This window comes from Canis lupus, chromosome 15 (assembly GCF_003254725.2).
Source record: "Canis lupus dingo isolate Sandy chromosome 15, ASM325472v2, whole genome shotgun sequence".
Classification (NCBI taxonomy): domain Eukaryota; kingdom Metazoa; phylum Chordata; class Mammalia; order Carnivora; family Canidae; genus Canis; species Canis lupus.
In genome coordinates this window covers 52,423,408-52,567,586 of record NC_064257.1, presented here as the reverse complement: position 1 = coordinate 52,567,586, position 144,179 = coordinate 52,423,408, and the positions used below count along the sequence as shown (strand labels likewise).

The following is a 144,179-nucleotide window of genomic DNA, read 5'->3' as shown; positions in this document are numbered from 1 at the left end:
TAAAATTAATTAATTGAATTAATAAAATAAAAATAAAATAAAAATAAAATAAAATAAAAAAGAATGGTTTCAGTCAGGAACTTCCAACTTTGGGCAAATTAATATATCTATCCAAAATTGAAGAAGAGGGCTCTCTTTATTAAGTTTATTTTATTAAGTTTATTTTATTTTATTAAGTATTAAGTTTTATTTATTAAGTTTAGTTTTTAAAAATTCCTTTGAAAAAAATTAAAATAATAAAAATAAAATAAATATCCATTCATCTTTTGATGGACACTGAGGCTGCTTCCACAGTTTGGCTATTGTGGACATTGCTGCTATAAAAATCGGGGTGCAGGTGTCCCGGTGTTTCATTGCATCTGAATCTTTGGGGTAAATCCCCAACAGTGCAATTGCTGGGTCTTAGGGCAGGTTTATTTTTAACTCTTTGAGGAACCTCCACACAGTTTTCCAGAGTGGCTGCACCATTTCACATTCCCACCAACAGTGTAAGAGGGTTCCCTTTTCTCCGCATCCTCTCCAACATTTGTGGTTTCCTACCTTGTTAATTTTCCCCATTCTCACTGGTGTGAGGTGGTATCTCATTGTAGTTTTGATTTGTATTTCCCTGATGGCAAGTGATGCAGAGCATTTTCTCATGTGCTTGTTGGCCATGTCTTGTGAGATTTCTGTTCATGTCTTTTGCCCATTTCATGATTGGATTTTTGTTTCTTTGGTGTTGAGTTTAATAAGTTCTTTATAGATCTTGGAAACTAGCCCTTTATCTGATATGTCATTTGCAAATATCTTCTCCCATTCTGTAGGTTGTCTTTGAGTTTTGTTGACTGTATCCTTTGCTGTGCAAAAGCTTCTTATCTTGATGAAGTCCCAATAGTTCATTTTTGCTTTTGTTTCTTTTGCCTTCATGGATGTATCTTGCAAGAAGTTACTGTGGCCAAGTTCAAAAAGGGTGTTGCCTGTGTTCTTCTCTAGGATTTTGATGGAATCTTGTCTCACATTTAGATCTTTCATCCATTCTGAGTTTATCTTTGTGTGTGGTGTAAGAGAGTGGTCTAGTTTCATTCTTCTGCATGTGGATGTCCAATTTTCCCAGCACCATTTATTGAAGAGACTGTCTTTCTTCCAATGGATAGTCTTTCCTCCTTTATCGAATATTCGTTGACCATAAAGTTCAGGGTAATGGATAAAGAAGATGTGGTCTATGTATACAATGGAATATTACTCAGCCATTAGAAACGACAAATACCCACGATTTCCTTCAACGTGGATGGAACTGGAGGGTATTATGCTGAGTGAAGTAAGTCAATCAGAGAAGGAAAGTGTATGTTCTCATTCATTTGGGGAATATAAACAATAGTGAAAGGGAATATAAGGGAAGGGAGAAGAAATGTGTGGGAAATATCAGAAAGGGAGACAGAACATAAAGACTCCTAACGCTGGGAAACGAACTAGGGGTGGTGGAAGGGGAGGAGGGCGGGGGGTGGGGGGGAATGGGTGACCGGCACTGAGGGGGGCACTTGACGGGATGAGCACTGGGTGTTATTCTGTATGTTGGTAAATTGAACACCAATAAAAAATAAATTTATTTTAAAGAAATAAAAAATAAAAATAAAAAAATAAAAGATATCACTGATAAAAAAACTGAAACTTAAAGAACAAAGAAAAAGAAAAGAAAAAAGAAGAAATATAAATAGACAGGTGAACATAACAGAGCAATACATTATAGCCTAGGTGTTTTGGGTCAGTTTGTTAGAAGAAACTACATCTCAAAATTGTAAAGAAAGAAAAACATAGTACAACCTGAAATCTGGCATTGTGATGCCCCCAGATAGGGTTTTCTTTTTTAAAATTCCCCTGGCTATTCGGGGTCTTTTCTGATTCCACACAAATCTTAAAATAATTTGTTCTAACTCTCTGAAGAAAGTCCATGGTATTTTGATAGGGATTGCATTAAACGTGTATATTGCCCTGGGTAACATTGACATTTTCACAATATTAATTCTGCCAATCCATGAGCATGGAATATTTTTCCATCTCTTTGTGTCTTCCTCAATTTCTTTCAGAAGTGTTCTATAGTTTTTAAGGTATAGATCCTTTACATCTTTGGTGAGGTTTATTCCTAGGTATCTTATGCTTTTGGGTGCAATTGTAAATGGGATTGACTCCTTAATTTCTCTTTCTTCAGTCTCATTGTTAGTGTATAGAAATGCCACTGACTTCTGGGCATTGATTTTGTATCCTGCCACGCTACCGAATTGCTGTATGAGTTCTAGCAATCTTGGGGTGGAGACTTTTGGGTTTTCTATGTAGAGTATCATGTCATCGGCGAAGAGGGAGAGTTTGACTTCTTCTTTGCCAATTTGAATGCCTTTAATGTCTTTTTGTTGTCTGATTGCTGAGGCTAGGACTTCCAGTACTATGTTGAACAGCAGTGGTGAGAGTGGACATCCCTGTCTTGTTCCTGATCTTAGGGGAAAGGCTCCCAGTGCTTCCCCATTGAGAATGATATTTGCTGTGGGCTTTTCATAGATGGCTTTTAAGATGTCGAGGAATGTTCCCTCTATCCCTACACTCTGAAGAGTTTTGATCAGGAATGGATGCTGTATTTTGTCAAATGCTTTCTCTGCATCCAATGAGAGGATCATATGGTTCTTGGTTTTTCTCTTGCTGATATGATGAATCACATTGATTGTTTTACGGGTGTTGAACCAGCCTTGTGTCCCAGGGATAAATCCTACTTGGTCATGGTGAATAATTTTCTTAATGTACTGTTGGATCCTATTGGCCAGTATCTTGTTGAGAATTTTTGCATCCATGTTCATCAGGGATATTGGTCTGTAATTCTCCTTTTTGGCGGGGTCTTTGTCTGGCTTTGGAATTAAGGTGATGCTGGCTTCATAGAACGAATTTGGAAGTACTCCATCTCTTTCTATCTTTCCAAACAGCTTTAGGAGAATAGGTATGATTTCTTCTTTAAACGTTTGATAAAATTCTCCTGGGAAGCCATCTGGCCCTGGACTCTTGTGTCTTGGGAGGTTTTTGATGACTGCTTCAATTTCCTCCCTGGTTATTGGCCTGTTCAGGTTTTCTATTTCTTTCTGTTCCAGTTTTGGTAGTTTGTGGCTTTCCAGGAATGCATCCATTTCTTCTAGATTGCCTAATTTATTGGCGTATAGCTGTTCATAATATGTTTTTAAAATCGTTTGTATTTCCTTGGTGTTGGTAGTGATCTCTCCTTTCTCATTCATGATTTTATTAATTTGAGTCTTCTCTCTCTTCTTTTTAATAAGGCTGGCTAATGGTTTATCTATCTTATTAATTCTTTCAAAGAACCAACTCCTGGTTCTGTTGATCTGTTCCACAGTTCTTCTGGTCTCGATTTCGTTGAGTTCTGCTTGAATCTTTATTAGCTCCCTTCTTCTCTTGGGTGTAGGATCTATTTGCTGTTTTTTCTCTAGCTCCTTTATGTGTAAGGAAAACCCTATCTGGGGGCATCACAATGCCAGATTTCAGGTTGTACTACAAAGCTGTGGTCATCAAGACAGTGTGGTACTGGCACAAAAACAGACACATAGATCAGTGGAACAGAATAGAGAATCCAGAAGTGGACCCTGAACTTTATGGTCAACGAATATTCGATAAAGGAGGAAAGACTATCCATTGGAAGAAAGACAGTCTCTTCAATAAATGGTGCTGGGAAAATTGGACATCCACATGCAGAAGAATGAAACTAGACGACTCTCTTTCACCATACACAAAGATAAACTCAAAATGGATGAAAGATCTAAATGTGAGACAAGATTCCATCAAAATCCTAGAGAAGAACACAGGCAACACCCTTTTTGAACTCGGCCATAGTAACTTCTTGCAAGATACATCCACGAAGGCAAAAGAAACAAAAGCAAAAATGAACTATTGGGACTTCATCAAGATAAGAAGCTTTTGCACAGCAAAGGATACAGTCAACAAAACTCAAAGACAACCTACAGAATGGGAGAAGATATTTGCAAATGACATATCAGATAAAGGGCTAGTTTCCAAGATCTATAAAGAACTTATTAAACTCAACACCAAAGAAACAAACAATCCAATCATGAAATGGGCAAAAGACATGAACAGAAATCTCACAGAGGAAGACATAGACATGGCCAACATGCATATGAGAAAATGCTCTGCATCACTTGCCATCAGGGAAATACAAATCAAAACTACAATGAGATACCACCTCACACCAGTGAGAATGGGGAAAATTAACAAGACAGGAAACAACAAATGTTGGAGAGGATGCGGAGAAAAGGAAACCCTCTTACACTGTTGGTGGGAATGTGAACTGGTGCAGCCACTCTGGAAAACTGTGTGGAGGTTCCTCAAACAGTTAAAAATATACCTGCCCTACGACCCAGCAATTGCACTGTTGGGGATTTACCCCAAAGATACAAATGCAATGAAACGCCGGGACACCTGCACCCCGATGTTTCTAGCAGCAATGGCCACGATAGCCAAACTGTGGAAGGAGCCTCGGTGTCCAACGAAAGATGAATGGATAAAGAAGATGTGGTTTATGTATACAATGGAATATTACTCAGCTATTAGAAATGACAAATACCCACCATTTGCTTCAACGTGGATGGAACTGGAGGGTATTATGCTGAGTGAAGTAAGTCAGTCGGAGAAGGACAAACATTATATGTTCTCATTCATTTGGGGAATATAAATAATAGTGAAAGGGAAAATAAGGGAAGGGAGAAGAAATGTGTGGGAAATATCAGAAACGGAGACAGAACGTAAAGACTGCTAACTCTGGGAAACGAACTAGGGGTGGTAGAAGGGGAGGAGGGCGGGGGGTGGGAGTGAATGGGTGACGGGCACTGGGTGTTATTCTGTATGTTAGTAAATTGAACACCAATAAAAAAAAAAATAAAAAAACAAAAACAAAAAAAAAAAACATACGTACAAAAATAAAATTAAATACAATGAAAAAAAATAAAATAAATAAAATTAATTAATTAATTAAATAAATAACTAAAAATAAATAAATAAATTAAAAATAAATAAATACATGAATAAATAAATAAATAAATATATAAAAATAAAAATTCCTTTGAAACACCACAGTATTTGGTCTTACCAATAGACCAAATTGGTAAGACCAAATCTACTTACCTCATTTCTAATCAATAAAAGACTATTGAGCTTCTACAATTTCCCTGGATTTGTTTGTGAAGATATACCATGAAAAACAATCCACATTGTCTGAATTAATCACCTACTGGGAGTTCAGGGAATATAAGTCATGAAACCTAGGACTAAGGAAAAACTTCAAGGATAAGGCTTTGGATTTGCTCATTTTAAAATGATCTCGAGGGGATCCCTGGGTGGCTCCGTGGTTTAGGGCCTGCCTTTGGCCCAGGGCACGATCCTGGAGTCCTGAGTCGGGCTCCCGGCATGGAGCCTGCTTCTCCCTCTGCCTGTGTCTCTGCCTCTCTCTCTCTCTCTCTATGTCTATGAATAAATAATAAATAAAATCTTAAAAAAATAAAATGATCTCGAGGACTAAAAAGTTATTGCTGAATTCATTGTGTTGTAAAATAACTACAAAAATAATTTTAAGTTGTATCCATTGTATTTGTCAATGGTTATAATTTTGATATGATAGATCAGAGACCCCAAAAGAGAATGGCTTAAACAAGATAGATTATTATTTCCCTACCACATTATAGACTAGCTGTTTGAGGCTGGCAGGACCTCTCTGCTCCACATGGGCATTCTGAGATCCATGTGTCTGCCACCTGTGCTTGGTCATTCACAAAGGCATTGTCTTTGTCTTTATGGTCATAGGTCCCTAGCATGTCTGTGTTCCAGTTCCTGCAGGGGGAAAAGAACCATTGTCTGGGAAAAGTAACTAGTCCTGAAGTCGGAGAAGAGATATAAGTTGAATATGTCACTTATAGTTCCCGGATCTCCTTGTCCAATGTTAGTCACATGGCCACACCCATCTGCAAGAAAGACTAAGAAATGTAGTCTCTGTATGAATTACCACATATCCAGGAAGAAAGAGACAACTTGCATTCTGCTGTGGTCTGCCTTTCTGTCCACCCGATTTTCCTACACACCATTCCACCCACACATGGAACATACTACCCTTTTCCTAAAATACTCAACATCCCATTCAGTTACTGTGGCCAGATCAAAATTCAGGATCCCTGAATGACAAGCAACTTTTCCATTTGGTCCAGAGTGGCTCCTCTGGACTAGAAAGCAGCTTATATATGTTATCTACATCTTTCCCAATATGCACACAATATACAATGAGGACCAATTCCAGCCTGAGCCTATCTCGTTCTTATAATACTTTGCTAACAACATCAAAGGCTCAAAGGAATACATGTCTTCAAATTATGCAGACCTCTAGGCACCTCAGATCACTGGTATCGGCTTCCTGAGAAGCTGCAGGCTGAGGAAGTGGTCAGTGGCCTCCTCTGGAGGTTCCTGAGATCTTCAGGGAGCTCTCAAGCAGTGCTGGGTTAGAGTAACAATGACAAGTTCCCAGCTCTTCTCTTCCTTACAGCCCTCAGTGGTGGTGGAAGACTCTAATTGTCTGTATTAAAATGTTTTATTCTTGGAATACTGATTGACTTTTATTTTCCTGATCAGACCCAAACTGCTACATCATATTTCATCAAACCTTAGTCATCATCAAATGTAAGATCCAGGGCAGCCCCAGTAGCCCAGCGGTTTAGCGCCGCCTTCAGCCTGGGGTGTGATCCTGGAGACCCAGGATTGAGTCCCACGTTGGGCTCCCAGCACGGAGCTTCTCTCTCTGCCTCTCTCTCTCTCTCTCTCTGTCATAAATAAATAAAATTTTTAAAAAATTTAAAAAAATGTAAGATCCACCATTAATATATTCAACACAAAAAAAGAAGGACTATATAAGCCAAGTAAACTATGGCGTTGATTGGGAAACATCCTGATTTCAGAGAAAGAGATATTTGAATGTTTAAAATGTGTCTCTTAGAATTGATAAAATATGGGAAGATGTTAATCCTCTTGGAATTTTGCCCCCTCCTTGGAATTTTTTTTTAAGTATGGGATGAAGTAGGATCAAGCTTTATCTTTTTCCACATGGATACCAAATTATCTCAGCTTCATTTATTATAAACTGTGTCCTTTCTCCACTAATCTGTAGTGCTACTTCTGTCAAATATCAAATACCTTTACGTGTGTAGATATGATTCTGGGTTTTCTAGTCCATTCCATTGATTTGCCTATCTCCATACCAATACCATGCTGCCTAAATCACTATATTGTCAAAAAAATTTTTTTGATAGCTATTAGCAAATCTTATCATCTAGTTCTTCTTTAGGGTGATCTTGGCCTTCTGTATACTATATAAATTTTAGCTTAGCTTACCAAGTTACACACAAAGCCTTCTGCGGTTGTGATTCAGATAGCATTGACTCTAAGTCCATATAGTACTTAGTCTTCCAATTTATAAACATAGTACATAACTCTCCACTTTTATATTATTCTTTCAATAAAGTCTTTTAAGATTATTTATAGAAGGCTTGTGCATAGGTTGTTGGATTCATTCCAAAGTGCTCCATATTTTTTATGTTTTTGTGTATGGTATCTGTACAGTTCAATTCATGTCTGTTGTTTTCACAAAGTCTCACAAGTCTGCATAATGACAGTTTTGTTTCTTCCCTCTAATCCTCGTACCTTTTATTTCTTTTTCAAGTTTTACTGAACTCGCTGGAATCTCGAGGAAAATGTTGAATGGAAGTGGTGATAGCAGACACGCTCGTCTTCTTGATCACAGAGGGAAAGAATTCAACATTTCACCATTAAGTGTGACGTTAGCTATCGTTATTTTGGAAAATAAGAATGCTAACTTCTCTTTTATTTGTAGTTTTTAAAGATATTTTATTTTAAAATAGACCATTTTACCACATTTTATTATGTGATGAAAAATGGCCAGTGGCACTCCAGGCTCCAATATCTATTTCCCTGTCACCTGCAATTCATCTGCTAATAAGCAACATATCATCAATTTTTTGTTATGACAGTACACTATCTCCAGGTACCTATCTCTAAATATGTTAAGGTAAGTGCTAAACTTTTCCAACAAAGGTAACCTCTCACATAGCAGTTTATTTTATTTTTTAAAAAAAGAATTTATTACTTTATTCATGAGAGACACAGAGAGAGAGGCAGAAACACAGGCAGAGGGAGAAGCAGGCTCCATGCAGGGAGCCCGATGGGGGACTGGATCTCAGGACTCCAGGATCACACCCTGTCACATAGCAGTTTGGAGGAAATGTTTTCTTTCTTACCTAGCACTCTGACCATCTACCCTCACAGGGATACTCTCGTCATCAGTTTTTATATAGCACCCAATGTTGTCATGCACCTGAGATTCTTTTGAATGCACTAAAGCTCTACTCCCTAAAGAAAAGAAAATGTGTATACTGTCTTGAGGAATTTCAAAACAAAAATGATTGATGCTGCTGCTTAAAATGATCATGCCAAATACGTCCTTTCAAATTCTGTTCTTCCCATGCACCTGGCTTCCCAGCCAAGGACTATAATTCTAAGTTTCCCTTGCAGCCAGGTGGGCTGCCTGACAGCTTGAGCCAATGACTGGTGAGGGAAATGGAGTGTACAAAGTCTACATCAGCTCCTTTTTATAGACAAGCTGCCTTTCCAGGACTTTGGCTCTTTTTCCTTTCCTCCAAACCTGAAAGCAGATATGCCAGGAATCCAGTTTCGAATAAGCAGCTAAAGATAAGGGCTAGGAGAAGAGCAGAGTAACTGGCAGAAACTTAACCTATTCTTAAATTGCCTCCTCCACTGCGTTAGCATAAACCCCTTTTGGAAAAGAACCTTGATTACCAATCAATAAAATCAGATTTTAAAAATTAATTGGAGAGTTTCTTATTTCAGCAACTCCATTAGAAGATAATAAAGTGTTCGAATGTCTAGGAAAAGATGGCTAGAAAATAGATTTTTAAAAACCAAACCAATTGTTCGCAAATTTTCTTATTTTATATCTCAATCACAAAATTCAAGCCTAACAAATCTATTGAGTGCCTATGTTTTGTTCTAGCATTATAGGAGGTACTGGGAAACAATAATCAATAAGACAGCCACTGGCTGCATAACCACAACACATAAAAAGGAACTGACACACGTTTCCCTCTATGTCTCTCTCCACTTTCCCCTTGTCTCTGAAATTTGGCTAATGGATGCAGGTACTCATGAAATTTCGAGTACATTTTAAACTATTTGGTGGATGTGGGACAGAACTCAACTTCAAACTAAATCAAATCTTTGAGCTGTTTTCAAGCAGATATCATTTACCTATTACCGCAGCACAAAGAAAAATTATCACTGTGGTAGGTTGCCCTGGTTCTATTATCCTGAATAAGCTCAAAAATGAGAGAATGACCACATACACTATATAAAGTCAGTTGTCTGCTGATCGCTATGTTAAAGAGTTACTAAATGTAAACCTTTTATAACTTAAATAATACTAATACTAAACCTTTAAACTAAAGTGACTAAGTCATTTTTGAAGCTTACAATCTAAGGAATAGTATTACCTCATATTAGTACCCAGTATATATTAAGGGATTCAATCCTCGCACAAAAACTCCGTGACGTAGCCATCACCAACGTCCTCCTTGTACAGATACAAAAAACAAAGCCTCGAAGAGGTCGAGTAACTTGCTCAAGCAATACAGTATTCAAGTGCATGAGGCCTGGATCATCAGTATATTCTCTTTGTTTGAAGTCACTGTCCTGTTCTCATCTTCTCATCTGGCTTCCTCATGGCCTTCTCTTGCTTTCTCTCCTTTTCTCCTCTATTTAAAGAAGATATGATGGAATATGACACCATGGAATATTACTCAGCCATCAGAAAGGATGAAAATCCACCATTTTGCTTCGACATGGATGGAATTTTGGGGTACGATGCTGATTGACGTAAGTCAATCGGAGAAGGACAATAATATGGTTTCACTCATACAGGGAATATAAGAAATAGTGAAATGGATTATAAGGGAAAGGAGGGTAACTGAGTGGGAAAAATTATAGATGATGACAAACCATGAGAAACTCCTAACTCTGGGAAACAAACAAAGGGTTACAGAAGGGGTGGCAGGTGGGGGGATGGGGTGACTGGGTGACGGGCCCTGAGGAGGGCACTTGATGGGATGAGCACTGGGTGTTATGCTCTATGTTGGCAAATTGAATTTAAATTAAAAAATTAAAAAGAAAGAAAAGAAAGAAAGAAAGAAAGAAAGAAAGAAAGAAAGAAAGAAAGAAAGAGAAGAAAGAAAGAAAGAAAGAAAGAAAGAAAGAAAGAAAGAAAGAAAGAAGAAAGAAAGGAAGAAGAAAGAAAGAAAGAAAGAAAGAAAGAAAAGAAAGAAGAAAGAAAGAAAGAAAGAAGAAAGAAAGAAAGAAAGAAAGAAAGAAAGAAAGAAAGAAAAAGAAAGAAAGAAAGAAAGAAAGAAGAAAGAAAGAAAGAAAGAAAGAAAGAAAGAAAGAAAGAAAGAAAGAAAGAAAGAAAGAAAGAAAGAAAGAGAAAAAGAAAAAGAAAAATGTATTTTGGGACACCTGAGTGGCTCAGTGGTTAAGCATCTGCCTTTGGCTCAGATTGTGATCCCAGGGTCCTAGGATTGAGTTCAGCATTGGGCTCCCCACAGGGATCTTGCTTTCCCCCTGCCTATGTCTCTGCCTCTCTCTGTGTATCTCTCATAAATAAATAAATAAATAGTCTTTATAAATAAATGAATGAATAAATAAAATAATAAATAAAATGTATTTCATAGGGTGCATTGTAAGAATCAATAAGGAATGTCTTAAACTTCTTCAGATTTAAGCAGAATGGGAAAAAGTTAAATAATCACTCAAGTTCTATATCTTTCTGTGATGTAAAGTCTTATTTTTAATTTTTGCATAACATTTAAATTTTTTTTTGGTAATTTACATAATTATTTTATTAAGTGGCTTTAATTACTATAAAAATATAGGAATAATTTTTAAGTGGCTGGACGACACTGACTAGGTCAAAACAGGAGTTCTCCCTTGTTGGCAATATATTTTATAATCCAATGTATGCAAATATCAATGAGCCATAAATATTTTTCTTTATGCTAAGAATGATGCAAAGTAACATTTGTCATAATTTGGGAAGGGTATAATCCTGTAGCAGTCTGCAAGCTACAAATGCAATTGTGTGCCAAGTCACATATTTTATGTATCCCAGTGATCAATCAATCATAAAAACAATAATCAATCACACTAAAAGATGGAATTATCACTCACATCTATATAAAAATTATATTGAATTATTATCATATAAATAAGCAATAAAAGATTATGCTGCCTGAAATATAGTGAAAATGTCCTATAGATATGTTTCATTAATAAAACTATAGCCTGGGTGGCTCAGCAGTTGAGCGTCTGCCTTTGGCTTGGGGCATGATCCAGGGTCACGGGATCAAGTCCCACATGGGGATCCCTGCCTGTGTCTCTGCCTCTCGCTCTTTGAGTCTCTCATGAATAAATAAACAACATCTTTTAAAAAAATTATTTTTTTTAATTTTTATTTATTTATGATAGTCACAGAGAGAGAGAGAGAGGCAGAGACATAGGCAGAGGGAGGAGCAGGCTCCATGCACCAGGGGCCCGACGTGGGATTCGATCCTGGGTCTCCAGGATCGCGCCCTGGGCCAAAGGCAGGCGCTAAACTGCTGCGCCACCCAGGGATCCCTAAAAAAATTATTTAACTATAGTTATATTTTTAGTTTTGGAGATGATTATGGTATTATCATATTTTTAAGGTTGTAATGTGTTGTGATTTCTTTCCTCATTCCAAAAAAATATTTTCTTACATAATTTATTCTGACGATCCCCCAAATTACATAAGCTTTAGTCTCCATCAGAAAACCTAGGGATGCTTGGGTGGTTCAGCAGTTGAGCATTTGCCTTTGGCTCAGGGTGTGATCCCAGGAGCCTCCTGTATCAGGCTCCCTGCAGGGAGCCTGCTTCTCCCTCTGCCTATGTTTGCTTGTCTCTCTGTCTCTCATGAATAAATAAATAAAAACTTCAAAAAAAAAAAAAGAAAGAAAATCTAGATCATCCTCTACCTCCGCTTTTTGTTGATATCACATGATTGTCATGAGGATAAAAGGAAACAATGCATTTTAAAGACCTTGGAAAAGCAAAAAAGTACTATAGTACTGAAAACTGTTAGTATTATATTGTTTTGGCTGTGACTCATTTTCACTTAAATCTTTCACACATGGTAGAGAGATTTCCATAATGGATTTTCATTTCCAGCTCAAAATGGAATGCAGTTTTCTATGTATAATATTCAGGTGTGAGGCATAACTGCTAAATTATGTGGTATCTTAGAAATTTAAGATACATTCTCTGCACTGAAGAGATTCAGGAATTCCTGAGGAGTTTCTTCATTTGCTTGCTGAGCCATACCATAAGCCAGACAATATGTTATATGATGAGTCAGAAATAGAACCTGCTTTCAAGGTTGTCTCAATGATAGTGTTAATCCATTGAGAACAGGTGTGGTTTTGAAAAATCCAAGTCATTTGGAGATAATGGGATGAATGAGTCAAACAAACTTGGATAATCGTGTTTGAGGCTGTAAGTAAGAAGTGAGTGAAATAATGAGGTTAAGTTTTCTTGTATGGCCCATACAGTGGATCTGGATACAACTTTTGAAATATTTGTTTATAGGAGCACCGGGTGGCTCAGTTGATTGGGCATCCAGCTCTTGATTTTGGCTCGGGTCATGATTTCAGGGTCCTGGGATCAAGCCCTGTGTTGGGCTCCAAAGTGAGTTAGGAGTCCGCGTGAGAATTCTCTCTCTTCCTCTGCCCCTCCCTGCACTCACACGCATGCTCTCTCTCTAAAATAAATAAATAAATCTTTAAAAAGTTAAAATGAAATGAAATATTAATTTACAGTAATCCTTCATGACTTTATTGCCACATTTTGTACACACTGTGATTTGGAGACTTGCTTGTACACATGCCTTCAGCAAAGAAAAAGCCAATGCAGCTATATATTTAAATATATATATATATTTACTCTTAAATTTCTTCAAGAGAGATGTATTCACCAAAGCAGGTTTTATTAAAAAAAAAACTGAAAAATTAATCAATTTGTGAAATTATATATGCAGAAACATAGGCCAGCAAGAGCACTACTTTCACTGAGGCAAAGCATATGCTTGTATTGGCATAATGATGAATTACTATTAAATAATTAAAGCTTCATTCATGTCTATGAAAAATGGCTGCTGTTTGGAATTTCAGAACAACTGCTGGGATTTCCTCTGCTTTTTGAAGAAAAAATTTAACTTATAAAGAATAAAAGAAACATATGTTAATCCAATGTCAAATCAATAAATTTTTTTTAGTCTGCCCATTAGAGCCCAGTAATATCAGTAAATTTATATGCAAACTTGAACCTCCTTAATATCTATTCCTTTTGCATGGAATGAATTTAATTTTACTTACTATGGAAATCAGTCAAGCTTAATTCCTTCATTGCTCATCTGTAATGGATTCATGGGTTTCTATCCCTCTCATAGCTGGAAGAAGAACAAAGCTCAGGGTGACATATTCAGAAATGTAACCAGTACAAACATGAAAGCGGAGTCCTGCAACTTGCTGCTAACACAATGTTTACAGTTTACCCAACTTCATAACTTGCACAGCAGGTCTCCCTTTGCTTCTGGAGATTTCTCAAGACACATTCTGAACACTAAGAGGCTATTCCCATAGTTTGGAGAATCTAGTACCAATCATTTTCCTTTACAATTGCCCCCTTTCACAGAGCTCCATATTTAATAGAAAAGTTGTGCCTAGGCATTACTAATTCTAAGAAGCTACCTTTAAAAATTTATGTGTACCCTGCCTCATTCCACAAAAATTGAGAAAATTCACCAAAATCAATTCATTATAACTGGGTAGGATAAACATAAAACTAAAAAAACCAAGGCCAGGAGGAAAAGGCAATCATGCAAGGGACTAGTAACGGACGTTGCAAAATGTGTAGAATCTTCTATTTTTTTTCTTTTTTCTTTTTGTTTTTCTTTTTTTCTTTTTCTTTTTCTTTTTTTCTTTTTCTTTTTCTTTTTCTTTTTCTTTCGTGTGTGTGTGTGTGTGTGTGTGTGTGTGTGTGTAGAATGTTCTATTAGCAAAGACTCTGCGAAGCACACTGGGAAGGACCAGGACTTGGAGTCTGTTCCCAAGTCCACCACTATATCTGTTACTCAGCCAGGGATTTGAGTTACTTTCCAATTTAATAAATAAATTCTTCTGAAGCATTTTCTGGGCCTCAGGGGCTGTTCTGGGGGTGGAAGATGCAAAACTTCAGGGCTCCTGCCTCCACCCAGGGGAGGCAGGCCGCTCCTGGCCCTCCCTGCGAGGAGGAGGAGGAGGTAGGTGGTTAGCTGGCCACGCTCACGAGGAGTGGGGAGAGATTTCAATTCCGACTTGGAATCACGAAGGGCTTTGGAGAAGTAATGAGTGAGGTGAGCTTTCAAACACAGAATTTTGACAGGAAGGCGAGGCAGGCGAAGAGCCGCCAGGCCCGGAGGCCGCCCGCCCCCTCCCCGCCGGGCCTGGGAGCCCCCAGCTGCAGCTGCAGGGCCCCGGGGCCCTAACCCGGCTCCCCCGCCTCACCTGGCGCCCTTCACCTCGCCAGCTCCTTCCATCTGCACAACCACAGAGTCTTTATGCCCTTAGCATTTTCCTTCTATTAGCTAAACACAGAGGCCCAGGTTCAGCTTTGGCAATGGCCCCCCTGGGCCACAGAGCCTCCTTCCCGTGGAGGGCAGGGATCCTGTCTGCTATTTTGACGGTCCTCATCCACACTGACTTAACATGTGCTTTCATTGAAAAGCTAATTAATGAATGTTAGCTATTTTTTTATTTATAAGAATATAATTTATTATATACTGAACACATGCAATGAAGATATATATTTATGATTTTAAGTGTTTATTTACTTATATATTTGTGTACTTTAACAGCTATGAGCTAAATGTTGACATTAAATAAAATATGGGACGCCTGGGTGACTCAGCGGTTGAGCATCTGCTTTCGGCTCAAGGCATGCTCCTGCAGTCCTAGGATCGAGTCCCATATTGGGCTTCTTGGGGGAAGCCTGCTTCTCCCTCCGCCTATGTCTCTACCTCTCTCTCTCTCTCTCTCTCATGAATAAATAAATAAAATCTTTATAAATAAATAAATAAAATAATAAAAGTTACCTAATAAGATCCTCCCTCTCAAATCATTCCGCAGACTATAGCGTATAATGGTACCATATGGTGATGTCACAACCCAAACAAAGCCCTCTTTTGTGTCCTACCCTCCTTGGGTGACGCCCCAACCTTCTCAGCCTGGTGTATGAAACTCTACATCGTCCACCAGTGCTTAGCAATCTTGCCCCATGGCTCTTCATCCTACCGTCATACTCTACACTCCAGCTCTCACATTCCTTGAACCATATCTTTTCTTTCCAGTTCTCTTATGCTTTTAGAGACTGTTCACACTGTCTGAAATCTCCTACCAAAATGATCCTTCAGCCTAAAACCCTTTTCCATTCTCTTGCTGAAAAAATAGAGAGAGAGGGGTGATAAGAGGTTAAGTTTTAAGATAATCTTTAGAGGGTAACATGATATAGGAAGAGGAGGCAATCAAACGTAATTTTTATGACAATCTTTTGATGCATGGGTCTGAATTCCTCCTAGGGCATCTGCTTAGAGGTATCCACAGAGAAATCAAACTTAAAGAGACACCTGACAAACAAGCCTGGAGCAGGTTTATATTGGCTTCTGCCACATTCAAATAAAGCAAGGCTGAGATTTCCAGAGTTAGAAAGCCCTTAGAAGCTTAAAGGCCATGCCTTGATGAGCAGAGTCTCTGAGAGGCACAGGTTTGCAGTGATGGTTTAGCAGTGACCTCAACAGCAGTGAGGCCCAGCCCCACAGCTCAGGAGAAACTTCCTAATGCTGTCCTGAACCTGATTCCACCCACTCCATAACTTCTTTTGCTTGGCTACCTGCCACCCCTTCTTCATATTTCAGCTGAAGTATCATTATCCAGCATCTAGGGACCACCCTAATAGCAAGTTCACAACATCTTCTGGGTTCCTTAAGTCTTATATCACCAAAGCATGTCCATAAACTAATATACTCTCTACTAATCAAGCACCTCACAACCCAGTCTCATTCATACTCTCCTGACTCCTCCTACATTCTCTTTACTCTTTTATCAGGCCCAGCATATCCTGCTGGGTTGTGTTGAGACTTAATTCTGGATCCAGGACCTATGGCCAGGAGAAGATACAAGGGAAGATCCCAAGGGGGTACCTCTGCATCACCTTCAACAAAGGGAGAATGTTAGCTATTAATAGGAGGAGAGGGCTATTCAGGATCAGAGAGTTCAGGGAAATCTAGAAACTCAAGATTTGAGGATCAGACAAGTGGGATTTATTCCCAGGGTGTATGGGTGGCTCAATATTCACAAATCAATCAATGTGATATATCATGCAAATAAGAGAAAAGATAAAAACCTAATTTCATTTCAATAGATGCAGATAAAGCATTTGACAAGTAAAACATCCATTCATGATAAAAATTCTCAACAAAATAGGTTTGGAGACAACATATCTCAACAAAACAAAAGCCATACATGAAAAACCCATAGCCAACATCATACTCAATGGTGAGAAACAGAGAGCTTTTACCCTAAGGTCAGGAACAACACAAGGATGTTCACTCTTACCACTTTTATTCAACATAGTAGTGGAAGTCCTAGCCACAGCAATCAGACAAGAAAAAGGAATAAAAGGCATGCAAATTGGTAAGGAAGAAATAAAACTTTCACTATTTGCAGGTGACATGACAGTAGTATATATAGAAAACCCTGAAGACGCCACTATAAAACTACTAAAACTGATATATGAATTCACTAAAGTTGCAGGATACAAAAACAATGTCTAGAAATCCATCACGTTTCTGTACACTAATAATGAAGCAGCAGAAAGAGAAATTAAGAAAACAATCTCATTGACAATTAGATCAAAAATGATAAAATATCCAGGAATAAATTTAACCAAGGAGGCGAAAGACTTGTACTCTGAAAACTATAAAACATTAATGAAAGAAATTGAAGATGATGAAAAAAAATGGAAAGATATTCCATCTCATGGATTGGAAGAATAAATATTGTTGAATAGTCAAGTCAGTTAAGTCAGTCAGAGAAAGACAAATACCTTCTGATTTCACCAGTGTATAATTTAAGAAACAAAACAAATGAACAAATGAAAAAAAAAAAAAAAAAACCAAGATTTTGAAAAACAGACTCTTAACCATAGTGAACAAACAGATGGTTACCAGGGGAGGGGGTGATGGGGGATTAAGAGTACACTTAAATTGGATGAGCACAGAATAGTATATGGAATTGGTGAATCACTATATTGCACACCTGAAACTAATACAACACTGTATATTAACTATATTGGAATTAAGATTAAAATTAAATTTTTAAAAAATTTTTAAATTAAAAAAAATTAGTAACACTTAAAAATTGAGAAAAAGAAGATTTGGGCATCAGAGGAATCACTGTCTATGTGTCAGGGTCCCATTCTTTCTCAATAAGCCTGCTAACCAAGACCTACCTGCTGTGGTTGGAAGTTTAACACTTTCTGGAGCTGAGCTACTCTGAGAATTAAGTCCTAGGCATGACTCCAATCTCCACAGCTTCTCTAAGCTTCGTCTTCAGAAATGAGAGCCTTTTTGGAAGGTACCTATGCCCTCTGGCTTTCACACTTGGTTTTCATTTCCTATTAAATGTTCCTTGCCTTTCATTATCATTTTATAGAACATCAATCAAACTTACCCAGAGTCATCAATTCCATTCTTAAAATTACAATTCCCTTCCTACTTTTCAAATACCTGATCCATTGCACCAGCAAGCGTAACCCTTTATGCCAGCACAGCATCACAATTCACCACTAGTAAAACTTTAAACAATCAGAGCATCGGTGGGAGTGATCTGCACCCCACCTACCAGAGATGGGTCTCTGATATTAGTCCCACAGTAACTGATCTAGCTCCAAAACCCATCCTTTAAGAAAAAAAAAAAAAAAAGATATTATTTATTTGACAGAGAGAGAGAGCACAAGCAAGGGAACTGGCAGACAGAGGGAGGGGGAGAAGCAGGGAACCTAATGTGGGACTCAATTCCAGGACTCTGGGATCATGACCCGAGCCAAAGGCAGATACTTAACCAGCTGAGCCACCCAGATTCCCCCCATCTCTTTTTTTTTTTTAAGAATTTCTTTCCAAGTTTTTTTTTGCGGGGGGAATAATGGACATACATCATCATATATATGTAAGGGGTACAGCATGATGGTTTGACTTACATATAATGTGAAATGATTGCAATATGTTGAGTGTTCCATCCATTTTCTCATATAGATACAATAAAAAGAAAATAAAAACAAAATTTCTCCCTGTGATGAGAACTCTAAGATCTACTCTCTTAACAACTTTCCCATGTCTCAGGCAGTGGTGCTGGCTGCAGTCATCATGTTGTACGTGACATCCCTAGTACTTATCTTATAACCGGACGTTTGCACCTTCCTCCAGTTTCTGTGAGTTTATTTTTGTTTGTTGGTTCTGAGATTCCAAATTTAAGATCATACAATATTTGTCTTTCTCCGACTTATTCCACATAGCACAATGCCTTCCAGGTCCAACATGTTGCTGTAAATTGTAGAATTTCCTCGTTTTTTATGGCTATTATTTCATTGTGTATATTTATCACAATTTACTTATCTTTCGATATACAACTTAGGTTGTTTCAAAGTCTTGACTATTATAAATAGTCTTGTTATGAACATGGAGGTGCAGGTATCTTTTTTGGGTTAGTGGGTTTCTTTTTCCCTTTGGATATATACCCCAAAGTGGAACTGCTGGATTATATGGTAGTTCTATTTTTATTTTTTTTCCTTAGGAGTTGTACCAATTTACAATCCTATCAACAGTACACAAGCGTTCCCTTTTCTCCACATCTGTATCAGACACATGGAAAAGTAGGTACAGGCCAGACAATGACAAAGGAGCTTAGACCTGTGTCGGCCATGGAAGCTTTGGGGCAAACGTGATATAATCAGAAGTGGGAGTTGGGAAGATGATTATATTCATCACTCCAACTTTCATCCAACTAATTGTTATTAAGAAGCATCAGTGTATTATTCCAAATGTTGTATATACTTGGGTCTTTGCCCTCAAGGAAATAGGCAATAAACAAATACATATACTGACAATATATCATTATAAACTTTGTCTGTGGGAAGAAGTCATCAATACGGAGCTCAGTTTGGAGGCTACTGTAATGGTCCAGGCCAAACAAAAAACAAAACAAAACAACAACAACAAAACTTAGTTTGGCCTCTAAGGAATGTCAGTGGCAGGTAAGGAAGATAGAAATAAAGCATGACACATCTGGAAATACAAGGAGAAGACTGTGTGACCGATGGGAGTAAGAGAATCAGTATTTTAGGAAATAAGAGATGTGGTTAGTTGGATTACAATTATGTTGAATTTCAGATTTCCACGGGATATCTCAAGGGACAGTATAAAGAAAAAGAAGATCTAAATAATAATAAAGTATGTGGTAACTCTCTTAGGTTCCGGGGGGGGGGGGGAGAGAGCCCTATCGATTCACTTCATCTCACTGCAGTTCAGCTTCACTGCACTGCTAACATCATAGGGTTTGAAGGAGGATTTGAAAAATAATAATAATATGTGTGAAGACACTCTGTAAATCGCATACAAGTAAAGCTTTCTAAGAAATGGCTTTGGGGAGCCTTGGTGGCTCAGGCGGTAGAGTGCAAACTCTTGATTTTGGCTTGGGGTTGTGGGTTCGAGCCCTGCGTCAGGCTCCATGCTCAGGACAGGGTTTGTCCCTTCCCCTCTGCACCTCCTCCACCCACTTGCACACTTTCCCTCTCTCTCTCTCTCTCTCATTAAGATAGATAGATGATAGATGATAGATAGATAGAAGATAGATAGATGATAGATAAGTAGATAGGCAGATAACTTTTTTTAAAAAAGGCCTCAAATGCTATAGGAAAGTCAAAGCAGTTGAGGAGCTGGCAAAGGCCTCTGGGTGCTGCCATTTGGCGGTGAAAAACCAGGTGAAGCATGAAGAGAGGTGAAGCGACCTCTCCTCTTGAAGCCCAAAGATAGAGTGAAATGACAATGGTGTGCCCCTTTGAGCTCCCTGAAAAACAAATATTTTTAAAACCAGATTGAAAGAAAGCTTTAAAATGCTTTACTGCCAAACATGAATTTTTTTCTCTTTAAACTTAAAGTCAAAAACACCGCGTTTTTCACTTCTGCATCCCCAGCTCATGGCACAAAGCCTCACACCCGGGAGGTAGTCAGGAGGCTTTGAGGGGTGAAGCGCACGAGGCCCGGTGACCCCATCTTCCCTTCCCAAGCACCTCATTCCTCCTGCCCTCTCCTCGGCCCTGCTGGCTCTCTCCAGCTCTTCAGACAAACACATTACAGCAGGGGGTCAGGTACGGGTTGAGCCGCCCGGGCCCTCCCAGCCTGTGTGTCCAGTAAATATTACACAGGTGGTCAACGGACATTGACTTAGGAGAACACACAGGCTTTAAAAGTACGTTTTTATTTAAAAACATATGAGGATAGGGATCCCTGGGTGGCGCAGCGGTTTGGTGCCTGCCTTTGGCCCAGGGCGCGATCCTGGAGACCCGGGATCGAATCCCACGTCGGGCTCCCGGTGCATGGAGCCTGCTTCTCCCTCTGTCTGTGTCTCTGCCCCTCTCTCTCTCTGTGACTATCATAAATAAATAAAAATTAAAAAAAAAACATATGAGGATATAATTATCCTTCATCCAAGATATAGAAGACCAGGGATCAAGCAAACACTTTTGCGACCTTCTAATTTCTAAAAGCACTTGCAATCTTTAGCAAGCCCGATGGCTGATACTGGGTGGTTTCATTTCTTGTTTCTTTTTTTTTATTTTTTCTCTTTTTTTATTTTTATCTTTTGGTCCTCATAAACTGGAGGATGTTGCCCCCTTCAGGAAAACTCAGATTTAAAAAAAAATCTGTTCTAGAAGAAAAAATGTGGGGAGAAGCCCTGGCCTGCCCAGGCCCTGCGAGGAAAGGCAACTTGGAGGGAGTGGCCACTAAGGCGTGGGGGTTCTGACAAATCTTGGTGCCTGTTCACACGTCTCCGGGGCACACGCTCCTGTCCTTCACGTTTTATTTGTTCATCCATCGGAGTTTGCTCGTGTCTGGGGACTCACGCCGGTGAGGCCGCCGTGGCCTTCCCTTCCCAGAGCCCTGGGTGCACCTGCCGCGCCATCCACACCCAACTCGCAGCTTCTGCTCCGACAGCTCACTTCTTCACATTTTCAGAATCTTAGATACTCCAAATTTCAGATTTTCGAAATTTTAATCCCACACATTCTTTTTAAAGATTTTATTGATCTATTCATGAGAGACACGGAGAGAGAGAGGCAGAGACACAGGCAGAGGGAGAAGCAGCCCGACGTGGGACTCGATCCCGGGTCCCCGGGGTCACGCCCTGGGCCGAAGGCAGCGCTAAACCGCTGGGCCGCCCAGGGATGTCCTGATTCCGCAAAATTTTAGTGATGAAGGGAACCGGCACCCTGGTAGCGGCTGCGCTGTCCCGAAGGCAGGGAGCGACATGCTGCCCCTTTCAGTGCAGGAGACGGTGGCCCTTCTAGATGTTTCTAGCAGGAAAGGGTCACAACACGGGGACAGCGAGCGCTCGTGCAAGCTGCTGGCTGAAGGCGCAGTCCGGAGCGGCCGCGGCCCCTGAGGCTCCCGCCCCCCCCCCCCCCGCGAGGTGCTCCGGCGCCCCGGCAGGTGCAGGTGCCCCCCACCCCCGCTCTCCCGCAGGCGCCCCGGCAGGTGCAGGCGCCCCCCCCCCCGCCGCTCTCCCGCAGGCGCCCCGGCAGGTGCAGGCGCCCCCCCCCCGCCGCTCTCCCGCAGGCGCCCCGGCAGGTGCAGGTGCCCCCCCCCCGCTCTCCCGCAGGCGCCCCGGCAGGTGCAGCACCCCCCACCCCCGCCCACCGGCTGAGCACGGGGCTCGCACCTGCGGCCCGAGGCGCCCGCACCCGCCGACGTCGGCCGCCGCGAGCCCCGCGTGGGAGGCGCCTCGGCCCCGCTCCCCCTCCCGGGGCTCGGCGAGCCCAGCGCCTTCGCCTTAGCAGAACCGGAGTCCGGCGGGAGCTGCGGCCCCAAAGGCCGGGGAGCGAGGGCGCCGGCGGGAAGCGGCTCCCGGGCGACCCCCCGCGGCCCCCAGCGCCGCCCCGCCAGGCCGCAGCCCGCGCCGCGCGTCCCCCCCCCGCCCCCCAGGATGCGAGCCTGGCTTCCCAGCACCGCAGCAGGGCCCCGGGGCCCCCCGTGAGCCGGCCCCCCTCCTGCCCCGGCGGCGCCCTCCTCATCCTCCCGCCGCTCCGCGTGTCGCCGCCTGCACGTGCTGGGGGGGGGCTCGCGAGGCCATCCACGTACCCCCTCTTCTAACAGGAATACCACCACCCACCACCCCACCCCCGCTCGCAGGACGAGTTTCCCTAGTTCCACACACCGTCTCTTGCAGGTGGGACACTCCGATCAGGACCCGCCCTGTGCTACCCCAGGCCGTGACCCGGGGCACCAGAAGGCCAGACAGCACATGCTCAGTGGCACTGGCCTTAGATACCTTAGGCACCAATTCAAGGGTCAAAGATCCTTCGGTGAGGACAATCCGGTTTGCATTCCCCTCTCCAGTGTTCTCTGAAGGTTGCCTTTTAAGAATTACCTATGGTTGAAGAACATTCTGCAGAGCCCTTTTGTAAGAAGTGCCCAATTACCTAATCGGAGCTGAGGTGTTTCACCTCAAAACATCTGTGCTAAATAGGATTCTGTGCTAATTCTGACGCTCACCTTACTCACTGAGGACTGGCTATTGGTGTGGACACTTACGGTTCTCAGTAAGATCTGTTACCGAGCCATCTAGAAGCTTTGACCTAGAGGGAGCTTCAAATATTGGCCACTCAGTCCTGCCTATTAGCTCCGAGAGAGGACAATGTAGGCTCATCCAGCGCTAATTACAACAGGCATGAGTAGGCATAAAATATTCACCTGCTGAAGGATGAACACAAGGAGTCTACATACTGAATACACGAGACCATCAAGGATAAACTCTGAGTGACAGATGACACCACTTCTGCTTGATAGCAGCGCTCCTGCTGCTAGCTTTCCTGAGAAGGGCTTCTATCGCTGGTTTTGGAATGGCGGGATCAGGGTACAAAAGGTCCCCGTGAAGAACGTGTAAGTGTAGAGAGACACTTAGCTTATCTAAACACCTTTTAAGACTTTATGTTGGTCTGGATTACTGTATCGCCTATTCCCATGACAAAGGAAGAACCCTCCTGTCCCAGCAACATCACCTTTCCAAGGCTGCTTGGAAACACCAGAACTTTTGTCTTTAGTATTTTCACCATTGGGGTGGACTCCCTGTTGGCCCATCCTTTGGCCCTCGACTCCTGGTTCTCTTTTCTATCTAGTTTTCCAGATCCTTCAACACACCTCTTGCTCTCCATGAAGGGTTGCATCAAGAGCTCAAAAAATAATTCTCCTGGCATTTATTTTTACTTACAGCTAACTTTCAAATTATACTATTCTCTCATTATAAAGGCGTGGATAATGTGATCTTGTTTTCGTTATTGTTCTGGATAGTTTCTAGAGGATGGCTAAAGAGATTTGGATTTTGGTGACTTACATTACCCTTAAAATCCTAGGTTCCCATTTTTTTCCCCCTTGGCCAACCTGTTTTAGGAACCCTCCATGATACAAGAGATTAAGGGACAGCAGCATAGCAAGAATAAAACTTTAGTATTCTTAAAAAAAAAAAGATGTATTTATTCATGAGAGACAGAGAGAGAGAGAGAGAGAGAGAGAGAGAGAGAGAGAGAGAGGCAGAGACACAGGCAGAGGGAGAAGCAGGCTCCATGCAGGGAGCCCAACATGGGACTGGATCCTGGGACTTCAGGATCACGCCCCTGGGCCAAAGGCAGGCACTAAAAGCAGGCTGAGCCACCCAGGTGTCCCACTTTAATATTCTTTACACCATTTCTACTTGACAGCAGTGCTACTGAATATTTCAAGTACACTGGACCCATTGAGTCAAAAGCAGTGAAGTGCATAGCTGCTTGCATTGCTGCACTGCAGTTACCACCTGGGTTTATTTTTTTCCCTGGGTCCCTACTCAAAACCCAACTCGTGGTTAGTCACTGATCACTGATGTATTTGGGTTCAGATTAGGTTTCTCTAATGTATTTTGAGTTTCCTAATGTATTTGTGTTCCGATTAGGTTCCCAATGTATTGATGTTCAGATTAGGTTCACTAAAGATCTTCATTTTATTTCTGAGAAAAGTTATAGGTCTTCTTACTTTAAATGAAGATCGATGATAGATTAAACAGTCACACTGTGCCTGGAATAAGGGGAACTTTAAAAGTGTGATCCTATCTGCTTTCTCATAATCACTTAGTTTTTTGTATAGCCTTCCACTGTTTGGTATGCAAGGATAAGCACATGCAAATGTTTTCTTCCTCTTTATCCAAAATACAGCATTATTATACACATACTTCTGACCTTTGCTGTTTTCCACTTAACACTATCTCTTTCTATATTAGGAATAGTATCTCTTTTGTATTTAATATGCACCAATAAATGTATTATTTTAGTCCCCTAATGATGGGTATTTAGGCTACAAATGTTTTGATGAATCACTTTTTAAATATATCATTTTGCACACACATGCAAGTATATTCCAGAATGAGGACTGCAGGGTCAAAAGATTGAAATATTAGTGATTTTTGACAATAGCTGCCAAACTGCTCTTTATATAAATCATATCAATTTATAATTCCAGCGGTAATATAGGAGAATGCTGGTTTCTTTAAAATCTTACTAAAGCCTTATCAAACCTTTGAATTTCTGCAAATTTGAACTTTTAGTTTGTACTTGAGATAAAGCATCTTTTCATACATTTAAGGGCCTGTTATCTGCCTATTGTATCCATTTTTTCTCGAGTAGATTTTTTTTCTAAAGATTTTATTATTGAAAGAGACACAGCGCTTGGAAGGAGAGGGACAAGCAGACTGAATGTGCGACTCACCAGAGGGTTACACCTCATGCTTTGAGCTCATGACCTGAGTTGAAATCAAGAGTCAGACACTAAACCTATTGAGCCACTCAGGCGCCCCTTGAGTGGATGGTCTTTTATTGATATTTTACAGTAATAGAGATTAGCATTAGCCATTTGTAAAAATAACTTGCAATTCTTGTTCAACTTTATCATTTGTCTTTTACATATGCTTTTTTGCCATGCACATTTTTTTTTAATTGGACTTGCCAACCTTTTCTATAATGGCTACTAGATTTTAAGTCATAGAGAACTCTTTCCCACTGTAACACTGTAAAATAATTAAACTAGAGAAATAAAGTTAAGCTTTCTGCATAACCTTCTGATGTTTACGACAGTTTTTATGCAAAACAGATCATCGCTACATAACAGGATCTACTCCACATCTCAGCCATGGTCCCTTGCACAAAGTTGCATAGAGAACCTGGAAAAGGGCTGTCTTTAGAATTGTTTCCCCAACCAATGAGCTATATCAAATAGCTAAGAGGCTTATCAATAATAGTTTGTGATGAACTAACCAGGAAAGCCCTTATTTGAATCAAAGGCCTTAGACTATAAAAATTAAAGCATCAAGTAATTAGCAGCTACATTCACAAGGCAAATGAAATTTCATGTGCAGTATGAACAAAATTAATTGCCCATCTATAATATCGTATAGAGACCATGTTTGACATGAATGTACTGCTAGATTTCTGCTTGAAGGGAGAAGAGACGAAACACTGGTACAAATAAATTAATAGTGTATGATTTATATAATTATACTCAAAATCAGCTACCATTTGTGTGACTTCTATTTGCCAGGTGTTTTTTTTTTTTAACATTATTAGGTGTATATCACCCCAAATAAAAAACTGAGCTTGAGCTCGAAGAATTGAGGTGGTGGTGATCCAGTAGGATAGCCAAAGCTAACATATTTTCCATCATGTTACTATGGATCTCCAAATACACTGTGTGTGTGGCTGGTAAGCACTCTCAACTGTTTGTGGGTTTGTGTTTTAATGAAAATGCTATGTGGGAACTTGTAATTATGATTATTTGGGCCATTACAAACATTTCTATGAAGAGCGATATCAATGTGTTTTCCTTTGGTCTGGAATCTGAGTCATCTCTGTATCCCAAGGGTTAGCACAGTAGCTGACTAAACAAAAACTCTGTATATGTTTGCCAAAGGAGTGATATGAACCTGTAAGTCACGGTAATTAAATTGCAATATCTATGCAATCTATGTCAGGAAAAAATTAATTTTGGTTAAGTATAGTATCTATGTTCATTTAAATGAGATTTAAGGCAATAACCCAGAAAGTTAAGTACTGTATTCTGTTATATGGAATAAGCATCATATAGAAGGGGAAAAAAAAAAAGAAGACTACAGTTGACCCTTGAACAACAAACACGGGGGGCTAGGGGCACCAACTGCCCCACAACCCCCACACAGTCAAAAATCCAGGTATAATCTCTGACTCTTCAAAACTTAACTACTAGGGGTCTATTGATCTGAAGTCTTACCAGTAATATAAACAGTCTATTAACACATATTTTATCTATGTATTCCTACAATAAAGCTAGAGAAAATGTTAAGAAAATCATAAGGAACATACATTTATCACACTATATAAAAAAATCTTGCATAAGTGAAGCCCAATTCAAACCTGTGTTGCTCAAAGGTCAACTGTAATTTACTCTCCATATAACTTCTGCCAGAAACTTAAGCCAGCAGAAGAAATATCTGCAACCATTTCATATCCTATGTATGCAAATTCCATGTCCTATGCTGCTGTCAACAAAGTTAATATCTGGTATCTAAGAGTGGAAAAAATTTTGTCCGTGATCATCAATTATGTAAACCATCATTAGAAATTCATTATATATGTACATTACCAAACCATTAAACAGTCAAAATGCCTGGATTCACTAAATATTCATAACAAAAAGGAAATTTCACCTGCTTCAACAAAATATTTCTACTATTAGCTCCTGAGAAGGATTCTGGTTACAATGTTTCACAAAACTAACAATTTTGTTTCCAGTATCCTTTGCTTTGGTTCCATGAAGACACCTATGAAAAGGTCAAGGTGACTGTGACAGCTAATTTTTTTACACATACTAATAAACAAAAATAAAACACATGCATATTAGAAGCATCATGTATTTAATGTCAAAGAATTTGAATTCAAGTACAAAAATTAAACAACACATGATTTCAACATTAGAAAACTGTGAACACTTATTATTCAAACAACTATACAGTGAATATCAAAAACACAAAAGAAGCATAACTATAAAAACCTGAAATACATTAACAGCAAAATTAAAATTTATTTCTATAACAAACAATTAACAAAAATATTTCTAGTTATTTTCAAGGACCACAATGGTAGAGTGCTTTTCCTTTAGTACTGCATAAAATTTGTATCTTAATCTTTTTGCCCTTCATTTCTTTCTACATAATAGATGCTTCTGGTTATATAATTGTTAAAATCTCTAATACAGATAGTGATCCTTGGTAATCAAATCTAGCATAACCATTGTCTGCAAGTGCTTAAATATTTGTGAAATGCTATTTGGCAAAGTTATTATGCAAAAATCTAACACAAACTATTGGGTTCTACTGTCCACTCAGGAATTAGAAGTATTTAAAATCCCAAAAGTTTAAAAAGAGGAGTAGTTTGCTATATCTTTATCAAACGAAACCACTGAATAACTTTTTAAACTTAGCATTTTCACAAGTTCTACAACTGTAGGTTATTCTGAATTATGGTTGATGTTTTTACTATGTTGAAATAAATATATATGTATCATTTTAAAACCAAGTGTGCAAACCCGATTCTAAAATAAAACAATATTTTAATTTGCATGCTTTACAAAGAAACTTTCATACTCAATGTTTACAGTATCTTCTTCAGAAGAATGAGGCCTGATTGGAGATATATAGTCGCTGTCCAACATGGCTGCCATTAGTAAGTGATATTGTTGGTGACAAGGGATAGCTTGGATAAGAATAAGGCCTTGAAGTATAAGGAAGCACGCTGGGAGTCCCAGAAGAGAGAGTAGCACTAACAGGGGAAAGACTATTTATTGAGCTGCGACGGAAAGTGTAGTCTGTAAATAAATACATGAACAATTATGCTGCACATCTTTATGGATACAAATTTAATTCAAAGAGACAAAGCATTAAAACCATAATCACAGTTTAACATAATGTTCTAACATTCAAAATCGTACTAATACTATTTTGCTAGTAAAGAATGTTTCAGCATTCACTAAATTGCAAATCCTGATAGGTTTTATTACAGTCAGTCTTATTTCTTTCACTGACACAACGGCTTCAGAGGTCTTACTAGAATGCATTCTTGGATATCTTTTACTTGTATATCTATTCATTGTTTTGTGTATTTTTGATCACAGAAAAAAGAGAACCTCTGATTTCTCTTGCTCTACAATGCACCTCCTTTTAAATTTGGTTCTGATGCTAAGGGGTAGTCCATGAAGAAAAGATTTAAAAAAACAGCAAATTCATATTTGCTTATCCTTTTTGAAAACTGTATTAGGCATCAAATCAGCAGAAACATTCTCCCCTGGACTGCAAAAACATTTGGTGTAAACTAACTGCCCAATATTTCATTATTTAAATACTAATATAAACATTTGTATAACTCAATACACCAATTTAACAATGGAGTTCCTACTTGTACCATAAAACAGTAAAATAAATCGTGTTTATAAAATAAACTTCAAGAAACCATTATCAACTTATAGCATAGAAAAATCCAAAAATTAAAAACAAATTTTTAAAAAACCAGTTATATTTGAAATATTATTATTCCACATTAAACATTCATCTTATGCACCAATAATTTCCTGCTTCATTAATTGTAATGTTTATATGTGTGTAAGAATATTAAAGATCAAATCTGTAAATCCTGTACTTTCCAAAAACTCAACTATGTTCTTTGGGGTAGAATAGGCCACAGGTCTGACAATAACTATAAGATGATTATTTATAAAAGTCATGGTGTTTCTGGGAATGAAAGAAAAGGAATTAGGTAATCTAATGTACAAGTCTTTTCTGTATTTTCCTGGTATTATAGATGAGGCCTAAAACATATGAGCATTAACTTAATGTTGTCATGGGGCTTAATATTTAGCCAACAGGAATGAGATCAACTGCAGGAGAATAAGCTCAAGCAACATCAGTAAGGACCTAGTTAAGAAAAAAAAATGGAAAAAATAAAAATCAGTTAAATATAGGTTTAATTTCTAGCACTGCAAAACTCTAACTTGATTAATTTTAATGGTGCCATAAAACCAACAAAAGCAGTCTGTTCCAAGAAAACAAATCCATTTAAAATATCCAGTTCAAAATATTTTCAGTATTTTGAAATTGGATAAGGAATTACTTTGATACCATTTGCTTTTTTAATATCCAAAGTAGGATAAGTAGTTGTCACAGAATTTTTCTTCTTCTCTTATGGATACACTTTGCCTGAAGGGTATGGTATTTAGTAGTAACAGAAACCTTAGTGCTCCTGTAATTCAAATTAATTGCTTACAAAGTTTTGATTCTCTCCTCCTAAAGAATATTACACAAATACAATCAATTCCTTATTAGACATGCATCTATGATACAACTAGCTCTTTCAATTTTTAACAATGTGGTCATAAACAATATAATTTAGAAGAGCAGATCTTTAGTTACACTTCTGTAGGTGGGGAAAATGCAGTTTTCAGAGAAATCACTTTCAACTTTGGGTTTATATCCATGCAAGAGTTAATGCAGCATATTCTTTGAAATCTAGATAAAAGAGATAGCTTCAGGGAACGATTTTACAAAGAAGATAGCAAGACAACGGACTACTGGCATAGTACCTAAGTCTGAAAATGGGCATTTTTAATAGTCTCCTACTGCAAACCTTTAATTTAAGAATACACTAATCAACCACTGTTTTCCTACATTTCTAAGGAAACTAAATTAAAATACAAAATTAAAAGCTGACTTTGATGACCTCATTCATACAGGATGAATCAAGAGAAAAAAAAAATCTCCCCCTAATGCTACAAAGATTAGGAAATGAAAAGCCTCAGTGTTCATAAGATTTTACAAGCATTTCAAAAATAAATTTTATTATGGCATAATAATCTAAATATATTCAGAAAAAATCTAGGTAATTAGAAAATACAATACATATCAAACTTAAGATAGTAACTATTGGCATAAACCTAGATGAATCATCTTTTCCTTAGATCTAACATACAATATATAGCACAGAAAATAAACATCAAAAGACATCACTGATTTTTATGAAACAAGTTAATAAGTGAGTTACAATTCCTAGCATGTACTTACTTGCCCACCCCTGGTTTTTTTCCCCAATGAATATCCTTAACTCTTCAATACCACTGTTTCTGTCTCAGACTTGGATCCGTACTCCCCCTTCCCCTTCTTAAGGGAATGATAGAGCCAATTTCAGATTTTAAGTTTTACACTGAGAATGATTCAATTGTCTTAATACTTTTTAAACTGAGGTACAATTTACATACAGTGAAATGCATACATCCTATGTGTTCATTTCAATGAGTTCTGGTAACTGTTAACCTAGGCAACCAACCCCTAGAACAAGATATAAAACATAGCCATCAATCCAGAAGTTCCTTGTGGCTCCTTTCCAGTCAATAGCTCCTCTACTGGAGGCAACCACTTCCTGACTTCTCACTACAGCTTAGATTTTTCTGTCCTTGGACTTCATATAAAATGTATTTTTAAAGTACTTTTAAATCTAGCTTCTCTCAATACAATTTCTAAGATTCATTACGTTGCATCAGTTTATTCCTTTTAATTGTTCAGCAGTATCCTGTCGTACATATACAGCATAACGTTTTTTAATCCATTTATCTACCTGTTGACAGATAAATATTTGAGTTGTTTCTAAATTTTGACTATTATGAATAAAGCTGTTATGAACATTCTTATGCCAGCTTTTTTGTGGATATATGGTTTCATTTCTTTTGGGTAAATAGGAGTGAAACTGGTGAGTTATAGGGCAGACAGGTATTGCTGAACAGTTCTCCAATGTGACCATTTTGCATTCACACCAGGAAAATATAGAGCTCTGGCTGTTCCACATCCTCACCAACATTTGGTATTGCCAGTGTTTTGAATTGTAACTATTCCAGTGATGTGACATAGTATGTCATTTCAGTTTTAATTTGAATTTCCCTCATGACTAATGTGTTTAGCTTCCCATCTGAACATTCATGTTCTTTAGTAAAGTATGTTTTCAAGACTTTTGCTCATTTTTATTGGTTTGACTATTTATGGTTGGTATTAATAAAGCTTTTAACTAATCAAATTCTCTAACTCAAAATCATAAACCAGGGATAGGCTGGTCCTCAGAAGTCTCTAATTCCAATCACCTCTTTCATTGAAGAATGACAGACAAAAGATGGCTGATTGTTGTACACTCCCACAGTTAAATGAAGAAAAACAAGTTAAAAATTGGGCCTCCTAATTCCTAGGAAAGTATTGTTTCTACTTGACCAAGCTTTTTCACTCTGGCAATCTTCTCAAAGCTTGGTTGGGCTAAGGGTCTCAAGAGGTTATCAGCAACAGGGGATAGAAATACAGTAGTAGGTGCTCTAAGCTACCTGGCCGCTACTTGCACCTGGCCACCCCATACTTCCCATTTCAAGGCATACTGCTCTGCATTCCCAATGTATATGCTAAATGTTATCTAAGAATTTCATTTGAATAAAAGGTCCTTTTGCAAAATAATAAAAAATAAATAAAGTGACTTGCTCTAATATAATATTAGAGAGAGCATTTTCGGTCAAATCCTCTACAATTTCATATTTATATCTTGAATGAATACAAACATTTTCATATAATAACACTTTGATCTATATAGCAAATAGGCTAACCTTAAGTGCAATTCTAATCAAGCAGTAATGGCTAAAAGGACCCCAGATTCTGAAGGATTCGGGAGCTGTGTCTAGAAAGAGCAGGAAAGTGAAGAGGTTGTAACTGTTGTGCCACTGACCTGGGAGCAAGTGCAGAGACTGGCAGCACATTCACCACCTACTCATCAGCCCCACCTTTTAAATAATAATTTGGTCTACTACCTTTCTCTGTCCAACACAAGAGATGCATACCATCAATATGCTTCTCTGTGAAAACCTAAGCAATGGACGACAGACACTGCTCTACTCCAATTGTATCTTGTTTGTTTCTAATTCTCTTACACATTTTGACCAAACTCCATGGATTCTCGAACTGCTTTTCTGCCTCATATAAAGAGGAGGAAACCCTTAATGGAGACTCTAACCTGAGTTCAGTGAAAAGGTCTTCTTATACTTATTTCGGCTTTTTCTTCTAGTTTGTTTCTGACCATACTCTTTAATTTTCCATTTATAAGTACCCTCCCTCATAATTTTCCTTAACTATTTTTTCTTGTTAACTAAGTTCTACCTTCACATCCACTCCCTCTTTCTGATGCACCCTTTTTGAGTGTACAATTCAGTGGTTTTTAATAGATTCACAAGGCTGTGTAACCATTACCATTAATCAGAACATTTTCACACCCTAAACAGAGACTCTATACCTATTAGCAGTAACTCCTCCATTTTCTCTCCCCCAGCTCCTACAAACACTAATTTTTCTGTTTCTATTGATATGCCAGTCCTGGATTTTTTATATAAGTGGAATCATACAATTTATGTCATCTTTTTAAACTAGCTCTTTAGCATATGTTTTCATGGTTCATCCATGTTGTGGTATATATCAGAACTCCATTCCTCTTTTTTTTTTTTTTCCATTCCTCTTTATAATCCCTTCTATGAATATACCACATTTTGTTTATACACTCATCAGTCGATGGACAGTTAGGTTGTTTCCATCTGTTGGCTGTTATAAATAATGCTGCTAAGGAATAATATGCACAAAATTTCATGTGGACATATGCTTTCAATTCTCTGGAGTAAATAACTAAAAATGGACATGCTGGGTCATAAGGGAATTGTATGTTTAACTTTTTGAGGCAACTATACTGTTTCCCAAGACAGCTATACTGTTTTACCTTCCCCCAGGCAGTGTGAGAATGAAGCACCTGATATTTTGATTTATGAAATACATTTCCCCACACCTTTAATTCATATTTTAATTACTTCTTTAGATTTCTATAGGATCTTTATTAAAATTTTTGAAAACATTTCCTCACCTCACCATATTATTATTTCAATTTCTAACATTCAAATAGCCACAAATGAAATAACTCAGTAACTTTCTTTCACTGAACTTCATCTGCAAAAGTGTTAACACTTGTTAACACAGCACTGTATATATGCAGAACAGAAAACATGGCTGGGTTGAAAGAGAGATTTCTAAAATTTCTAGTATAATGTAATTGACATTTATCATTTATTTTGTACTTTCCATCCTAGTAAAGAACTATCAAGAACTAACTGTAAAACAGAGGAAGGAATTTTCAAAATTGCTAATTATTAACTTATAGCCTATGACATATTTACAAATCACTAACTAGAAATTTTTAAGTGATATTTCTGGCTAGCACACTTAGTTATGATCAAATTTACTGGCATTTTTAAAATCTCATTTACTTTCCCTATTACAATTAAATTTTGACCAAAAAATAAAAATAAAAAAGTATTTTTACCCCCTACTTAATTTTTGCTGAAGGCAACTGACAGCAAATATAGTATAGCAGACATGAAATGACCAATGTTTTTTCTTACGACTAGGCTCACAGAGTAGCTTAAGTCAGTTTTTCTGTTTTAAGATGATTTTTAGGAGGCTTTCAATATGTTAATCTTAGTAATGGTGGCTGGATAAAAATGAAAGTTATTATCTCTAACTCCTTTCTAGAAAGTTCTAGTTGGCTAGTTCTCTATTTTTAGTAATTATATTTTTCAGATTCAGTTTTGGGGGGGGGGAAATCACCTGCTTTTGTTTTTAATTGAAGTATTTTTAAAATTTACAATATATTTTCCATATAATTTTGAAAGAGTGATGTGAGTTTCAAATTCTTATTGTGAAACTTTGTATATAACAATTTTTATAAACCTATAATTGTCAGGTATCTGTACTTATATTTTTAAGAAATTACAACTGTTTCATCCTAATTTATCTAAAGATTATAAACATTCAAAAACAAAGGTATGAAATTCTAGAAAATACAAAGTAATATATAGTAACAGCAATCAGATCAGTGGTTGCTTGAAAAAGAAGGTAGTCCTCCAGGAGGAACAGGTTACATTAGGGGTGACAGAAATGTTTGTCTTCTTGATTGTAATATTATTTCACAGATGTATACATAAGTGCAAACTGACCAAAGTGTACACTTTAAATGTGCACTTTATTGTATTTCAATTGTCAATAAAGTTATAAACAAAACCCAAGTGTTTCCTTGAGTTAGTTTCAGTGTTTCCCAACCTATTACAATTCAAGTACCTCAAAACATTAAGAATCCCTTAGCCAAGAAAAAAAAATTTGAAAAAATAAAATTGGTAAAACTGATTTAACACTTGTACAGGTTGCTACTACTATGCTTTTCAATATGCTAATAAGCATTATGATTATGCTAGGGCAGTATATAGTACACAGTTTTTCCCAAACTTGTTTGACCTTAGGAACAATTATTTGACCTTAGGAACAGTTATTTCATTGAACAACGTGCAGATCACTTTGGGAAGAACATTTAATGGGGGGCTAATATGTAATAGGGAAACATTAAAAACAAAACAAAAATATTCTTGAACTATGTTAAACACAGTGATTACAAACTTAACTGCCCTAAGAAGCTAAGATGTAACAAACAAATGAAAAAAGAACTCAAAGAGGACTAAATGTATAACAGGTGTCTACTATTTGTCCTGAAATTAAATCTAGGTGCATTCCTTTCAAAAAACCAAACAGACAAAGCAAACCATATCAGGAGCTTCCAATTTGCTACCTTTGTTTAACAGATTATGTCAAATTCCTTTTAATGACAGTTTCTAAACCATTTGGAAGAGATTAATCGAAATGCAACCTACAAGAGAGAAACTTATGATCTGAGCACTACAGTTTATTTAGGATCCAGTATGGCTCAAAAATTGTAACTTGCTAAAAAAAACTATCTGGGCAAAAGTTAGGAGACGATAAAAGTCTTAGGAAAGATAGCAACTCTTTTCAAGTTTCATTTCTATCAGTAAAATTAGTCCCCATAATTCAAAATTTGAACTATAAAGACTTGTTAGAAAAGGTACTTCTGACAATAACATCATATATTTGAGTTTTTATGTTAAGATCTACAATAGTTATAAGCCTCAAGCAAAATATATCTCCTTGTATCTCAAGTATGAATTCTATTAATATTTATTGAGTACTTACAAAGTGCAAAAATAACTATACAACATCAACACTACTTAATCCTTACAAAAGCCTTATAAAATAAGTACTATTATTTTCCTCTTTAACAAGAAAAATGAGGCACAGAAAGATGAAATTGCTTATTTAACAACAAGAACTAAAACATGGAGTCTACCCAGGGAACCACAACATTCTTTTTGCCTCAACAGGTAAAAAGGAATTTAAATGGTAATATTTATTTGAACTATAAACTACCTTTAACATTCTACTAAAACTTATCTTCTCAGTATCATGTTGGAAAAACTAAAGAGTGAATCCTAGTAAATAACTTTTATTTTTATTTTTGTATTGTATCAACAATAATTTTAGTTGTATTAATTCAAAAAAATAGGTAAATTTCACAGGTAATCTTGAGAAATGCTGAATAATCTACATTAAAACACTGTTTACCATCTTTGGTGGTTCACAACATACATTAGTATGTCATAAGCCTTGAGAAGACCTGAAATATGGGAACCAGTTTAACTTTCTGAACTTTGCTTAATGAATCTATAATTAACAAAACTTTTATAACCAAATTATTTCACAAGCTTCTTTAGACAATTTTAAATATTTCTTCTTATAACCATAAGAAGGATAATTTATAACTGGCTTTCTGAAAACTAAATATATCACTTAATATTCCCAAAAGACTTTTTCTTACCTGTTTATTTTCTCCAAATTCTTCTACATAGGTCCAGGCTGAAGAGATTGTGTTCCCTGTCTGTAATCAGTGAAGACAGAAAAGAATTGAGTCTTTAGATTGGTGTTATCCCTAATCTTGGAAGTGCATGGAATCCTTGATAACTTTAGTTAAAAACCTTCTGATCAGTAAATAGGAAAATAGAGAAAAGAAACAAGTGACAAATAATTATCATTTCTGAATCTCTGCAAAGATGAACAAAGAGAACAGTATTTGATATCTGAATGAAAAGTATGAGTTAATACATTATCAAAAGTATTTCTATACCAATTAAGTCCTTATTAGTTGGTTTTTTCAAGAATTGCTACTCTACTAATAAAGGACTTTAAAAACAAATAAGATTGCCCAATTTCTGATAAGCAGATAGCCCAAAGAATCTAAACAAATTTGAAAACTACCACCATCCTTTCCTTCTGTTTTAAAAAGAGATAGATGGCCAAAATAATACTAAGCTTAAAAAAATTTTTGCTTATTAATAGCTCAACAATCTACTTGAAGCCCAATATAACCATATACAGTACAACTCTGGATTATCCATACATTTTAGTGGCTATCTCTTTATATCCCTTAAAGCTTTCTGGTAGGGACATACATCCAACCCTCTCCTAAGATACTGTGCAAAAAAGTATGAACAAATGAAAATGTTTGATGATCCACAAAGAACTATAGATTTTTAAACAGCCATCTTAAAGATAACTCAGAAAAAAAAATAGTCACAATATTTTCTTGATTTCTACATAATGAAATTAGGTAACTTCAATCAATCTTCCTGGTGAGAATTAGAAAATGGAAGCAATTATTACAAGCAACAGTATCTATCAGAGAGCACCAAGAAGGATCAAGGAAGACAATGAAGAATTATGGGATCATGATCTTGGATAAGAAGGAAACCCAAAATGGTTTGCACATCTTTTGGAGGTGTGTTTCCCCTAGAAGGACTAGCTGATCCTGTAGAGGTATCTGACAGCCAACAGAAGATAACAAGAGATAGACGAATTTCTAAGGATAAAAGTACAAAATCAGAGCTGAAAAACTAGTGATAAGGCATGTCTCGAACCTGAATAAAACTGAACTAGAAGTAGACCAACTTTAAAAGAGATTAACTTCAACTCTTCCCAGTGCCTTCCTGGATTAATAAGGCACTCTGGGATTGACAGTCCCTTGGCCATTTTTCTGAAGCAAAATAAATCTTCCCTTATAAACATTAAAGCAGCATGCTAGCTTTCAAACTCTTTATTTTTCATAGACATATGTGACATTCAATCAAAAATAACCAGTCATACAAAGATAAAACAATCTAACCTAAAACCAACAGAAACAATAGTCAACAGTAACTGATCTACAGGGAATTTAGGTAAAAGTTTTCAGAACTAGATATTAAAATAACTATGCCTAATATGCTCAAGGAAATAAAAGACTAAATATTTGGAAGAAAAAATATAAATCAAAAAAGAGTCAAAAGAAATTCTAGAACTGAGAAATAAATACAAATAAATGGTTTTATCAGCATGATAGACACATGCTTTAAAAAAAGGGGGGGGGGTAGTGTAAGAAGAACTAATGAACCAAACAAAAGATTTTAAGAAAATACACAGACTACACATAAAAAGAATGGAAAATGCAGAAAGAACATAATAAATATATGGGATACCTGTAGAGGTCTAACACAGGTGTAACTGGAGTACCAAATGAAAAAAATGAGACAAAAGCAATATTTTAAAACAGAATAACTGAATTTTCTGCAACAACTGAGTAACATTGATTCACAGATTTTAGAAGCAGTGAAAGTCTCAATTAAGATAACCAAGAAAACCATATGTAAGTTCATCTTAATGACACTCCCCCAAATCACAGAGAAATATTAAAACTCCCTGCAGGGGTGAGGAGAGTTTATGTTCAAAGGAGCAATAAATAAACGACAGTTGACTTCTCAACAGAAACCATGGGAAACCAGAAGACAGTGAGTGGAATTATAACTTCAAATGGCTAAAGGAAAATAACTGGTGACCTAAATATATAATATATATATATATATAAAATATATTTATTATATATTATTTATTGTATATTATATAAATATATATTTTTTTATCTATATTTCTTTCAAAGACATATTCAGGTAAAACAAAACTAAATGAAATCTGTCATAAGCATGGATCCACACTAAAGAAAATACAAATTAATGTTCTTTGGGCAGAATATATAGAAATAATCATAGTGGAAACTTGGTGATGTAATAGGAAATGAAGAGCAAAGGAAATGATAAATATATAAATGGTAAATGAATACAAATGTATATTAACAAAAAACTATTATAACTAGGTATGTCGGGATTAAAATATATAAATTTAAAACACACGGAAATATCAGGACACTTGGGTGGCACAGTTAAGTGTCTGACTCTACATCTCAGCTCAGGTCTCAATCCTAGGGTCATGAGTTTGAGCCTCGCACTGGGCTCCATGCTAAGTGTGAAGCTTACTTATTCAAAAAAAAAAAAAAAAAAAGGTAAAACATATAGAAATACCAAGGCACTATTGAAATTGGAAGAAGAAATAAGTTAGAGTGTACAAAGGCTCTTGCACTGTCTAGAAAATGATAAAAGCATTAATTAATATTAGTCTTCAATAAATTAAGAATGCAAGTTGGAGTCTACAGGGTAATCCCTAAAAGAACAGTAAAGACTCGGGACGCCTGGGTGGCTCAGCAGTTGAGCATCTGCCTTTGGCTCAGGGCGTGATCCCAGAGTCCCAGGAGTCCCAGGATCAAGGCCCACATTGTGCTCTTTGCCTGGAGCTTGCTTCTTCTCCCTCTTCCTATGTCTCTGCCTCTCTCTCTCTTTCATGAATAAATAAATAAAATCTTTAAAGAAAAAAAATAATAGTAAGGACTCTACAGCTCTAATATAGCTAAAGGAAGAGAAAAAAGGCCAAGTAATCACCTATCTAAAGAAAGTAAGAAAGGAGAACAGGGCAACAGAACAAGGAATAGAAAGCAAATGGCAAGATGAGAGATTCTAAGCAAAGCAATAAGTACAGTAAATGCTAGCTGACCAAACACTCAAAAAATAGACTTTCAACAAAAACAGCAGCAACAAAAACAACAACAGAATCTAACTATATACTGGTGTTATCTTAAGGATAAGATACAGGAAAAGCAGAAGGTGCAAAATGGAAATATACATCATATGCAAACTTTAACCAAAAGACAGCTTATAAGCTTACGTTAATATCAGAGAAAGTAAATTTTGTTTTAAGTCAAGAATTCATGATAGAGATGGAATGACAGCAAAATGACAAAAGGTACATTTCACCAAAAAAAATAACAATTCTAGATTTCCATGTACCTAATATATAAAATCTCAAAATATATAAAGCAAAAACTGACAGAACCAAAGGAGGAATAAAAATAGATCTATAATCACAGTGGGTGGTTTTTATCACCCTTTCTCAATATCAGAACGAGCAGACAAAAAAATCATGATAAAATTTAAATATGATCAACAAACCTGACCTAACCGAACTGTATGCCCCAAAAAGATACGTTGTGAAGTACCAAATGCTCTTACCTCTGAATGTGAACTTATGTGAAATAATGTCACTGCAAATATAATTAGTTAAGATTAGGTCATTGATCTGATTGGTATCCTTACAGAGAAAAACAGAAAGGAGACTGCCTTGTGAAGACAGACATGCCGGGAGAAGACAACATTACAACAGAGGCAGTGACTAGAGAAATGCATCCATAAGCCAACACTATAAGCCAACAACTTGAGGCCTGCTGACAACAGAAGCTAAAAGAGGCAAAGAAATTCTCTATTAGCCTAACAGAAAACATAGCCCTGCCAACACCTCAAATTTCTGGCTTTTAGCCTTCAGAACTATGGGCGAGTAAATTTCTATTGCTTAAGCCACTCAGATTGTGGTATATTGCCACAGCGATGCTCGCAAATACACTGCAATCAATTAACAACTGCAAACATATTCTTTCTAATAAGCAAGCATGGCATATATATACTAATTGGTTGTTACAAAACAAAGGGACTGAAATGATACTTTCTGATCATAGTAAAAAATATATGTAAATAACTACAAAAACTTCTGTTATGTTTAGAATTTCCTATGTTCAAGAAGAAATTAAAACAAAATATTTTGAAATAAATTATAAAAATAAAATACAGCAAAATATAAATGTTGCAGCTATAACCATACTTTAGCAGGGAATATTGTAGTAAAAGAAAGGCTGAAAACTTTAAACTAAATGGCTTCCTAGATATTTCATATATTCAAAAACTATATCATACCAATTATATACAAACTCTTCCATACAACAAAGAAAAAAAAAAACTTCCTTCTTTTAGGAGGAAAGGTATGGGCCAATCTCACTAATGAACACAGGTATAAAAATCCTAAAGAAAATTACAAAAACCAAATGAACACAGGTATAAAAATCCTAAAGAAAATTACAAAAACCAAATTTATCAATACAGTAAAAGGAGAACGCATGATGACCAAATTGCATCTATTACAGAAATACAAGGTTGATGTCACATTGAAACATCAATGCAATTCACATTAAAAGAGACAAAAAAAATAATAATTATCTAAGTATAAACAAAAAAGCACTTAATAAAATTCATCACCCAACTCATTCTTGATAAAAACTCTTAGCAAACTAGGAATAGAAGGAAATGCCCTTAATGTGACAAAGAGCTTCTATAATAAAAGCTGCAACAAACATCCTACCTTAATGGCGAAATAGTGAAAGTTTAAAAGGAAGCCTTCTATCATCATTTGTATTCAATGCTGGACAAGGGGTTCTAGCCAGTGCAATAAGGCAAGAGAAAAAACTATAAGGATAGAAAGGAAGGAAAAAGCTCATTATTTGCAACTGAAATGACTGTGTAGGTAGAAAATTAAAAATAATGTAGGATCAAACCAAAAATAATGTAAATCAAGTAGTTTTATTCAATACATAAGAGCTGAATTTATAAAAACAGGAACAATCAGAAGTCAAATTAAAAGGCACTTTTTACAATGCTGTTGAAAAACCTTAAATACCTATAAATAAATCTAATAAAAGATGTAGGAGAAATTTACACAGGAAACTACTGAATGTTTGGAGAAATTAAAGGAAGCCTAAATAAATGGAGAGATCTATAATGTTCATGGATCAGAAGTTACAATACTATAAAATATGTCATTTCTTTGTAAATTGATCTATAGATACAAGTCAACTTTAATCAAAGTCCAGGTAGACTTCTTTTTTGGTATAAACTTGGTATAAATTTACAATCTAATTATAAAATTCATATGGAAATATAAGGGTGAGAAGAGCTAAGATAATTAAGAAAAAACAGGTAAAGATGTTCTCTATCAAATCTTAAGATTTTCCAAAGTTACAATGTAGTAACTTAAAGATGGTATACTAAATTAAATTATATCAATGGAATAAAGAATCCAGAAGAAGCATATATATGTATATAGGTGTGCCTGTGTGTACATAACACAACATACATACTTGATTTCCACTAAAGGTGGCACTTCAGAGCCATGGGAATAGGATAGTCTTTTCAATAAACAGTGCTATGTAGATGATTATACATACTGAGAATAAAACCAAACTTGAACATGTAGTTTTACACCCTCACTAAATTTAAAAGAGTAAAAAAAATACCAAAATATAAGAGAATATCACACAACTTTGATAAGCAAATCTAAGCAAAGATTAAGACACAAACAGGATTAACTTTAAAAGATTGATAAAATGAACCAAACTAAAATTAAGAACTTTTGTATTTTTCAAAGTGTACCATAAATAGGGTATAAAGGTAATAAGCCACACAGAAGAAGATATTTGTAGAAAACATATCCAACAAGGGGACTGTATCTTAAGTAATAAAGAAAAAGCAAACAACCCACTACATCATTTGTATTCAATGAGACTTAACAGACATTTCATCAAGAGGATATCTTAATGCCCTATAATTCTCTTAAAAGATGTTCAATATCATTAGTAAACAGTGATATAAAAGTTAAAATCTCATTGAGACATCAATATATACTAACAGAATATTCAAAATGCTCAAAGGTTAGTAATACTCAAGCGTTGGCAGGAATTTGGAACAACCAAAATCTATATGCTGCTCATGAAGCGTAAACTGATACAATCACTTTGAAAAACTGGCATTATTTACCCAAGTTTTAAAAATATGACCCACTTTTACTCCCATGTATTCAACAGGAATGCATGCAAGAATCTTCACAGCATCATTATTATTCAAATAGCACAAACTGAAAGTACCTCAAATATTTATCAACAATAGAAACAGCAAATAAATTCTAACATTCTAATAGAACATTACTATCAGCGAGAGTGAATGAACAGTACTGCCACATGTAACATGGACCAATCTTTATTCATAACATAATGTTAAAAGAAGCCAGACAAAAGTATATAAAATGCTGAATAAATTTCAAAAACACAGAAGTCAGAAAGATGGTTTCCTGTGGGAAGAGAGAAGGTAATATGTGCATTGGGGTACAAACGAAGGAGCTTTTTGGGATATTGATATTTTATGTCTTAGTAGTTAAAAGGATGTGGTTCCTTTGTAGTAATTCCACAAAGCTTACAGTCATTTGTGGACTTTTCTGACTGCATGTAAAGTAATAAATCACAAAGTCAAAAAAGGGGGGAATCACAACAGCTATCACAGTGATATACATAAATGAGAAACTGATCATTTATAATTATGGTCAAAAAATAAAACACTGTAACACAGTTATGGTCAAAATAAAAATGATTCAGAGTAACTTAAAAACTATTAATAGTGATTTTCAGTAAAGATGCTAATCGAAATTACTATTAAATATGGAACCAGTTGTCCCTCCATAAGGCCTTCACATACTACCACCTGGAGTTTCACAATTAATGCATTAATCTTGAGAGAGAAAAAAATGCTGGGATTTAAATTATCAGTCTAGGACAATTACATTTCTGTTAATGTGCAGAAGACATGATGATAATCCTCAAAGGAAAAGTAAAAACTATCAGCAGAATCTCAAGTAAATGTTAAACAGAAGGTTACTAGTCCTTTAATCTCATTTGTTAGCATCATTCCCTTTAAAAAGTATTGACTGTTAATGAATATATTCTAAGAAATTATTTCAAAAGAAATGTGTTTCCTATTTTTTTTTATTTTCAGGTGTACAACATTAGTGATTATTCAGTAAGGAATTATTGAGACACAAGGAAAAAACTAGGGAAAAGAAAAGGCATGTCAAAAAGTCAAGAATAAGAATAGGATACATCAAATTTCAGAGATCAGAGACAGGATCTTATTTTCTATAAAAATGCAATCATTAGATACGTTATTTTTAGTGTTGTTATGTAGGAATAAAAGCCAAAAAAGATAAATTAGGTAAAATTCCTACTAATTAGGGTATTTATTTTCATTATATGCACTAAGACCTAACATTGTGGATATGAATTGTTCTATAAACAAGTGATGAAAAGTTTTATTTTTTGAGGCTTTTTTTTAAAGATTGATTGATTTGAGAGAGGGAGAGAGCACACGCGCAAGGGAGAAAAAGAACAAGAGAGAGATCTGGGGGAAGCAGGCTCCCCGCAGAGCAGAGAGCCAGATGCAGGGTTCAAATTCAGGACCCTGAGATCAGCACCTGAGCCACAGGCAGACACTTAACCAGCTGAGCCCACCCAGGTGCCCCTGATGAAAAGTTTTAGAAGTCACTTAAAACTAATTATACAGGAAAACTGTGTATCTCTTAAGATTTCACTGATTTTCAGTTTGAAGAAGAATTCCATATAAATTTTTAAATAACTGGTACAAAAAAATGAAGAACTGTTTTTCAGACTCTCAGATACGGCATACTACTCTTCCTTCTTTTCAAAACAGAAAATAACTGCATGCACAGGATTCCAGTATAATCCAAATAAAATTTCTACATTAGCAAGCTCAACTTTTAGGGCTATTCTTGCTTTTAGAAAACTAAACTAAAAGAACTCCATCTTCTTAGTTTATACCTGTTTAGAAGAATGAACATGAAATGCAAGCTAGTATAAGTAGTTTAGAAATAACATACAACAAGCTATTGCTGTTTTCCATTTGTGAAGTCTAAGAAATGTTACAGATGGTACTAAATATAACTACAGCTTATGTAATGAGCTTAAGAATCTTCATAATGGTCAATAAAATTATAAAATTGCATGTAATATGATCCATTATATTCTACAGTACAACCAAAATCCCCTATTCTTCGACTATCCAAATTTCATTTATACGTATATATAATACACACATCTTTAATATAAAATAATCCATGACTCATGTCAAGTCATTTCAAGGATTTCACTAAAACCATACTGATCATTTCTATTTAAATGAAATATAAGTATATATCATTCTGTTAACCACCATTCATAATGTAATTGTTCTGTGTCTGTACCTACCACCTCAGATACTTCCTTTCCAATCCTTTGTCACTTTCTGCTCAAAGTACAGCCTTTATCTTTCATAAGAATCTTTATCTTTTAATCTTACAGCACATAGATAATTTTCAATTATTTGAAAAGCACTACATGCTAAGTATTAAAGGAGGAGACAGTACTGACCTATATAAATGCAGGAAATAATAACAAAAAAACTTATGTACAAAAGTCCCTTGCCTTTACAATCCTGAGGGATCAAAAATTTTATAATAGTAAATAAACAGCAATTTAAAAATTACTAAATTGTTAATATTATACAGAACAAGTTATCCTCAGCAGTTACTTTGTCTAAGAAAAGCTTCATAACAAGGTAAGTCAATGAAATCAGGGAGAATATTCCAAGTAGAGTGAACAACACTAGGAAAGGCCTGGAAGTACCAATGAGCAATGTGAATCCAGATAACCAAAACAAGAGGTATTTGTCTATGGTTAGGTAAGATGGGGAAAACCAGGAGAGCATTCTGAACAAGAGAATGTGGAGTTCAGAGGACCTAATCATACCACAATAGCAAGCCATTGTTGGTTCCTGAACAAGGAAATAACAATGAAAAATCATAGATAAAATTGGAGTGAAAAATTGTATGGTTGAATTATGTATTTGAGATGTTCTGAGTATAATCAGAGAGCAAAATGAAAGTACCAAACAAGGGACCGTGAAATAGATATAAACAAACTCCACCTACGTGAAATTCTGTCTAGCATCTGATAGAGGTAAAAAAAAAGAACAAAAAACAAAAAACAAAACACATCATCTACTGGTTGTCAATGCTTACCCTAAACTTAAAGATCCCAGTTACTTTGTAAACGAAGTATACTCACAAGATCTTTGTAATTTAGAATGATTCATTTAGGTTTGAAACAGATGTCCTAGGTCCACACTACACCGAATTGGTCTGATATACAGGCTTGTAGGACTGGTCAAGATAAAACTGTCTGAAAAGGAAGTAAAGCATGGAACAAAGACCCACTTCCTTCTATTTTAATTTTTAGGAGAATAATTGGCCAAAAATATTCTACAAGTTCATAGTCTGTTGTTTAACATCAGACTAAGGTCAGTTTTTCACTTGAATCACATGACATAAGAACGGCAGCTAAGAGCACACAGAGTCTTAGCTAACTGGGGAATCCTGAACAAATGATTTAATCTACTAAAGCCTCAGTTTCTTCATTTGTTACCCAAAAAAGTATATAGACATTAAAGTAATATTTACCTCAAGCAAGTGCTATATAAAGGCATTTAGCATAAGTGCTAAATTTATAAAATTACTTATAAATTTATAAATTTTTAAGTGTTCAAAGAATCTGAACTATTATTATTACTAGTAACATTTGTTATTATAAATTATTAGAAACGGTTGTCTTGGATTTGTTTTCTGAAAAAAATGTTACTTTTCAATACTTACATGGCACATTTTAATATACAAAAGGCACTACTGTGGGCTTTTTAACATTTTAACTCATTTAATACATATAATTACCCTACGAGATAAATACTGTTAACATTCCCATTTTACAGATGAGGACACCAAAGAACAAAGAGGTTAAAATAACTTTTCCAAATAAGTAAAGAAGCTGGGACACGAACTCAGGAAATTTGGCTCCAAATGCCATGCTTTTAGTCCATGAAGACTATATGCGGTACTAAATTTAAGTACTGAATTCCATTTTGCTGAAATTCTTTCTGAACACAATGTACTATTTCCTGACCCTCTCATATCTCTGATTAGGTCAGGTCATCCAGTTATGTATTCTGGTACACCCTATACCTCTTCACAATGTTTATCAGAACTGTGACTGAGTATCTTCCTCATAGAATGTAAACTCTATGAAGGGAGCAACTGGGTCTGATTCACTACAGATCATCAGGACTTTACAGAGTGTTCAGCAAGTATTTATTGAATGAACCACATATTAACAAGGATTAACAATCAGTCCAGGTGCCAGTTAATAAGCCAAAAAGGAGAACAGAAAGCCTAAAGAAGTGACTAATAAACAGAAAGGTTATCCATAGGCAAATAAGAATGCCAAAACCAAACTTTCTTACATTGAAGTTTCGAAAAGCACATTTTTCAGAGGGCTTCAAAACAGTTAAGGTTAATATACTCTTAAGCGGTGTTAAGGAAGATAATTCTAACTTCTAATTGTCTAGTAAAGAATCTTTCCTTTCCCTACATATTTGTTTGACAATATAAATAGATTTAAAACAAAGGTTAAAAAAATTTTTTTAATTAAAAATAAAAAAATTTAAAAAATAAAAAAATAAAAAATCAAAGGTTAACTTTCTTTTCTTTTTTAACTAAGTGAAATAGAGCTTTTAGTACTTTAAAAACTTACATGGTTCTGGGTTGTATTAAATCATTATCTACTTCCTTGAAACTTTCCTCTATTAGACTTAATTCTAACCCCTAGATTTCACATGTTAAAGTTTTTTTCCCAGGTGTCAGCTCCTCAAACATCTGAAGACAGTAATCATATTTCCCCTGTTAATATCAGGATTTATAGAGACGCCTGGGTGGCTCAGTAATTGAGCATCTGCCCTCAGCTCAGGGTATGATCCTGGGGTCCCAGTATCAAGTCCTGAATCAGGCTCCCTGCATGGAGACTGCTTCTCCCTCTGCCTATGTCTCTGCCTCTCTCTGTGTCTTTCATGAATAAATAAAATCTTTTTTAAAAAATAGGATTTATAAACTAAAAAGTCCCAAATTCTTCAGTTGTTCACTGTCCTACTTTGCATTAGAGTTTCCAAGTTCTCTCTAGTTGTCAAGTTTTAATTAAACTTGGTGCCCAAAAAGAAACAAAACATTTCATACCTAGTCTGAACAGAATAAAAATATTTGGTCTGGAAACAACACAACTTTCCTATATTATACCCTGAATTATAAGAATTTGAGAATCCCTAGAGTACAACTACTCATTCTAATTTTGATAAAATAATTAAGTTCTTACTCTTGGCTGGCTAGCAAACTTTCATTCTTTGCCAAATTCTTTACTTCATTATAAAAGTATGTTATTAAAACAGAAGAATATATAACATATATACAACTATATTATTTACAAAATAAAAACATGTACTCACTCAGGTTTAGAAACAGAAAATTATCAGTAACTTAGAAGTCTCTCCTGCATCATTTCTAATTTCTCCTTCTAACCCTTAACCATGATCCTACTTTTTAAGTGTTAAGCATTCCCTTGCTTTTCTCTATGGTTTTGCCACATATTCCTATATCCCTAAACAATAAATTCTTTAGTTTTGTTTGGCCTTATTTCCTTTTTTTTTTTTTTAAAGATTTTATTTATTCCTTCATGAGACACACAGAGACAGGGTAGAGACAAAGGCAGAGGGAGCAGCAGGCTCCTCACAGGGAGCCTGTGTAGGACTTGATCCTGGGACTCCAGGATCATGCCCTGAGCCAAATGCAGAAGCTCAATTGTTAGGCCTTATTTCCTACACATAATTTCCCATTGCTTCAATTCTTTCAATTTAAAATTTGAATCCTGGGGTGCCTAAGTGGCTCAGTCAATTGGTTAAGCATCTGACTCTTGATTTAGGCTCAGGTGAGGATCTTAGGATCCTGGAATCCAGCCCTGTGTTAGGCTCTCTGATCAGTAGGGAGTCAGCTTGAGATTCTCTCCTCTCTCTCTCTGCCCTTCCCCACAGGCCCCTCACATATGCACATATGCATACTCTCTCTAAAATAAATAAATCTTTAAAATTTGAATCCTTTTGTATTTTACACATTTTTAATAATCCACTTCGTATCTTTCTTACAATGAAGTAAGGATTAAAGTGAATAACCCGTCCACTACCAGCAAAAAAAAAAGAGAGAATAGAGGAAAGATATATATTCTACTCAAGTTAATACACTCCACGAACATAAGATAATGCCATCCTCCCCAATAGAAAACTGAGCTGAAGAGAAGTTTCCCACTTTTCCTAAGTTGGATTTTATAATAGGGCTTTAGAATATATGTAAATTCCCTGAATTGATGAACCATACGTTTAAACAGCATTCCGGGATAAACAAATATAATTAAATAAATTAGCCAATTGTACTTGGTTTATTTAGTTTTGGTTTATTCATACTTCATATCTAAATATAAATATTTGGGAGGTGGCTACAGAATTGATCTTGTCATATACAGAATACTAGACTGAAGGAACTCAAAATAAAAATTACCTGAAAATGCATTTAAAATCTTAAGGCAATGGACTAATTCCCTTAGTCACCAACTCAAATGAGAGAGTGCCTGATACCAGCAATCTACTTTTTGAAGCCTTAGAGGATTAATGAAAAAGCTTGTCCATCTCCCTCCCCAAGTCATGTTCACTAATGTAGCAACTCCTTGTGTGCACATGAACTACAATAAATACAAATAAATAAGTAAAAATAAAGTTTAAAGGTTTTTAAAAATCAAGAGAAGTGAGATTTTTTAAAAACACTGGTGTATACACACACACACATATATATACACACACACACACTTTTATTTATATAATAAAAGTAGATGACTGCAAAAAGACCAGGAAAATCACAGATAACCTAGATGCACTGCAATATAAGTTAAAAATCTTAAGTCTACTACTAAATAAATTAGGAAAAAAAATTTAAGAAATGGAAAAGAAAAAACAATTATGACTATTTCATCATATTTGTAAATGCCCCTCACGAGCTAGGAGAGTGCTTTCATAGGGCAAGTATTCCTATTTTTGCTTAGTATCTCCTTTTTGCCTCTAGTTCGTAAGAGAAAAGGATAAACTTTCCATTGTTCTGATACCATCACTATTTCTGTACTTGATAAAGCTAAATTTCATACCAAGGAATCCCTAAGGGATTCTTGAACACTCAAGAAAACTTAATTTTGAGACCTCAAGGAAACACAGACACATAATATACACAGGTAAGAATCATTTAAATTAGTAAGTATGTCCCTGCTTGAATTATTTTTTTACTTTTGGCAAAAACTGTTAACTTTATAGTACAGAATACAACTTTAAAACTGTTTTCCAAAGATTCATAATGGCTTACTTGGAATCTTATAAAACTCTGTGCTTCAAATAATCTATAGTTTTCACAAATTCGTAACTATAGATTTGATCACTCTTAAACCAAAATTAACACAGCAATAGAAGAAAAAAAAAAGCCACACATATGGCACATAAGCCACAAACTTATTTGTTTACCCCATAACCTGGCCAGTAAACAAGCAGACTGGAACATGTATTGCTGAAACAAAGGTAACAAGAAAAAATATTAAGTTAATAGGCTTGCATTGCAGTCTTACAAAAATTACATAACAAAACAAGATTACAAAAAAAAGTTTAAAAAGCATTTCTTGTAATATCCTTAGAAAATATAATGAAAGAAAAATCAAAGGGAATAAAGGGGAAAGGAGAAAAAATGAGTGGGAAATATCAGGGAAGGAGACAGAACATGAAGACTCCTAACTCTGGAAACGAACTAGGGGTGGTAGAAGGGGAGGGGAGTCGGGGTGACTGGGTGACAGGCACTGAGGAGGGCACTTGATGGGATGAGCACTGGGTGTTACTCTATATGTTGGCAAATTGAACACCAATAAAAAATAAATTTATAAAAAAAAAGGAAAATCAAAAAGTGCAAAAGGTGGAGGTCAACACAGATATATACTCTATAAGGAAGCTAGAATTGTACATCCTAGTTTACATTATTTTTACTTATTCAAGTTTACTCAAATGCAAATCCCTTAAGTTAATCTACATAGAAAAATCAAGCTATGCTGTTTAAACACAAAGGAGACTTCAGTGTACGCTCTCCAAATTATCAGGCAATACAATCACAACAGATTTTTCCTAATGATTGCATTCCTATATACTTTTTAACCTAAAGTTGTAGATACAATTATAGTATAATTCATTATCAGTGTGGTATACAGATGCTATTTACTGAATCAAAACACAGGAGAGTATATAGACAAATCACTTTCTTAAAATTTGAACTATATTATGTATTTTTAAAAACCTACATATAGGTCATTTTTATAGTTCAAATGTCACTATGAGATATACAATGGCTCACATGTAACTAGCATATCTTCAGGCAAATACCACAAATTTAAAGAGTAAGGGAATCTGAGTTCTTATTAACTTCTAATTAGATGGTAGAACTAAAGTGTTTTGTTGTTGTTGTTGTTGTTGTTGTTTTATTTTATTTTGAATCCCCAGAGGTAAAAACACCATTCTTGGACATAGTGCACTACTATGTCTTGCAAAGAGGATGTATTACTCTAGAACAGAGGATAAATTGGCTCTAGAGTAGATGATACATCTGAAATTAACTCACAGAAGTAGACGCTATATGTAATCTAACCAAAAGGCCTGGAAGCAACTGACACTGAATAATTTTTAAGTAGTTAAAAGCACAGATAATTACTTAAATAAAATCATAGTAAAACTGCTTTTCCAAAACATTTTCTGTCAACATTCACTAGTCCACTTACTAAATTATATTGCTCTATCATAAGCAATTGTTGTCTACTAAATTTTAAATAGGAAACAGAAATAACGGCACAACAGGCAGAAGACTAATGCAGCTTTTCACATAGATTTTACTGATTCTAACCCTCTCTTCCAAAAATAAGCCACAAAGGAGAGAAAAATCAATGTAACACTGAAATTTCTTTCAACGCCATGCTAAAAAATATATTTAGGTGACATCATGTGGCAAAATTAGAAACTGCTGCTGACATCTAAGAATAGAGTATACGTGCAAAATTTATTGTGGCGTTTGATATGAGAGGGGAATATTTACAAACCATTACTTCTTAAATATTAAATGACAAAATCAGATGTTAAATTTCAAAATAAAGCAGTTGCACCTGTTAAAATGTGTATTAGAACAATTATTTTAGGAATGTATTAACCAAAGATATGAAAGAAAAAGGGATCAAACAGGATTAAATAAATATATAAAGCAAATGAAATCACAGATCACATTAGCAGTTAATAACTATGGAACAAATACTGACACATGATGTTTTAATACACATCATTATTTTCCTAGATTTTCTGTTACAAAAGAAAACAAATTTCCAAACTTTTAAGTAATTATGTTGTTTTATACAATCTTGGTTTTGATTAGATTTAACTGAAAAATTCAGGAAAGGAAATAACCAAAAAGCAATTATTTGTCATCATGCAAATAAAACAGGTGACTCTTTCCTTTTTTTTTTTTTTAAACCAGCTGTTCTGCTGTGAAGTAGACAGATAAAAGCTTTCAATTAAATACAGGAAGGGATACTAAACTGAAAGTTAATTATTGCAAAAGCAACTCTTGGTTTCAAACTATTTGAATTCAAATATATATATTTTGGTATAGTTTTTTTTAAATTCAAGTATTATTTTTGGCCCTTCATAAGATTTTCACTGTATTTTAAACAAAATCATAAATTGGGGGGGGATAAAGGAATCATTAAAGCTCACTAAGTAAAACCCTGATACTTTAGAGGTGAAGGCACTGAGGTCCCCAAAGAGTGAATGATTCATTTGCCATCCAAGATCATGGTTTGTTGGTGGTTGAGGTTAAACATTCTTCTATTTTTACTCAATACTCTATGTTAAATAAGCTGCTTCTCTCACATTACTAACTCCATAATTATGGTTCATTAATACAGAAGTGTTAATAAGATAAGAATTATGAGTAATACCAGATGATGATATTTCAGGAAAAAATATAAGTTTCAAGAGGAACAGAAATATGTTTTCATGAGCACTAGGCCCCCTAGAGGGTCAAAGATACATAGTTGAGTTAATGGAATTTTCATTTCACCATTTGGTCATATGAAAGCAAATTAATGAACAAATGTTGGTGCTATTCCTACTTCTTATTTAAGTGAATTTTATAGCAAATTATTTTATTCTTTACATCAATTTGAAATAGTATCATCAAAGTTAGGTCCGTAATTAAAACTGGAAAAGACAACTTTCTAAAAGTATTACTTTTTAAATTATTTATAATAAATTTTGTTACGATACAACCATTTTATGTATTTAGCTTAAGTGTCTCCCAAAATATTATCTAAATTTAAAAAAAGAGTTTCTGTTTCAAAGCAATTTATTAGATATTTTTAAAATCACAATTTTATTTTTGCATTTCTGCCCATCAATCTGGAAATGATAACTCATAAGAAAAAAAGCACCAATTATTTTTCAGATTAAAACTTCTCAGAAGTTTTACTTTCATCCCATTGTATCTTCTATTTTATTTTATAACTGTCAACCAAATTACAAGTAATAGCAAAAAATCAAAACCTAATTTTAATGATAGTAAAGGGATAGCAAACATAATGGCTATCATGCTTAGAATATATTTCTAAATATTTTTCCACTCTATAACTACAAAAAAATAAAAATTCTAATGATGTATGTCATTACAAAGTAAAATATGAGAAGCAATATGCAAGTCAGCCACAAAGTGAATACTGGAAACAGAATGTAAAGGAGATATTAAAAAAAGACCATAAAATGACACGTAAAATAGTCCACACAAATTAAGATCGATTCATCCAGAAAAAAAAATCACTTGCTCAGAAGAAAAGCAACTAAAGCCACATAGTTGTACTAAAAAACAAACAAACAAAAACAACTTGCAAAGTTTTAAAAAGCAAGACTGGTGAAATTTCAATTAACCGAAGGCCACATCCTCTCAACTTCTAATCTTTAAAATCAACTGAAATCACCAAAGCAAACACTATACACAACTGTTTGCCACTTAACCCACCACCATGCTATTTTTCTAGCAAGAATTTGCACATTGTACTCCTCTGCCCATGAACTCTCCTCAAGATTTACAACTCAAATCAGGTGGGAGGTATGCCCTTCCTTTGTACTCTCAAAACAACCTCTGCAGAGTTTGTGTCTCTGCTTTTTTCAGTAAATCATGAGGTCTTAAGACCAAAAACAGTATTTTATTTGTGTTTATCTCCTGATACTTAGAAAAGTATGCTTAGTACGTGAGAGGCATTCAAGTTCTTTAATTAAACTTCATCCATCATAGACAAAACAACAGCATACAAGTCAGATGAAATTCAATCAATGGCACTAGCTGCTTTGTGACAGAGGTTCTCTAGTCCTGTTTGAAAGTTTTGTGTGGTCATACAAGTAAAAAACTGCCACTTACATTGGTATTAAACACAGAAATAAGAAAAGAAATGCCCTGCCTTCAATTAGTTGTTAATGAGTTATTTAACAAGGTGAATTGCCAATAACACATTTGAGGCTACCTTCCTCCTTCCAGTAAGTATTCTCCAGGACTTTCTTTCTTCAAAGCTATAATTCTCCAGGACGTTCCTTTATTTCCTTTATTTTGCTTATCCCACTTAGGTGGTGAAGAATCCTCCAGGGGAAAGCAGTGGCAAAATTGGAAGGCCCATATTCAAAACAGAGGCAAAGTTTTAGGAATATCAAGATTATTCACATGATAGTCTGATCCATTATTAAACAGATATAAAATTATGAGATAGAAAATGCTTATTTAAAAAGATACTGAATGACCCACAATGTCTCCATACATCAAATACTTAGTACAGAAACTCTTAGCCTATAAGTATATATTCTATGTATTAAACCCACTGAGTATCCCACTTATCATAGGTTCCTAAATATAAACGGGTAACAATTTCTTATCCCATTGGTTGGGTGATCAATTTCCAGTGAGGTTAGGGAAATCATTATCTGACATTATGAAGATGAAGATAGTCTCTAACTTTCACATCAAAAACAAAACAAAACAAAAAACAAACAAACAAAAAAAAACACAAAGCATTCAATTTTGGCATTAATCCCAAGCTTTTAGTTTCATCTATTGAGGTATTTTGCTTAAAACAGAGTTCACTTTAAATGGGACCAAAAAACCCAAAATTTTTTAAAAATTGATTTTAAAGTACTACTCACCAAGAACTTTTGGGGTTCTGCTAAGAAGTAAACTATCTGATCTCTAATACTCGTTTAGGTAACTATTATGCCTTTAAGAAAACTATTTTCCTCATAACACCAATGATAATCATTTAAAGTCTCATTTTTCCTCTTTTACTTTTCAAACCTGAAAATGGGCATGGTAACACCAAAACAATGTGGATATTAAAAGTACATTCTTAAAAGATTCTGAAATAAAAAGATAAATGACCATTCACATATAATAATCAAACATCATCAAGGCTGGATAATAATGCTCAAAACAGCATCAAACTGAAAGGGTTAACAGAAGGGTATCAAAACAAACTAAAAAAAAAAAAAAAAAAAAAAAAAAATTACTACACCAAAGAAGACATCTTAAAATGGTAGTTAAATTCACTGCCTAGAGAGATAGAATTCTTTAAGAAAACAGAGCCAAAAGATGATTTAATATTTAATGAACTCTATTTGAGAGATTCCAGGAACCAATAACCATCTCTCAAGATCTCAGGAAAACCCAATGCTTGAAACACGTAAATATTTAGCAGAATATGAAGAACACACCACCACTACCAACTGATCTCAGCCCTTAACCACCCAATAAAACTTTGCAACTTTTAGATAAAAGAATTTGCACCTAAAAAGACATCAACTCTTTAAAGCCCAGAGACTCCAATATTAACAAAAGTAAAAAGCAAGTCAGAATACTGCCACAACAATATTCAAGCTATATGTATCTTAATCTCCCATATAGCAACATGTAACCTCTTGGCTATCTATAGCTCCCCGCCCTATTTTAGTAACCTCCAAAGGTGAGGCATTTGTTTTCTGACCAAAGATTCCTTGACTCCTAATTTATGATTCCTATACTTCCCTAAATTCTATCCCTCCTTCTCCTCAGCTGCCTCTACTCAACCTTCTCTCACATTTCTAGTCAACTCCAATAAGGATTTTTATGTTACACCCTGAAGACAAGGCCTTAGGCCTTGTATACAGCATCCAAACAAGCCCTAGTGTTTAACATTTTTGGCTTGTATCTTAGGTCTTTTCTCTTAGGTAATTAGAAACTGAGAAAATGCATGAAACACAAATTGACCATTTTTTAAAAGTAGCTTTTACATAAAATTGATAAAATCTGAAATAGATGACTAAACTGTGCCCTCTAAGTATTTCATTTATTGAAGCTAATTTCATCCCTAAATAACAAAATTAAGTTGTGAATACTATACTTGAACAGGGATTTTCTTTGGAAACTATAAGGTCATTAGAAGTTAACTATGGGAGCAGCCCAGGTGGCTCAGTGGTTTAGTGCTGCCTTTGGCCCAGGGTGTGGTCCTGGAGACTTGGGATCAAGTCCCACGTCGGGCTCCTGCCATGGAATGGAGCCTGCTTCTCCCTCTGTCTGTGTCTGTGCCCGCCCCCGCCACCACCCTCCCTGTCTCTCATGAATAAATAAATTAAATCTTTAAAAAAAAAAAAAAAAAAAGAAGAAGAAGTTAACTATGGTCCTAGGACTCAAATAAAAACCATCTTAATAATGGAATTAAAAGCTGATGAAAAACTTCTGGTTCCATATAACATCTGATCTTCTTTATAGGACAACCAAATGGGCAAATCATGTCTAAACAGAAAATCTGACATAAACTAAGGCTATACTTTAAGAATATTGGAAATTTAAGCGAAGTTAAATTTGTAAGGGAAATGAGTGGGGATAGAAATATGTTTCAGTATTACCATGTTAGATCAGATACAAGTATCAGAAAACCTTGCTCAGCAACTAATTACCTATACTCCACTCCAAAAAATAATTTGATCCATTTTTCTCTAAGGACCCTAATTTGAATTACTTGCTGTTCAAGTCATTTTATCTTTAACCTAAATTGTCTTTATTAAAATAAAAAATGGAAGGCTTCTATTTTGTGCATTAACGAAAATTATACCTAAGAATTTATTAACTTAAATTTCAAGACTGTAAAATTCTCAACTATCTCCAACTGAGTTATTACTGAGGACACTACCAAAAAGTTTCTTTGAAAGAAACCTACCCTTCTGCCCTAAAATTCTGAATATCCAAGTCTCCTAAAAATATGCATACCCTGGGAGTGGCTATGATAGATAAGCACTGTATAAAATACATCCGTACAATGTATAAAATTCTCTCCCCTTGACAGTGGTTTTCCTTTTAGACTGCCTTACCTTTAATAAATCTGTGACTACCCATTTTAAATAAGCTTCAGCTGTATGGTTCTGCAACCATAAAATAAATCAATTTTAAACTAAGAGTTTGACAATTATAATCAAGAAACAATTATAATCAATCGTAGGGGACTCTTCCTTCTTCCTTCTTATCGTTATTTTTAAGGAAACCACTATCCTTCTAATGTCATTTGGGGCACAAAATAATCACCAACTGAAATCTATAGCTAAGTTAAACAAAAAAAAATGAGAAAAAGTAGGGGCAGGGAACTAACATAACAATAAAAAACAGAATACCAGAGTGATACTGCATCTCTTCCTTCACAATGCCAAATATTTTGTTACCATATGACCCAAAGCCTTTTTAACTATCCCTCAAAGGCTTTAGAGAAACCTTTCTTCAAAGCATGAAATTAAAGAGGGAAATGGTCATAAACATCTCTTAGTGATGCTTTTTGTCTTTAGATGAGTAATAATGATGAATTTCCAGATTGGTGAGCATAAGGCTGTGTCTACACAGGACCCACCTGAAATGCCTCAGATTTTACCAACTCCCTACTGATGCCCCTCAAAATGACTACTGTGTAGACTTCACCAAAGATGTGGGGACACTCTTAGAAACTGGCTTAAAATAACATCATATGGAAATGATCAAATGAGAATTAGTCATTATAAAAACAACAAATTAATGAAATAAGATTATGAACTCTATAAAATAAATCAAAACCAAATTTTCCCCCAAGTAAGCAATGTTTAAAAAGCTAAATACAGGAAGATTATGCAAGAGAAAAGTCTCAACAAAATTTACCATGAATTCATAAAATTGAGGTAAAATTCAGGTTAAACATTACAAATTCTAAATAATTCAAAATAATTTATAATAATACTTCTTCCTCATTTCATATTCTATGATATTATTTAAAGTATTTCTAAACTTACCCAAATGAAGTAATGTAAACTGGGCTGCCAGTTCCTTTGCATCTTCTAATGTAGTACAGAGTTTGTCTGGCATAAAGTAACTCTGGGATCCATTTGCAATAGCAGGAATAACAATTTTATATACCAAGAGTACTTTCCCATCTTGACTTGTTGTTGAATATAAATAATATTCTGGTGGTGCCCAATTATTTTTGTTGCAGTAATAATCCAAATGCATTACTGCAGAATTGAAATGATTGGATTTTAAAGAATACATGCTAATTGGAGTAAGCTTTGTTCCAGGAAAAAATGGATAAGTGCATCTTTCGATTTCAGGGGGGCTTGGGCTATGCTGACCATTGAGACGAGCTGGAAGAGTTGGTGGTTTGCCTAGAGTTTTTGGGTGGCTCTCTTCTTTGTTAGCAAACACAATCAGGTTTTCAGAATTAGGGCTAATCTGACCATTAAGATGCTGTCTCCAAGTGTTTTCTTTATTTACTGGTTTTGCCAGTGTTACCTCAATACTTGCTCCATCAATGCATTTTCCATTCATAACAGACATAGCAGCCACTGCATCTTCTCGGTTGAAAAAGTGAACAAAAGCATAATCTCTAAGTTTCTTTACTCGTTCAACTGCACCAGGTTTGAATTTGTTGAATTCTGCTTTAATAGTCTCCTCTGTAGTTGAGATCATTAAATTTCTTACATAGAGAACTTTAACTCTCTGCATGGTTTCCTCATCAACCTCTTTCTCTGGGTCAGCCCAATCTACCTGAATGGTATGGCCCCATAGTTGGAAGGTACCTATAAAAAAAGAAATTAACCTGAAGACAATTAAAACAACTAAAGGGGAAAAAAAAAAAAAAAACCAACAACTAAAGGTCAAAAACTATTAAAGAAAACTTTCTCCAGAGAAGCAGGAACACAAATACCTATCAGTATACTTGATTAAACATTAGTTTCTCACAAGAAAACCTTCATGAAAGTTTTTACTAAGGCAAACAAACCCCAGCTAGAATTTACAATACAATTCATTTCAAGAGTCAACAGTACAAAGACACTTCAAAAACACTTTTACCAGAAGAATTAGGTACTGTCCTTTGGATTTTTATCAAACAACAATTAATACCACAAAAAAGTGTATACATCCAGTAAATTAGTATATAACTACAGATAATGACTCATAGGAACAACTTCTGGCCTTCTTAAAACCCTTATTTCACTTCTTACTCAAAAAACCTACCTCTTTAAAGATACTACATATTTTCAAAATATTGATCTATGAGGTGTCATTCTTCCATGTTTATACTACGGCTAATATGAAAAAATAAACTTCAGAAGGACAAGCTTACCTGGAATTAGTTTTCTCCTAGCCATAGCAGCAGCTCTGTGAGATTCATATTCAACAAATGCAAAACCACGATTTTTGGTTTTATCAGTTGCACTTGGATAAACAATGACATCTACAACTCCTTCTGTAACTTTCTTCATTTCATCCAAAATTTCTTCTTTCTTCTTTTCCTTAGGAATAGCTCCAATAAATAATCTGCAATTATCCAAGCTTACACACACACCAATAAACTTCCCTGGTCGAATCTCATAATTATTAAGAATTCTGATGGCTAACTGAGCCTCTTCTTTTGTAGTGTACATCACAAAAGCATACCCTCGATTTTCACCACTAAATTCCATCATAAGTCGAAATTCATATATCTTTCCAGCTCTTTCAAATACAGGAACTAACTCATCTTCATACATATCACGAGGTATTTTCCCTACAAAAACTTCACAGCCTCTAGGTGGAGGGGGACCTTCCCAACCTGAAAGTCAAAAATAAACAAATTCTAGTTAACATATTTATATGCACTATTCAATGATCATTCATTCCACAAATTTACTGTGCTTTCTATGTGCTGTGCACCACTCCAGATGTTGAGGATACAAATGAACAAAACAGAAGACCTTTCCCTCATTGGCTTAAATTCAATAGAGAAAAGAGGCTATGATTGGTAAGTGCTATGGGGGAAAAAAAAAAAAAAAAGCCACACAAGAGTTGATATTTTTGGTAGTCAGGTAAACCTTCTCTGAGAACATGAAGTTTAAACAGAGACCTGAATAAAATGAGGGAATAAGCCTTCAGAACATATCATTAAGAAAAAGCAAGTGTTTTATATGTTAAAACAACATCAAGTGCATAGGCCTGTATGGCTAATGAGTACTTGAGGTAGTATTAAAGTGGTGGGCATTGCAGCCATCCATGTGGCTACAGGCCAGATTTTAAGTCTAACAGAAAGATAATTGGAGAGTTATGAGCAAATAAGTTATACTAGCTACTAGAACAGCAAAACATATTTAGATAGCTGTTTCCATCTGGTTTGCCTCTAGTATAAACACCACTCCTCTACTCACTGCTCTTTCAAAATCTTCCCCAAAACAACCTCTCCTTTAATAGTTAAAGGATTCTTTCCCCCGTAACTCAATCCTGACTTCTTTATAAACCCAACTAGAACACCTGAAAGACTCCACCAAAAATTGCTGGAACTGATACACAAATTCAGTTGCAAGATATAAAATCAATGTACAGAAATCTGCTGCATTTCTATACAAAAATAATGAAGCAGCAGAAAGAGAAATCAAGGAATTGATTCCATTTAAACTGCACCAAAAATCACAGATATTCTTAGATACCTAAGAATAAACCTAACCAAAGAGGTAAAAGATCTATACTCTGAAAACTACAGAATGCTCATGAAAGAAAATGAAGAGGACACAGAGAAATGGAAAAACATTCCATGCTCACGGATTGGAAAAACAAATATTGTTAAAATGTCTATACTACCCGAAGCAATCTATACATTTAATGCAATCCTTATCAAAATACTAGTAGCATTTTTCACATAGCTAGAACAAAAAAAATCTGAAAATTTGTATGTAACCACAAAAGACCCCAATTAGCCAAGGCAATCTTGAAAAAGGAAAAAAAGCTGGAAGTATCATGATTCTGGACTTCAAGCTATATTACAAAGCTGGAGTCATCAAGACAGTATGGTACTGGCACAAAAAGATACATAGCCCAATGGAACAGAAAACCCAAAAATGGACCCACAACTGTATGTTCAACTAATTTTTGACAAAGCAGGAAAGAATATCCAATGGAAAAAAAGTCTCTTCAGCAAATGATATTGGGAAAACAAAATGTTAGACGACAACATTCCGAAGAATAAAATTGGACTACTTCCTTATACCACACATAAAAATAAATTCAAAATGTATGAAAGACCTAAGTGGGAGACAGAAAAACATCAAAATCCTAGAAGTGAATACAGGCAGCAAACTCTTTGATCTCAACCATAGGAACTTTTTTTTTTTTTAAGATTTATTTATTTAGGGAAAGAGCACACATATGCATGCAAGCCTGAGTGGGGGGAGGGACAGAGGGAAAAGGAAAAAGAACTTCAATCAGACTCCACACTGAACAGAGAGCCCGACATGAGGCTCAATCTCATGACCTTGAGATCACGACCTGAGCTAAATCAAAAGTTAGATGCCTAACCAACTGAGTCCCTGAAGCACCCCACTATAGCAACTTCTTACTAGACACATCTCTGGAGGCAAGGAAAACAAAAGCAAAAATGAACTATTGGGATTTCATCAAAATAAAAAGCTTCTGCACAGTGAAGGAAACAATCAATGAAAGTAAAAGGCTGCCTACAGAATGGGAGAAGATATTTAAATAACATCTAATAACGGATTAGTATCCAAAATCTATAAAGAACTTATCAAATTTGGCACCCAAAAAAACAAATAATCCAGTTAAGAAATGGGCAAAAGATATGAATAGACATTTTTCCAAAGAAGACATCCAGATGGCCAAAAGACATGTGAAAAAATGCTCCCCATCACTTATCACCAGGGAAATACAAATCAAAACTACAATACACACCTGTCAGAATGGCTGAAATTAACAACACAAGAAAAAACAAATGATGGCAAAGATGCCAAGAAAATGGAACCCTCTGATACTGTTCATGGGAATGTAAACTGGTGCAGCCACTCTAGAAAACAGGAAGTTCCTTAAAAAGTTAAAAATAGAACTACCCTATAACCCAGCAGTTGCACTACTGGATACACAGGATAAAAAAAAAAAATACTGATTTGAAGGGGCGCATACACCCCAATGTTTACAGTAGCATTTATCAACAAGAGCCAAATTATGGAAAGAGCCTAAATGTCCATCAATTGATGAATGGATAAAGATGTAGTACACACACACACACACACACACAATACGGGATATTACTCAGTCATCAAAAAGAATGAAATTTTGCCATTTGCAATAACATGGATGGAGCGAGGGTATACTATGATGCTAAGTGAAATAAATCAGTCAGAAAAATACAAATACCATATGATTTCATTCATATGTGGAATTTAAGAAACAAAACAGAGGAATATAGAGGAAGGGGGAAAAAAGAGAGGGAAGCAAACCATAAGAAACTCTTAACTACAGAGAACAAACTGAGGGTTGCTAGAGCCAGGGAGTACAGGGGTCATTACCTGGTGGTAGGTATTAAGGAGGGCCCTTGCTGCATTGAGCACTGGGTATTATATGTAAGTGATGAATCGCTGAATTCTAATCCTGAAACCAATATTACACTATATGTTAACCAACTAGAATTTAGTAAAAATTTGGGGGAAAAAACCTGCAAACCCAACTTCCTTCTCAACTATTTCTTAAATCAAGAGCAGAGATGAAAAAAAAATAAAAGAATCAAACATGCATAATATACACAATCTACCTCTTTTCTCTCACAACAGTAAAAACGATTGCTAAGGTCTCACAACAGTAAAAACGATTGCTAAGATCTTAAAGCAGTTATGAGGAAAGAACTATTGTTCGGCATACTTATGGATATGTATACCTAATGTACATTAAAGATTCAACTTTTTTGAACATAAATAAATCCACACCTGGAGGAGGACCACCAAATTTTCTTTGCCCATTCTCTTGAACCATGTTGTAACCAGTCTTTTCCATCAAAGCAAGTAATGCTGCTTCATTCTGAATACCGGTTCTGACTTTACTGCATCCATTTGTTCCATCTATGTTTTCTTCATTCATGGTTGCAGTTCCTAAAACAATATTCAAAAATAATGTTTATGACATGAAGCCACAGAGCTCTGTGAAGGATTTCTTTGGGTTGCAAGGAACCAAAAACATTTGTGGATGCTACATTTGGTGATCACTACAGTCCTGCCCACTAGGTTCTCCACAAATGGAAGCTAGAAATTTCATTTAATGTCACTGATCAATCAAGCAGTACCTTTAGAAAGTCTAAGCTACAAGAAAGGGAGGCAAAAGTAAAAAAGAGAAAAGAACAAAAAAAAAAAAGAAAAAGAAAAAAAGAATAAGTGAAAAGGAATTAGCAAAGAAAAAAAGCAAAAGAAGTAACAAAATAAATATACTGCCATTAATGAATATGACCACTGCTGATCGATACAGCCAAAATTTAAGTTTTTTATCATATAGGCCAATTGGATTTTACTGTGCCTTACATTTTTCGGATAAATGTAGCCTAATGCCAGTATAGCTCACGTTGTCAACAATCTTTAAGAGCTCCACTAGTTATCAGAAATTGAACAGATGCTCGGAGTTGGAGTAAGTAAAGAGAACTTCAAACCAGCCCCTGTTCCTAAAAGCAGCTACTAGAGAAAGCAGGGATCACATTCTCTGAGCAGAAACAGGAACTACTGTGATTTTCAACTAGCAGCAGCTTAAGAAAATTACCTAAGGGGTTCATGGGTGGCTTAGTAGGTTAAGCATCTGACTCTTGATTTCAGCTCTGGTCATAACCTCAGGGTTGTGAGATTAAGTCCGTGTCAGGCTCCATGCTCAGAACAAAGTCTGCTTGAGATTCTCTCACCCTCTCCCTCTGCCCCTCCTGTTCAAGCTCTCTCATTCTCTCAAAAATAAATATTTTTAAAAATTACATCAATGGGTAAGCAGGAGCTAGGGAGAACGTGAGATCTGTGTTGACCACTGTATATAAAAATGTTTTTAATTTTTTTAAATGAACTTAATTACCATATCTGTAAGTCATCAGAAAAATCACATTGATCCTACAGATTAATACTGTGATTTATTCCATTTCTTAATTTTATATCTCCCTTATTTGGTTTTATCATGAACAAATAACAAAAATCAAAATCCATAGTATAGGAAATGTACTGGGAAAACCATTTTGGCTTTCAATAGAACTTTCCTAAATGGAAACCAAGTCACTGTAGCACACCATTTTAAAAAGTATGAAATATTCAGCCAGAGCACCTCAGTCTGACTTAGCTCTGCCACTTTCTAGCTATGCAAACCTGGTGGCTCAGTCGGTTAAGGGTCTGATTCTTGATTTCAGCTCAGGTCATGACCTCAGGGTCCTGAGATCTAACCCTGCATTGGGCCCTGCATTCAGCAAGGAGACTGCTTGGGATTCTCTCCTAATTCCTCTGCCCATCCCTCCACCCCTGCTAGTGCTCTCTCAAAAAAAAAAAAAAAAAAAAAAGAGAGAGAATTAAGATAATCTATAGGCATACTGAATTCAACATACCCAAAACTGGAATATCATTTTATCTTCCAAACCTGTTTATGTTTCCTGTCATCAATTCATGCATTCAACAAGGGCACAACAAACATACTCCCTCCCCTCCAAACTTTCACAACCAGAAACTCATGAGTTAACCCAGAGTATTCCTTTGATTCACAGCTAATCATTCACAAAGATCTGCATATTTTACCACTGAATATATCGTGAAATCAATCTTCATAGCCTGTTCTCAAATATTACCAGAATTAGTACTAGTTTCCAGATTTTAGTCTTGTGCCCTTTGAACAAAATCTCCATGATGCTATCAAGGTGATATAAAATATGTATATCAGGCAGCCCGGGTGGCTCAGTGGTTTACCGCCGCCTTCAGCTCAGGGCTTGATCCTGGAGACCTGAGATCCAGTCCCACGTCAGGCTCCCTGCACGGAGCTTGCTTCTCCCTCTGTCTGTATCTCTGCCTCTCTCTCTCTCTATGTCTCTAATGAATAAATAAATAAAATCTTTAAAAAAATAAAATAAAATAAGTATATCATCTTAAGCTTTGACTACAAATCAAAACTAAAGAGAAAAAATTAGCACATTTACATTTTAATCTTAAAATCAAGTAGGCCATTCTAAAAAAATAAAAAAGCCTCGAAGGAAAATATTGCTATATTATTTTCACTAAATATTAACTATTATTTTGGAAGGCAAAAAAAAAAACAAAATCAAGACTGAAAATTATAAACAGGGAAAAATGATCTGCAACACACACATTTAAGGCTAATTTAAAATAAAGAAGAACAGCATGGTGTCACAATTAAGAGCCAATTCAAGTATCCAAATAATTGCTTTTATGCAAGTCCTGTTCTCCCCCTTAATAGCTCTGACTTTGGGCAAGTTTGGCTTCAGTTTACTTGTCCCTAAGAAATGGATAATAATAGTTTCTACCTCACAGGGTTGCTGCCAGGATTAAGCATAAAGGACTTAAAAAACAGTATTTTGCATATAACAATGCAAATGTATTTACTATCTAATTAATACACAATAAATAAAACTAACTTCTAATAAAATTTTGTCCAATAAATTAGTAAAATAATAAGAAAAGCACAAACTGCAAACCAGGGATTGCAAACTCAGATTCATTCACTTGTTCAACAAATGTTTGTTGAGCACCAACTGTATGTGAGTACTATTCCTTATGTCTGGGCTACATCAGTAAAAGACCAAAATTCCTCCCTGGAATAGCTTGTTCGCCAGTGGCAGAAAACAAATGCTAATAAAAGTAATAAGGAAGTAATATATGTTAAAAGGTAATTGTGTGGGCAGCCCCGGTGGCCCAGCGGTTTAGTGCTGCCTTCAGCCCAGGGTGTGATCCTGGAGACCTGGGATCAAGTCCCACATCAGGCTCGGAAAAAAAAAAAAAAAAAAAAAAGGTAATTGTGTGTAGGAGGGAGTATAGGGTATATAGAAGGGATCGACAGAAGACAGGGTACAATTTTAAATAGGATAACTAGTACTGACCTCAATGAGAAAACATTTGAGCAAAGAATTAAGAAATGTATCCATCTAGTTATTTGGGAAGAGCCTTCCGCACAAATAGAAAAATGAAGACAAAGGTACAAGGTAGAAGTGTGCATGGCACACAAAAGGTACAGCAAAGTGACTGGTATGGTAAAGCCAGCGGGGGGGGGGGGGGGGGGGGGGGATGGGTATTTCGGAATAAGAATAGTAGGAGATGGCCAGCCCAGATGGCTCAGCAGTTTAGCACCGTCTTCAGCCCAGGATGTGATCCTGGAGACCTGGGATCCAGTCCCGCGTCGGGCTCCCTGCGTGGAGCCTGCTTCTCCCTCTGCCTGTGTCTCTCATGAATAAATAAATAAAATCTAAAAAAAAAAAAAGGAATAGTAGGAGATGAGATCAGAGAGGTAACAAGCTGTCACATGACACAGACCTTAAGTCACAGACACAGATACAGACCAAAATTCAGGTAATGAAGGACTTTAGCTTTTTTTTTTTTTAATTTACTTATTTATTCATGAGAGAGAGAGGCAGAGACATGGGCAAAGGGAGAAGCAGGTTCCCTGCAGGGAGCCTGATGCAGAACTCGATCCAAGAACCCCGGGGTCACAACCTGAGCCAAAGGCAGATGCTCAATCACTGGCCAAAGGCAGATGCTCAACCACTGAGCCACCCAGGTGCCCCTAGCTTTTATTCTGAGTTTAAATGAGGAGCCACCATAGATTCCTAAACACAGAATATGATCTTGCCTTTTTAAAGTCAAAAAGAAGTGGGGTGCCTGACTGGCTCAGCGAGTAGAGCATTTGACTCTTGATCTCAGGGTTCAAGTGTGTTCAAGCCCCATATTAGGTGTAGAGTTTACTTAAAAATCAAATCTTCAACAACAACAACAACAAAAAGAACAAAGGAGGAAGCAGGGAGACCAATGAGTAAACTAGGACTAAAACTCCGGTGAGAGAGGATGGTAGCATGGATGAGAGAGAGGCTGGTGAAAGGAAAAAGATAAAAAGAAGTAGTTTCTGATATGAGATATATTTTGAAAATATAGCCAACAGAATTCACCAATACACTAGATACGGATCATGAAATGAATAGAGAAGTCAAGGATAAGACCAAAGTACTGGTCCAAGCAATGAGAAGCCAAATGATGAGAAAGAACAGATTTTAGGGGTAAAATCAAAGTTCAGTTTTGGACATAAGTTTTTGTATCCACTGAATGACTAACTCAAATGCCTACAAGGCCCTGGGAAGAAATGTTAAATGAGCAGAAAGGCCAAGGACAAGACTCTAAGAAGTGCTAAGCACCATCTTGAAAGGGCAGTGACTACTCAATTCTAGCAAACTATTAGCATGATCAAATCTAGTTTACACAGTTATGCCGCCAAATTTTCCAACTTTTCAGGAAGGAAGCTGTAAATCTGATTCTAATGTGAAATCTCAATTTTTAAAATTTGAGAACCAAAGAACTACATTTCCCTACTAAACCTGCAAAACTGGTAGGAAAGCAAATTGGTGCAGCTGCCATGAAAAACAGTACGGAGGTTTCTCAAAAAATTAAAAATAGAATTACCAGATGATCCAGTAATTCCACTACTGGGTATTTACCCAAAGAATAGGAGAATGCTAATTTAAAAAGATATATGTGGGATCCCTGGGTGGCGCAGCGGTTTGGCGCCTGCCTTTGGCCCAGGGCGCGATCCTGGAGACCTGGGATCGAATCCCACCTCAGGCTCCCAGTGCATGGAGCCTGCTTCTCCCTCTGCCTGTGTCTCTGCCTCTCTCTCTGTGTGTGTGTGTGACTATCATAAATAAAAAATAAAATAAATAAATAAATAAATAAATAAATAAATAAATAAATAAATAAATAAAAAGATATATGTGCTCCTATGTTCATTGCAGCATTATTTACAATAACCAAGCTATGGAAGTAACCTTAAGTATCCACTGATAAACAGATGGATAAAGATGTGACATAATCCAAACAGTGGAATACTAGTCAGCCATAAAAAAGAAACTGTGCCATTTGTGACAACATGGATGAACCTATAAGGGCATTATGCTAAGCAAAATAAGTCAATCAGAGAAAGACAAATACCGTATGATTGCACTCACATGTAGAATTTAAGAAACAAAGCCAAATGGACAAAAAACAAGAGACAAAACAGAGATGCCAAAACAGTCTTAAATACAGAGAACAAAATGGTGGCTGCCAGAAGGGAGGTGGGTAGGGTGGTAGGTTAAACAGATGAAAGGAAATTAAGAGTATACTTATACTCTCTACTGAAAACATAGAGAATTGTTGAATCACTATATTGTACACGTGAAACTAACATAACACTGTATATTTTAATACAAAAATTAAGTAGAATATTGCAAAGCTACATAAACATCATCTTATTTACATGTGCAGATACTCAAAGGCATTAAGATGGCATGACTAGAGAGTAATACAGTAGAAAATCATGTTCAAATTTAGTCCTGTGTATATATACATTAGTTCTAAATTCCAATTCAAAACTTAATAGCGAGTCAAATTCTCACAATTCAGTTCAATTCTCTACACATTTATTAACTGTTTTCTATGTCTGAGTCACTTTACTGGACTTTAGTCATACTGATCACCTTGAGGAGTAGAACTACAGTCATTTTGTGCAAGGGATAGAGTATGCCTTTATATATCTTTCTACTCAGAACTGTACTCAGAAAGGACTGCCACAGAAGGTAACTTCCTGTCAAGTAGAAGTATTCAAACATTAGCTAAACATGCTATAGAGATTCAAGCAAAGAGTACACTGCTGGACCATGTGGTTTTGGCCATTCCTTAGAAAATCTGGTATGGACTTAAAGCACAGATGATGGCTTAAAAGAATTTATAATCCAGGATATAGTATACCATCATCCAATTAGGTGACTTCTATGTGTTAAGCCTGCATTTTCGAGAGCAATATCTCTATTCCTTGAAAGTAGAGTAGTGGGTAGTCAAGAAAACTAAAATAAACCAAACAAAAAACTGAAAATTAATTCATATGTAAAAATAGTAACAAATATTATACAACAGACCAAATAAAACACCGACAGATTTTCTATGGTTTTAATTCTGGGCTGCTTAAGGGCAGAGATCCCATTTTCCTTGAATACTTTCCCTATTATCCACTACAGTGTTTGGTACATGGTAGGTACTCAATAATTATTTGTTGGATGAAGAGTCTAGCAGAAAATTCAGAAAAATCCTTACCAGGACTTCATATACTGTTAACAGGGACGTATTAAACTGGAATTATCTTTTTAGAGGGAAATTTGGCAATATTTATCAAAATCTAAGATGTTTATAAACTTATTTAGCAATTCAATTACTAAAAAATTAAGCTAGATATAGTTGCACAAGTACCCAAAAATAAATGCACAAGAATGTGGACTGAAACAATGTATGTAAAAGCAAAAATCCGGGTGTGGGGGGGGGACACCTGGGTGGCTCAGTTCCTTAAGTGTCTGCCTTCTGCTCAGGTCCTGTCCTAGGATCCATCCCATCCGGCTCTTTGCTCACCATCTGCTTCTCCCTCTCCTTCTGCATGCTCTTTCTCTTTCTCACTCTTGCTCTCTCTCAATAAATAAAATCTTAGAAAAAAGAAGACAAAAATCTAGAAAATATCTACTTGTCTACAAATAGAGTACTTACTCAAAAATTACGGTATAACTACATGATGAAGTATTATGCAACTGTTAGAGAATGTCAGATTTGCATGAGCTAATACGGAAAAATACTCAAGAAATAGATGAGAAAAAGCATGTTGGAGAGCAGTACGTTTACTGGTTTACCAGCTGAATGTTTTGTTTAAATATATTAATATATATATTCACATGTCTATATAAGCATACAAAAATTTTAGAAAAATTTTATAAGAAACTTTAACAATCATTATCACTGTTAAGTAGGAATGAGGAATCAAAGTACCTTAACTTCTCACTTTTCTGTGACTGTCAAGAATATCTTCTACTTGTATTAAAATCAAGAAGCCCTTTCAGGGGTTTCCCACTGTTCCTTAAATATAAAGTCTAAACTCCTTAAAAAGCCATAGGGGCACCTGAGTGGCACAGTGGATTAAGCACCTGACTTTTGGTTTCAGCTCAGGTCTGATCTCAGGGTCTTGAGATCAAGTGCCCAGTCAGACTCTGCCCACAGTGAGGAGTCTGCTTGGGTCTCTCTCTCTCTCCCTCTGCTCCTCCCCACTGTGCTCTCTCTCTCTCACAGACTGAAATAAATAAATATTTATAAATAAATAAATAAATAAAATAATAAATAAAATAAAATAAAATGTCCTAAAGGTCCCTTCATAATCTGGCCCAGCCTGTCTCTCCAACTTCATTTCTTACTATATGGCAACAACAGTACTTACGTATTTGCAATTTGTCAAATGTGCCAAGTTCCCACATATCAGCCTTTGTGTAGCTTGTTCCCAGTCCTTTCTCACTCTCTTTGCCTTTCCCACTCCTAACATCCTCCAGGGAAACCACCCCCTGACCCTCCCATCTCTGCTAAATTGGGGATTCCTCTGTGTGTGCTACTGTCACAGACCATCTCAGAGGGCTGCTCTGTCAATCCCTTCCACCTCCTTCTCTCCTAAATTCTGCCAGATATTAAGAAGGGTCTAGTCTTTTATTTCCAAAACTCTACCACCACGTACACTCCCTGCTATGCGATTATTCTTCAGGAAACGAGGCAGAAAAAGAGGACCACCGTGATTTAACTAGAAATAATGGACTTGGGTGAGAGAAGACCTGAGTTCTGGGCTTAGTCAAGAGATCTTTGACGAATTACTTTACAGTTTTTACCTTTACTTTGCAACTCTGTGAAATTCCATTTAATGCTTATTTCTGCATTCTTTCGTTTAGCACCTTGTATACCTTGCACAATGACAGTCACTGTTTATACATGATTTCATTTAGTACTTAAAATACTCCTGTGAGGTACATATGATCTTATTCCATTTCAAAAATAAACTGAGACTAAGATAAAGTTACAGTACTAGCAAATTGGTGGAGTAGATACTCCAATCAGAGACCTGTCTGCCTAGATATTGGGCTCCTAACAGCCCACTTTAGATTACCTTCATTTTAGATATTTAATAATCTGAGATCTCCAAAAAGTGATGTGATTTGCCTAAAATCATATAAATTACAAAACCAGGACCCGAATCCAGATTTTTTTCACATCAATAGTTTTTTTAACATAATTATAAAAATTATTAAATTACGCATGCCTCCTTTGAAAAACTACAGCATGATTTTAAAAAAACAAAACAAAAACGAAAACAAAAAAAAAAACGTATTAAACTTAGAAGGAAAAAAGTTAATTAAAAAAACTTTTGGAAAAACTCTAATAAAATAATTTCAGATTTATTAGAGACCTTAAAATTCATCTTATTCAATACCACCTGATGTTTGCATCTCCTTTACAATATTGGTGTGCAAAGCAGTCACCTATTTTATTCTTGAATTCTTACAAGAAAATCACTATTCTCTGACTTTGGTTAACTCTTTAAGAAAGTTCTTCCTTATACTGGATTATAATTTCTTCCCTTGTAACTTGTACATAGAGATCCTCCTATTATCCTTCTAGCCAAAGTGAACATACACCTCTTTCATAGAATTGCATTTGAAAAGTGATTCTCCTCTTCTTCAAGCCAAACATTACCAGTTCCTTAAACCCAACTTTTCCTAAAATGATGTCCCTTAACATATTATTCCAGGAGCTATTAATAGACCTCAAAAATAACCAAATACATCTGAGAATCACTAGACCTCTCCCTTAAGAGTATCACAATGAACATCAGCCTATTTAAGGCCGTGAAAAGTTTTAGTTACAAAAAACCTTGCAGCCTTAACTCCTGTCTCTCAAACATTAATTGTACTTTATATGATAGTTTCATGTTCCCTCACTATCCCGTCTTTTTGTCCCTTAAAAGCATGGTGGCCAAAATTACAGAGAGAGATATCAATGTTCTACATAGCTGCATGACATTGATGGTTCAAATCAAACATACTGTCAACAAAATACCCAAATCTTCTTTAGCCTATGTCGAAGTAACTGGATTTTAAAGTCATACTGAATTTCATCCTATTAGATTCAACCAACAAGCTCTTCCTAACCTTCCCTCTAATCTTTTACCCACTTGTGTCCCATCTATGAAATGTCCTAACTTAACCTCCTTTTCCAAGGCGTAGCTTTTTTTAAGAGAAGGAAACAGATACAGGAGGGCAGAGGGAGAGAGAGAATCCTAAGTAGGCTCCATACCCAGCCCCGCACCTGATGCACTCGATCTCACAACCCCAAGATATGACCTGAGCTGCCTGCAATCCAGAGTCAAGACACTTAACCCACTGACCCACCCAGGTGCCCCCAAGACATAACTTTCTTATTTTCATGCTTAATTGAGAGCAATTTTTCCAAATATAATTAGAAAATATTTTTAAATTGCCCTAGTTGGACCAGTGAATAGTACTAATTCTACATTGTCTTTTTAAATAGTTAACATTCTGTCATCCTTGTAATGAGACAAATTATCCACCCATTATGGGTCCTGATAATTCATTTTAGAAATGCATTTACATATGAAGAACAAGTACGTGTGATATTCTAAAGAAACTTAAAAAAATAATAATAAAGCTACCTTTCTCCGTTTAAGATTGTTTTTACCAGGTTTTGATACTATACCATCATTGAAGATTTTCTACTAAGAGAATATTAGAATTGCAAGTGGACCTTGGACCACTTCCAATTTTACATTTAGAAAACCAACAGCAAATAAAGTAGAGACCTGCTTAAGGTCACAACGCTAGTAACTGACAAACCTGTGCCTCAAACCATCAGACATTTATAAACTCTGGCCCTGGGATCCCTGGGTGGCGCAGCGGTTTGGCGCCTGCCTTTGGCCCAGGGCGCGATCCTGGAGATCCGGGATCGAATCCCACATCGGGCTCCCGGTTCATGGAGCCTGCTTCTCCCTCTGCCTATGTCTCTGCCTCTCTCTCTCTGTGACTATCATAAATAAATAAAAATTTAAAAAAAATAAAAATAAAAAAAAAATAAACTCTGGCCCTCTCCCATAATTTAGTCCAGAGGGACCTTAAGAGTCTAAACATCCCAGAGGACACATTACCGGCCCATTACACTAAAAACATCATGTTGATACAGTGTGGAGACTAGGAAAGTGTGAGATTTATATTTTTTAAACACGCTACTAGTTTAATATGCCACCTTACGTACACTATTTACTGCCATAAAAACAATTGATAAATATACCTTCTGCTTCTATTTTACCTGAAATGTAGAATTTAATTAATACACAGGAGTTTTTTGTTTTTCTGTAACTGATAGCTTACTCTGAATGGCTGATTTGTGCAATCCAACCCACCCCTGCAATTACTTACAGACATCTATTTTGGGCCAATTCATGTCTCTAAAGTTGTATTTTTAAAGATATTAACATATTATCCACCGTGTCAAGATGAAGTTGGTTAGTCCCCACATTAAGACTCTCTTTAATAGACAATGACTAGAAACATATGCTAGACTTACTACACTTAAAGAAATCTCAATCAAAATATTTTAAAAACTTAAAATTACAAAAGTATAAGACACACAGGAGAGTCACCAATCTCACCCTATGTTTTTTGTCTCACTCTCTCTTTAGAAAGGTGTTTTATCTTAGAGCCTCAACAAAAGTAACATATACACATATCTAATTCAAAAATCTAAAAATATCTAACCTTAATAGTATATCTAGCAAAATACATTTCTAAAAAAGCCAGAATTCAAGAACCTCAACCAGAGAATTAAAAATCAAATCTAAAACAGGTATACAGTTATTTTTATTCTAAAATATTCCAGAATCAATCTGAGAATTACCAAAATTCCAAGAAAGCATAGCAGTCTTATATGACAAAACTGACATGCCAACTGAAACTTGTAGGCTCAATTAGTTCTTGCTGATCCAAGGAATCTGAGTAAGGGAAGGAGGACCCAGAGCAAGAGAACGACATGAACAAACAAACAAACCAAAGTGGGGACAGGACGGCAGATTAAGAGTTGCTATATCACATATAAACTCTAGTTTTCAAGATAGATCTTTTTTCCTAAACTTTGGACTTTCAAAGATTCCTTTCCAGCTCAGTTTCAAAAGTAAAACTGAAGAAACATTAAAGAAAAAAGTCCTCTAAGCTATGAAGTAGAAGGCCAAGATGGCACAGCCAATCACAGGATAGATATCCACGGAACAATTTGAATCAAGACTTTTTTTTTTTTAAAGGACTTTAGCTTTAAATGCTAACTATATCTTCACTAATTTTAAGTACTTTAATAAGCTGACAAAATATAAACTTTCAAATTCATACTTCCTTTTAAAATAGAAAATATAGTAATAAAAAATTACTAGTACAATTTTAGCAAAATATACGTGAAAATTAATCACTTTAAGGAATTTGTCAGCTGTGTTGAAACCTAAACTGAAACTTCATCTTATGAATTACTGTTAAAATTTATGAAGATGAACATTTTAAATTTCACTATAATTTTTTAAAGTGAATGCAATAATTAAAACATTTATTTTTAAGATATCAAAATGTTTTAATAGAAAGCACATTAGATCTATATGGCATTCCTTAAATTACATGGGATTATATTCCTGATCTGTTGATCCAATTGTTATGGAGTATGATACACTGAGACCATGGTTGCCAAATCAATGGAGACGTTTCGGCGGCAACTCATTTTAGTGACAGACTGCACTATTTCCCACACGGTTGGAAAATGAGAAGGATTACTAAAAGTGTAGAGATATGGAAGCCTAACATTATTTCAAAATAAAAAGGTATAGATGGAACAGTTCAATTCCACTTTAAATGATTTTTATTAAAAAAATGCAGACACGTTTTTATTCCTAGAAGTCAAATATAATAATATATGAAAAGTGTTGGTACTGGGTGTTTCACGACTTTTAGCAATACTGTGGAGGGCAGTATTGTTTTTTATTATATAATTAACAATAAAGTCTTTAAATCCTGTGTCGAACACAAAATTCTCTGAATCTAGGATAAAGATACCCACAACCAAAATTCTTGAACGCTCTGACACAATACACTGCTTTCCTCACATTAGGTCTTCTATAAGCTTTCATCCAAAGTGTTACAATTTCAACAGAGATTGTATTTTCTTCCCTCATTTTTGTTTTACCAAGGACCGGATAGTAAAATGAAGACACAACTCAGCATTCATATCCAGGTCTGGTCAGATTCTACGGCAACCATTCGATTTGTGTTCGCAAACGCCCTGTCTGCCTTCCTAACCAAAATGACAACATCGAAACTATGGCGCTTTATTTCAGTCCATAAATTCGGCATATTCCTATTAAGAATTGCTAAGTCCTTCTGCACCCAGCAACACACAAGCCTACATTTCAGATGTTGACATGTACTAGGATCGTTGGCCATACCGTTCAAGTCCAACACTCCGCCCTCTAAAGAGAACACTCGGGGATCCCAGGTGGCTCAGCGGTTAGCGCCGCCTTCGGCCCAGGGCGTGATCCTGGAGTCCCGGGATCGAGTCCCGCATCGGGCTCCCCGCGTGGAGCCTGCTTCTCCCTCTGCCTGGGTCTCTGCCTCTCTATCTCTTGTCTTACATAAATGAATTTTTTTTTTAAAAAAAAAAATCTTAAAACATAATAATAAAGTGACCATTCGCGGTTAAGGCCGTGCCTTAAACAGAAACCGGGGCGCCGCCAGCCCTGAGCAGGTGCCGCGCCAACCACCATCTCCAGGTCTGGGATGGCCTCTGGGCGCAAACAAGCACAAGTTTTTAAAAAGAGACTTTTCCACGTGTACCCTGGAAAGCAGAAAAATCATTACAGCCGAGGGGCTTTGGCTCTGAACGTCTCCGAGGGGAAGCTGGTGCAACCGCTCAACTATACACCGCAGTGGTTCCCGAAAACATCCTATTATTTCCTTCCTTCCTTCCCAATAAGCAGAAGTCTACCGACACGTGGACGGGGCCCTCCAGAGGGCACGGGCCCTGGTGCGCGGCACGTCCTGCTCCCGGACACCGGGCGGCCCGCTCCGCAGAGGCGCCGAGCCTGCGGGCTCCTCCCGACACTGCCCGGTCCACGCTGGCGCGGCGCGGCTCGGCTCGGCTCGGCATCGTCGCGGATCGTGAAGGCTGCGAGCCGTCGGCCAAGAAGGCAGAGCAGGGAGCTCAAACCACACTAACTCCACAGAGGAGGAACCCGGTGCCCCGAACAACGGGTCCTGGCTTCCGGGGACCCCAGGCTCCCACCGATGCCACCACGACGGAGTCCCGGGTCTCCGGCCTCGGGGGTCAGACTTCACCGAGTGTGGTCACAACGAGCAAGGCCTCGGCGCGCAGCGATGCCGCGGCCCCACGCCGCCCCCGGTCGCGGCCCCGCGGCCCCGCCCGGCGCCGGGCCCCACTCGCCCGGGGAGCCAACAGGCAGGCGGACGCAGGCGCGGAGGCCAGCTCGAGGCTCGCCCGCCGCCGGCACCCAGGGACAAGGCGCGGTCGCCAAACCTCACCCAGCAGTCAGACGCCCCGACGTCGTCCACGGCCGCCGGAGGGGACGCGCGGCGCGACAACGGCCGGACGCCCCGGGCGCGCGCTCCACGGGCGGCGTTGGGGGAACCGGGAGGCAGCGGGCGGGAAGCGGCCGGAAGGCGGCGGGCAGAGCGGAAATGGGGCAGCGCGGGGGCAGGGCGGGGCGGGGCGGCGGGAGGAGCCCAGGGCCGCGAGCACGCGGCGCCCAGGCTGCGGCGGCGGCCGTCGGGCCGAGGCCGCCCTCGCCCTCGGGGCCGCGACACCGCCGCCCCCCGCGGGGCCCTGCGGCCGGGGGCAGGCGCTCCAGCCCTTCCCGGCGGTGACCGGCGGCCCCCGGCAGTGCCCCCGCTGTCCCCATCCCCTCCTCACCCCTTCGGGTCTTCAAATGTTGGTCCTAAATCTCTGGGACCAACGACCACAAACCGCCGCCACCGATTCGGGGACCAGTCGGTCGGAGCGGGGGTGGGGGGAGGGTGAGGGGGGGCCGCCGCCGCGGAGGAGGGGAGCCCGCGGGGAGGAGCTCGCGTCGTCCTCACGCCTAGGCCGGCCTCCCGGCAGCCGCCGCGCGCAGCGGCCGAGGCGGCCCCACGAGGAGCGGAGCCCCGGCCAATCAGCGGCCAGCTCCTCCCCGGGGGGGCGGGGTCAGAGCGGGGAGAGTGGGCGGGACTAAGGTTTGAATCAGAAAGAGGCTCTCGGAGGGGGGGGGCGTGAAAGCGCCTGGAGTGACAGGCCCTTTAGCCAATTGGGGCTGGGGGTGGGCGTAACGTAGCGGTGCCGCGAGACTGCCCTGCGTGTTTGGTTTGGGTGCAGAAAAACAAAGGCTTTGCTTTTGACGTGCTTCTTACTTCGGGGAAGATACGGATACACTGTACTGGTTCTTCTCGGCTGGTGGGAGTTTTCGAATCTTAACCTCCTGGTTTAGGCCCTTTTTTAACGAGGGCTTGAGGGTGGAGGGTGCGGAGGTTTAAGGGGGCAGGCGGCTTCACAGACAGGAGCAGGACACGCGGTTGGGTGGGCCGAGGGCCGAGGGCCGGGGCGAGGCCGCTGGGCGGGGGCGGAGGGGCCGGGGCGGCCGGGCCCACCTAGCCCCGGGGGACGCCGCGGCCTGCGGCTGAGGCTCCGGCTGCTCTTCTGGCCTGAAACCAGCTTGCACGGGCTCTGCACACATGCCTTGAATTTTGCTCCCTTTGAAGATAGAGCGTGAGTTTAAACGGCGAAGAAAATAAAAATAATGCCCAATCAGACTCCTAGACTAATAGGACTGCAAAGCCCCTCCATCACGTAGCTTCTGCTCCAACAAATGAGGAACCTGAAGCCCGGAATAATCCACCGGGTTATACAACCTCGAAGGGCCGTCTTCCACAGTGGCCGGTGAATTCAGTTTGTTGCCTGCGTGTGTTCAAGGCACTAACAAGTGTCTTAAAATCTGTGAACAACAACAAAAAATTTGTGAACAAGCCGCGTCTGTGTACTTTTTACCCCTCCCCTCATAGTAGGATTGAGCAAGGCCTTTGGTGTCTGGCCGACCTGGACTCCAATCCCTGGTACCGTTTTGTGGTTGTGACACAACTTCTCTGAGCCCCAGTCTAAAACGGGGAATGGGAAGATAAATGATAGATAATATCAACAAATGCTGAGCCCTTGTTATGTGCCAGAAACAACTGCAAGGTATTTTCACGTGTGGGTGCATTTAGCTCTCACGGTAAGACTGGCAAAGGTACTTTGGCCCCACGTAGCTGCATATTCCAGGTGGAGGCACCCAGACAGCTGAAGTAGTCTGTTCAAGGTCATCCAGCAAGTAAGTTTATTTCTGCTCTGAACCCTGCAGACATAACCACTGTGCTATACTGTCTCAAAATGTGTCCAGAAACAAGTGGCATAATGCCCAGAGTGCCCAGAGCATGTTGGGTAGAAGCTTAACAAATCCCTTCCTAAACCATCTGCCCTTCAGCCCAGGGATAGGACCAATCTCATGTATGTAGGCTATATGCCTATATAAATAATAATGATAAACAACTAGAAAATCTAGACATAGAATGTAACTACTTGGCTGTGTGTGTGTGTGTGTGTGTGTGTGTGTTTAATATGTTAATTCTCTAAGAACTGCAAAGGTGGCAAGTTCTATCATATTGACTATGTCTGTGACCGCTCTTTCATTTCTCCAGAAAGAGATTACTCATATTTTCATGTCGATGCCATCGGCAGTTCTCAGTAATTAGTTCTAAATGCACATGTTGAAGGTTTAAACCAGCTGAAGTTGTGTTGTTAGGCCCATTAATCTGAAAAGTTCCAACAACTAAAAAATTTCTAGGAGTTGCTGTAAGATCCTTAAAACCTCACTAGGTGGAGATGTTATCTTGTGAGGTGCGAAAGACAGTTCCAGGAAATCCCCTGAAGAGTTATTTTACAGTTCTAGCTTCCTTTTTTTTTCTTCCACCAGACACCCTCCCCCACCCTCATATAAAAAAAACCAAACAAAGGCTTCTCAATAGGCATTAGTCAGGCCATAGAACCGTGCTTAGATGAAGATAATACTATTTAAAGATCCTTGCAGTGCTTGTGTAGTCTGTCCTTTTGGTCAGATTTCTCCTAAACTTTTTTACTATCCAAAATCTAGTAATAGATGTATTTTTCAAATGCTATAAAAACTATATTCTGTGTATATAAAAGTAAAGGAATCACCTTTATTTCTCAAGACTCCTAGAAAAGAGAATCTTAAATACCTTTACCAACTAGAATTTTTTTTTTCAGAAATAAATTCCAAATTAGGGTTTGTTATAAATTTATTTGCAAGTTTATGGGGAAAGGAGATCCAGATTAATGGGAAGAGTGAAGATAAGTGATATGGAGGTATTATTTTTTTTTACTGAAAAGCAGCCTAAAGTAGAATACTTGTTGGTAAGGGAAAAAAAAAATAGAAGCGGAGGTCTGCATCACTATGGGACCTGGAAAGAAAAAGTTATCAATAAAAATTGAAAGAGATGTAAAAGATATAGTTGGTTAAAGTAGTCTAGATACAATGTAAATGTGGTTTTTCTCATATAAAATGCAATTTTTTTAGAATAAAATCTTCATACACCTTCTGTAAAATACAAACTCCCAAAAGGAAGAAAAGCAATGAGAAGTCTGTATAAATGTTTAAAATCCAACTTAGTCATAGTAGAAGAAATGAAAGGTGAACAGTTTCACAGAAAAAAAGAGCATTGTATAGTGTTAGAGCTTCCTACCTCCATATCATATCTGGCGGTGATGGCGTAGATCCACCAAAAAATAGCAACTGTTTACATGTTTATAGAATTAATGATCTTTCTACAGGAAACTTGGAAGCTAAGGGCCATTCTTTAACCTGGCAACTCTCCATTCTAAAAGATATCTCAAAATGCTTTCAGAAGTATGAGGGCTTTAAAAAAAAAAAAATCTCAGAGTAAATATATTTATTTCAATTTACTGACCACCCTCATTTGATGATTTCTACTTAACAGATTAACTTGAACTTTTGATGTGTCTGGAATGTGAATGTCAGCACCACGATGATTATAAGGTGGAATAGGTGCTTTTCCCAGTAGGCTATCCCAAGCCATCTTTACATTCAGTCAGTGTACCTCCCATGATTAACAACCTATCTTCCCAAGGCAACAAATTAGAAATAGAGATCTTTGTACACAATTTAATGGTCTGTACAGGAACCAAACCTATAACGAAGGCCTCAGTTAACATAGATACCAACTAAAGGAAGCAGTAGTAAAGGCAACCTTTGATTGGTATTAGTTGGTAGTTAACATCAAGATCCAGACATCCAATTACTATTTTTTAAATAATTTTTAATGATTTTTTAATAATATTAGAAATAATGCTATCCTATAAGAATCATCTTTTTCCCCTTTGAGAAATAGAGATTTAACTTATATGAAATAACTACTGTATGTAAAAAATAACTTTCTTTTCCTCTCTCTCTCTCTCTTTTTTAAGTAGGCTCCACACCCAGTGTGGAGCCCAATGGGGAGCCCAACCCAGGGCTTGAACTCATGACCCTGGGATCAAGACCTGAGCTGAGATCAAGAGTCAGATGCTTCCCTGACTGAGCCACCCAGGCACCCCTAAAAAATAACTTTCTTTCCTTGTGTTTTCTTTTCTTTTTTTTTTTTTTTTAATAACTTTCTGCTTAAAAATTTAAACACTTGATTGGAGAGAGAGTGGGATGAAGCTTTCCTGTCTTATCTCACTGAAGCAGCTTTCTTAGGTAACAAATTATAGTGGAACTATAGCCGACAGACACCAGCAATTTTTAAGCTGGGAGAGCCAGAATGACTTGCCCAAAAATCACAGTCAGTTAGTGGCAATACTAGATCTCCAGCGTCTCTCTTCTGACTTTCAGTCTTAAAACCTGGCTCTCACAGAAACTTAAATTGTGCTTTAAATTCTACAGTGGTTTAAAAAAAAAAAAAAAAAAAAAAAACACCTATGAATATATTCAATGAAGAAAAGTATTTGGCTGAGGACAACAGGGTCAGCTTTGGTTCAGGAACATTAGTATACCTGGCCAGAAAGGATGTGTGAAGTAAAGCAATTTCTTGGGTATTGAGGTTTCTTTCTTCACACTCCATGGGTGGTGCCCTCCCAAGGTGACTCCAGCCCTGTCTATCTAACTCAGTTATTGTCTTAGCCCAAGAAGCAGAGGAAGACTCCCTCTCTTTGACTAGGGGAGTGTTTTGCATTTTCTCAAAAGCAGGGAATAGAGAGTCCTTGGAACCCTAAGAGGAAAGGATACCATTATAATCCACAATTCAGTCAGTCAGTGTTTTAAATTAAAGCATCAGATCTTTTTAATAAATCATTTGTTTTAATTTGCATTGCTCTGCTTAGATGTACAATCTCCAGGGCATCCTTGAAATCACTGACTTTTTATGTTCTGCCAACTTTCACTTATTCCATTCCAATCGTCGTTCTTTTTTTTTTTTTTAATCCAATCGTTCTTAATAAAAGGCATACATTCCCTTTTCATCTCAATTTGCACTTTAGCACCACTGAATTACTAAATCCTTACAAGTTAAAAAACAAAACAAAATAAAGCAAAAACAAAAACAAAAAGAATCCCAGAAAACCCTAATCTTGTTCTGTTGAAATAATGTATTTAAATGTAAACTGTGGAAACAGCTAGTGTGTAATTCTGATTTTCATCAGGACTGCCCAGTGTATATGGGGCAGGCTAACCAAACCGGATTAGAACTGATTCTTTGGTTCAGTCCAGTAGCCCTGTGTAACCCAGAGATAGGGCTTTAGTACTACAATAACTAAGGGACAGAGGAAGTCTGTGGTATGTGGTTAAAGGGCTAGGAAGTGAGTGAATACTATATACATCACTTAGTTTAGGTATAGAGGTAGAGGAGTAGGTGTAGAATGACCATAAGGTATAAATTCATGATGACTGCTTTAAGAACAGATATTAATAGCATCAAATCATATTAAAATTTTACACAGATTTGTTTTTCTTACTACTTATTTACTACAAGCAACAAATAGTTAAATATATTTCTTACTTTATGTTTATAGAAAAGCCTCTTTTTATATGCATCTTATATGTAGGGTGGTATTAAAAAAAAAAAAAAAAAAAACCACTGGAATTAGAGCCAAAAAATCTCTATGCCAATTTCAGCTCTTCTTTTTCCAGTTGTGTATGGCCTCTCTGAGCTTCAGTTTTCACAGTTGTCAAATGGACGTAACACCAACTGTCTCACAGGTAGTAGTATATAATAGGAGGTACTGAGTGAAAATACCAAGCCCTGTAGTGCCCACTTCATTTGTAGGATGTGAGATTTTAAGTGTCATGTTTTGAATTGTTGGTTGTATAGTATTGTAATTTTAGAAATTTTAAAAATAGACATTTTAAAAATGTACTTTCTCACAACTCAGAATTGACTGCTATTAACATCCAGTCATCTTGGCTTTCATTATTTTTTTACTAAAAAAATGTATACGCATACACACATATAGAAACTGAATCTCCTTTGGCCTCCCATTTGTTCCCTTTGCCAATTGATAGGTTCGTTTATTCAGTGTGCATTTATGGAGTGCCTACTACATATGAGGCACAATGCCAGTTGGTAAGGTGGGGATTCATGGTAAACAAGACAAAAATCTTTGCCTTCACTTTAGCCACACTGACTTCCTGATTGTTCTGGAGTATACCAGGCAAACTTCTGCCCCAGGCCCAGTACTCTTGCTATTCCATGCCCCTGAAATGTGCTTCCTATACAAGGCCAAGTGGCAGGCCATTTCATCTTCTTTAAGGCTTTATTCAAATTCCCCTTTCTCAGTAAGACCCTCCAAGGCCATACTGTATAAGTTACATCCTTCGTCCCCATCACTCATACAAGCTATATCTATGCCTGTTTAATTTTTCTCCACAGTGTTTCTCACCATCTATCTCTCCATATATTATCTTGCCATTAACTGTCTCTTCTCCTAAAATACAGGATCCAAGAAAGCAGAGATTTTTGTCTATTTTATTCCTTGCCCCCTCTCCAGTGCTTACATAGTGCCCTTAACAATTATTGGTCAAATGACACAAAGGAGTGAATAAAAGTTTAAAAATTAGATGCAGGTAATTTCTTCTCAAATTTGAATGCTTAAAGTGACTGAATGAAAGAAAAATGTAATTCCTCTGTGATTTACCAAATTACCAAAATGTAGACAGACCTTATCTCCATCTCCCTGCTTCCAGGAAAACTACTTATTTTCAAAATATGAGTGAAATAATTTTCATAATGTCAGGGTTTACAGAGGTTATATAGCTCAAAGTATTTTGAAACTGATAGAAATAAGCCTCCAAAATTACGTTTCAGACAGTTGAAGCTGCTCTGTTTATTTATCCTGGGATTTGAAATTACAGTGAAGCTTAAAGTCCTGTAGACCCCAAAGGAAATTTTATAGCCAGCCTTCTCTTTAGCCTTCAGAAGTAGACTTAGCTGTCACAATTGAGGACTCCAACCCCAGGCATCACTGAAAGAGTAGTTCAAGGACATGAGCAACACTGTTCAACAAATATTTGTCTAATACCTATTTCTCTCTAAGCACTTAGGAAGTCTAATGAGTTGTATTTCAATTTTTTTTTTTTTTTTTTTTTTTTTTTTTTTTTTTTTTTTTTGCCACAGTAATGAAGTGGAGATACGATGGACCTTGGAATGAAATAGTTCAAGCACTGACAGTGTCAGTTTGGACACAAGTTATTTAGCTTCCCAAAGTCTCCATTTTCATATCAATCACTCAAACAGCAATATTGGTTGCCTTGGTTATTGGTAGTCTAGCTTAAATAAGATACTATATCAGTCAGGATAAACTAGGTTATGCTGCAATAATAAATAATCCCACAAATCTCAACTTATAATAAGAGGTATATTTTTTTCCTGAGCTACACTAGCTGTGCTTCTCCTGCCATGTAGTCATCCTGCAGCCCTTTACTCAGGAACCCAGCCTGATGGAGACCAGCTAGCTATTACATTGCAGGCTGCCATGGCAGAGGAAAAGGACAATCTCACACGGGCAATCGCATGCCAGATTTCAAACTGACACATATCCTTCCGATCACATTGCATTAGCTGCAACTGGTCACATGGTACCACCAACAAAGGAGCCTAAGAGGTATACTTCTACATACCCAGAATGCAAGCACCTGAATTTTTGCTGAGCATCAGAATCAATGACTACCATAGATGGTAAATGTAAAGTGTTTAGTATAACATCCACCTCAGGCCTGTCCCTTTTCTCTCTCCAGGCTACTCCCTGTATGCCTTCTTGTTTATTGAGTGGAGATACCCATATTTCAAAAACAGTCTCTTTGAATTCACAAACTGTGTTTAGTACAATACTTGAACTAGAAAATGCTCTATGAAAAAATAATTATGTGATCAAATTAATTTGAGAAACACTACATACTACATCCCACATCCCTTTCTAAAAATTATCACTATATAGTAGCTTATTAGAAGTTCTGAGATGTCTTCTGGTAAAGATAACTGTTTATGGGGGATGCCTGGGTGGCTCAGCTGTTGAGCATCTGCCTTTGGCTCAGGGTGTGATCCCAGAGCCCCAGGATCGAGTCCCACATCAGGCTCCCTTCATGGAGCCTGCTTCTCTCTCTGCCTATATCTCTGCCTCTCTCTCTGTGTCTCTCATTAATAAGTAAATAAAATCTTAAAAGAAAAAAAAAAGATAACTGTTTGCTTCTGTTTAACCCAAGGTTTATTCAACAAATATTTATTGTGAATTTAATTCTACCTCCAGTACTACTAAGACTAATGCTACTATTCGCATTTATTGAACAACTCCTAGCTGCCAAATTGATATCAAACCTTAGAAATACAAAACTGAAAAAGGCAGACAAGATTTTTGCTTTGATGGTGGTCATGGTCTAAAAGAGGATTATCAGCATGGCTCTGAAGCCTTTGCCTGGGTAATTCCTTTAATTCTCCTGACAGACCTTAAAGTTGGCATTATTATTGATCTCATTGTACAGATGAGGAAAAGGGAGGTTGCACAGCTAGCAAAATGTCTGAAATTCAGGGATTAATCAAATAAATTATGAAAGATCCATAAGGTAGAGTATTTGACAGTCACTAAAAATTCTTTACGGAAGAGTAGCCATGACGTGGAAAACACTGCTTATGATTTTCATGGCAAAAAGAGAGTCTCATTTTTATTAAAAGTAGCACTCCTTCCCTTCCTCAAATTCTTACAGAACACGCCTGTCTTCGTTAGATGAGTCAGAACATTATCGCATGGGAAAGGCAGTCCGGAAATTCAGTATTTTAATAGGTGTTTTGCTAGTCCCAACTAAATCAGGATCATGTTACTAAAGAGAAGAGCAACAGTGCTGTGGTGATAGCCAGCTACTAATCCCAGCTCCACCGTCTGTGGAATGTTATTCAGGCACCTGCAATTTCAACACATTTCCTGGGTGATTCTGATGCAAGTGGCCCACGGAGTACACATTAGAGAATAGTACTGTAGGCAATCAGAATAAGGGGGAAAGTAGGACTGGGTGACATTAAGGTTTATTTATTTACTTTTTGGATGGTATTAAGGTAAAAAAATTAAAAAAGCAGTCCATTTATCAGAGGCACTCAGACCTGATGAAACGCATACCTTGAGAAGAAAGCTGACATCGATTAAGAATAATAGAAATGGAGTGTGAGGGGATCCCTGGGTGGCGCAGCGGTTTGGCGCCTGCCTTTGGCCCAGGGCGCGATCCTGGAGACCCAGGATCGAATCCCACATCGGGCTCCCGGTGCATGGAGCCTGCTTCTCCCTCTGCCTGTGTCTCTGCCTCTCTCTCTCTCTCTCTCTCTCTGTGACTATCATAAATAAAAAAAAAAAAAAAAAAAAAAACTAAAAAAAAAAAAAAAAAAGGAAATGGAGTGTGAGTGCTAATAAAAAATTTAGCTCGCTAAGTATTGTCATGTCATTATAGATGGATTATTATTTCCAAGTATCCAGAATAAATAATAAACCCGGAACACACACACACACACACACACACACACACACACGCCACCCCCAGAGACTAATCGTAATTGAGTCTTTCTCTCCGGTGGAATCTTGAACGCTATAAAACCCCAGTGATCAATATGATTGCTAATGACAACTGAACAGTTATGTCAGCTTTCCTAGGTTCTGAGTTTAGAATAAGACGTGTCCACTTATGCCACAAGCTGTGGTTCACATTCATGGCCTCTGTGTTAAGGGCACCCTTTCATTTTCCCTCCCTCCCTCCTTCTCCTGGCTGCTTCTAAACTTTTCCTATTACCCAGATTCACATAAAAAAACTTTTCACTGGCAGTAGCCCTTTCTCTTCATGAAGTCTATGCTTTAAGGGAGCCAGCACATCCAGTTGCTGTAAGCCAGGCCACCCTGGCCACTGCTGGTATTTCCAAGAGGTCAGCAGCTGGGTCACATCATTGGAATGGCCAGACCGCCTAAACAACCATCTGGGGACCTTGGAGCCTGACCACTCTGCCAGCATAGAAACCTCACCCTGGCCAGACCCTGCTCCACAAAAGCTCCACAGCAGGAGAGCCAAACAGCTGCTTTGCTTCTGAGAGCTAAAGTTGCAGAGCAGAGGCTGAGTGCAGAGAATCCCTTTGGTAAACATTAAGAGAAAGAATCGGTGTATAGGTCCCAGCAAGGGAGCCTAAGCCCAGAAATACGGCTTAGTGCATGGAAGAGGCAATACTCACCACAGCCTCCTGGTTACCACTTAGTAAGCACATCTATGTTCCCAGCCCAGTGAAAGGCTCGACATTCTTTAACCTTCACAATAATCTTGAGAAGGAATATCATCCCCCATTTATACTGCAGAAAATTAAAAATGAGATAGTTTGCCAAAGACTCTCAGCTGTTCGGGAGCAAGAATCAAAGCCAGATCTTTCCATTTTTATCACAGAGGATCCCTGACAAAGACTGAACAGCATCAGTGGCGGGGAGGGGGAGGGGGCTGGGAGTGAAGGTATGGTGAGGAATCACAAATAAATGTGATAATGTTTATGAAACGACAGAAAAATTAAAGGGTTAAACAAAACCAGCATTTCTAGTATGCATAAACATTATTCGTATTAAATCTAGAAATACAATTATTTTGACAATCTCCCAGAGATGGGATGGTGGACAAACAGGAAAACTTGCAAGACAGAACAGGTTGTTTCGCAAATATCAAGGGTGGTTAAGGGAACCCGTCATGTAGCCAACCTGCAAGCCCATGCACGGCACTGACAGGTGTGCCTGCTGCAGCTGCAAGGTGGGCAGCAGGCCCACACTTGGGGGAGCAGTGGTGCTCTCAGATCCAGCCAAAAAAACACTTCCACTTGGTGCACTGTCAAAACTTTTTTTTTTTTTTATAAGTTAGTTGTCTGGGCAACAGAAGAAATTTAGCAAGATGGAGAAAGACCATTTGTGCCTTAAACCAGCCTTAAACCAAGTCCTAAGAATGAAGATGTTAAACTATGACATGAGATGTTCTACAGAGATAAGCAAAGGATTAAACGAGAGATTTACAACTCGTGGTGATTAGTGCCAGGCTTATGCCCATAAATCACAGCCTGAATAATATCCCCATGAACACTGTCAGGCACAAGAGTATAAGCAGCAATACAGCAATACAGAGCCACCCTTCTGCTGGTAAGGAAGACCCAGGGCCTCATCACCCACAGCCATAGCACATAAAGTACCTCTCCCTCAAGTAGTCAGTGTATACTTGTTGAAAGGAAGAAAGTAAAAAAAAAAAAAGAATCAAAAGAATCAGAGGATGACTGGTTAGATGTTTGAATGTAAGAGTGCTGAGGACCTAAAAATGAGAGAATGTTCTTCCTTTGGCTGACTGTCTGTAAGAAACAAACAAAACAAACAAAAACCAAAACCAAAAAACTGTGAGAGACAGTGAAATCATATTCATTTTTTAGAATTTATTGGGCACCATGCCAGACACTCAGAAACACTTGAAAAGAGCCTATGGTTTAATTCAGAAGCCTGACAAGCCAGCTGTCGACGAAGCAAATGCATTGATTACAAACCTGCAACCTGTGGCGTTTGGGTCATCTTAGCCTCTTGAATGGGCCTAGACCCATTTTAGAGTCATGAATAAAGGGGGCTGCATCCACTAGGTCACCTCCAGTGTAGGCTTTCTGTTTATTTCCTCACGCTGCTGCAGACATTCGGTCTGGAACTTAATAGGTGCCCAGTGGGACCACATGAGGTCCTATACTTATGAACCAGGCCAATCCTGTGACCACATGAGGCCTATACTTATGAACCAGGCCAATCCTGTGGCCTTCCGACAGCTGCCATCCTGAACCTGTCTCCCACTTTGCCTTCTGTTACATGTCCATCTCCTAGGCTAATTTCCTCTAGGGCCTCACCCTTCAGACCTGTCACCTCTGACTTGTGCACTCAACGGGCTGTCGTCAGGGATTCTAGGGCCTGGTTCATAAGAAGAGAGACTGGAGGAAAAATGTTTAGAACTAAGGCCAATAATCAATCCAGATTGCCTCAGAAAATGGCCAAGACAGATTACTGCTGAATCAACAGTATTACATATATCACACGTGTATGTAATGTCCTCCAATCTGTAACCCAGGGCCTGGTATTACTTGTGACTCTACCCCTCACCATAAACCTTCTAAGAAGGATTTTCACTATTCCTACCTGGTAGAGAGGCAGAATGGTTCCTTTGCCACCCCCGTTTCTTAGCTTTTCAATATTCACCAGTTGAGTTCCCAGGCTATTTTTTCGAATGTGAATCTCATTGCTGGAATACTAAATCCCAAATAACAAGATGTGCAGTTTAGGGAACTGTATATCTGTGTATTTACCAACAAATGGATGGTAGAGGGACACACCTGTTGTTATTATTACAGGCTTTTGTTTTATCTGTCTTGGCATTGCTTCACAAAAGGAAGTTGCCTTGTAAACAGCTCACTGTGGAATTTAGGGTGCTCACCATGGTGTCAGCTTATAGACTCTGTACTGTACACATCAGAGAGCTGCTGATGCTCTCTGCTGGAGCATGAAGCATGCTGAACATGCACAGTATCTGGTGTAACTGGGTACAGTTTGTGTTCCTTAACAGAACTGAAACCAGACATTAGCTGTATTAGCTAAACTTTCCGATCCCAGGGACAGGGACCACCTTACCTTTCCATATCACTTTCTTGTAAGGATTTAAGATCTTAAGACCTGTTGCATTATTTTGAACTTTAAGGTGTACAGCCAAAAAGCACAGGTAAAGACTGGGCAAGTAAGTGTGCCTCCTCATGACAAGACATTGGCTGGCTGCAACAATATGATCTTGGAAAGAAATTGATGACTTCATTTACTTGGTTGCCCACAGTTTGGGCCATTTGATATGATACAGAATTTAGAGTAAAAATACCAAGGCTTGAGTCCTGATACCACATTGCTGACTGCAGGATCATGAACATCGAACCTGCTTAGCCTCAAGTTCCTGGACTATAAAATGAGAATAACAACCATTGTGGTTAAAAACCAAGTCATTTAATGTTTATAGGCCCAGTGTCTCCTTTATGGGATAATAGTTATTAAATAAGCAAATGTGCACGACAGTACTTTATATAAAATAATAAATGAGAAAATGATATTTTCCAAAGCTACTTTCAACTTGGATACTTCTAAAATTGTGGTCACAATATACCTGCTCGTTGAGAGTGACGACTTTTCTCTCTCACCTCTGTAGCCCTGTTACCAAGTTTAGTGACTACTATATAATGGATACCCAATACAAGTGAGCAGAATGAGAGGAATGCAGCAGAATCTGAATTCTCTGCCATGGGAATGAGTTGGCTCCTTTGCCCTGCCAAAAAGTAGTTGGTATCCTAAGCCCATAAGTACAAATGTGGAGTGGTTGGTAACTCAGCCCCACAGATTCCAGGTACTCAGGAGAGACCTCACTGACCCTACCATGTCTCCCTCATATCAGGAAAAATGTGTACTGAGGAGCACATGCTAACGTGGTGACTTAGAAGCACGTGTTGTGAATGATGTTCAACATTAGTCAATTGCCTCTTGGAGGTAGTCTGACTATTAATCAGCTTGGCACAGATGTGGTGACATTCCATAGTTTCAACATACTACTTAGATCAATCTTAAAACTTTCATGTTCTGGTCTCTTGCTGAGTGTCCCTTGTGCGTGTTGCATCAGTTCACCTGGCATTGAAAAGTCCAGGTGAGCAGGTGAAGCCACTGAGAGCTGTAGTGCCTAGACGTGATGGAAAGATGAACACTTTGTTGCCTTAAAAAAAAAAAAAAAACTATTTATTTGAGAGAGAGAGAGCATGAGTGAACATAAGCTGGGAGGAGGAGCAGATAGGGAGGGAGAAGAAGACTCCCCACCGAGCAGGGAGCCTGATGTGGGGCTCGATCCCAGGACCCTGAGATCATGACCTGAGCTGAAGGCAGACACTTAACCGACTGAGCCACTCAGGCACCTTAGTTGCCTTTCATATAAAAAAAATAAAGATGAAGTTCCAAGAATGAAAATGGACTCATATATCCCTAAGTAAAAATAAATAATAATAATAATAATAATAATAATAATAGATAAAAAGGAAAACAGCAAATTTACAAATTATACTTAATTATACTTAATGGCATTGCAAGAGGGTAAACTTCCAAATGCTCACGTGAAGCCAAGATTACAGCTCTTCTAGTTCATGTCCATTCAAGCCACGCAGCCCTCTCCCACAATGACTTAAGCTTTTATATCTGCCTCATAAGAAGACAAAGACTGCAGCTCATCAATCCCATCCATTCCCACTTTCTAGCACAGACCAATGGATGGGCCTACCTGGGATGGGGCAGCGGGAGGCGGGGAGCAGTTTGAGACCTGGCATGAAAACCAAGTAAAGGGCCATATTCAGAGAATCACTGCTCTAAAAGAAAGTCTTCTTGTTGGTTTCTCCACCTATTGCTGAGGTGTGTATAGAATAAATGCAAAAAGCACATTTTTTCAAAATCTCTTCTGAGAGAAGATATCCATAGCACTTGGCTTCAGAGTGGTCATGGGAATGAGTGTCAGCAAAGTAGAGAAATCTGAGCTACAGAAGGGGGGGTAGTTCCCACAGCGCCCACAAAGAGAAGCGGGGATGGAGTGGCTCCTCACCTCCTGAGGAACTAGTCCCAGACTGTTCTGGTGCTCTATAGCCATTCTCTTCATCCTCCTGATTTTCAGATTTTCTCCTGTCTCACAGCTTCAGTTCCTTTAGAGCTTTTAAGATAATTGTGGCAAATGTTATTGTCAGTTGAAGGCCTTATCCAGGAAGAATCAGATGAAGGATGAAACAAAGAGAATTTGCCACTGTTAATAAATTCCCTGACAGTCACTTGTCTGTGATTTACCAGAGGTGAAGTGGAGAGAGATGTGCGTGCATTGGTGGAGTGTGGAGCTGAATTGAGGAGTCTCGAAGAGGAAATGAATCTTGATGTTGCTCAAGCATGTAGCGATTGCTACATTTTTGGTTTCCACCCAGCAGTGAGGCACCTGGTCAGAACAGGTGTCTGGACCAACATGGAGCTTAAAGCTCTGGTTCTTCTGCTTGAGCAGATCCTCCGGGCGCAGCCACAGACTGAGCCGGGCTTAGCAGACAAGGATTGTTCATCTGATAGATTTTGGGGTTTCAGCTCATTGTTTGATTCCGTATAAACAAGAAGATTTACTCAGGAATGGTAACACAGTCTTCTTCAAAGAATAAGTGATTCAGACAAGTAGCAGATCAAATTATCTCAAAATTCTGCATGTGTTGAGGTCAATATAGACTGAAGGATAAGAAACCATTATTTTATGTAATATTGGTTGAACATGTTAGCATTAATTTAATGGATTAGTTTAATCTTCCATTATAATTTTTATGACTATTTTAATTGTAGAGAATCTGAAGTACTTATGAGGTAATGATGCCCCCAAAATTCCAATAGCATTTGAATCTGAGTCTTGCACCATATCTTGATCTCTCCACCATTCTGTGAAAGAGAAGAAATGGTAATGGACTGCCCCCAATATGTTGTTTGGAGGAGAGCACAGGACTCTAGAGTCCATGCAGTATGGTTTCTCCACCTTTCCACTTCCCCTAACCTTATCAGGATTTCCATCTGAATGAATGTGTTCTTTTCAAAGAATAGAAATGAGAATGTTCATTGATTTGACTTAACCCTCTAAAAGAAATCACTGCTCTGAAAGAAAACTGCAATTCTGATAATATCACAAAGAGTGTCCTTCTGAAAATAGTTATGAAGATTAACTTGATTTATGCTTCTTAAGTGAGGCATAAAGCAGTTCCCAGTATGTTCCCTTCCAAAGAATGCCGAAGGGAAAACAGAGATGTCAGATACTATACTGTTTTCTGAGTCTTTGGGCTTTATTTATTTCCTTTTCCCACCAAACTACTACAAAAGGAAGCCCACGCTCATTTTCCATTTCCATCTCAACCCATAATCTGCCTTCTCCCCTAACCTCCCTAATACCCCCCCTACCTAACATTAGTGGGATGCTTATTCATCAAGGCCACTCAGTCTCCTTATTTGTCACATCCACTGTGAACACCCTTCAGTCCCTATCTCTCTTCTATATCTTGATGCTATTCAGATTGTTAGCTTCTAAACCTCGCTCCTCCTGGCCCCACAGTCTCTCCTCAGTCGGCTCTAACCTTTGTGCCACTATTCCTCAGTCTTCTTCTAGAACTGTTCTTGATCTTTCTTCTTCCATCTTGTTTGTTTGTGTGTGTGTGTGTGTGTGTGTGTGTGTGTGTGACTTTAATCTTACATCCTTCCACCTTGTAAGACTCTGCACAGACTTCCCTAGAATGGTCTAATACACATCCCTGGCATCAACTGTCATGACTTCTAAATATGTCCTCATACCGGAGCTCTGTCTTGAGCATGAGACTCCAGTTTCCAGTTGTCTACCCTGTATTTCCATCTATGAGACCCGAGGCTTCTCCAATTTACATGTCCCAAACTAGGCTTGTCCTACTTCTCCCAAAGTTGACTCCCCTAAATTAGCCAGTATGTCATATACAACCAGTTATATGTATCCTGGTGCCGACACATTTATTGCCTTTCCTGGCAGGCTCTCTGCCAGCTGGTTTCTGGCTTATTTGGCCAACGTGAGGCCCTCACGGGAGATTGGAGGGTGAAAGGAAAGGGAAAACTAGGGTATTACACACGTGCACACACACATCCTGCCCAGCAAGACTTAGAATGGTTTCTGTTTTCTTCATGGAACCTGTATGAAACCCCCTCCTCACCTCTCAAATCAATCCATTCTCCTTTCTCCATCCTCATTGCCATTGAATTACTTCTAGTCTTCATCATTTCTCTTACAGTCTGGTGATAGAATGTATGTCCTTTGAGTTATACCTCATCTAATCCATTCTCTACATTCTTGCAGAATGAGCTATGATGATAATGAGATGTTACTCTTTTTAAATTAAAAGTGATAACTATCTTCTAAAGAAAATCAGTTACAAGTAGCCCCTTTAGAATAGATCACCATATCTTGGAGCATGTCATTGTGCAACTTGGCAACAACTGATTGGCCCAAGGATGTCACCTGAGAACAGAACTAAAGGATATGAGAAGAACCAATGACCGTGAGGTAGCCTGGCCAGAGAACTTTGGTCATGACCACCAATATTGTGTAATGACTGGTCAGCCTAATTGGTCAGCTTAGTTCCTTTGGAATTTTCTTTCTTTTTTTTTCCCCCACTTTGGAATTTTCAAATGAGAGACAGAGGCTGAGCAGAGTGGAGAAGTAGAAGTAACACAAAATCAAAGTGTAAGGAAAACCATGAGGCAGTAGAAGTGATGATACACTGAAGGTTAGAACAGTAAGTGAGCAGCAATAGTAGTAGCAGTTATAAGGTCAGTGGAATGAAGAATCTGGGACAGAATCTAGAATCAAGAGGAGGATGGCACCAGGGTTGTTGTTGGAAGGTGGAAGTAGTTGTGAGCTGATGGGGGAGATGTAACCATTCACCCTTTGATTCCTGTAGTTCCCACATCTCCATGTCCCCTGAAATAAACCTCTGTCCATAAACCTTAGGATTCTTTTCCTAACAACCTAATCCCACCCCTCTTCATCATGTGTTTGACCAAACCAATGCTCATAAGCCTCACCTGAGGTACTTGGAAAGTTTAGGAAGTGCTTTCTTTCCACTTGAGACTTTTATAGTGTCAAGTCCTCCATGACCTTGCCTCTGGTCTCTAACTTCACCTGAGCCGAGTTGTCTTCCTCAAAGGAATGGTGGAACAGTATAGGTCCCTTACTCTCAAAGCAACAATATAAACACAGGGTAATTGTTCTTAGGGACTGGCAGTGATCCCACTGTGATGTGGGTTCTCATGACTCTGTGCCTTTGTATGTACTTCTCTAGGTGCCTGTAATGGCCTAGAAAAAGGAGGTCTTTCACTTCAAATGTTTGTATTCTTTACAACTCAATTAAGGTATCACTGAAAACACGTTTCTCTTCTCTCTTTCCTGGCCCTCAACAGACAGCTATAGGTTTTGTCTCTGCCCTTCGGAGACTTGTACAAGCTTATTCTTGTTTTGAAATCTATTTACTTGCCTTTCTTTCTCATGAGACTGAGGAACCACAGAACTAAGATTCTAACTAGTTCATTCTTTTGTGGCCCTGATTGGAATACACAAAGGGTCTGCAAGAAATTAATACATTAATTGGACCAAAGCTTGTCTAATTTATGAGAGACTTCAGGAAGCCAATGTCATAGAGAGGAAGGAAAGCTGGAGTCAAATTGTGGATCTGCCTGTGATTATTTGCGTAAAATAACAAAGTATCTCAACCTCTGTGCCTGCTTTTTCATGTCTGAAATATGGTTAGGTGTTTAACAGTATGGCTCAATAACCTCTGTGGTTCTTTGCAATAAATATATTTCAAGACTGACCCTGGGATTTGCTTCATCCCAGTTCGATCCATAGCCGGAGTAAACTGGCAGGCCACCTTGGTAGTGTTTGAGTTTATGCCCATGGCTCTGTGTTGTAGCTGCTTGGTTTTATGGAATGGAGAGTTGCTTTTTAATATTATGCAGAAACTTTTTCTCCATAACCAAAGGAGGCTCCCAGATGTAGATGACATAGATCATGTCAATCTAAAGGCAGATCCACATAGTTTTAACTTCAAATATGTAAAGCCAGCTATGTTCAATAAAGGAAGCCTTGAAAGACCAAATTCTTCAGGCTACCATGCTCAGAAAAATGTTTATGTATATCAAATTCAAAGACAAGAGAAGACGGTATATAAAATTGATTTTATTTCATACACATATATACCAAGTTTAAACTAGTTGGGCAATCAGATCTAGGTTAGGTAAAATTCTCTAAACAGATCATATAAAACACAATATTGGCAGTCATCATTTCCTATATGTTTTTCATCTATAACAAGACTTTGCCATTGACATAACTGTGATATTACTAAAAAACATCTTTATAAATATTTGACAGTAATAGTATCAAATAGAGAATGGAAAAAGTAGAAATATCTATTCTGAAAAACAACATTTAAACAACAAATCTGTACTTATTTGCTTGTCCTTATGAAGAAGCATAACCAGCAGAACAAAGATCTGGACTATCCAATATACATACATCACCATATTAAGTTATATTTCAGGAACCAATTTTCTGGCAGGAAAGGATACATGACTTCTCCCTGACACCCTACCAACAGTTACTCATGAGTCAAATAGGATTTGGCTAGTCGGCTGACACTTCCTTGACATGTTTGCTCTCCACCCTCACAATTATAGGCCCTTATTTGAGAGATTAAGGGCCATAACTAGTCTTCTAGGAGAGTCCCTTGTCCTGTCTTGCCCCATGCCCCATCCTTCCTCTGTACTTTGCGGAGTTACCTTTCTGAACTCAAATGTCCACTGCCGGTTCATAAAGTCCAAACTTCTTGGTCTACACAAAACTTGCATCACTTGATCATTGCTCTCCTTTTCCAACACCTCTCCTCATCACCCTTGCTCCACACTAACCTCTGAACCACTTGCCTCTGCCTAATTACTCCATGCAGTTTCATGCTATAGTCAACGAACTTGTGTGCTAGGCATGTTGTAGACAGTTGTCCTGCATTCGCTCATCCTGTTCCCAATGTGTAGAATGTCCTGCCTAAATCTGTGCCCCTGGAAGACATCCCATTTTTTCCAAGTCTCAGTACACAGTCCCTATAATTTTGGCCTTCTCGGTTAAAACTAGCCAGGTCATTTTCTGTGCTTTAAATCCGCTCTACTATGTAGTCTTAATGCTTCGATGTCAATGAGGCCACAAACTCGGAGGCCCAGGTCTCATTCTTCTTTTCCTTCCTAGTACCTGCACAGTACTTGACACATTATTTCACCTCAGCCCCAGCTAGTTCTTTGGCCTTCATCTACATATGGCAACAACATAAGCAACAAAAAGCTGCGTTAGACACTGCTTATCATTTCACAAGTTAGAAGGGAAATTTAGAACTGTAAGGGATTTGCAGAATCATAAGGATGAACCTTAGTTAATGAAGCCCAGAGACATTCATTAGAGACACAGAAATACCTGTTTCTTCCACGACCACAATCAGGGATCTATGCTGCTTCTAACTTGCTAACTGAGCACAATAAAACAAAACTTTCCTTTGTCCTAAGTTCAACAGATTCTAGTGTTGTGGAATACTGAATAAATAAAACCTTCCTTCCAGTTTCCTCTTCCTGTAAATAGTAGAACACATCAATGTATACAGTATTAATTAGAGATCGTGAAATTACAACAGGTCAGTGTCTAGCATATAATGAGCACTCAAATGAACTAGGAATTGGATCTTACTTTAAGGATATGAAGTAGGACTAATTATGTTAATTCTAACCTTAGTACTTCCCTTAGCATTTAATAAGAGATCGTACCTTTGAACACATATTTAACAACAGGCAGTGTTTTTTGCTACCGGAAATACTGAAAACCTGCAAAAAAGGTAGTTATTTTAGGAGGACACCATATGTTTAAAAAATCAATTTATTTAAACAGTTGCTACAAAGGTAATATATAGTAAGTGAAAAACCTCTAATACAATGCAGTTCACATAGTGCTTGCTTTCAAGTACACATACTTAAGATAATTTTAAGTGGTTGGAATAGGCCCAAAGAACCTTTATGCCATTTCATGTTTTGGTGTTGCCATTTCATGTTTTAACAACTTAAAACATTTAAATGATTAAACACAAAGTTCAATTACTATTAAGCTCCAACTGAATTTGTTGTAAATTAGTGGTAGCAAAACATCAGTTATGCTAAAATCTGCTCTTAAATTTCTTCTGATTGCGTCACTGGGTAAATGACTCCACTCTCCCTGTATCACTCATTAGGTGACTCATTATTTTGTGATTCCTGATAGTTCATAAAGCAATTTTAATACTGGAAATGCAAGTCTAGCTTGTGGCCTAGTTTTTATAAGTTTGGTAATTCTGCAAAAGTACATGAACGCTCGCTCTAACAGTGCAACATCTCAACTCTTGACAGGCTCAGTGTAATCAATTTTCATGCGTGGTGGTACGGAGACACTCAAAACCTACTTCTGACAGTTATTTCCTTGTGGCATCCTTCTTTTAAGAATGGAAACTATGCAATGAAATGAAGAAGTCCATTAGAAGACAAATCTGAGGACTTTAAAAAATTATACATTAGTAAGTGCTTTAAAAGGTAAACCATCCAATGACATATATGCAAGTTATACCATGGATGCAAAGGTCATAAGAAAACAGACGAAGCTTATTTTTATATTTACTTCTACAAATGCTCCCTGGTAACCACAATGGTATAACATAGCAATCAAGTACAAACTTAATTTGTCTCTCATCAGTCTGTGTATAGGTGGACACTTGCATATTCAATTGGCCCATACACACTCCAAGTATCCAAATTACTTCAATCCTATATCCATTTGCCTCTCAAGAGTGCTTGAACGGCACCAGAGTGACACATAAGAGATAAAAAAATTAACAAATGCCAGGCTTCTGAGTAAGTAAAGCCAAATGAAATTGTTCAGCTGATGCTATAATAGGTATTCCTGCAAGAAAATGCAGATTTCTATAGTTCTTCTAGTCAGTTTCTTTATCACTAAACTCTAACTTTGCCAACAGGATTTCAAGCAATGGAAGTATTTTTGATTCATTGGGAATTATATATAATACATGGAAAAAAAAGATTTTGAATCTTTTTTTGCCAATCATGAAACATGTTTTCATCTGAACGAGGGGAAAATCGTTTAGTTTAGTTTAATGTAAGTTTTCCAATGAACCAGAATAAATTTACAATGAAGTTAGTGGTCTCATTCAGTAAGTCTTCTAATCTTCAAATTCAGGCCAAACTGAGAAGAACAATGATTACAGGAGAAAAAAACAAACAAATAATCTCCTGTGGCCATCATCTTAGGGGCTGGTTCTCCTGTAATGATGAATGCTATCAGAAGTTGTCATGTTTCCAAGATTTGCACAGTGCTTTAAAATGGAACTGCCTGAGAAGATTCAGAAAGCCTTTGTTCTTGGGCTTACACAGTAAGCACTTTGAGTGATTCTTAATCACATTTTTATCTAGGACACAGTGTTACAGGTCACATCTTTCTCGACCGATGCTTAAACTTGTGCTCTATAAATATAAACATATTTACACACAGAATACACACACTGACACGGGGATATGAAGTTAGCCAGCCATCCATAAGAAGAATGGAATAAAAATTGCAGGAAGGGTAGTATATGATGCCAAGCCCAGACAGACTATAGATGCCAACCCCAAGACTGCTGAAGCAAGAACACTTCTCTGATCACGAATAATTATCTTCACATTCTCACAGAACTGGAAAATAAAATTGAAGAATATTAGAAAACATGGCTAAAACTGAGAAGGATCACACGTACCAACTAGTAAAGCATAATTTTCTCACCAATTTTCTGTCTAACAGAAAAACTAGTATTTCTCTGATGACTTTGGAAAGAACTGAAGATTGAATAGTTCAGTTCCTTGATTCCACTTCCCATAGTAACTGAAATGATGCTTTAGGCAACTGAGTTCATAATAGCAGCTGCCTTTGTAAATGCAGAATTTTTATAGAAAACTATATATAGAGAATGTAACCACATAAGAGTTATTCAGGATTAAAAGTCAAAACTGTAAACTACCTGTCAATAACATCTAAAATTATATAAGCAAAAGAATCTCTAATCGTGAGTGATAGAATTTAGCTTATTATTATTATTGGTGAATTCAATTCCTATAACCCATCATTTGAAAATCTGATGATACCAATGACAACCTTCTTCCTACGTCTCTAAATCTAAAGGCACAGAAAGTCTAATTTTTTTTTGTCCTATCCCATTCCCTGAATAAATTAAATTCAATCAATTCTGTGACATAAAATTGGCTGCCGGGGATAAAGATAAATTAAATATGATCCATACCCCTGAGGAAGGCATGCTTCTAACATGTGAAAATGTTTCTCTTTAAAAACTAATTTTACTCAGTACTGATGGCTTATGTTTGAGTCCTGGCTCACCTCTTATTAGCTCAAGTAAATCTCTTGTAAATCATTTAACTTGTCCAGACTACCCTCTTCTCTTCCATGGGAATAAGAAGGTTGTTGGGGGGATCCCTGGGTGGCTCAGCGGTTTGGCGCCTGCCTTTGGCCCAGGGCGCGATCCTGGAGTCCCGGGGTCGAGTCCCCCATCGGGCTCCTGGCATGGAGCCTGCTTCTCCCTCTGCCTGTCTCTCTCTCTCTGTCTATCATAAATAAATAAATAAATCTTAAAAAAAAAAAAAAAAGAAGAAGAAGAAGGTTGTTGGGAGGATCAAGTGAAATCTTTAAAGGTACTCTGTATTCTTCTACATGCTGCATAAATGTAAGGCATTACAATGACTATTATTACTGCTACATCTGTTGACAATCATCTCTACCTATTCACTGTCAGGGCAAAATTTAGCAATGAACGGCTTTGTTTTTAATATAGGACTTTTGCTACTCCTACTAGTTTTAAGCTCCTTTTCTAGACATGACACTGTATACGCTTTGATGGTCTCCTACAGTGGCCTATACGGTCCTGAACACCTCGGTTTCTAAGTGCACATAGTATATAAGACCAATTTATTTTAATGCACTCTCTTGACCGTGAGGTTGTCTCTATCCATACTTTTGTAAAATTTCTAGACAAAAAGCTTCCTCTTAGTTATCCAGATGTTGTTTTTCTTACATATCAATCAGATGATTTGTCCCTTTTTACTAAACACTGAGACCTAAACATAACATCTTAAAGTAGTGAAGATGAAACTAAATCGAGTTTTCAGGACAATGAGAAAAGGTGCTTGGCAAATAATGGGAAGTTATACATTCAGGTAAATGAGTAAGCTGTCTTCGTACAATTGTGCTTATTTTGTCTTTTCCCCCAATAATGGTTAATTAAGGAAAACAGAGAATCATTGTGGAATCCCTTCCCCAAAAGATTTTCTCAAGGAGCATCTTATTTCTACTGTTCTGTTCTTGTTCAATGGGCCATTATTAGCCCAGGAGGCATCTCCAGTGATGCTCAACAGGAGGGAATGTCCTGCATTTCTAGGTGTTAAGATGCCTATAGGGGCACTTTTTGAGCACTGAAACCCCCCAAATTAAAAGGGATGTTTGCATTCCTCTTTTGGCAATGAAAAGCAGTACCCGCAACAATAACAAAAACAAAGAGTTGAAAAAAAGCATAAGGCAGAGTAATAGTAATTAAAGGTCTTTATAGTTTACAAAACGCTGAAATTGTTAACAGTAATATAAAACGCCCTTAATTTTATGATTCCTAAACTTGTTAAAAAGAGCTTCACGCTACAAAAAAGCAAAATGTTTTCTTCCCACTAATTTTCAAATTAGTTGTAGGGCTCTCAAGAGGGAAAGTGCTCTTCAGAGTGTTTATAAACTCGAATTTAAGTAAGACAACTTGCAACTCTCAGTGTTAGGTTTACCATAGTATACACAGATGGAGAACTAAACAATCAGACCCCAATTCAAGTCATTCCTTACATCTCTGAAAAGTAGGAATCAGTCCTCCTCCAGTATTAATGACCTACTTCTCTGAAGGCATGTTCAAAAAACAGTTCTTAGAATTGGAAAATTTGGGATGGGGATTTTTTTTTTCCCCGAGAAATCTACTCTGGCCAAACTGTTACATCATTCAAAGTGAAGACAAAAAGTCAGTTTCACAAGAGGTGTTAGGCAGCAACAGCAATTTAAAACACTTCTCTACTTCTGTAAAACCTTACAAAGTTTCCAAAGATGAAAAACTACTCCAGCTAGTTATTTATGCAGATTAAATATTTTACTAGCTCAAGGAAAGCCCTTGTACGGTTTTGTTTTGGTTTTGGTCAAAATATAGAATACAGTGCCATCTGTGTTCCATGAAAGAGTAACTCCTAATTACGGATAGAAATACTGTTTTTCCTTAGAGAAATCATTTGCTTGGTTCCTAAATAAATCTGACGTGCTTCCTTTTTGTATACTTTTGGAGCTAGTGTTTGTAAATGTAGTGAAGTTCATTTCTAATCAGGCCTGGACTGGGGCTGTGATTCTTAAATCACTGCACACTGATCTAACAATATTTTTATTTTACTTACAAAAGAATTCCAAGATTGAGTCTGTTGTGGCTCTATAAATAATCTATAAGGAGTTTCATATACCGATGTGTAAAAAGCATGGTACTTGTGTGCTCTGCCACAGAGGAGACAAAGATTTTCCCGTATGGGTCAAAAATTTAATCAAGATGTGGAGCAAAAAAAAATCGGTGGCATGGATGCATTCTTTTGGTCCGAAAAACATCTAAAGGCTAAAACATGAAGCTTATTAGGTGATGGCCCAGGTTTCAATTGAGAGTAAACATTAACAATAACCTCCTTACTATTTTCTATAGTTGAAAGTGGCTGATAGAACAGATCTTAAAAGTTCTTATCAAAGGGAAAACGTTACTATGTAAGGTGACGGATGTTAGCTAAACTTACTGCAGTGATTATTGCACAATATGTACATATATCCAATCATTATGTTGTACACCTGAAACTAATACAGTGTTATATATCAATTATATCTCAATAAAACAGAGACTTGGCAAAAAAAAAAAAACAAAAAAAAAACAATAACCTCTTTAACAACTACAGGGAAGGTTGAGAAAGCTAAATGCAAATGAAGTTGCAGGCTTAAAAAGTTGCCTATCTTTAAATGAGCAGGTTTCAAAAAGAAATTAAAAAAAAAAATCCATTCCCTCCCCCCCTTTGGATTTGTGGCTAACTTTAATCATCTTTAATGCTAATACTGTTTTTTTTTTTAAAGTGCCCATAAAAATTACAACATTGAATGGATCTTCTTGAAAATCAATTGTTCTGATCTCTGAGGAACCCATAAACAATCTAACCCACCTTTAGAGCTAATGGTTACAGGATGCCTAACAATGAGGAAGTCTAGATGGGGATTAAAGCCTGCAAGGAAAGAATTCAGAGTATCAAGGAAATGACTTCTCCGAAGCCAGAAGGGATCTACCAGGGAGGTCTTTGTACTGGGAATTTTGATAGGTTTCAAGTGAGCAAAGGGAATCCAGGCCACAGCTTACAGACGGAGAAACCTGCCCGATTCCTTAATTTTGAAGGCACAGCAATTTGTACACAAGGTTATAGATAAAATACAAACTCTGAGCGCCTTTCTTCCAGTTGCAATTCTTGGGAAAATCTGCAAGCACACAGCGACAGAGTTTCTCTAGACCCCCCCCGCCCCTTACCCCCACCTGCTCTTTAGTCGTTTCGACTACTGGGTGCACACCCTGAGGGCCTCGGCAGCAGTAACTGGGTAGATTTGCAATCGCCGGCGGCGGTGCTGCAATCGCCACACTCCGGACCGTGCATCTCGAGGTTACCTTGCAGGGGACAACCACGCCTTTTATTTACTTAGCCTCTTTTAGGAACACCAGAGAGCTCGCTCCTTGTTCCAGGACTCAATCCCTGATCCCAGAGTATATGGGAAAAGGCTAGGGATGGGGAAGGGCGAGTCCCCGGCGAGTCCCACGTGTACCTTGTCGGCCTGGGGGCTGACCGGGGTGCCGAACCTGCAGTAGGTCACGAAGTGCTCGCAGTTGTTCCACAGGAGGCTGTAGGAGGTCATGCCCAGCAGCTTCTCGGCCCTCTGCGCCACCTCTTCGTTGAGCAGCGCCTTCTTCTTGAGGGACTGGTCCAGGTGATTGACCAGGATGTCGGCTCCGTAGGCGAAGTCCTCCACGGTGTCCACGCGGATGCTCGCTACCCTGCCAATGACGCCCAGGATGAGACGCTTGTTGGACACCACCTTCTGGGTGAGCCCCGTGTCGTCGGTCAGGGCCAACAGGATGTCGGGCATCATGTGCGCCACTCGGTTGTCGCCCAGGTAGATGCCGTAGTGGGTCAGGTGCGTCCGGGGCACTTCCAGCACGTCGCCGCGGAGGAAGGAGCTGGTATCGTAGAAGCCGCGCCTCGCCTGGTCTTCGCCCGCGGTGCCCGCACTGAAGAGCCGGAGGTTGGAGAGGAGCAGCAGCTTCTCCAGCAACAGGGACAGCGCCTCCAGCATGGGGTTCTTCATCCTGCGGGGGACAGCGAGTGTCGGGGGCACGGCCGCCGCTGGCGCGCGGGGACCTCACCTGCAGGCGGGCGGCCCGGGGCCCGGGGGGCGGGGGGCGCCGAGGGAAGGGGGGAAGCCTGGACACGGGTCTGGGCGCCCCGCACCGGGAACGGGGAGGACGGGGGCCCGGGGCCCGGGGCTGCACCGAGGGAAGGGGGGAAGCCTGGAGACTGGTCTGGGCGCCCCGCACCGGGGGCGGGGAGGACGGGGGCCCGGGTCCCGGGGGTGCACCGAGGCAAGGGGGGAAGCCTGGAGACTGGTCTGGGCGCCCCGCACCGGGGGCGGGGAGGACGGGGGCCCGGGTCCCGGGGGTGCACCGAGGCAAGGGGGGAAGCCTGGAGACTGGTCTGGGTGCCCCGCACCGGGAGCGCGGAGGACGGGGGCCCGGGTCCCGGGGGTGCACCGAGGCAAGGGGGTAAGCCTGGAGACTGGTCTGGGTGCCCCGCACCGGGAGCGCGGAGGACGGGGACCCGGGGCCCGGGGGTGCACCGAGGGAAGGGGAGAAGCCTGGACACTGGTCTGGGCGCCCCGCACCGGGAGCGCGGAGGACGGGGCCGGGGGCCGGGGGCCGGGGGGCGCGCGGCGGCGGCGGCGGCGGCGGGGGCGGAACGCACCTGGGGCCGGGCCGGGGCGCAGGGCCGCGCGGAGCTGGGCGGCGGGGCAGCCTCGGGGACCTTTTAGCGCCGCCGGGGGGCGGGGCCGAGGCCGTCACGGCCGCGGCGGCAGCGCTGATTGGGCGCCCGCGGCGAGCGCGGCTCCCCCGAGGGGCGCAACGGCCCGGAGCCCCGGATCCCGGGCGGACGCCGCTGCCCTCGGCCGCTCGCCCGCGAAGCCCTCCCACCCTGCGGGCGGCCGCACGGAAGCCCCCGCACCTGTCCGGACGGGGGCGCCTTCTGGGCAGCCTGGGAGTCCCCGGGGGACGGTCCTGGGTCGCACCACCTCCCCCCGGAGGCCGGGTACCCAGGGCTTTCCAGAGTGTTTGCATTTACTCTGCGAAGCGCGCGCACCTCCAAAGCCCGCGGCCGCCGTCGCGGATTCCCCGGGGACCTAGGCCCCCGCGCCGCGCGCCGTCCTCCCCTGGACTTGCCCCGAGGCCCGGGGCTGCCAGGCGCCCCGCGCGTCCCCGTGTCCCCGTGTCACGCTCCGGCCACTGGAACCCGCGGCGCCTCTGCGCTCGGGCGCGCCGGTGACCGTTGAGCGCGCGGCTCCCAACGGTCGTTTGAAAACCGGCGAAGCCCCCAACGACCGCCTGCAAAAGGCGGATTAACGCCGTTTATTTCCCTAGCTTCGGGGTCAGAGGGACGAGCGCGGCTTCACGCACCCAGACTCTGCCACTTGCAAAGCGCCGCCGCCCGGAGGTGGCCGCGGTCCCCGGGCGCCGCCGAGCGAGCTGCAGCAGGTCCCGCCCCGCTCGGCACGCGGCGTCCCGGCCCCGCGCGGGGTTCGGGGCTGACGCGGGATGTAAATGCTTAAATTCCGCAGACAAAGACCACAATGGGGAGCCCCGGGTGGCTCCACAAAGCTGCCCGATTCGGAGCTAATAGGTTTCCTCGGAAAGCAGCTTCCCCGCCTGCCCGGGGGAGGAGGCTGACTGTGCATGATGGATGAAGGGCCATTCATCTTACCTGGAGGATGAAGGGGACCCTGGAGACCGGGGCGGGGGGGGGGGGGAGCCGGGGCGGGGGGAGGCTGCCTCCCAGTTCTCCTCGGACGCCAGCCCTTCGCTCCCACCCCGGGTCCGCCATCCGCCCCGGTCCCCCCGCTTGCCCGTGACTATTGTTCATTTCACAAACGATCCCGAATCGCTCTACAGTCCCGGCAAAGACAAGAAGACCCCCAGCTCCCGCAAACGGATCGAAAGCAGAGGATGGAGAAGCGGGGCAGGCGGCGCATTGGCAATTAGTAATAGTTTATTTCCCCAAATCTAAAGCGCAGAGCCGCGGAGTCGCTGGTGTTAATCCAGCAGCCCCGCCCATGAGCGGTTGTAAACTTTGGGCCGCCGGAGAGAAAACCCGGGGAGTCGGCGGACACGTTTAAAAGCGCGATCCAGGGGATCCCAGGTGGCTCAGCGGTTAGCGCCGCCTTCGGCCCAGGGCGCGATCCTGGAGTCCCGGGATCGAGACCCGCGTCGGGCTCCGTGCGTGGAGCCTGTTTCTCCCTCTGCCTGGGTCTCTGCCTCTCTATCATGAATGAATGAATGAATGAATGAATGAATGAATGAAAGCGCGATCCAGACCTCCGCGCGCACGTGAAACCGCAGACCCGGCGCCCGGCCCTACGGCTCCGGCCACGCGAGCCCGGCACAGTCCTCCCGCGGCGTAGACGCCGGGACCCCCCCGGGTCGGGAGCCAAACGGCTCGGGGAGATCAGAGAGGACCTAGTAATTAGCGATTTCCGTCTCCGGTGGTCACTCCTTCGGCTTATTAACGCCTACGACCGTCTCCCTCCTCCCCCCCGCCCGGGGGCCCTGCGGAGACCGAAGCGAGGAGAGCACGGGGCCCCCGCGGCGCGCCAGCACCCCGGGGCGCCCAGCCCGGCCGCGAGGGCCGCACCCCACGCGGGGTCCCGCCCCGCGCGCCCCGCCCCGCCCCGCCCCGCCCCGCCTGCGGAAATCCGGCCTCGGGGAACCCAGACGAGGCTGGAGGACGTTTCCGTTTGTCCTGTGTTTGAAGTCTGTCTCCTCAAACCTTCGGCGGGGAGTGGCTGGGGACGATTGGCTGCTTCTCAATTAGAAAAAAAAAAAAAAAAGAAAAGGAAATTTGCTGCGTCCTCGAATGAGCTCTTGTGGGCCCAACCGATGTGCCCAGGAGCCCCAGAAACCCCACCTGATGTGCCCAGGAGCCCCAGAAACCCCACCGATGTGCCCAGAAACCCCACCTGAGAGAGGGCCGCTGCTCCCGTTGCTCCCTCCAGGCACACTCCCTAAGGGTTCACGCTAGCGGGCACACGCACACTGATACTTTCCCGTCTGCATCAATTTTAGCTAAACTGGGGGGGGCGGGGGGGCTGTTAGATGTTCCCGGAGAAATCTGACATTAGAAATCTCTCCTTCCAAAAAAAAAGAAATCTCTCCCTCCTACACCAGGAGAATCCTCCTGGGTTGCCAGAAAGACCTCTTGTTTTCCAGACTGTATGAAAGTCAGCTGTCTTCAAACCTCCCTGTGCAAATGCCTCAGAGGCACACAAATGGGTGGCCAGGTGTGGCCTGGGGATCCTAAAAGAGCTGAGGCTTTCCAGGTCAACACCCAGACTTCCCTGAAAGGTCCCGGGACTCGCACCCAGGTCACCTCTTCCCCTACCCTCCCATCCCACAGTGACAGCATCCCCACCTGCGGTTCTCCAGTCTGGGTCCATTTCTCCCAGCTGCACAGGGTTTCTGTGCAGAGGAGGCTGAAATTGGGGCGCAGAGAGCCCGCCTAACTTCTGGGCTTCATCTTGAGCTCATCATGGGTCCCAGGAGAAAGAGGGCCTGCTCTCAGAGACGAGGTGCAGCGTCCAGCAGAAATCTGGAAAATCGAACAAGTTTTCTCCCGGCATACTTCTCGCCTCTGGAGCCCCCCTGTGCCTCAGTGAAGTCTTCAGAGTGGAGGATGTGATCACCAGATTGTGTGCTTCCATAGTTAGGCTCTGAACAAAGCATTTTCTCACTTAACCCTCATTGCCCTGTGAAGTGTCATTTCCCCTTTTACACAGGAAGAAGTTGAGGCTTATAGTTTCGCCTCCATCACTGTGTTGGTGTGGATCAGGACTCAACCACTGGTTTCTCTGCCCCCGGGTCCATCACCCTGGGGAAGGACTGACCTTCCATCAGTCCACCCACCTGTCATCCGTTCATTTATTAAATACCGCTATATGTCAGCTGCTGTGCTTGTCCTGGAAGTTCCATGAAATGCCTAACCCTCAACTTAGATCCCCCGCCTTTCCTCTTTCACTTAGACTTCATTTCCCTGCTTCTCTAGTGCCACGGGAGTCTAATTTTTAGCATCAGTTATCTTCCTGCAAAGGCGAGGAAGGTCTGATTAAGATGCTGGTTAGTAGCATTCCCTCCCCAGGAAGGCCCCAGCACTCGGTGGCCTTGTGGTCCCACACCCTCCTTAGACCTCTGTGCTCGGTGTCTTGCCCCAGGGCACAGGCTCAGAAGCAGAACCTAGGTTTTCCCAGACTTCTTACCTCTCATACCTTCTTCCCGTCTGGCTTCTAAGCCTGATAAATTTGGTTTCCTAAACTTTGTGTTTTAAAATTAACTGCCCTCCTTTAGGGTTATTTTGTCATTCTTAGATTTTTAAGATTATTAAACTTGGGAGCACATAAATCATGATAATCTTTTTTAAAAATATTTTTTAATTTATTCATGAGAGACACACACAGAGAGAGAGAGAGGCAGAGACATAGGTAGAGGGAGAAGCAGGCTCCATGCAGGGAGCCCCACATGGGACTGGATCCTGGGTCTGCAGGATCACGCCCTGGGCTGAAGGCAGTGCTAAACCGATGAGCCGCCTGGGCCGCCCACTTTTTTTTTTTTTTTTTAAGATTTTATTTATTTATTCATGAGATAGAGGGAGAGAGAGGCAGAGACACAGGCAGAGGGAGAAGCAGGTGCCCCACAAGGGGCCTGATGTGGGACTCGATCCCGGAACCCGGGACCACTCCCTGAGCCGAAGGCAGCCGCTCAGGCCTCGCAAATCATAATCTTAACACCTGTTTTTCTTCTGAGCCATCCTCCTGCCTTCGGTTCATTTACATATGTTCAGGTCTGGCTCCCTGGACACACAGGGCCCCTAACTGGCTAATTCTAAGGGAGTGGGGAGACTAAAGGCTTTGTGCACTTTCCCCTGGGGGCGGAGGAGAAAGAGCAGGTACCTTTCCCTGGAGCCTCCAAGATCGCTGCTACCTAGAGTGTTAGGAATCAATTACTTGCTGCGAGGAAGGCTTCCTTCCCCAGCTTCCTTCCTGGTTGGCTAGCACCTTATTATGAGGGCCCCAGTCCTGCTTATTGTCTTTAGGAAGATTAAATACTGCAGTTTCAGCCAGACAGGATTTAGGGTTTTTTGTTGTTGTTTCTTTGTTTCTTTTGCGAACCATAAAATAAGAACATTGAGCAAAAACAATGTACGTTTCATATGAAGAATCATGACCACAAATATAGCTTCATGTAAATGAACCACAGGTTGAGGAAGCTGTGACATAGAGGATGGAGGCAAAAATCCGGAGTTTAAGGCCTTGTGGTACCATTTACAGCTACATGAACTCAGACGAGTCACTTTGTCACCTCTGAGCCTCAAAGTCATCTTTCTAAAATGAGAATGATATTGCAAAGGGATGCTTGGGAGATTAAATACAATCAAATCTGCGGTGCACACAGAGGATATGCTTTTACTCATAGACCCCTCCTCATGGCTGGGCCCAGAGCCACAAGGGTGAGCGGAAAGTAGGCATGGACGTGTTCTGGCGTTGAGTGCCACCCCACGGGCCAGTCAGCAGACAGCGGGCATGGGGAGGATCACACAGGAGATTCAGAAGCTTCCCTAGAGCTCTGCCCTGCAGCTGCTCACCACCAATGAATTTGTTTATAATTCATAAAAACGGAGGTAAAGGCCAGTCTTGTTTGAAGATGCCTCTCAAAACATACAAAACCCCCAAATGGGGACGCCTGGGTGGCTCAGTGATTGAGCAACTGCCTTCAGCTCAGGGCGTGATCCCAGGGTCCTGGGATCGGGTCCCATGTCAGGCTCCCTGCATGGAGCCTGCTTCTCCCTCTGCCTGTGTCTCTGCCTCTCTCTCTCTCTCTCTCTCTCTCTCTGTATCTCTCATGAATACATAAATTATTTTTTAAAACCCCCCCAAATGTCTATGTTTGAAATGATACAATGACATAATACCAAGGAAGACTGCAAATGTTTGAGATGCCCCATGATAGGGAAAGCACATTTCATTTCAAAACACCAATAATAAATGGCGAGTCGTGTGACGTCTCACTAACTTCATCTTGCTTCCTTTTGATTTCAACTTAGCATTGTGAGGCTATAGTAAATATGAACATTCGGTGGCCCAGATTTGTTTAAAAAAGCAAATACATCATACAGCAATTCGGCAGTGTGGCAGGATACAAAATCAATGCCCAGAAGTCAGTGGCATTTCTATACACTAACAATGAGACTGAAGAAAGAGAAATTAAGGAGTCAATCCCATTTACATGGGTTATACATGAGTTATGTATGCAAAGAGTTATGCACCCAAAGGCATAAGATACCTAGGAATAAACCAAACCAAAGAGGTAAAGGATCTATACTCTAAAAACTACGGAACACTTCTGAAAGAAATTGAGGAAGACACAAAGAGATGGAAAAATACTCCATGCCCATGGATTGGAACAATTAATATTGTGAAAATGTCAATGCTACCCAGGGCAATTTACACATTTAATGCAATCCCTATCAAAATACCGTGGACTTTCTTCAGAGAGTTGGAACAAATCATCTTAAGATTTGTGTGGAATCAGAAAAGACCCCGAATAGCCAGGGGAATATTAAAAAGGAAAACCATAGCTGGGGGCATCACAATGCCAGATTTCAAGTTGTACTGCAAAGCTGTGGTCATCAAGACAGCGTGGTACTGGCACAAAAACAGACACATAGATCAATGGAATAGAATAGAGAATCCAGAAGTGGACCCTCAACTCTATGGTCAACTAATATTTGACAAGGCAGGAAAGACTATCCACTGGAAAAAAGTCTTCAATAAATGGTGCTGGGAAAATTTGAAATCCACATGCAGAAAAATGAAACTAGGCCATTATCTTACACCATACGCAAAGATAAACTCAAAATGGATGAAAGATCTAAATGTGAGACAAGATTCCATCAAAATTCTAGAGGAGAACACAGGCAACACCCTTTTTGAACTCGGCCACAGCAACTTCTTGCAAGATACATCCACGAAGGCAAAAGAAACAAAAGCAAAAATGAACTATTGGGACTTCATCAAGATAAGAAGGTTCTGCACAGCAAAAGAAACAGTCAACAAAACTAAAAGACAACCTACAGGATGGGAGAAGATATTTGCAAATGACGTATCAGATAAAGGGCTAGTTTCCAAGATCTATAAAGAACTTATTAAACTCAACAGCAAAGAAACAAACAATCCAATCATGAAATGGGCAAAAGACATGAACAGAAATCTCACAGAGGAAGACATAGACATGGCCAACATGCACATGAGAAAATGTTCTGCATCACTTGCCATCAGGGAAATACAAATCAAAACCACAATGAGATACCACCTCACACCGGTGAGAATGGGGCAAATTAACAAGGCAGGAAACAACAAATGTTGGAGAGGATGTGGAGAAAGGGGAACCCTCCTGCACTGTTGGTGGGAATGTGAACTGGTGCAGCCACTCTGGAAAACTGCGTGGAGGTTCCTCAAAGAGTTAAAAATAGACCTGCCCTACGACCCAGCAATTGCACTGCTGGGGATTTACCCCAAAGATACAGATGCAGTGAATGACTGAGACACCTGCACCCCGATGTTTCTAGCAGCAATGTCCACAATAGCCAAACTGTGGAAGGAGCCTCGGTGTCCAACAAAAGATGAGTGGATAAAGAAGATGTGGTTTATGTATACAATGGAATATGACTCAGCCATTAGAAACGACAAATACCCAATATTTGCTTCGACGTGGAGGGACCTGGAGGGTATTGTGCTGAGTGAAATACAAGCAGGAAAGGACAAACATTATATGGTCTCATTCATTTGAGGAATATAAAAATTAGTCCAAGGGAATAAAAGGAAAGGAGAGAAAATGAGTGAAAATATCAGTGAGGGAGACAAAACATGAGAGACACCTAACTCTGGGAAATGAACAAAGGGTGATAGAAGGGGAAGTGGGCGGGGGATTGGGGTGACTGGGTGATGGGCACTGAGGGGGCACTTGGGATGAGCACTGGGTGTTATTCTATATGTTGGCAAATTGAACTCCAATAAAAAATTTTAAAAAATAAAATAAATAAAAATAAAATAAAAATAAAAAAGCAAATACAATAGCCTTTGGCTGCATATTTGAAAGGCAATACACCTCCACTGTATTCATATACAAAATAAACGGAGAAATGAGGTACTGTCATCAACCCAACAGGACAGTATTGGCAATCAGCAGTAATGCTAACAACTAGGAACACTGATAAATGCCATGTTATTAATATTTCAAAAATTCTTTGTAAATGCACAGACATTCGAAGGATATAATGACAGGTAACTGCAGAATTTTCCTAATATCAGGTTTAGCTTTAGATCCTCCTAGCTGATGGTGTGTGAGATCTCACAGACTCCTGGGGCCTAGAAGACCTCATGTGTAAAGCTTCTTGAGCTGGATTAGAATGACATACTCTCTAAACCCTCCAAGGTGGAGGTGTGAATGGTCCTGGAGTTTATGAAAATCAGATTATTCAGGCCCGGCAGAGAGTCTTAGCTGTTGTTCTGGTGAATTTTCACAGAGAGTAATTACCAGAAAAAGAAGATAAATCACTGTCCAGTCTTAGAAAATCTAAATAGGATTCACAATAACTGCTTTCAACAATGCAGTGCCTCACTGAATTAAAAAAAAAAAAAAAGGTGAGAGAAATCACTCACACTCCAGTGAAACAGTAATTCCGTAAGAAGGGCAGGAGAGACGGGGCAAAAGTTTGGTAGCAGTTGGTGCTGGCAATCAATCAGTGGCTCCTTTGATTACATATGTTTGATCATATAGAAACTTTTATTATTTTTTAATAGAAACTTTTATTATTTTTTAATTTAAATTCAATTAGCCAACTTACAGAGATCACATAGAAACTTTAAATGGTATAAACACCCTGTTTCATAAATATTTTGTAGCAATATCTAGTATTGATATGTTCTTGAAGAGAAATTATTATCTCTTTGATTTCTAAACTGAATTTGAAGGGAAGTAATAAGCGCATCATTCTGGTAGTTTTGTAATTACGTTTACTCTTAACCCACCCCATGCTAAAACAAAATTCAGCGTGGTTCAGCTAAAGCTGACTCATACCTAAACAGCTCAAGCACCTATGAAAAGGGGAAATTTGATTTTAAATTATCTCGAGTTTCTTAACTGGAAAAAGTCCACGTGGACAGATTTCTCTTTAAGAACTAGGCTGCTTGTGTTCTTCTCTACAGGCACAAACCTTCCTGTTTTAATTAAGTTCACTTATTTTTATCCTGGTTGCCCTCTACAGTGACTTCCCATTAAGTTGAATTACTTGCCTTCTATTTTTGCCCATTCTGTACATGGAATGCATATGAATAGGGGGCTCCTGGCTGGCTTAGTCAGTAGAGCTGTGACTCTCCATCTCTGGGTTGTGAGTTCAAGCCTTATGTTGAGTGCGGAGATTACTTAAAAAAGAAAAAAGCATGTAAGTGGAGCTGAGCTTGGATCACACAGAATTAACACAGAAAATAAATTCAATAACTTTTTCTTTAAAGATGAATTAAAAATCTGTGTAATTGTTTTCATCCACTAGAGGTTGAAATCAGAAATCACTGTAAGTTTAATGTTCAATTAGTTTAACTTTCAAAAAGAATAAAACAGGATATTTGCCCTTTGGTCAAAACTATTTCATGTGTTAACACTTACATATATTACATTTTTTCTTTTCTAATCTGTCATTCTTTTATCTCTCTTACTTAATTCTAGAAGTTGCTAGTCTTAAAGGGAGGGTTCAGATATTTCTCTGTGATATCTTCTAAGGGCACCATCCCCACTGGCTCTAATCTTTGTGGATCAGATGGCATCCAGAAAATCGGAATCCTAAATGCATTCTGGAATCTGGGAATGCAGGCTTACAGTCAGCATGAGAATGGCCCATGAGATCACTTGTCTCTTTTACTAGTGACCTGCCTCCCACAGAAGAGTAAGTAACCAAACCAGCCATGCTGTGAAGCTCAGGGTGCCAGGCCAGAGTCAGCAGGCCGTACCAATGGGGAAGCCATTATAGGGTGATGTTGGTGCCGGGCCCAAAGGCCCGAATTTAGACATCCTTGATGTTGGTAGTAGAATTCCTACATTCAGCCCAGTATCACCCAAAATATTGTCACAACCTACTTTGTGATCTTAAGTAAATTGGTTCCACTCTCCGTGTCCTGTCAGTCCTCCTACAGTAGGTGTGACAGTATCCATTACTTCCTGTTGAAGACTCTCATCATCTCTTCACCTCCTGAACTTTCTGGAATTCAATCGAGCAACAGCTAGAGACAGTCATCCTGCGTGCCTCACTGCCAAGTCAAATACAAGATGACAGTCTGAATTCTCTGTTTTCCTTAAACAATGGCTCTTCCAGCCTTTATTTTTACTTTAGATGAAAGGGACCAGATTTTCTTATACAGTGCCAACCCCCACGCCCCCATCTGAGTTTTGCTTCACTTGGTTTTGGTTATTTCTGGTTAACCACAGTCTGGAAGCAGATGGCCCTCCTTCTGACATATCCTCAGAAGGTTAATAGTAGCCTAACACTACTATACAAAGCCTACGTCATTCACCTCACTGCATCTCATCGTGTAGGCACGATCATCTCACATCATCACAAGAAGGGGGAGTACAGTACAGTAGGAAATTCTGAGAGAGACCACAGTCACGTAACTTTTGTTAGTTTCTTGTTGCTATAATTGGTCTATGATTAGTAATTACGGTTAATCTCCTACTATGCCTAATTTATAAATTAAACTTTAACAGTCTATTGACTGCCCATAGCACTCATAGAAATTTGCAAGAGTCAGCGAGGATCCATAGGGTAGTAGGAAATTCTAGAAACGGGGATGGGAGAGTTCTAATCTCTAGTCCACTTCAACAAATGTGATGGATCTCCAGGTGAACCTCAAGTTCTGTGTGGGCGCCCAGAAATACAACAAGAAATGAGATTCACTCCCCTTCCTAATGAAACACGGAGTCATTAGGTGGGGAGGAGACAGACCCAAATAAAATTTCCATAATTCAGTGTGATGTGCTGAACAGCAGCAGGCACTAAAGGTGTTGGCATACTTCTGAGGGAGCAATCATTTTTTAATTGGGGCAAGAAAAGTGAGGGAAGGGGTGGCACCTAAGTACCCCGAGAAGTCAGAGTTTGCCAGGCACACAGGTGGACAGAACTGGTGCCAAGGGGCCAGGCAAGGGCACAGCATGAATAAAGGCAGGATTTCAAAAAGTGTTTGGTGTATTTTGCAGCACACAAGGTGGATGTGTCTCTGAGTAGAGGTGAGAGCTCCAGCTGGCAGCCTGTGGGGGCCGGTTGCGAAGGCCTCCCATGCCCTGCAGGGACTTCAGGCTCTACTGAGGAGGCAGCAGAGAGCCATCGCAGGCTTCCAGGGAGGTGAACCGTGTGCTCCAAGGTGACTCTGAAGGCAGGGTGGCGAACGGATTGAGGGGAGAAGGGAGAAAAACTGGAAGCAGAGACCAGCTGGAAGGCCATGCAGCTGGGCAGGTGAGAGAGCTAGAATAAGGTGGGGGTCGGGGGGGATGAGATGGAGGGGCAAAGCTTCTTCTAGAGATAAAGGAATAAGGTGAGTCCAGGCATGATTCTGCAGTTCCCTTACTGGGGCAACTGGACCAACAGTAAGAGGAGGAGGAAGGGAGGCATAGGTAGAGGTTTATGGGAGGAAAAATGAGTTTAGTTTTTAAAAAAGATTTTGTTTATTTGAGAGAGAGAATGCAGAGTGTGAGAGAGTGCATGAGGGGGGCAGGAGCAGAGGCAGAGGGAGAAACAGACTCCCCACTGACCAGGGAGCCTGATGCAGGACTTGATGCCAGGGCCCCAGGATCATGACCTAAGCCGGAGGCAGATGCCTAACCGACTGAGCCACCCAGGTGCCCCATGAGTTTAATTTTTGATAGATTTTCTTTCTGTTAAGGACTTGCCATATGTTTACAACAATCTGAATTTCAGCATAATGTAGGTTGTTGGCTTAGACAAGAAGCACAGCTGAAGATGTGAGTTGTTTTTAGCAGCTCTACAATCCCTTCCTTTAACCAATGACCAAAGTTCAGAATGACTTCATGGGCTTCGGATAATTCAAATGATGGATTGAAAAACAGCAGAACTACAGGGACGCCTGGGTGGCTCAGTGGTTGAGTGCCTTCGGTTCAGGGCGTGATCCCAGGGTCCTGGGATCGAGACAGGGAGCCTGCTTCTCCTTCTGCCTGTGTCTCTGCCTCTCTTTCTGTGTCTCTCATGAATAAATAAATAAAATCTTAAAAGACAGCAGAACTACAGAGAAGCTGAATTTAGGATAATTTATGTACTTCTAACCTTCTAAAATAGATGGAATAAGATCATTTCTGTGGTTTCTCATGTTTGAGACATTAACCATGTGATGCGGTGAGAAATATGAAAGAGATATAAAAGGCTATAAAGTACATCCACTGTTACAAATTTCATTTCAGGCAAGTCTTACTGGGAATGTTTTTCCCACGTTAGATACCTAAGAATTGCTTCACAGAGCCTCCCATCAAGAGCCTCCAACTGAACAGGTCTGAGGTGGAGGCAGGAATCTTCATTCTAACAAGCACTCCAGGTGATCTTCAGGCAAGTGGCCCTCACACCTTGAGAACCACCTTTACTGAAGATCTTCTTTTTTATAATTCTGCTAAACCCAGGTCATTGACAAAAGGTAATGGGGCTGAGCGAAGTTCATAATGGAGTCTTCATGGTAAAGTATATACGTGAGAACTTACGAGAAGCTTCCACTACTACACAAAATTTTGTAACAATACTTTTATCAAAAATCACATAGCTACCACTAGTTGTCAATTATCATTAAGAAGATCTAAATATAGCAAAGTTTCAAAGTGATAGGTAAATTTTAAGACTAAATGATACACTGGAGTGAGCTCAAGTTACTGACTTTAGTTCCTTCTTAGGACGATCCAGGCATATTTCAACCCAGTTCCATTGTACGTGGGTGGCTTCAGCTGGTTCTGGACAATGATAACGCAGAGTAACTTTCTTTACCTCAAATAATGTCTTTCCTTAATCTATAGAATACTGAACATTCTTTAGCTTCAAGATTAAATCATATATGAACGGTTTTCTTGAATCTTGAGACACAAGTTTTCTAAGCAACATTTATAATGAAGATAACTGTTTTGCACCAAGTTCTCCAAAGAGACTTCCCTCCTATTTTCTTCCTCATTCAGAAAGTTCTGTGGTATTAGTTCATACGTTATGTTTTATAGAATGGTGTTGATGCAGGCTAATGTCAACCCGTGGAAAGGACACCAAAGGGAAAACATTCAATGTTTAGGCGCTCGCCTGTGGATCACTCCTCAGTGAGGCAGTGCTTCCACCACCAAGAGAACTTTTCAAAACAAAGCTCAATATATATATATGTTCCTAGCAATCCATATGTAAAGAATTTTTAAACGAAGATGAATTATGATAAATTTTTACCAAATATAAGGGCTGCTAAAGGAAGTAGCTACCCCCCAAGGAAACCCCATACCAGCCTTAAAATATTAGCCATAAAAATTAAGGAGATTTAGATGTAAATACACATATAAATAGATGTTTTACTCAAGAAGGCAGTGAGTGAGGGGTGCCTGGATGGCTCAGTCGGTTAAATGGCAGACTCCTGAGTACAGCTTACGTCATGATTTCAGGGTTTGAAGATCAAGCCAGGCACCAGGCTCTGCACTGGGCATGGAGCCTGCTTAATAGTCTCTCTGCCCTCCCCCAGTCATGCTCTCTCTCTTTCTCTGTCTTAAAAAAAAGAAATGTAGTGAGTGAAACACCAATGCTGAGTTCATCCTCACCCAAGATAACCTTTACTCAAAAAAGAAAAGGACTTGTAAATGGCAAGAGAAAGGCATTTTTTTCTTTTAACTTTTGGTATAATTACAAAGAGTTGCAAAAATTATGTAAAGAACTTCCATGTATTCACCCAGATTTTCCAAATTTTGCTTTATCCTTTCTCTGTGTACACGCACACACACACACACACACACACACACACACTCATGTTTATACATATATACATTTTTTTTCTGAATTGATTGAGTGTAAGTTGTAGATATGATGCCCCTTCACCCCTAAATCCTTCAATGTGTTTCCTGAAAGTAAAGACATTCTCTTAAATATCATAGTATCATTATCAAAATTGGAAAATTAACATTGCTACAATGATCTAAACTACAGATTTATTTAGGATTTTCCAGTTAGCCTAGTAATGTCTGCTATAGCAAAAGAAAATTCCAATTCTTAGGTTGCAGTCAGTTGTTACAGTTGGCTCATCTCCTTTAATCTAGAACAATTTCAATCTCTTTCTTTCACAACACTGACATTTTTGAGGCCCATGAATGCAATCCCACTCTTCTGCAGCATATCCACCAATCTGTGTTTGATATTCCTCTTGATTGGGCTCAGGGTATGCATTTTTGGCAGAAATACCACAAGAGTAATGTTTTCCTTTTCATATCAGTAGGCGCGTGATGTTGATTTGGTTGATTCTGGTTAATGGGTTACTAGTGAAAAAGAGAAAAGCAGTCCCTGACATCTGGCGTCTGAGAATGCCACTTGCTAGTGCTTGGAGTGTTGCTAGGAGATGCCCTAGCACTCAGAGCTGGGCCCTGGTGTTCCTATGTTGAACATAATCTGTTTCACAAAACATCAATATTCGTCAAGGCTACTCTGTGACCTTGTGACAAGACCCCCTCCATTATCATGTCTGAACACAGACAAAACAATGAACACTGTCATCATTGCAAAAATGGCCAAGACTCCCTTTCTCTTGGCTGATATATACGCCTGTGGCTGCTTTGCCAATTACAGCTCTTGCTTTAGTCTACTCTTCCTTCCTTCCGCATAAGATTTCCGGAGACACGCAATGACAGGATTACCCACTTTTCCTGACGACTTCCAACTCAGAACCACTTTCTTTACCCCTCCGCAGTTACCTAACAGCCTCCCACCGATCCGCCCCATGCTTTCCCACTGTGTGCACTCTTCCTTACTGCCGTGATTAATAATCCCAACTCGTTCAACTACAGGTGCGCTCCTGGTGGTCTCAACCTGCAAGGCACTGATGCTAGTGATGCTAACTGCTCCGTGGAGACTATTGATATGTTCCAGTAATATCTAACTTTCTACCACAGTCTTAGTATCCATTGATGATTCTTGCCTGAATCGGTTCTTACTAGGATCATGGCCTGTGATGCTGTGATTTATGATAAGAAATGTATTTGGTCTTTCTCCCATTTCTAACACGAAACTCCTGAAACCTTTGCAATTTCTTAAGTGATGAGAAGAATAAAGGTGTCTTTTGTTATGTGAATGAGGTGACTTCTGCAATGCCCCTAGATCACTTAAGGATGGGGGTGGTCACCAGTGGAACAACCAGGTAATTAGAAGGTTGGCATTTCCAGTCCCATCCCCCACTGACCTTCACTGAGGAGGGAGGGGCTGGAAGTTAGATCAGTCACCAGTGGCCAATAACTTAATCAACTATGCTATGTAAGGACACCCCATAAAACCTCCACAGGACAGGGTTCCTAGAGCTTCCAAGTTGGTGAACACATGGAGATGCAGTGACACTGCCATGCCTGGAAGCAGCACAGAAGCTCCAGTGTCTTCCCACCTACCTTGCCCTATGCATCTCTTTCATCTGGCTATTGTTGAGCTGTATCCTTTTTACAATAAATAGGTAATCTAGTGAATAAATGGGTTTCCTGAGTTCTGTGAGCCACTCTAGCAAATTAAGCAAACCCAAGGAGGGAATTATGGGACTCTCTGGTTTACAGTCAATCAGTCAGAAGTATAGGTAACAACCTACGCTTTAGAGGAGCATCTGAAGTGCTGGTGGAGAACTGAGCCCATAGCCTATATCTAGCTCCAGGTTGTGTCCTGGTTTGCGAGCTCTAGGTAGACAGTGTCAGAATTGAGTTGAATTGTAGGATATTACCATTTGGAGTTGGTGCCCAAAGAATTGTTTAGTGTTAAGAGAAAACCATACTCCAATCTTGTGCCATTGAAATTGGGTCCAGAAATTCAAAATACTACCAAGTGGTAATTTTCCTGTTTTCATCATCTTTTCTATAGTAAGATATTAGATTTCTATCATAAGGAAAAACTTTCCATTCTCCCCTACTTGTTAATATTATTTTGGGTTTCATTGTATTCTTATTTTATCCAGTGGATTACAATCCATTCGTGTTATTTATTTTGATGTTCAAATTATTATCATCACCAAATTATTACCATCATTACCAAGTTTGCCTTGTGGGAGCTCCTTCAGACTGGCCTGTGTATTCTGGATTTGTCTCTTATTCTTTGAGCATTTCTCCACTTTCTGCCACCACAAGATATTCCAAGCTTATATTTTTCTTTCCTACCCCAATCCTCAATCAGCCATTTATCCATACAGCCATTGTTTCTCCTAGTGTAAAATATTTAGAAATAAAAATCTGGATACTTGGTCTATTCATTACTATTGCTTCTAGGCCCTCTCAGCTGACAGAAAAAAATAATTATATATATATACATATATGTATATATATCCACATATGTTGTAATCTATATTTATTTCCATGTCTGTCTATATACATTAAAAACCATAAGTTTATCCTGATACCCCTAATCTAACCCCATAGGGGTCCTTGTAGAATTGGAAGGCATTTTATTTATTTTTAGTTTTCTTTTTTTTTTTTTTAAGATTTTATGTATTTATTCATGAGAGACAGAGAGAGAGAGAGAGAGAGAGAGAGAGGGGCAAAGGGAGAAGCAGGCTCCATGCAAGGAAGCCCGAGGTGGGACTCGATCCCCGGACACGGGATCATGCCCTGAGCCAAAGGCAGATGCTCAACCACAGAGCCACTCAGGCAGCCCAGAAGGCATTTTAAATACACATATGCATCATGGGTGAAAGGTAAAAAGCATGTCCTCGACCATAGCAGCTTTAAGTGAAGAACATCTTATTGGATAGATACAATATGGTCCTTATGAACAAGCATGGCCAGGCTGTGTTAGCAATCCCTCTTCCTAAAGCTCTGATTAGACTCTAGCCATAGTTTCCTCCGGGCACGGTCCTTAACAGTTACTGGTCTGCCCTCCCAAGTGTCAGCAGTGGTAATGATGATGCCCTTCATATCAGCAATGGGCTCCCATCAAATCCTAAGTTGACTTTCCCCAGTGTTTATTTATTTATTTTTTCCCCACTGTTTAATTGACAATTAGTTGAAGAAAACTTATGTCAGGGTCAAACGTGCATTTTAATGTACAGAAACATCCTTCCAGTTTCTTTGCTATAGCATCAGCACTAGCACTGGCATACTGCTATCAGCCTTAAAATTCAAAACCGTTTGCCAGGATGCAAAATTGATAGTAGACAGCAAGAAGTCTACATACGGCACCTATTATATTAATCATGAGGCTGATATCAAGATGTTATTTTTCCCCCTAAATTTTTTTGCCTTCAAGCTTTAGCCTTTGAGCGTTGACCAAACCATATGCCACAAAATATGCACTGAAGTCAGAATATCTCAACAGATAGGTTCATGAGAGTGTTTACTGGTAAGATTTACTAATGACCACAAGACAGATATATTGTATGTTCTGTTCAATGTTCTTTGGGCTCAGAGCATGGGAAAAAGATATATATGTATATGAATACATACATATATAGTACATATAGTATGTACTAATAGATTATTTTATATATATGTGTCTTCATTTATACTTATGTGTCCGTACACATGAATGGAGGTCATTCTGAGAAGATCACCACTGTCCAGGACAGGGTCACAGGGGTGACCAAGATGTGTATCCGTGAAAGGAGAAGCAGAAATGAGGAAATTAAGTGAAAAAATAAAAGTGGCTGAACTGCTTGGATATAGTATGGATACTTTCATCTAGTCACAAAATATTTTCCTTATGATATTTTTTTAAATTTTTTTTTTATTTATTTATGATAGTCACACAGAGAGAGAGAGAGGCAGAGACACAGGTAGAGGGAGAAGCAGGCTTCACGCACCGGGAGCCTGACGTGGGATTCGATCCCGGGTCTCCAGGATCGCGCCCTGGGCCAAAGGCAGGCGCCAAACCGCTGCGCCACCCAGGGATCCCCCTCCTTATGATATTTTAAATAGTTTTTGCCAATTTCTTGAATAACAATGTGGAAAAATGAATACAATTGCAATTATGCAAGGATGTATAAAAGCAATAAAATTATTATGGATGTAGAATAAATATCGTGGTTGATTGTGCAGGCACTGATAGGAGAATTTACACATTCAACATCTGTCCTAGCATTAAGACTGATAGAAGACAACGTCATCGTCAATTCTTTAAAACAGTTCTTCATTTTCTTCATATATTCATTTTGTGAATATTGCATGTATTGTGTTAATCATCAGACTGGTATAAGGGAGGATTATTATTTCCTCTTAGACTTTTTACCTTGAGGAATTGAAACAACTAGCCTTTGATTTTGTTTTTCCACTGTGCAATTTCAGTTACCAATTTTCCATAGTATTAAAAACATTCATGGGGCACCTGGGTGGGGCTCCTCAGTTAAGTGTCTGACTTCAGCTCAGGTCATAATCTTGGGGTCCTGGGATCCAGCCAGGTAGGGCTCCACACTCAGCAGGGAGTCTGTTTGTCTGTCTGCCTCTGCCTGCACACCCCACCCACTCCTGCATGCTTGTGCCCACACTCATTCACTCTCTCAAATAAACAAATAAAATCTTTTAAAAAATACATTCATTATTACTCAAATGGATAATATCTATGTTTAAGAGCAATTTCTAAATGCATCCTTTCAAGCAAAGATTAATTTTGAATAAGGAAACCTGCCTTAGCTTACTATTTCCTTTGTAAGTTAATGACTGTTAATATACATTTGACTCATTTTTTCCTTCTACATATAACCAAGTAGAATGTGGGCTTAACGAAGAGATTGAACATTATATAAGAACCGTTATTTATGACACTTTTATAATTACTGCAATTACATTCAAAAAGAAAAATTTGCTCATAAATTTCAGGTGATCCAGAATTCTCCCCAGACTTCTTTCATCTACTTCCTGGTTTACTGGATAGATATTTCTGCCCTGCAGGATGTAGACCAGCCTTCCATAACAATCCAAGGCTGAGAGTGACAAGAGGATAATGTGAGGTCCTTTAAGAGCTCAAAGAAGGACAAATGTTGGCCAAGATTGACTCATATATATTCAAGTTGAATCACTTTAGTGTGTTAGTGCTAGATGAAGAAGATGAAGCCTCAAGCCCACATGTACTATACATCTCATTATATCTTGGAAGCAATAATGTCCAACTCTGGAAAAAGAAATAATGCAAGAGAGGAATACTTTGTTGCAGAGAGGGAGATCATGAATAGGATCAACAATTTATTTACAAAACAAAAACAAAAACAAAAACCTTAACTCCAGATAAGGAAGAATCAAGATACTTATCTTAATATCTAGAAACTATAAACATATTTTATCAGAGACTTGAAAATATAAGTTCCAATATCCTGTTTAAACCAGCATCAAACTAAGCTCATGATATTCATAGTATTAAAATTTGGATGACTTTAAACATAGATCAAGGTAAAGCCTCAAACCCACATGTATCATATATACCCTGTTCCATCTTGGAAGCAAACATGTCCAACTCTGCCAAAAGAAAGAGTGCAAGAGAGGGTGTCACCTCCTTGCAGAGATAGATTGTGATGGGCAGTGCTTTGAGAGGTAAGGTAAAGTGGCGTAGTCATCAAAAGCACAGAGTTGAGAGCTACATTGCCTAGTTGAATCTTGGGTCAACTACCGTTACCTTATGTAAATTATTTCTTCGTTGCGTACTGTACCTCCTGCCCAGTATCATTAGGTTGTGAGGAGGAATAAGTGAATTAATACGTGCTGAAAGACCCTCAGTTAGTCAGTTGGACTTTTAAAAATAATGCTCATTGAATGAATTTCTATAGCTCAAAGTATGCTGGAGGTCCTTCTCCATGCAGGACATCACACTTGGGCTTAGATGCTACCTCCTACAAGGATCTTTGATATGGCTGATGCGAAATTACCTGGCAGGCTTCCCAGAACTGATTCAATGACCACGGTTGTGTCAGCCAGTGTGTGGCCTGTGTTTACTTTCATTTATTTAGTCAATAGTAAGTTGGGGACATATACTTATGCTATATTCAGTGCTGGTAATATGAAGAGGTGTGAGACATCATCTCTGTCTTGGAGGGCCTTAAATGGTAGTTGAGGATAGGGCATACAATACCAATGATTACAAAAGCTGGCATATCTCAAGTGATGGCATAGATAGAAACTAGGTATGTATAGGTACTGAAATACAAATGAACAATTATTAACAGGGTCATTCTTTTCTCAAGCATGATTGACTCAACCATTTTCCCTTGAATTGCTGTTTCAATTTTGTATTGCTATTCAAGGCTTGATGTTTATTTATGTTTTGATGTTTACTCCAGTTTTAGAACTGGAGTAGACTATTTCTCCCTGCAAGGAGTCTGCTTCTTCCTCTGCCTATGTCTCTGCCTCTCTCTGTGTCTCTCATGAATAAATAAAATCTTTAAAAAATAATTTAAAAAAATAATTAAAAAAAATAAAGTTCTACTTCTCTGCGATTTTGTTTTTGTTGTCATATTATTGTTTTGCTTTATACTCCTAAAGAGCTAAAAGCAACTCGAGTGCTAGATCCATATGCCACATTTTTTTGTAACACTAGTTCACTTTGCGCAGTACATTACATATTGGTGCCACACACACACACACACACACACACAGACACACACACACCCCTACATATATATTAATAAATTAAATACATAGAAACCAAAAGTTAATCCACATACCAAAGTTTAACTAAAGCAAGTTTCTTTTCAGTTCAAACACTATATAGATTATCAAGTTCACTTGCATATCTACAACTGGAGGATGATGCAGACAACTGGTAGGATAAATGAAAGAGAACAATTAATAGCGATAAAAGATTTACAGCATCGATTTTATAAAGAAGCTGAAGAGATTTATGTGTATGAAAATAAGCGAATGACTGAATGTCACTCCATAGGGATTGTCTGAAGATCCTTACCAAAGGAAGAAGGATACAGGTACTTGGCCTTAAAATGAAGCCAGAATAATTTAAGTAAGAGATTAGAAAAATGAAAAGAACTGCAAAGCAGTGCTACTCAAACAGTGATCTGTGGGCAGGCTGTATCTGCATAGTTAGTCAGAATTGCAAATTCTGGGTGACTCAGCTGGTTAAGCATCTGCTTTCTGCTCTGGTCATGATCCAGAGGTCCTGGGATGGAGCCCCACATGAAGCCCTACATTTGGCTCTCTGCTCAGTGGGGAGCCTGCTCTTCCCTCTCTGCCTGCCACACTCCCTCTTTCTGCTTTCTCTCACTCTTTCTGTCTCAAATAAATAAAATATTAAAAAAAAGAATTGCAAATGTCCAATTTCCATTGCATAAGGGGGTGCACTTAGCAGGCTGTTCTAACAAGTTCTCCAGGTGACTGACATAAGCTCAAAATTTCTTAAGCACTACTCTAAAAGATCTTTGCTGGAAAGAGTGTTTGAGATACTCATCAGAGAGGGTGGACTTTTGTTTCTCACAAAATTGCAAATGTGCATAGCAATCTGACTGACCGTGTCTGGACCTAAACTGGCACTGTACATCATTCATTGCAAGTGTTACCTGTAAGCCCATTAGACTTTTGCCCCACGGAGACGGGAACAAGTGGCTCAGGCGTGGGAATGCTGAACACCCACTCTGCACACCTTGAGAGTTCTGAGTCCTGCAAACACTTCCAGCTAAGGATTTTAGGAAAGGTAACCGTGCTGGGAAAAGGTGATAGAAGGAAGGGAAAAAAATGGCAGAAGATAAAGTAGTGACCCAAATAGGGCACCAGGGCAGAAAAAGAAAAAGAGTAAGAAGGAAGCATGACAGGAAAATATAAGAAAAAAGAAAGGAGATTCCATCTAAAGTCAGAATTGAGTTTGGTGAGAAGAGAACAAAGAAAAGGCATTTGGAGGCAATATTTAAGAGATCGCTATAAGGGTTACAGGAATCAGTATATGAAAAGTGCAGCAGTGCTTGGCAAACAGGGAGCACTATAAAAAGGATAGTTATGATTAAGACTGCAATGAAGAAAAACAAAGTGGAAGAGCAAGAGATAAGAAAAATATTAGCTAACCTTGTTCCAGGGGTAATAATGGGAGCAGCCCTTTCTGAAGTAAGGTGATGAACCAGATGACCTCTACAGTCTTTCACAACTAATATTATTACATGGCTGGTATGTAATATGGCATGTGCATGCACGTGCACACACACACAACTGGAAAATACTGGTGATATTTATTACTATTTTGCAAATTGAATAGGTGTTTTATTGGCATATCTAGGCCATTTGTTTAAAAAATCATCTTTAAGTGACAAAAGAATCATGAAAAAAATATATTTATAGAGTGGTATTGCTACTAACAAATTCTTTTAAATTTTTGTTTTAAAATGTAACATACTTTAAATTTGACAAAAGCTCATAAAAATAGAAAAATCCTCTGTTTTAGCTGACCTAGTATATCTAAACACTGTGGGGTGCCTTTTTAATTACTTCCTTTAATATGCTGAGCTTAGTTTCAGAATTAATTAGAGATCAGACTTCCAGAAGAATTTCCTGTTTGTTTTGGCTAAATTATTATTGGCAAATTTTAGAGAAAAGTAGAACATATCAATTGATTATAGATAGTCTTTGGAAAGTATGAAATGAAAATACAAGAGAGAAAATATGTTTGCACAGAATCTAGCTATAGAAGCAACAGATGATCGGAGCACATCTCAGAATACACTAGTGAAATTCAACTCTCTCATTGGCCGGCATTAGTAATGACTGGCAGCATATGGGTTTGCTCAAAGCAACTAGAAACATTTACTCCTTCCTTCTTAGGTTACCAGATGGCCCCCAAAAAAGGATATGATTTTTCTTCAATTTTACTTATCCAGAAAATAAAAATCTTAAATTTAATGTATTATAGCTTTCACGATTTCCTTGTGATTAAGCACACTTAGGAAATGATGTTATACAAAGAAAACCCTAATCCTTTAGGAACCAATCTAAGCATGAAGTCACTCGAAGATATTCAAAGGGATGCTTTGTGTAGTTTTCCCTGGTACTGATAGGAAACATGAGTTTATTAGGATGAATGACGAAACAGGCTCTTTGTTCTCAGAAAAATTGCAGCACCGTGTGTGTGTGTGTGTGTGTGTGTGTGTGTGTGTGTGGTGTGAGGGAGCTGGTGGGTGGCTGTATTACTACCCATGTGGTGGCCACATGCTACTCTGGTTAGCAGAATCAGAAATTGCTTTTCTTGGTCTACACATTTCCTAGGATTTAGTACTTCAAGTACAGATTCCATCATCCAAAGACTGATAATGATAATGGCTGTACCATTTAAAAATCATTGGAGTAATGTTTAAGTCCAACAGCCTATGCTATTGGTGCTAGTTAGTGCAAATGATTAGGGAAATTTTTTAATGAGTACTAAATTAGCACTATACAGGGTAATCAGTATTTTTGTCTCTAGCGCAAATGGCTCTACTTTCATGCAGGAACGTCCTACAAATAAGAAAGGGGATAGGGTGAGAGGGTGAGGATGAACTGAAAGGTCTATCAACATCATTAGAGATCAATGAATATATCACATCTGCTTAAATATTTAAAGTGTAGGTGGGTTTAGGTGGTGCAGGCTTTAAAATCACTATCTCCTATGGAAAGACATATGTGGGCATAAACCTATAACTATGCCTGACTGACACAAGAGTAAACTTGTGTATTTAGGGAACTATTACATTCTTAGGAAATGTACTTTATTACTTTATTCAAACACTGAATATTCACTGAAATAAACTGAAGAGCAATAGAATATATAAGGTTTGCTTTTTCTGATTAGATACTTCCATTATGATGCACATTAATTTCTTTGGGGGCAAAAGTTTTGTTTTACTTTTTTAAAGACAAAATTTTAAAAAAAATTAGAAACCTGAAAAATGTAAATTTTCCTAAAATGCTTTTATTTAATAACTTTATAAATGACATTCACAATGTGTGTAAAAAAACTGCTGACTGAATCTTTCCACCTGCATAAAATTAACAAAAAAGTAATCCGTTAGGAACGAAGACATAATTGTAACATAATTATGTAACATAATTGTACATAACATATTGTAACATAATCCTTATGATTCTCCTAAATTAAATAAAAATTTCTAACTTTTCCTCCGGTAGCTTTTACTCTCCATTCTCAAAAATTCATTCTAATTCCAATTTAAAGACAGACCCCAAATTATACAATTCAATAATCCAAAGTATTTTTAAGTGTCCTGAAAAACTAAAAAAAGTACTTTTAATGCTTTCCTTTACCAAAGATATTTTCTTATTGAAAAAGATGTTCTGGAAAACAAAGATATCTTGTTTACTGCTAAATACTAGCTAACAAAGTGATACTAAAAATCTGTGAAAAAGTGATCCAAGGGTCACAAATATTTATTGAGCATCTGCTATGTGCTTAGTGCCCAGAACAAAAGAATGTAAGGACGTAATAGGGGAAGAAAATGTACTCCCTATCCTTCAAGGAGCTGATGGAGCCATAAAGTGTCTACAACAACATCAATACAAGGTAGAGAGACACATGCCAAACAAAGCAGAAGGGAATTAAAGAGTAAAAGTAGAGGTTGTTTCTGCCTGGGAGAATTAAGGACAGTTCATAGGGGAAGAAGAATTGGAGCTAGGATTTATAAGGGCAATAGGAGTGTTTGGTTGTGAAAAGATGGAGAGGAAGAAGAGCAGGTTGATAGAAAGAAGTAGTGAGATCCAATACATGGAGTTGGGAAAGCACAGATTATCTACTGGGGATGGTAAAGTCTAAGCTCTGTAGTGTGGCAAAGCGGCCCTCCACTTTCTGACCAAAGCTCCCATCCTCAGACTCATTATATTCTGATTTCCTACTTGCAAATTCTCTCTGTTTCCTGAGCTTGGAATGCCCTTCCCATTTTCTCTGCTAAACTAGGTGTAGACTATTAAGCATGCAATTGCATTATGTCCACAAAAAAAAAAAAAAAAAAATGTACTACCTTAATTAAAAAATAATTTATGGCTAAAAAATGCTAACCATCATCGTAGCTTCCAGTGAGTCTGAATGTTTTTGCCTGTGGAGGGTCTTGCCTTGATGTTGATGGGTGTTGAAGGTCAGGCTGTGGTACTTTCTTAAAATAAGACAACAATGAAGTTATAGCTGGTTTGATCTTCTATCCAGACCACTCAGACTTTCTCCTTATCAGCAGTTAGACTGTTTCACTTTCTTATCATTCATGTATTCACTGGGGTAGAGCTTTTAATTTCCTCCAAGAACTTCTCCTTTGCCTTTACAACTTGGCTAACTGGCACAGGAGGCCTAACTTTCAGCCTATCTGGGTTTTTGACATGCCTTCCTCACTAAGCTTAATCATTTCTAGCTTTTGATTTAAAGTGAGAGGTGATTCTTCCTTTCACATGAACATGTAGAGGCCATTGTGGGGGTATTCACTGGCCTAATTTCAACACTGCTGTGTCTCAGGCAAGGGCAATAGAGAGGCCCAAGGAAAGGAAGAAAGAGAATGATGATCATGAACATTTATTAAGTTTGTTGTCTTACATGGGCACAGTGTGTGATACCCCAAAACAATTACAACAGTAGCATTAAAGATCATGGATTACAGAGTTCCCTAACAAATATAATATTAATGAAAAAGTTTGAAGTATTGCAAGAGTTACTAAAAAGTGACACAGAGAAACACAAAGTAAGCAAACGCTCTTAGAAAAATGGCACCAAGAGACTTGCTGGACACAAGGGCTGCCACTAACAACCCTTTTGTTGTAAAAAAAAAAAAAATGCAATATCTGCTACGTGCAATAAAGTATAGCACAGTAAAACAAGGTATGCCTGTAAAAGGGAATATTTAAAATCTTTGAGGGAGATTTACCAGACTTGGCAACTTATTGGAATTAGGTACTGTTGGGAGGGTCAGAGAATATTGAGGTTTACAACCTGGGTAAGTAGGAAAATGCTAGTATCATTGACATTGACAAGAAAGAAAATAGAAGATACTTGCTTGGAAGAAAAGAAGGCAGAGTCACTCAGACGATATTTGTCTATGCACGAAGCACCGGGCCAGGCACTGGACCACAGATATGAAAGACACAATCTTTTCTAAGGAATGACAAGTCTTCACTCACTCATCAACTTCTTTACTATCCAATTCACATTTTGAAGCACCAGATTTTAGGGCAAAATTAAAGAAGAAACCATCCTTGTCTTCAAGGAATTTCCAGGTCAGTAGTGAAGACCGTCACCTATAAAAATGATCACCAAACTTAAAGTGCTATAAGAGAAACACACCAGAATGTATTAGATTTTATTAAATTTAGGGAGTGGCAGTGGATCAGCCAGGTGGAATTATCTGTCGGATAACAAGCAGTCTGGCCTGAAGTTGAAGAGTGGTGTCATGGCTAGGAGTGTTTGTAGATTTAAGGATCATTCACTTGGTTAAGAAGAAGGCAAGGACACCAAGTAGAGGGTGGCCAACACCTGCATTCAGCGTATGGCAAAGGGAGAAGGAAAAGGAGCCTCAAAGATGGGACTGTCAGGGTCGTGAGCGTGTACTAATAGGGAAAATAGGGAAATACTAAAAGGGAATGCAGGAAAATGAAGAACCACATCTGGTGTGGTTCTGCTCTTCTTGGGAACAATCACATGGCAAACTGAAGAAAAGTGGGGAAGAATGATCTTTAATAAGTGATTTATCAAGGATCCCATTTCGCCAAGAAATCCAAGGATTTTGAAGAGTGAGTGGTCTGGCAACTTGCCATTGAGATTACCTTCAGGAGAGAGCAGAATTGGGAGTGGAAATCACATTATGAGAGTTTTAGGAGCCAGTAGATGGTAAAGAAATAGTACCAGTGAGTACCTAAAATGGTTTATTGATACTGGGCCCTACATGGAAGAAATGAAGTGGAATGTTAATTTGAGGGAGCAAGTAGTAGGCTTAAGAGTTTTGTTTTTGCTTTTATTTGATATTTTAGGGGTGAAAGACTCAAGTACTTTTCTAAGGGGTGGAAAGTACTGGTGAGGCATTAAAGATGCAAGAGACAAGAGTTGGGAATGGGGGGGGGGTGGAGGGACCAGCGCCTTGGGTAGATCTGTTGTTATCCTTGGGAAGGAGATGAAAAGATGCCTTCTTCTGAGAGGGCAGGAAGGAGAACAGGGTGGACACAGAGAAAACAGTAAAGGGAAGAGGGAGGGACTTTGAATAAGTTTTGTTGAATGAAGAGTCTGAGGAAACAAGAAAATGAAATGAGGGCATAATTGGGTGGTTTTGAGAAAATAGTTTGGGACAGTTACTAGTGGAAATGCAAGTGGGAGTCAACTAGAGATCACTACAAGTATTGTCAGTCCCGAGTGTGCTGTGGGAACTTTGTGTAGGGTAATTCTTGGTTCCGCAGGACTATCCGTGTGCATTGTAGGAAGGTGGCATCACTGGCTTCCATCCATTCGATACCAGAATTGCTCCCCTGTCATTGTGATAACCAAAAACCCAGTCCAATTAGTTTCTAAATGCCCTGGGTTGAGAATAACTTAGCTGATTTTAGACAGCCTGCCACTCCTGCAGAATCAAGTCACACTAGCATGAAGCTCTCCCCAGGAATACTTAGGGACCTTAGATCAGAGGTCAGTAGTTATAAAAGCTCGACGAGAAAAAAAGAACTAAAAAAAAAAAAAAAAAAAAGCTCTGACGAGGAGACAGTAAAAAGAAATGTTTCTAGGTTATCTTCCCCCATTGACGGAAAATGTTTTTTTTTCTTTTTTTTTTCGGAAAATGTTTATATCATCCCCAACCTAATCTCTGTAGATCTGGTTCCAGTAAGAGCAATTGCTAAACACTCGTAGCATTGTAAAGCCAAATACAGTTGCACAGGAGATTAATTACTGTCGATTCAGAGACATTTTTATAGGCCATGTATGTCTAAACCCTGACCCAATGCCTGGCTTTATAAGCCTGGCCCTTGGCCCAAAATGTAGGGGTAGGGAGGGAGTGTAAGTCCCATGAAGGAGGCTAAGCTAAAAGGAAATCAGAGGACTTCTAAGAGGGCTCCTGCCGAAGTCTCCTGGCAGAGCACTGCCGTCCCATGCAAACTTGGCTCAGGTCTTGGAAGTGTGAAAACACAGCTGCTGCTCTGCGGTAGTCTTAGAAATACTGACACAGTGGCAAAGCTACCTGTGGAAGGCTTGTACCTGTCCAGATGGAGAAAAGGCAGGTTAAATATAGCTTATCCCAATAATTTACAGAAACTGATATGTAGTGCTATCTCAGAGCTAGAACTCAGCTTATCTGGCTGTCTTATGTTCCTTAAGAAATTCTCAGTATGCCTTGCTAACTTCTCTGATCACGACCTGTCTTCCCTGAGAAAGGCTAAGCCAATGGGTTTCAACCTGTTAAGAGTTCCACCCTACCGTGACCCCACGCAACTGGGTCATGGTCTTCAATTAAGCCTTGCCCGAGTCATTCTTCAGGTTGCAATGCCAGCCCATTTCAAACACTCCCACTCAAAACACTGGTGGTGATCTGTCTGGTTTTGCTCCCTGCCTGTCTTCTCAGAATTCTTGTATAAACCTTCTATCTGCAATGCCTCACCTTCTGAACTTGTTTATCAAAGTGTAGTGGCACACATACGCTCTAATAGCTATCGACCTCACATATCCAAACATCTAATACAGGTCAAAAGTGTGGGCGCCTGGGTGGCTCAGTTGGTTAGGCATCTGACTCTTGGTCACAGCTCAGGTCCTGATCTCAGGGTTTTCAGTTCAAGTTCCACGTTGGGCTCCATGCTCTGCGTGGAGCCTATTTAAAGAATAATAATAAAATTAAATAGGTCAAGCCTTTTCATAAGACCCATGCAGAGTGTGAAGGAGTGACAAATGGCTTTACTTGGGGGTGAAGGAGTGCCAAAAATAATGTATGACCTCACTGTTGCTTTTAGGCAGGCATAAAACACCAACGAACCAAAATAACCAAAATAGGAACATATTCCAAAATCAAAAATGACAGAAAGGATTATTTATATCCTAGTAGGAGCATCTATTATACCGCCTTTAGCATTGATTGTTCTGATCGTTGATTTGAGGTGGTACGTATAGAATTATTTATTGCAACCTTCTGATCTTAGACTGTTAAGGTATATTTCTAAAAGTTTGCTATCTGAAAATGAATGGGAGGTAAATAACAATGAAACAAAAACAGATTAAAAGAAAATATGTATAGTTTTCATTGAAAATGTTAATCATCTTTAAAGGAAACATAATCATGCCAAAAATACATATATAATTTAGAGTTTTAAAATGTAAATACCATCCCATATTTTGAATATATTTCTTATGCTCTTTAAAAACTCTTTAATTTTAAGGGGTGTCTGGATGGCTCAGTCGGTTAAGTGTCTGCCTTTGGCTCAAGTCATGATCTCAGGGTCCTGGGATTGATTGACCCCTGCGTCAGGCTCCTCTCTTGGCAGTGAGTCTGCTTCTCCCCCTTCCTCACCCTCTGTGATCTCTTTTGTTCTTCCTCACTCTCAAATAAATAAATCTTTTAAAAAACCCTTTAATTTTAAGAAAATTAGACCGTTTACATTTTATTTAGAGTCAGCAACTAGAAGAGTCTTGCATTTCATTAATAAGCTTTCTCCAGCATGTGATTCAATTACAATTTTTGACACTGAGGAGGCTCCTGGATGGCTTAGTAGGTTAAGCACCTGACTCTTGATTTCAGTTCAGGTCATGATCTCAGGGTCATGGGATCAAGCCTAGCTTCGGGCCCTGCTCAGTGCCGAATCTTCCTGACTCTCTCCTTCTGTTATTCTTCCTGTTGTCTCTCAAATAAATAAATAAATAAATAAATAAATAAATAAAATCTTTAAAAAGAAAAAAAAAAAAGATTTTGACACTGAGGCAATATCTAAAAGGCTACTATTTCTATCAGGTTTTTCCCTAGCCCACGTTTTACGCTTCTCTCCCATCTCCTAGATTTAGTGTTTGGATTACTCAATTTAGCCTATATCACTGGGTCTCATATTGACCTCTGGATGCTCCAAATCAGTTTAACAAGTGTACAAAGAGTACTAATTTAGCAAAACTATTGGTTTATTTTGAAAAATGACAATCATGTATTCTGCTTCTTTTCTGGTAACTCCTATAATGAGGGCAAGAGATAAAGGTCCTAGAATCAGAATATAAACCATTGATCTGCTAGTTCCAAATTAATATCCTTAACTACTTATAAGCCCCAGATACAAACATGGTAATCCAATCACTTAAATTTGATCATACCTTATTACTTACTGAATTCCCTTTCCAGTTGTTCTTTATGCAGAATATGTTGGAAGTAATCTTGAGTGCTTGAGCAGTTAGAAATATTTTTAAGTATAGGTAGTAGAGAGGAGGTCATGCTATGATGCCTATTTGTATACTAATTATCACACTAATAAACACACATGCTAAAGATTGATCAAGATGACTAATTAATTTGAAGTATCTTAATCTGATTCTGTGAGGATATCATGTAGTGGGTGGGGATGGGAGTGATAGAGGGAATGAGGGATACAGTGGACAAACTGTTGTCATCAAAGTGAATCACCTGGTGGTGAATGTCATTCTCACTACTTTGGCCATTTCCAGTGTTTTTCTGATTTATTTAACCTAGTTTAGTTTGCCATGTTTATGCATGTCTAATTTAGGCCATAACTAATATTGCATGGTACGCATTTATATTAAAAATTATTTACTGCTTATCTGAAATTCAAATTTAACAAGGCATTCCATATTTTATCTAGCAACTCTACCTTGATTATCTCAAGCAGCATTAAGAAATTCTAAGAAAATTTGTTTCATTCCTTTCATTTTTGAAACTGGTATATGTCATATAATTGCATCTTGCAAAGAGAGGACAAAAGATGGATGTAAAATTAATGTAAAATCAAAAGAAGGATCACTAGGATACTAACTTTAAAAGATTATGCATTTCAGAGGTCATGGGCTAACATGCTCACTGTTCGATTCCTGTCCACAACGGATGTTCTAGGGAATGAAAGTGCTAAATATCTTTTAAGTAAAAAATGGCATATATAAATGATATAAATGACTCCATTTCTTCTGAGAATGTAAACTCTTCTGCTAAGTATAGACAAAGTGTCAATGGAGTTATTGTAAGATTTCAGATACAGACATCTTTAACAGGAATGTGCACACTTGCATTACAAACTCACTTGACAATAGAGATTTACGTCTGCTCTGACTTTTATATATTAGTTCTACTAAATGACCATGATTTTATAGTCTACTTAAAGGCATTTACTGAAAAATATTCAATTATTCATAGGATGTCAGTAAAGAGATGGGTCAATGGCATTCCATTCGGTTACAAGGAAAAGAACCAGGAAAATTATTCTACAGAGAAAGAAAGGACCCAGCAATTTTTGGAGAGGAAAAAAGTAGAAAAGAATTTTGCAAGTGAAGAGATATTCTTTAAAAATAAATAAATAAAGGAAATATATATGAGTAAGGAAAAACAGAAATATGGTGATAATAACGAAGTACTATACTATTTAGAGAACATTAGGGAAAAGAAGATTGAAAGGGAGCACTTGACAAAAGGCTAATTAATAGAATATATGCATTATAATACTATAAAACATGAGTGGATTATTCTGGCCCCAACAACATTTTAAAATATGTAATTTTTGCGAAAATTATTATATTGAGAGTGACAGCTTATTTGAAGCACACAGTTTTGTTATGTCAATGAGTAAAAGCTACATGACATTGAAAAATCTAATATAACTTAATCGATACAGTAGAAGAAAACCTTATTTTAAGGTTTAAATGCAAGTGAAAAGTGACTAAATGACTGGATCAAGTTTAGAGACATGAAAAATGGCTTTTATGAACAAAAACACCTATCTTTGCAGAGATTGTCCCAACTTGTAATAGGCCAGACCTTCTAAGTGATATGTTAGCGAGCCACTTGGTAGATCTACCAATGGAAGAAAATTGAAAAGGTATACAAAAAAACTAAAAACATGTCATATGAATGTGGTTATTCTGACATGGAAGTTACATAGAAAAGCTTACTTGGTCAAAATTAGTCCTATTTTGGAGGAATCATAGCACTCTAGGTCAGATATACTATGTGTTTCTTTGGACCCCTAAGAACACTTAACACTCATGAGGCATAACTATATGTTTTGATTTTAAAAATTCCAATTTTTATGTAAAATTAGTAACAAAAATCAGTAGGTGGCAATGTTAGTTGAGTTGTTAAAAAAAATCAACTAAGTAAATTTGAAGATCTAATTGGCTTTATTCAGTGAATCATGAATTGAACAGCCTTCCATCTAGCAAGAAAGGAGCTCTGAGGGGCTGTACAAAATGGAAGATTTTACAGGCAGAAAGAAGGTAGGACAAGGAAGTTAAAAGAATGGATTATTTCAGGCAGGTTACTTTCCTTTTGAGGAAGGCTGAGGTCTTATCAAGATTACCTCACTAGCGCTGATCAGGAATTTCTAGAGTGACTGGTTCAAGATTCCACTCCTGGGAAAGGCTGAAACTCCAATTAGGTTAGGTATTAAGTCTTAGTGGGGCTTAGCAACAGTGACTCCATTTTGGGCCTAGTGTTCTTTTTTTAATTATTTTTATTTTTATTTTATTTACTTACTTTTTAAAGATATATTTATTTATTCATGAAAGATGCAGAGAGAGAGAGAGGCAGAGACACAGGCAGAGGGAGAAGCAGGCTCCCCACAGGGAGCCAGATGTGGGACTCAATCCCAGACCCCAGAATCATGCGCTGAGCTGAAGGCAGACGTTCAACCACTGAGTCACCTGTCTCCTATTGTTCCTTTTTTTAAACACCAACATTTTTATAGAAAAAGTAAGAATCTTAGCCCTGGGAAGAGGGAAGTCTCTGTGAGACTCACTCTGGATTTCTGCTGTCCTTCCCCTCTCCAAGCTCTGCTGGTTGACTTCTATGTGTGTCCCTATGGCTTTGGTCCTAACTCAATTGCCTTGGAAGGATGTGTTCTTGCATCAGGTCTCCACAAATGCAAAATGCACCCTGACTCAAAATGGATTTGAGTCCTTTAAGTGCTAACTTCAAGGGAGGCTTTGCAGTCTCTCACTTTTCAGAGTCCTGCCAGGGACTAAAGCTGAGCTAGACACCCCCATAGTCTCAGTGTTTTCTCTTCTCTGTCGTCATGAGTGTCTGTGCTGCTACGTAGTTTTTATGATTCTGGGTTTGTTTTGTTTTGTTTTGTTTCAAGTATTTATTTAAATTCTAGTTAGTTGGGGATCCCTGGGTGGCTCAGCGGTTTAGCACCTGCCTTTGTTTGGCCCAGGACGTGATCCTGGAGTCCCGGGATCGAGTCCCACATCAGGCTCCCTGCATGGAGCCTGCTTCTCCCTGTGCCCGTGTCTCTGCCACTCTCTCTCTCTCTCTGCCTCTCACAAATAAATAAATAAAATCTTTTTAAAAAATTCTAGTTCGTTAGCATACAGTATAATATTGCTACAGGAGTAGAATTTAGTGACTTATCACTTATATATAACACCCAGTGCTCATCACAAGTGCCCTCCCTCCTTAACATCCACCACCCATTTAGCCCATCATCCCCACCCATCTCCCCTCCAAAAACCCTCAGTTTGTTCTTTATAGTTAAGAGTCTCTCATGGTTTGCCTCCTTCTCTTTTTTTCTTTCTTTCTTCCACTATGTTCTTCTGTTTTGTTTCTTAAATTCCACATGAGTGAAATCCTATAGCATTTGTTTTTTTCTGACTGACTTATTTTGCTTCTCATAATACATTCTAGTTCCATCCACATCATTGTGAAGGGCAAGATTTCAATCTTTTTGATGGCTGAGTAATATTCCTATGTGTGTGTGTGTGTGCACGCGCGCGTATGCCACATCGTCTTTATCCATTCATCAGTCCATGGACATTTGGGCTCTTTCCAGATATTGGCTATCATTGATAATGCTGCTATAATCATTGGGGGTTGAGGTGCATGTGCGTCTTTGAATCAGTATTTTTGTGTCCTTTGGGTAAATAACTAGTAGTGCGGTTGCTGGGTCACAGAGTAGTTCCATTTTTAACTTTTTGAGAAACCTCCATACTGTCTTACAGAGTGGCTGCAAGAGTTTGCATTCTAATCAATAGTATAAGAGGGTTCTTCTAGGATGCCTGGGTGGCTCAGGGGTGAGCGTTTGCCTTTGGCTCAGGGTGTGGTCCTGGGATCTGGGATCAAGTCTCGCATTGGGCTCCTTGCCAGGAGCCTGCTTCTCCTTCTGCCTGAATCTTTGCCTCTCGTGAAAAAATAAATAAAATCTTTTTTTTTTTTTTTAAAGAAGGTTTTTCTTTCTCCACATCCTGGCCAACATTTGTTGTTGCCTGTGTTGTTAATTTTAGCCATTCTGACAGGTGTGGTACTCATTGTAGTTTTGATTTGTATTTCCCTGAAGATGAGTGATGGTGAGTTATGTTGAGCGTCTTTTCAAGTGTCTGTTGGCTATCTGGATACCTTCTTTGGAAAAATGTCTATTCATGTCTTCTGCCCATTTCTTAACTGGATTATTTGTTTTTTGGGGCGTAGAATTTGGTAAGTTCTTTATAGACTTCAGATACTAACTCTTTATTTGATATGTCATTTGCATATATCTTCTGTGATTCAGTAGGTTGCCTTTTAGTTTTGTTGATTATTTCCTCTGCAAAGGTTTTTTTTTTTTTTTTTTATCTTGATGAAATCCCAAAAGTTCATTTTTGCTTTTGTTTCCCTTGCCTCCTATGACATGCCTAGTAAGAATTTGCTACAGTTAAAGTCAAAGAGGTTGCTGCCTGTGTTCTACTCTAGGATTTTGATGGTTTCCTATCTCACATTTAGGTCTTTAATCCATTTTGAATTTATTTTTGTGTATGGTGTAAGAAAGTGGTCCAGTTTCATTCTTCTGAATGTTGCTGTCCAGTTTTCCCAACACCATTTGCTGAAGAGACTGTGTTTTTTTCCATTGCATATTCTTTCCTGCTTTGTCAAAGACTAGTTGACAATATAGTTGTGGGTTTATTTTTGGGTTTTCTATTCTGTTCTATTGTTCTATGTGTCTGCTTTTGTGCCAACTATACTGTCTTGCTCACTATAGCTTTGTAATATAGCTTGAAATCCAGAATTGTGATGTCTCCAGCTTTGTTTTTCTTTTTCAAGATTGCTTTGGCAATTCAGGGTGTTTTGTAGTCCCACACAAATTTTCAGATTGTTGGTTTTAGCTCTGTGAAAAATGCTGGTGGTATTTTGATAGCGATTGCATTAAATGTGTAGATTGCTTTGGGTATCATAGACATTTTAACAATATTTGCTCTTCTAATCCATGAGCATGGAATGTTTTCATCTTTGTGTGTCATCTTCAATTTCTTTCATAAAAGTTCTATAGTTTTTAGAGTACATTTCTTTACTTCTTTGGTTAGGTTATTCCTAGGTATCTTTAGGTTTTGGGTACAGTTATAAATGGAATTGATTCCTTGATTTCTCTTTCTGCTTCTTCATTATTGGTGCATAGATTGTTCACTATGTTGATTTTATATACTGTGGCTTTGCTGAATTCATATGTCAGTTCTAGCAATTTTTTTTGGTAGAATCATGATTCCTGAGGCTAAGACTTCCAGTACTATGCTAAATAACAATGGTGAGAGACAACATCCCTGTCTTGTTCCTGACAATAAAAGAAAAGCTCTCAGTTTTTCCCTATTGAAGACGATATTAGCTATGGGTTTTTCATACATAGCCTTTATGATATTGAGGTATGTTCCCTCCATCCCTACTTTGTTGAGGATTTTTATCAAGAATGGATGCTGCAATTTGTCATATGCTTTTTCTGCATCTATTGAGAGGATAATATATGGTTCTTATCCTTTCTTTTATTAATATGGTTTATCACATTCATTGATTTGAAAATATTGAGCCACCCTTGCAGCCCAACAATAAATCCCACTTAATTGTGGTAAATAATTCTTTTAATTATTGTTGGATTTGATCTGCTAGTATCTTGTTTTGCATCCATATTCATCAGGGTTATTGGCCTATAATTCTTTTTAGTGGGGTCTTTGGTTTGGGAATCAAGGCAATACTGGCCTTGTAAAATGAGTTTGAAAGTTTTCTTTCCATTTCTATTTTGAGGAACAGTTTGAGATGGATAGGTATTAGCTCCTCTTTAAAATGTTTGGTAGAGGGGGATCCCTGGGTTGCTCAGTGGTTTGGCGCCTGTCTTTGGTCCAGAGCACGATCCTGGAGTCCCGGAATCGAATTCCGCATCGGGCTCCCAGCATGGAGCCTGCTTCTCCCTCTGCCTGTGCCTCTGCCTCTCTCTCTCTGTCTATCATGAATAAGTAAATAAATGTTAAAAAAAATAAAATGTTTGGTAGAATTTCTCTGGGAAGCAGTCTGGTCCTGGACTTTATTTGTTGGGACATTTTTGATTACTGATTTAATTTCTTTGCTGGTTATGTATCTATTCAAATTTTCTATTTATTCCTGTTTCAGTTTTGGTAGTTTATGTGTTTCTAGGAATTTTTCCACTTCTTACATATTGCCTAATTTGTTGGCACATGATTTCTCTTTTTTTTTTTTTTGGCACATGATTTTTCATAATATTCATATAATTGTGTTTCTGTGGTGTTGATTGTGATCTCTTTCATTTGTGATTTTATTTCCTTGGGTTCTTTTTCCTTTTCTTTTTGATAATACTGGCTATGGGTTTATCAGTTTTATTAATTCTTTCAAAGAACTAGCTCCTAGTTTCACTGATCTATTCTACTGTGCTTTTTGTTTCTATATCATTTATTTCTGCCCTAATCTTTATTATTTCCTTTTTTTTCTGCTAGCTTTAGGCTTTATTTGCTGTTCCTCTCTAGCTTCTTCTTTTTTTTTTCTTCTTATAGCTTCTTTAGGTGTAAGGTTAGGTTGTGCATTTGAGACTTTTCTTGCTTCTTGAGGTGGGCCTGTATTACTATATACTTTCCTCTTATGACCACTTTTACTGCAACCCAAAGGTTTTGGACTGGGCCTGTTTCTTTCTTTCTTTCTTTCTTTCTTTCTTTCTTTCTTTCTTTCTTTCTTTCTTTTTTTTTTAGATTTTATTTATTTATTCCAGAGAGAGAGAGAGAGAGAGAATGAAAGAAGCACAGGCAGAGGGAGAAGCAGGCTCCATGCGGGGAGCCTGATGTGGGATTTGATCCTGGGGCCCCAGGATCACACCCTGGGCAGAAGGCAGGCGCACTAAACCGCTGAGCCACCCAGGGATCCCCTGTTGTTTCTTTTTAATAAGATATTCATGTCATTCTAAATAAGCATACCTGTATAATTGCTATAAAGTTAAATATCTACAGCCTCAATTATCAAGTGGGCAGCAGAATATTTGTTTTTCTTTTTGTGCTGATGTTGTGGAAATAATAACACTTTTGTTTAGACTCTAAATCCATATCTCATTTTCATGGGAAATGAAAATCTTATAGATAGTCACTAAGGTCAAACAGCATTTAATTTAATGCAAGGAATCATGCAGTACAGCTCACCAAGACAAAGGTAGAGAATAAGTACAACCAGTGAGACCTCCTCAAAATGAATTAGTAAGAAAACCATTCCAATAAGTGTGTGTGTGGGGGGAATCTTCAATTTTGAATTGTCCTTAAACATACAAAAATTAAATTTGGGCCCAGTAGCATATGGACAGTTCTAAGTAAACCCTTTGAATATGTAGGCAGTCCTCACTATGCACATTTCCAATATACACAAAATTTGGTTCCAAGATTTGGGTGATTAACATCAGCTCCCCAACAGCACAGTTCTAATTTCAGGTACCGCAATGTGTCAACTGGGTATAATTGAATAATTAGTATTGCTTTCATACACACACGGCAAAGTGTGTAGTTGTACTGCCTCCTTAACTCCCATGACATTTTGCAAAAATCGATTCTTCAGAGAATTGGCCAAGAGAGATGAAAGTGTGGTAGAGAAACCCTAAGCAACAACTGTGGAAGTAAAACAGAATCAACTGTAAATGGAATTTCAGAAGAGAGAATCAATGGTGGGAAAGTTGACACTGTGGATATATATGTAGTCAGAGGAAATGAGTGAAGGCAAACATCATCATAAATGGAGAAAGTGATTGTGCCTGAAAGATGGAGATGTCCCAGAGGAAATGATGCCAGCTAAAAGAAAACCTTCACCCAAAAGGCCTTCTTGGAGTTATTTCACAACATTTGAAAGTGCAAAGGATAAAATGTTGGAAGCTGCTCCAAAAGTAGAAAGGAGCATAACAAGTCAGAGTAGACTTGAGCTTTTAGTTTGGTTTCCAGAAACTAAATCTCTAAAAGGCTGAGAGCTTTCCAAAGCTGTCCCTCTCTTTCTGATTCAAATATTCATGATTGTTTTCCATGACAATAACTATCTTTAGTGTACTCTTCCTACCTACCTTCTAAACTCTATTTAGATCTCCCCTACCTAGGATAAGATCATTTTTCTCAACAGTTGTTTCTCCAGCCTTCCACTTGTGTGAGCATATTCTTGATTTTTGCAACAATAACCTTTACATGTGCTTGGATCCTCTCATTACGTAAGAAAAGAGACCAAGTGGAATCATAGGCTCACCATTTTCTCCATGAACCTCAGTTCCCAGTAGTCCCCCCTTTACCCCTGGTTTCCCTTTCCATGGTTTAAGTTACTTGCAGTCAACCCCCTCATCCAGCAGCAGATGATTCTCCTTCTGACCTATCTTCAGAAGGTCAATAGTACCTGATGCTATTTCACAACACCTATGTTATTCACCTCATTTCATCTCATCACGTAGGTTGTATCATCTCACATCATCACAAGGGTGAGTAGAGTACAGTAAGATTTTTGAGACTACATTCACATAACTTATTACAATATAGTGTTATAATTGTTCTATTTTATTATCGTCTTTATTTATCTCTTACTGTGCCTAATTCATAAGTTAAACTTTATCATACTTATGTATGTATCGAAAAAACATAGTACATAAAAGGGTTCAGACTATTCAATTTCAGCCATCCACTGGGAATGTTGGGACATAGACCCCACAGATAAGGGGGAGACAATTATAGGCAGTATTTTTCATGATCTACCCCGCCTCGGCCCTGCGCTGTATGTCACATCCAGGTATTTCCATGGACCGACCTCAAAAAAACCACATTAGTACTTATAGCCAAAATGTCCTACACACTTGTCATGTCATCTTTATAGATAGCAAAAAGAAAGAATAAGTGATGAAATAGAAAGACCAGCAGCTTTGGCAGAAAATATCAGATAGAGAAAATAAACATACCTTTTAGGTCATCATCTATCTATCTTGGGTAAATTTGGTGAAGCCAATGTGTCCAGTGTAAAAGTGAGATCTTTGTGAGAGATTTCAACATGTTCTTCATTAATGTGGACAGCCACCTGAAAAACATTTTTAAGTCAGGAAATGAGTAAAAAAAGATTTTATGAATAAGAGCCTGTACTTAGAATTTAGTTTAACTGGAAGACTAATTGGTCAGTTCTTTATTTCCACCTTAGAAGCTCTGTTTTTGAAGTTTTTATGGAACTACATGGAGCATACAGTCCTTAGTAAAATGTCAGTCCTTAGTAAAATGAAACAAAACAAAACAAAAAAACAAGAACAAAAACTATATAACCTTCTTCCAGCTTCTCCTCTGCTCTGGGCAAACATTTCTCTTGCAAGAGTTCCTGCTTCTGCTTACTGCTGGCAAGGAGAGAGTGGCAATGAACTCTATCTGGTAGTCTGAGCAGACGACGTTGAAGAAGCATGAACAAGTATGGCCTTGTAGCTGACACTGAAATCAAAGACTCTTTGTTAAAAAAAAAAACAAAAAAAAAACAAAAAAAAACAAAGACTCTTTGTTTCTTGTGGATTGATGACTGATGGCTGCCTCATCAGTACAGTCTCCCTGGAAGAACATTTCCAACTTCCTCTCCCTGTCTCTGAGAACTGAATCAGGTGTGAGGCACACCTCTTCCCAAGTGTCAGGACCTCACAAAGGAGCTTTCTGTGTCAAAAGCAATGTCAGCTTCATTTTTTTTTTAATCAAGGTGTGGTAAGTCTGGCACATATACCAATGCACAGCCAACTCAGGATGTGACAGGAAATCTGGCATAGCAGGTCTTAAATTGATTTAT

At 38.7% G+C, this 144,179-nt stretch overlaps 2 protein-coding genes and 1 long non-coding RNA gene across 12 annotated transcripts; all 3 read right to left on the bottom strand.

Annotated features, from left to right (window-relative positions):
* Positions 1–27,432: 27,432 nt before the first annotated feature.
* Positions 27,433–77,175, bottom strand: RBM46 (RNA binding motif protein 46). Of its 7 annotated transcripts, none has more exons than XM_049094347.1 (6): positions 77,018–77,147; positions 64,907–65,026; positions 62,921–63,082; positions 59,302–59,769; positions 57,971–58,753; positions 27,433–28,399 (listed from the first exon to the last, which is right to left on the bottom strand). In XM_049094347.1, exons 3-6 carry the CDS (start codon positions 63,069–63,071, stop codon positions 28,200–28,202), a joined length of 1,602 nt encoding a protein of 533 aa, XP_048950304.1. In that variant the 5' UTR covers positions 63,072–63,082; positions 64,907–65,026; positions 77,018–77,147; the 3' UTR covers positions 27,433–28,199. The 7 variants fall into 7 exon arrangements, with proteins under 7 accessions (XP_048950304.1, XP_025294959.1, XP_025294960.1 ...); XM_025439177.3 differs by lacking the exon at positions 64,907–65,026 and adding an exon at positions 36,364–36,423 and having other exon boundaries at positions 28,261–29,501; positions 77,018–77,175; XM_025439176.2 differs by lacking the exon at positions 64,907–65,026 and adding an exon at positions 36,364–36,423 and having other exon boundaries at positions 28,264–28,399; positions 77,018–77,175.
* A 6,218-nt stretch (positions 77,176–83,393) lies between these two features.
* Positions 83,394–94,024, bottom strand: LOC112654786 (uncharacterized). The gene is made up of 3 exons (XR_003133367.3): positions 93,454–94,024; positions 91,314–91,418; positions 83,394–83,647 (listed from the first exon to the last, which is right to left on the bottom strand). It is a non-coding gene; the product is annotated as an uncharacterized LOC112654786 (long non-coding RNA).
* Positions 94,025–95,454: 1,430 nt separating this feature from the next.
* LRAT (lecithin retinol acyltransferase) lies at positions 95,455–143,818 on the bottom strand. Of its 4 annotated transcripts, none has more exons than XM_035699217.2 (4): positions 143,678–143,818; positions 143,326–143,441; positions 103,278–103,818; positions 95,455–99,049 (listed from the first exon to the last, which is right to left on the bottom strand). In XM_035699217.2, exons 3-4 carry the CDS (start codon positions 103,815–103,817, stop codon positions 98,897–98,899), a joined length of 693 nt encoding a protein of 230 aa, XP_035555110.1. In that variant the 5' UTR covers position 103,818; positions 143,326–143,441; positions 143,678–143,818; the 3' UTR covers positions 95,455–98,896. The 4 variants fall into 4 exon arrangements, with proteins under 4 accessions (XP_035555110.1, XP_025294890.1, XP_025294888.1 ...); XM_049094304.1 differs by lacking the exons at positions 143,326–143,441; positions 143,678–143,818 and adding exons at positions 102,632–102,691; positions 105,178–105,198 and having other exon boundaries at positions 98,912–99,049; XM_025439105.3 differs by lacking the exons at positions 143,326–143,441; positions 143,678–143,818 and adding an exon at positions 104,864–105,001.
* Positions 143,819–144,179: the final 361 nt, after the last annotated feature.

Excerpts from the sequence above, each read along its gene's own strand:
- RBM46 (XM_025439174.3), bottom strand. The coding sequence starts at position 63,071 with ATGAATGAAGAAAACATAGATGGAACAAATGGATGCAGTAAAGTCAGA. Across the intron at positions 59,770-62,920 it reads ATTTGGTGGTCCTCCTCCAG|GTTGGGAAGGTCCCCCTCCA; the intron begins GTGTGGATTTAT and ends TTTGACTTTCAG. Across the intron at positions 58,754-59,301 it reads TAGGAGAAAACTAATTCCAG|GTACCTTCCAACTATGGGGC; the intron begins GTAAGCTTGTCC and ends CTTTTTTTATAG.
- LRAT (XM_035699217.2), bottom strand. The coding sequence starts at position 103,817 with ATGAAGAACCCCATGCTGGAGGCGCTGTCCCTGTTGCTGGAGAAGCTG. Across the intron at positions 99,050-103,277 it reads TCAGCCCCCAGGCCGACAAG|TTCTGTGAGAATGTGAAGAT; the intron begins GTACACGTGGGA and ends TTTATTTTCCAG.